Consider the following 144,179-nt stretch of genomic DNA (forward strand, 5'->3'; position numbering starts at 1 on the left):
AAGGTGATACACTGTGTTTGTCTTCAAGACTGCCGAGACATTGTCTTTAAAAGACAACAAGTGTTAGCAAAGCCAAGAGGTCTTTTTTTTTTTTAAACAAGCACTGATAAAACAAATATGCCTGGCTTGTAACCTACAATGCTAGCCAAACCTTTTGACTTTGGCAATGGTTCATCTTGCACGCTGAGCTCTGCACCTGTGTAAGACTTGAGATTTAAATACACGGAAAATACACAAGAAACCCCCTCAACCAAATGTTTTGACAAGCTGCAGTTGGCACTTTCCTGATGCAGTCTGCAGTACCATAGGCTGGTACTAGAGGTCCCTGAAGCCAAACACGCACTAGCGGCCAGCATGGCTCTCACGCAGGGAGGGGTGGGTCGCTCAGCGAGGGGGGGATCATACGGGGAGGGGGTCAATAATTTAAAAAGAAATTTAAACCTATCTTTCTGCCGGCCCGGGTCCTGCTTCTTCTCTGCTCCTGCTCTCCTGTCTCAGACAGGAACAGGAAGCAGGCAGCCTCCCTCCCCTCCCCTAAGCCAATCACAATGCTCCAGTGGAGCTTTGTAATTAATCGGGACGCCGCCCAGCCAGGGGCTGTAGGGGATGGCATGTTGTCCATGTAGGCTGCAATGCAGCCTGCATGGAGAAGTGCAGAGTGCGCATGACTGGTTTGGGCGGTCAGAGTGGGTCGACCAAACAGTCTTTGCACACTCAGGAGTGGCCAAACCACTGCTGCCCTGCCCGGTCAGCTCCGCCTACCCACCCGCCCGCAATGCGCAAAGAAGCATAAAATGGTAATAACCAAAATTTATAACCATTTTATGTTTTGGCTTCTTGGCTTCTTTGCACTGCGAGAAAGCAGTGAGGCGAAGCTTCTCTGCCCTAGTTGAGGAGCCGCCCCAGCAAACACGGGCCTTTTCTTTAGCAGGCGGCAGTATGTTATGATGTTACTAGAGGCCTCTTGATCCAGGCACAAGTCCTTTCTGTTTAGAAAGAAGGGGACCCCTACAAACCTAATAGACTTGCTATATGTAAGGAAATTAATTATTTATGTAAAAAGTGCTATAGCAAGTGAATAAATCTATCAAAAACCAACATCTAGGTGTGAACCATACAGTCAACCATTCATGACAGATCAACTGAAAAATATTGACCATACACAGTTATTAGTTGGAAAAATATAAATATGATATTTATTTAGTCATTTTCTGTATATATATCATTCATTTAGTGTTTTATTATTGTTGATTTATTCTTTTATGTACAAGTTCATATACTAAACTGAAAATTATATAGTTTCACATGTCTGGACTTAACAAATTTGTTAAGTCCAGACATGTGAAACTATATAATTTTCAGTTTATACTACACCCTTTTTAATGTTTAATTATTCTTTTTCATAGATCTTTGTCCTACTATCCACTCTAGTCTTGGTTTTTGATAGATTTATTCACTTGCTATAGCACTTTTTACATAAATAATTACAAGTCCTTTCTGTAGCAGACCGCAGGACCGTCGGCTGATACTAGAGGTCCCTCGAGCCAGACACAAGTCCTTTCTGTAGCAGACTGCAGGACCGTCGGCTGCTACTAGAGGTCCATCGAGCCAGACACCAGTCCTTTCTGTAGCAGACTGCAGGACCATCGGCTGATACTAGAGGTCCCTCGAGCCAGAGCAGACTGCAGGACCGTCGGCTGATACTAGAGGTCCCTCGAGCCAGACACAAGTCCTTTCTGTAGCAGACTGCAGGACCATCGGCTGATACTAGAGGTCCCTCGAGCCAGACACAAGTCCTTTCTGTAACAGACTGCAGGACCGTCGGCTGATACTAGAGGTCCCTCGAGCCAGACACAAGTCCTTTCTGTAGCACACTGCAGGACCGTCGGCTGATACTAGAGGTCCCTCGAGCCAGACACAAGTCCTTTCTGTAGCAGGCTTCAGGACCGTCAGCTTCTACAAGAGGTCCCCAGAGACAGGCAGTGGCACAAACCTCAATTGTACATATTTTCAGCAGGCCAGATCATAGAGAAGGCTTGGCTTCTACATACGCACCTGTAAATTTGCCTATTCACTTTTTCAATATTTTCTTTTGTCCTATATGAATAAGTCAACACTGGGTTATGATGGAGATCGTTGTTATGGCTGCACTTCCCCTTGCCCATACTGTGGTGTCACAGGAAGTGACATCATGTGACAATAGACCCTAATGGCATCACTCAAAGTTATGTAATGGAACATTTAACCTTGATTCCATCAGAAGAAGGGGCGTTTTGTCCTTTGTAGGAGCACCCAGGATGGGTTTCTATAATGTAAGCATATTTCTTGCTGATTACATAAGAGAAACATTAAAGGGATTGGTCTGAGGCATCACCACTCACTTCCTCTGCATGTGGCCTTAGTTAATATTTTGTTATTCCTGTGGTGAAATAATGCTTGGAAAGTCGACACACAATACAATGTGAACGAATACCCTGTTTGAAAAGGTAAGTAAGGCAATTGTACCAATGACGATCAGAAGTCGGTGCAACCATGCAGAAGGAGGGACCTTTCTTTAGAGACAAAGACAGGCCTATCATTGGCTTTGGCAGAATGTTGTGCATATATGTGTGAGGGCTGTAATATGTGTAGTAAAAAGAAAGTGCATTGCTAATCAGTGCAAATAAAGCCACAGAAAACAAATCTTACTCTTGTTGGTCTGCAGCTGTAAAATCATATACTGCCTTTTAACAATATCGCCCAGAGAAAAGGAGGAGTTCGAAAATCATGTACAACTTTTAGCTCAAAATATATTAATAGATGGCACGTATGTTTGGAGCTCATATTTCCAAGAAATTGAACAGCATTTCTGTAATGTTGATAAATGCAAGTTGAAAGAATGAAAGATAGTTTATACCCAAAATTAGTAGTTTTTCTCAGGTTTGTACAAAATGGCGTTTCCACGCTTACTCTGACACATTAAAATATAAAAGGCGGCTAGGTCTGACATGTAGAAAAATCCTTGTCTTGGAATGCGCGTGGGTGTCCATCAACACAGCTTCCCAGGGGCCGCATGAAAAGTGCATTGGCCAATTCACAGACTCACTGACTGAAACACTGAGTCTACCTATGTTGAAGGACATTCCTTGCTGTTTTAGACTCTGGTCTGTCAACCCAGGGGTGGAAGGCGCCAGACATCTGTCTCTTATGATTGTCCATGTGTTTTTTATTCAGGAATAAAGAAATAAATATTGGATTGTGAACTAGGGCAATTAACCTAATCATCATTTCATCTATGAAAACTGCCTTTGGGTTTTTCATACATTCTCATCCTTCCCTTGGGTCCGAGCTACTTCCGGGATATAGGTGTTGCAATTAACCCCTTCAGTGCCCGCCCCTTTCCCCGCCCAGTGCCGGCCGTTGCATTAGCGGGCGGGGTCTATGACGAGCTGGACTCGTCATGGGCACAGCGCCACCGCGGCCCATGACGAGTCCAGCTCGTCATGGGCACTGAAGGGGTTAAAAGCAGCAATCCGGTAGTCCAAGTGTAGAAAAAGTAAGTTGCTTTATTAAGATAAGATCAAAGGTGTAATGAAGAGCCCACACCAGGAGCGGCCTTCCTGCTGCTCAGCCCATTCTCCAACTGACACTCACTGGGACCCAACATTCCACAGCATCATCACGCACCAACATTCCACACCACAGTCACACTGGATGAGCAGCAGGTACAACAAAGTGTCTTTTTGGAGAGCAGGTGTGGCTTGCAGGTGACATGCTCAAACGCTGATAGTACTGGAGTTGCCTTTCCTCCCTTTGAGATCCACAGTGGAAGTGCCGCTGGTTAAAATCAAAACAATTTTTTTAAAAGCACTGTTTGTGATCTATGCTTTACTGTTGCATTGACCACAGCTACTAATTGGGGGCACACCACAGAAAATCCGTGTTGTATTTTTCGTCATAGTTCTGGCAGCCTGCGCTTTATTTTGCCCCTATTGAACGTGTATTTGTGTGTGTGTGTGTGCGGGGTGGTGGTGGTAAGAGGCAATTGCAATGGTGGCCAAGGATAACCCACTTGTGACAGAACCTGTGTTCATCTGTGTTGGCCCCTGTTGGCCGTGCTGAGCCGTTGGACCTCGCGAGCCTCCACCACAAGAGGCCGCAGCAGGTTCTTTGAAACCCCAGCTGCTGGCTCAGAAAATACGAAAACACCCCACGTAATGACACCAGGCAATGAGATCTGACTGACATCTTGCATGCCATGTTTGCGCCCCTCCCCACTCAACCAGCGAATCAGCCCTCTTCACAAGGTGGGGCAGTTCTAAATGCTCATGTACATCTCATGGTACAAGGTGGGCAGGCCTATGACTCAGCCGATTTCCTGGAAGAGGCTGTTCCCATTGCTCACTTGTGGGGGCTGGCAGACATCACGGTACAGGGTGGTCCTTTCCCTGTTTGGTGATCACGCACTAAATGGTTTTTTCCTTCGCACTGGCCTGTGTTTGCCTAATGAACAAATTCCGTTACTCAAGTGAGAAATACCTCTCCTCTGAGAGGGCCTTACTTCTAGACTAACCATGGGTACTCAAGCCCAGCTCCCCGCGAGCAAGCCCTAAAGCCCACCCTTTTACAGAGCAGGGTCTGTTCTTCAATAACCCAGAGCAGGTACCTGATCACTATCACAGCCCACTCACCATGGGTTCGAACCACTATCATCATACAAACCTACTCATCATAAGTTCTAAGCACAACCATCGCCAACAAAACCTGCTCACCATGGGTTCTAACCAAAACCATCACCAACAAAACCTGCTCACCGCTGATTCTAATCACTACTATCACCAGCAAAACCAACCATATCTTCTTTGAAATCTACTCACCATGAGTTGTAACCACAACCATCACTAACAAAACCTACTCACCACAAGCACAAACCACAACTGTCACCAACAAAGCCTGTTCATCATGGGCTCTAAACACAACCATCACCAATAAACCTGCTCACCATCGGTTCTAGCCAGAGCCATCACCAAGAAAACCTGCTCACCATCGGTTCTAGTCAGAGCCATCACCAAGAAAACCTGCTCACCATCGGTTCTAAGTACAAACATCACCAACAAAACCTGCTCACCACAAACTCCAAACCACAATTATCGTTTTTCTACCTTTGCATGTGTGCAGCAATCTGTAGCATGCATACAAGGAGGAAATTACTTAAATCATAGTTTTAGTGCAGTAAACGTATGCTGACCACAGCACGGACACCCTTGTACTATAGCCCTTGGCACACAGCTGCTGAAAGTGTGCCATAGAAGCATAGAGCAGAAATGCACCACTTTTTCGAATATATGGTACAGTTCTGCTCTCTCCAGCTCACGCACTGCAGCGCAGCAACTTTGCTTGCAGCCCTGCGCTGTGTGAACTCTTTGAAAATCTGGGAACAAGTACATAGAAGTACCATCAACAACAATTTATGCCGTGATTGACCTGGCCAAGCACATACATTCCACCTCCATCTACATCTGTCTGCTTGGCGACCCGAACTTCTGACTTCAGAACAACTAGATGTCTTTGGAACAGAGATGGGCGGGATCTGAGGGGCACCATGGGCCCTTAGTTCTTAAATTTGATAAAAACAGTGCCCCTACTTTGTGTTAAACAGCATCCGTCCTAGGACGGGTACTTCAGACATTAAGGATGCCTCAGCTGAAGTGGACTGGAGAGAACCTCCTGTGCTGTGAAGCTGAGAGAGGGGCAGACACCTGAATGAACAAGAAACAGGCCTTCTTGCCCGGAATGAATGAATGAATGAATTTATATTTATATAGCGCATGGCTACCCTGAGGCCTCCCAGCGCTGCGGACTGGCGCATATGGGTATCAGACAGAGAACTTAAAAAGAGTCCTTAAAGAGGCAGGTTTTCAGAAGTTTCCGGAACGCCAATAAGTTTGGCTCCTTCCAGAGATTTAGAGGAAGGACATTCCAAAGATTAGAGGCATTAAAAGAGAAAGAGCGTCCGCCCCATCTTGATCTTCGTATTTTGGCAGAGACAGCAAGAAAGGAGGAGCTAAAACTGAGATTCCTCAAGGGCTGGTAGGGGGTGATGAAAGAGTGGGTAATGACCGGGCCCTTCCGCCAAAAGGCTTTGTGAGCCAGGCACATTGCCTTGAATTGTATTCTTGCCCTAACGGGGAGCCAATGAAGACTCCTCAAAGCAGGTTTGGCCGATTGCCTACGAGGGATCTGGAGAAGCAAGCGGGCTGCACAGTTCTGAATCACCTGGAGCTTATGTATAGTGAAATGAGGGGATCCCAGGTATAGGGCATTACCATAATCCAGGCGAGAGAGAATAAGAGCTTGAACCATAATCCTTCACGCCTGGAGGGGTGGATCTTACGCAGCATCCTCATTAAGCCGTAACAGGTAGCTGAGAGCTTGGTAGCCTGGAAATTAAAACTAAGAGCACTATCAAGCCATATCCCCAGGCTCTTGATCTGGGGTTTTGGGTCTGGGGCAGGGCCAAGGCAGTCCGGCCAGAGGAGAGCAGGGTTGATGGAGGGGGAGTTGCCGAGGAACATTAGCTCGGTCCTATCTCCGTTGAGCTTGAGGCATGAGAGTTCCATCCACTCGGCTACTGCCTCTAGGCAAGGGCCCAGGGAGCTAGATGACCTCTCGGGGTGGTTTAATGCCACCACGAGCTAAGTGTCATCTGCATAGGTGATGATCTTTATGCCGAAAGGATGGACAATCTCAGCCAAGGGGCTCATATAGATGTTAAATAACGTGGGGCTCAGGGACGAGCCCTGAAGGACCCCGCAGCTGAGCGGCAACTAGATGGACACCGCTTCTCCTTCAAACACCTGAACAAAACGGTCAGTGAGAAATGACTTCTGATGGAAAGAAATGTAAATGTGCGCATTTGGTTAATCTGCAAATGTACAGACTGCTTGGAAGCTGGTATTGGCTTTAATTGATGCAGTCACTTGAAGAGTATTCTTTTTGAGAGGTATTGAAAGGCGATCTGATGAGCTGTGGAGAAGGTGCTTTTAATGGACAGTTATAAAAAATGTTTACATTAGGTACAGCCTGCACATTACTCAGATCTATATTTTAGAAGCACATTTTTATCTTAAACATAAATCTTTTTGTGTACTTTGTGGCAGCCGATCTTATACTGTGTGCAATGCGAGTTTAGAATAATAACATACATATTCACAGTGATTTCTGTCGCAGGCTGGGATCTTGTAATGCTAAAAACTCACCAGTCACTATTCCCCACTGCCACAACTAGAATTCAATTCTGTGGCTCTCTGGTTACACACACAGATATTCCCATTAACCAATAGCGGTTTCACAATGTAAAATAGTGCATCTCTCACTGATTAGTTTAACTTGCATTTATTTTTCATTTAATGCATGGTTATTTTACATGCAGTTACTTGAGAGTGAAAGACCAACAAAATAGTTACAGAGTATTTTGTTCTTTTTAGCGACGCCTTTGATCCCGCCCCCATGCTCACTGACCCCACCCCCATTGGATGCAGGATCACAGTTCCCCTATTTTTTTATATAATGTACTTCGACCTTTGCTTTGGGCAAAGAATGGTTGCAAATGTGGACAGCTTGGGCTACACTTAACTTAACAACTCCACCTGCACAAATGCAATCCCCGGAGGCATATTCCTCTTTCACATAGAAAAAGACAGTAATGAGGAGAAATAAAGATATTTCTCCTTGTTACGTCTCCCTGGGAAGGTGTATCTTTTTTACGCATTCACAGGTTTACCAATTCCGGTAAATCTGTGAATGCATCAAAATCTATGAGAGGTGTGCTGGAACACCCATGCAACACCCATTGAACAGCTTCCCAGGGCAGAGTAAGGCAACCCAGGAATTTGTTCTGCATTGCTTTACTCCATTTTTTTTAGCTGCTCAGGGCCACGCAAAGTGGCCGTGCATTGCTTCATGAATCTCACTTAAGGTTTGAGTTGCGCATATACCACGCAGCCGTGGCCTGTGCAGGTAAAAGCGGTGGGGTGGGATTTCGACGGACGATGACAAGGGAAGGTTAAATAAATAATTAATTTTCCCTCATCTTCGTCCGTCGAAATACCCCCCACCGCTCTTACCTGCACAGGCCGTGGCTAGTACCACGTTGCGTGGTGCAAACACGACGCAAACTGGGTCATAAATATACCCCAAAGTATTTAAATACAATTTAAAAATGCTTGTATTGGAGCTTGGCTCCCGCCCTTTTCTTTGCCAGCAATCCAGCTCATGGAGTTACACACCAACCTTTCGAAAGTGTAGTGTTTGTTTTCCCAGGGTTGGATATTTATCGAGAGATGAGTCAGGTCAATGGATCTTGACACCTTGGCATGAAATGACCTGTGCCCCTGCAACTGAGCGGGAATGGAACATTCCTGCTAGCCCGCTAACGCAGGGTCCCGACCCAGCGCGGTGCGTCATTACTCTGCCTCCACCCACCTACAGCTTCTAGTTTTAGCCAGGGGCGTGACTATTAATAGTGCAGTAGGTTCAGCAGCACCGGAGGCATGGGATAGTAGGCCCACTCCCCCGCAATTATAAGTGTGTTTTTTTGCTACCAAGCCAGAGGATATTTTATTTTGCTTACACTAGGTCCTTCGACATCCATGCTATGCAACTGCTTTAATGGCTACATGAAGAATGAAGTAAAGAAGAAAATAATGCGAAGGGGTTAAGATGGACATAAAAAAAGATTGGAAGTGGAAGCAATAACATAAAAATGGAAATATGTCATGAAAAACAGAATGAAAGATGGAAGGAAAGACGTAAAAAAATGAAAGAGGCAAAGAAGGAATCAATGATTGAAAACAGAAATAAAAGTTGGAAGTAAAGAGGAATGAAGAATAAAATAAAGTAGGAAGAAGAAAAGACATGGAAAGAAGGATGAAAGAAATATGAGAGAATGATGGAAAAAAAGGAAATCTGGATTGGGGGATTCCCTCCCCTCCCTTTCCAATATTCTTCGGATAGATAAACCTTTTCTTCGACACTAGAAATAAAACAGAATATTTCGTGAGTGCCCCTTTACAACTGCTTGTAAAGCCAATAGCTTTTTAGGCAATTTATTTGAAAAGTGTTATTTAAAATTGACATTGTGTCCACTTTTATAATTGTTTTAAAGCAGTGACTCTTTTGACATCTCTCAGGAAGGTCAGTCTCAGCATGCAGTCCCTGACAAGCTTGTTTCCTGAGTTACCGTACAGAAAATCTGTGAAAACCTATACAGTTCTACCAAACTCTTAGAAAAAGGAAGTGTAAAATGCACCATTTGGTCACACTGGGGTATGTGTATGAGCCCCTATGTCTCACTCTTGCACCACACAACATAGTGCAAGAGGGACGCAAATTCAAAATTAGAATTATGAAGCAGTGAGTGGCTTCATGAATCTCGAGTTAGGCAACACAGCGCATTCTACAGCACACATAGAAAGAAGAAAAAGCCTCAGGAGATTGTTTTTGTGCAGGAAGGTGCCACTTCCTGCCCCAAAACAATCATCCTTACAACGCAGGCACCTTTGCACCATGGTGCAGGAATGTGCTGTATTCTTTTAACTACAGCACATTCCTGCCCTGTCACGCAGTGCAGCGTAACATGGTGACTTGCTGAGCTGCACTGTGTGACTTGGCCATAAATACCACCCACTGTTCTCAGAGTTCCCATAAGTAAACAACCCCCCAAAGAGTGCCAGGTTTACTCCTCTCACTTGCTCCCTCTGTGGTTACTCCTGTGCTACAGTGAAATCTGATGATTTCCCTACACACAAGTGCCCCTATAATGTCAGAAGGGCTGGGGTAGGGTCAGGCGGATGCCAGGCACTACACTGTTGTAAAATATCTTGACTTCTAGAAAGAGGAGGCTTAAATAGTGCTTCTGGTGGAGGTGTTTTAGTATGCTGGATCACAACAGAGGTGTCGTCTAGGGGTAGGCTGTTACCTTTAAGCTGCTACCTCCAAACCCTGTGGATGACTTTGTACCCCCTATCTCCTACCCCTGGGGATTAAACCATTTTCACAACTGAGGGCAAATTACAGAAGAAACAGTCCCTATGCAGAAATGCATGCTGCCATTTGCCTACCAGGGGTCCTATCTCTGGTCTAACGAAGCAGCCATAATATATATAACGTGCTTGAGCATGTCTGGGGGTTCCCTCATTCATATGGCCGCTTGACCCATGCAAATAGGGGCATCATTCTGCCTGTGTGAATGCTTCTTACCAAGGAAACTTAGAGGTCAGGGCTCCAGGAAGTTGGCAAGATTTTAGTGTGCCCTTGGATGGGGCACACAAGGGACTGCGAGAGAAGCTGGTGGCGCATAATGTGTACCAGTGGTTTCAGGTGGTGGTTTTTGGCGACTGGAACATATTTTTGATCATCAGGCTTTAGCCCAGAGCAAGGGAGAGAAAGGCACAAAAGAGAGAAAGAGGGAGGAAAAGATATTAAAACAGTGGCAGGGGTCACAAAGCACCCTTAGGGGAGAGATAGGGACATCAAGTGCAGGGTTGAGGAAGACAGAGGATTGAGGTGGAACCAAAACTAAGCAGCCTTGGCATTTGGCCACCTTCATATTCAGCAGCATCGGCGGGGACTACTAAATATCTGTGGGCCCTGCACTGTTTTCTTACGTTTATAAATTAGGCGCTCGAGTGGGTAAATTGACACAGAGAGGTTCCTTGCACCCCCTACAAATGCGGATCATATTTTGCCGCTTCACAGACAATTTGGCAGGAGCTGCCAGCAATATGCAAATCTCTGATAACATAACATGACGTAACACAAGATAACATAACATGTCAGCATCTGCAAATGTGCATCTTGTGTGCTGACTCCTACTAGGTGGAGTGTAGAGACTCCTCTAGAGCATGGGTACAGTCTGGAAAGAATCAGACCAGCACACTGGTCTAGGCTTGAGTTCCCCCCTTAAAGGAGTCATGGGGAAGTAGGTCAAACTTGTGTGAGCATGCCCTGTACCCCTATGCACAGTGTTTATCATCTGGTGGGTTTAAGTGGGCAATGTGCAGCGCATCCATGGTGCACATCCACATTGGCCAGAGGCCAAGATCGACGTACAATCCACGCAACGCAGCACAACAAGTAAAGTTGCTTCACTGCACTGTGTTGTGTGAACGAGAGAGAGCAGTACAGCACCATATATGCAAGGGGGCTTATTTACAAGCCCCTTGTGCCACTTTTGCGTCATTTTTAACATGGGAAAAGTGATCTACGGGTGGCGCAAGGGGCTTGTAAATAAGTCCCAAGGTGTCTCCAACAAGTCGACTGAGAGCTACCAGTAGCAAACAGACACCTTCAGAATACCTTGCACCCTTGAGTTCATTTTAAATAAGCACAGCATGATATTTTCCTTTAAAGGTTGAGGCAATCCTGTGTTTATTTTACATTATTATCATAAGGCTGCAGAGAGCAGGGCCTGACAACGAGCAGTGCTCAGTCAGACTTATGACGCATGCTGGGGCACAGATGCGAAGAACTGAAGCACTGAGGTATTTAACTCTTCCATAAAAGTCCTTGTCAACTCAATATTAGAGCGTGAGAACAAAATGATGTTTCTGAATGCTTTTAGAAGGGAGAAAATGACAATGAAAAGTTACTTTTATGATTAAATTAACTTGTTTTCATTTTCATTTTCGGCGATTTTCAAAGTGTTGCTTTTAGAAACATCAGAGCTCCCAGTGGCCAGTAGACACTGTGCCATATTTAAACTGGAAAATACAGTATTGTTTTTTTAATGGGAGAAATTTAAAGTGATGAAAAATATTTCTATGAAACATTAACTCATAATGTTTACTCCACTTTCAATTAAGCCAATGATTTCATACTTTTTAAGAAGCATGCTTCTCCACTTTAAATTCCTACCATTTAAACAAATGGCTTTGTTTTTCTGTTGTAAATATGACAGTGTCTACAGGTTCCTAGAGTGTTCCTGTTTACTGTTTGTAAATGTGACACTTGGAAATGGAAGAAAATTTTAATGATGAGTTCTGTGGAATCCACATAAATGTTTAATGTCCCGTTTAATGTTCTCCCATTTCAAAGTGTCGCTGTTACACACAGCAGGCATTTTGCTCCCAGAGGCTGGTAGACAGAGTGCCATGTTTATAAGTGAAAAATACAGCCATTATTTTGAGTGGGAGAAATAGAAAGTGCAGAAAAATGGTACATATTATGAACATTTTTGCAGAAATATTTTTTGCACTTTAAACTTCTCCCATTTAAAAAAAAATGGTTGTATATCTGGATTGTAAATTTAACAGTGCCACATATGGCGAAAGGTATTTCCTGTATGACAAGTACATACGACACAGGCTCTTAGTCCCCCATACACATATATCCCATTCATATGTACATATGTTCATACACCCCCAAAGACCACGCTCTCACTGACACACATGGCAGCCCTGTCTAAGTGCCCCTAGTCAATGTATTTTGTTCAGACCATAGTATCTGGCTCTATGGACATTAGGCTTAAAGTCAATGAAGCTGGGCGTGGAGGTGTCTGGTAACACTGCGCGTGATGCTTCGCCTTCATTAGCTCACGATGACATTCAATAACCAAAAATAGCTCACACCACAAAAGTTTTGAGACCCCTGGTATACACTAATGAGTGGCAATGTTCAGCGCTCTCCATTCAATGGCGCACTTTTGGCTACCATACACCTATGCAGAATCCCTGGTGTCATAGTGCAAGGATGTCTCTATTGTGTGAACCATGGTTTCTACTGGAAGGGGCCTCTTTAATTACAAAAACTATGCTTAAAGGAGTTTCCCACTTTGTAAGCGTGCTGTAGAATGTAGCACTCATGCATAGAGTGAAAAACTAGGAGAAATGAAAACATTTTTCTTCATTACGCCTCCCACAAGGAGATGCTGAATTTTGGCACAACTCCCTGTCTACAATTCCTTGTAGATAGGGTTTTGCATCAAAACCTATGAGTGATTGCACGGGAACTCCTATGCACCACCCATCCAACGCCTCCTTAATGGAAAGTAATGCTAGGCAGCGCCTTGCACAGCTTTGTGGTTGTTTGTCTGACAATCCAACGCAAATTGCTGTTTGCGTTGAATTGCAAATCCTGCACAACTCTTTGCATTGGGTTTGTGTTAAAAAGGTATGGCAAAGATGATGCAGAGTGTGATAAAAGTGCACCCCATTTCACAGGAGGAAGTGACAGAAGGAGTGATAGGTTTGCAAGGTAGTTCAAAAACAGTCTTGACCCTGGCAGCAAAGATATCAACCTTTCTGATGTGAGCCTGCGATGGTGGGCTAGGTAATGCAGTCACAAACTGTGACAGAGCAGAGGTCACAACAGATTAGAAGCCGCCATTTGGGAATCCTTGGTGAAGAGTCTGAGGAACTGGCAGAAGGCAACACCTTTTGCCTTGCCTTTCATCGAGTCCTGCTGCCAAGAGATCTGAAAGTGCTCTTGATGGACCTTGGCATGTGATCTGTACAAAGGATTTGTAGTTTGTGCATCTCTCGATGGTCCTTATGGTACCCCTGGGGTCTTCTTGATGGATCAGTCAGCCTGTCTGATCTCACAGATCTGAGGGAGTTACATATGTCCTTACCTTGAATATCTCTTCAATTTCGTGGGCCCCAATCTGACTTCAGTTGTAGCAATTGAACACAAAGGGGCCAATTACAATCTCGGTTGGAGTTTACTCCGACCGACACTGTGATGGAAACCGGACCGACCGACCTTCAGTCGGTGGTCTCGACCACCTGAATATGATGCGACCTAACAGTGTTCGGTCGCATATTCCCATTTCTATATGGGAGCATGTGATACTGCCGTAAACTGGCTTTAATACAGGCTCCCATAAATAAATGCGTGTGTGTGTAAACCCTTGCACCCTGTGGCAGGCACCCTATGGTGCCTGCCACACAGTGCAGGGATTTACAGGGGTCACCCTAGGTACCCCTTCGGCCACCAACCATAGGCCACAGAGGCAAGGGGGCCCTGCTAGGGGCCCCAAAAGTTGCTTTCCGACCGCCTTTCCGGAAAGGCCAGCATGGAAAGGCTGTCGGAAACCGACATATTGTTCTCGACGGCGGAAACGCCGTCCATAGGGGATTATGGTTCGAGTCCGACCGGCTGGAATACTCCGGAACCGCGTCGGAATGACCTTACAGTTTATGCTCCGCCTGCCGACATCGTAATTCGGCAGTCATACCGCAAACCGACATAGTCGGTCGGAAATCCTCCAACCGCGGTCGGAAACCTTCTGACTAAAAGTCGGAGGCTTTCTGACCAACATCGTAATTGGCCCCAAAATATCTATTTCCATTCTCAGCACTCATAGGGCTGAATTACGTGTCTTCTTGAATTGCCGTCCTTGCACAAAAGCCCTATGTTATGCCCCATTTTAGGAACAAACTTAGATGTGCCCTTATTTATCACACCTGGTGAGTTCCAAACCAGGGGTATCGGATTGCTGGGTGTAATAAAGTGCCTACAATCCTTCAGGACACATGCAATCAACTACAGTTTACAATCAAGCTAACGTTTCCTGCAAGTTTGAGATGGTCATTGATCTCTATATTATTGAACTAAAGTTTAACGGTCAAATCACATTCAAAATGGTGCCTACTTTAACGGACCATGCAGAATCCCAGCCTAGGGTGCGGACTGGTTGACCAATAAATGGGCGTGAGATTACCAAGATTTTCTCCAACACTCTCCCTCCCTTATCTTAATCTCAGTAACTGTTGCAATGTTTCTACTGGTGGGAGTTGCAATGGAAAGTTGTGTTGAATTCTCATCCCTGAGTGTTGCGGCTGGAAGTTTGCAGTTTTATTTGCAGGCTCCTGGGAGTCCAGGCATTGTGGGAACCCAGGGTTGCCTACTTCCTAGCACGTTACCGCTTCTCTGAAGGGGGTACAAACAGCACCTGCAAAATCTTACAAAAGGAAGGACACGATGAGTGATTTTCAGAACATGTCAAACTGTTACTTACAGTCTATCTTTGAAACCCTGCCCCTTTACGAGCAGAAAAGGTATATACTTAGTATCTGAAATGTTCTTTAATGAAAATCCCTCCAATGTAATAAATCAAGTTCTTGGCAGGGCTCCTGAAGGCACTGCAGTGTCTAAATACCAAGCGTGTTTTAAAACAACCTAAATGTGTTTATTCCAAAAGACAGCATAGCTATGTATCCGCCACATGCCTGTAACATTGTGAAAACACCCACCAAGCCCTAAAGGAGAAAGACTCGTCAACCCTGTGATTAACCAGCAGCCTCTCAGTGAAATGCTCTGTAATCCTATGATGGCTTTAACTCCCCCAGAAGTAAAAGACCTCAAACCACATGTCTGTCACAATAGTTTGGTTCTTCAGCTGTTGGAGATTCACATGTTCTGCATACTCGAGTGGTTCGACTGAAAAATACATCTTGTTTTTTAAAACCAGTGTTCCACAGTTCTTCACTTTTTACAACCACCTTCAGATCCAGAGTCATACTTGTGTCACTCTAGATCCCCCAAAAATGTTTTCAAGAAAGAAGTCAAAGTACTCCTTATGAACACATTTTCTTCCCTAGATCCCAAGATTCTGTTTGCCTCAGTCACATGCATGACTATTTACCGCTGGCTACCTAAGTGCTTTCGTCCTATCAGTACCGACATTACCCTCCGTCTTCTCAACACTGGCTGGTACTTGAGGTTGTCTGGACAATGACATTCTGTTTCGATTAGATTATCTCCCCTTCTCTCTGATCATGGTAAAGCGTACCCTCCCTTTTCTGGGTACTACCTTCTCCTGCATTTTTGTTTGACTTTGATATTATTGTTATAATTGCTCTGCTCTCTGTAAATTTGTAAAGCGCTCTGATACCTGCACGGCTCATGTTCACGCTACAAACAAAACTATTAAAATAAAATGAAATAAATATGCACGGGGAGCTTAGGTAAGTTGTGAGAGAATGTGCTTTGTGATTTTGAGAAGCAGGGTACAGAATAAATTCTTTAGCACTGCCAGTCCCTACCTATGGATCCAGTTTCTATCCATAGCGATAGAGTTAGAGTAGTGTTTAGCAGGTATATGAGCCGAACAAGTGGTTGCCCTTTCGCTATCCTGGAGATCTATAAATGCAATTGTTGACACAGGAGCTCTCCTGCAGTATGCTCAGCGCCTTATTTGTAAAGTAAGCCTTATATCATTAGAACAAATTTGTATGTAACCAATAATTCAGCTTTGTTTGCTAGTATTCCTTGGGTTTTATGTCCATGTAAATTCAAACGTGGTTTTAGCTTCGTATATTTTTTGGTTGTACCTAAATAGTTGATTTCATCCTGCGTTCTTATAGTGCACGAAAATGACTTTCTGTTTTAGTCTGGGGATCTTTGAGGATCATCCAGGTAGTCAAAATCACTTTATTCGGTTAATTTTAAAACCATAAAAGTATACTGCATAAAAACGTAGGACAACCATTAAAAACATATACATATTTCATCATCTTCGTGCAGAGGCAGTATCGTAACCAATTAGGTCTATCTGAGGAGCGATTATTGCTTATTGATCTTTGAGGATCATCAGTACCTCAATAGTCTGAAAAATTGGCATTGACTCTGGGATGTATCTTGTGTGAGGCAGAACAAAATAATCATCTGTTACCAATTCTTGGAACTCTTCTAAGTCAGGTGACTGCCACTAGCAAGACCACATTCTGTGACATCGCTAAGTGCATCTCTGCACTGTTTTGAACTATTGCCTAATTACGTATGACAGCATAGTGTTTGTGCTCTGTGTTGTTATAGGGTTGCTGATAGGTTGTCTCTGTCTTTTTACACCCTTCAAAGATGGAAATTTTAAACAAAGATCCATTATGGTCAAGCCCCTCAAATCCTGCAAGGGCTCTGTTCTTTATACGTTCCAGGGCGGGCTCTACCGATTTGCACCTGGCTACTACTCCGTGTGCGCAGGCAGAGAGCGGGTGGATTGCTCCTTTAAGGCATTGGCCCCCACCCTATCATTGGGCATTTAGAAAATTGATTAAAACCTTGCTTTTTTCTTCCACTTAGCTCATCCGCACTGACCCCCCTTGTCTGCTAGCGCTGGGAGGCCCAGATGTTGGAGCAGCCATGCACTTTATAAATCCGCCTAACATGACATAACATTATATATTTTCTGGTTCATGCTTTACCAGAGTCCTGCTCACACCCTGTCTTTGTCAAATAAAATGAGATACCTCAAGATCTCCTGCATTGTGCACTCTGCTAGTCAGACACCAATTCTTATTGCCCAGGTTAAAAAAAAATCCATTTCAGGAAGCAGCAGTGCCTTGTGGCAGTTTCTTGCCTCTTTAGCATTTCCTTAAATCCGTCTGATAGACGTAGGTGCAAAAATTCCACAATCCAAATAGTAACTGCACTAGGGTAATTGGTTCTGGATTGCCCTGTGTGATGGTCCATTAGCAGCCTAGCATGTGGCCTTAATTCCTGTGTGGTGTGATTAACATCACGTTCAACTGTGAGAAACATTGGGGCTTATTTACAAGCCCATTGTGCCACCTCTGTGTCACTTTTTTTGATGCACCCGCGCGCAGTGTGCCTGCCCATATTTTCAAGGCCACGCAAAGTCACCCTGCGTGGCTTTTCATGGCCTTGTAAATATGGCCCCTTTTCATGCATAACTTTGTGTGAAAGACGCATGCAATGGGTGTTGCTGTGGATGTTCCCATGCAACACCCATGGATTCTGCAGCATTCCCAGATTTACAGTTCAGAAACCTGGGACTGCGCCAGAATCGTATGCCTCCTGGGGGGGGGGGGGGGGGCGTTGGAGTGGTGCAACGAGGACAAATAGTTTTATTTCTCCTCGTTCTTTCCTCTTTCTATGTGTGCTGCGTTCTGCACATATAAAGAGGAAGACACCATCAATTATTGTTTCGGTGCAGAAAGATGTCACTTCTTGCACAACAACTATCATCCCTGCAATGCAGGCACCCGCTGGCGCACAGCTGCTGTTTTAGCGCCAGCCCAGGAGAGCGCACAGGGATGTGCCTTATTGCTGGAAATATTGTGCAGTCCCGTGCTTTTAAAATGTCACGGCTAGGTTCATCAAAATGACTTGTGGTGCCGCGCTGCGTAATTTCCTCGTAAATGAGGCCCATTGTTTTTCGTGGGCACATCGGCGCTGTACAGTTGTAGCAGTGGGATTAGTGGAAAACATATGCATGTCCCTGTTCTGCTGATCTAAAATGTGTTCCACTACAACTCCATTTCCCAAGTGTTTGTGACTTGAATCGTATACTATTTTGGGGATGGTTGCTCAGTGAATTCAATTACTCTGGGCAATGCGTAGGGCCAAATCTCGGGCCTCCTGTGATAAATGGTGTGAACATGCCCCTACTTTTCACGATGTAGCCCTTCGGTGTGGCATCGTTTGTCCTGGTGGATTGTTCTCTGAAAGAACTCTAGCACTAGCTCCACAATTTGTATCAATGGGTGGCTATGCCTAAGCTGTCATCTACCTTCCCTGCACCTACCTGTGTTGCATTTGTGCTCCCTATCCTATAAAGGATCCATGCGTTGTGATGGTCACATGGGGATCTGGATCAGTGGGGATCTGAATAAGTGACTGACCTTACCAAGAGATTGTGTATCTTCTCCTCTAGATCACAGCATTTTTTCAGCAGTGAAACTCCAGCTCACACTGCCAAAACTCAAGCTCACAAGTAAGTCAGTCAAGGTGTGTTATTTCCTTTAGTTCACTGTGCACATCGAGTGGTGTGAGATTTGTTTTGTTAGGTCTAAGTATTGCCAGCCTTTTTTAAGAAAGTTCACCCTGACCAGCCAGTCATCTAGGTAAGGATCCACATACATGTTGTTTCTTCTCTGATGAACCACCACTGCCACCACCACCACCACCACCACAGAGACACGTTGGGAGTTTATGCTGAACTCTGGTGTCTTTGACCTTCTGTGTATCATAGGCGTTTATTGTGCTTGTGATCAGTCGGGGCTGGTGGAGGTAAGCGCAGTGCGAAAAGGCGTGGTGGAGGGAGTCAACAGACGACGGTTTTATTTATTCATTTAATTATTTTCTGTATTCCGTCGCCTATCACCTCACCCCCACCTTCCCGTGCCCTGCCTCGCCCCACCACACTTAATTGCACCGGCCACGACTGTATGTTTAGCAACTGATGGAATGAGGCTTTGAAATGGTGCCATCTGGAGCTTTTGAGTCTACGTTGATGTGTTGAGTGGGCTGAGGTCAAGTACAGGTCTTCTGGCCACCTTCTTGAAACTGTACTTCTTTTTGGCATCATTTTTTGCATTTCTGCAATGTTAGTGTGTGTTTCTTTTTACTGACTTGTATTTTAATAGTGCATACTTTGGTTTCTCATAGATCTTTTCAGGATTCCTCTGATACTATCCCTGGCACCCATCTGTCAATGGTGAAAATTTCAATTTTTTTTTAAAAACCTGAGACTTCCCCTGCCATGGCCCTGCTGTTGGGGAGGCAGTAGTTTGTGGTTGGGGAATGTGGTTCATTTGCATGTACTTGTGCTGTGATGTACAACCTCTTGGATAACCCATTGTTAAAAGCAGCCGCGGCTCGTACAGGTAAGAGCGGTGGGGCCGGGTGAGGGGGGATTTCGACGGACGATGACCAGGGCAAATTAGTTATTTATTTAGTTCTCCCTGGTCATCACCTATCAAAATCCCCCCTCTCCCGGCCCACCGCTCTTACCTGTACGGGCCGCGGCTGGTTAAAAGGTGGTCACCTTATCCTACTGCAGTAAGCACTGACCTCCGAGCTCAAGCGGTGAAAGACTATGTACACCTGTGATAACCACGTTCCCCCCCCCCCCCACACCCAGCAGGCACTGCCCTCCAGACCCGGTGGTATAAAGCCCTGTAATCAAGTGATAGCAGCTGACAACCCAATGCTGGAGAATTACAGGCCTTGTAATCATGTAATACTATTTAAAAGTTCTGTAATGTTGGTGGGGAGTAATGAAAGTTCTGAATTTGACGCACACAAAGCACAGATGCTCCTGTGAAAAGGTAAAACGTGCTGATGTCTCATTCAGATGCAAAATATTGACAGGAGCAGGCTTCTCTCTGGTGTAAAGTCTCTTTGACAATTTACAAATGAATTGTATTGTATCCTCAGATGCCCTGCGGGACTTTTGATTTTATAAACACAATTACAGTTCCATTTTGCAGCTGGTTAGGTGTTGTTTTTTTTTCTGCTGGACACATACACGCATGTCAGTGTCCAGAAGTACATAGGCCACAATAGAATGCAAGGGAAACCATTGGTAACTTGAACATTAAACTTTCCATGGAGGGCCAGGTTTGTGGAAAAGTCTCAGTATCCACACCAAACCGTACACAAACTTTGCCCATCAACATGCATGGGAATGGTAAGATGGGGGACCAGTTTCTGGTGAGATGGTATTTCTAAAGAAAACTAATAAAAAGCATCAGCAAATTCACCAATATCAGTGACAGCAAGCCTAATCTACAGTCAAAATCATGGCAGCCTTATCAAAAGGAAAAATAAGGTCTAAAAAATATACATATCATGGTAGCCTTCTAAAAATGAAAAATTAAGTATAAAATATATATGTAACATGGTAGCCTTAAAAAAATGAAAAATAAAGTATAAAAAATATATATCATGGTAGGCGTCGCCACCCAATACGAAAGGAAAAACGCGTGCTCCAACAGAACGTGGCATTTTGCCACCCTCTTTGAACAGAGAGAGTGACAATCAAATTATTTCTCAGCAACAGCAAAGTCATTATTTCTTAATTTAATGGACAGTGACAGAGATGGCGCGTTCCGCAATGGCCACAGCTCATGTTATTCAAACTGCACTCTAATGACTTTCAAAACTTCCTTAAATATAAATAAGATTCAGACACAGTGCCGCTGGTGTGAATGTGCATTAGTTAAATTATATACAGGTTTCACTTGTCAAACATATGTGGGGCACAGGATATATACAAATGAGGCCGATGCGTGGTATAATGTATGAGGCAAATGGTGAGCGAGATAGGAGACTAACAAAGGATTCTGGGTAATGTCCTCACTGCTTAATCAAGGACAGTGTAACAAGTCTATACATTGTGGGAATTGTGAACCTACAACAGCAAACAGTGTTAAGTCATTATGTGCAAGACGATTTATGAGTTTGTGGTCACACTATGTGTAAAGCGGTACACAAATTCATAAAGATATTGTACTAAACTCTGTGGTCCAGGCACATAGTGACTCCACAGAGCATTCCTGGGGTGGGTAATAACAAGTTCATGGTAGTAAGGTATGTGGATTAAGGCAGTTAGTAAGTTCACAACAATATGTTTAAGGCACTTAGTGAGTTCGTAAGGATAATGTACCACAACACTACATGTAAGGCATTTAGAACTCTCACAGTGGCAATGTACCAATGCTCTAAGGCTAAGACAAAAAATTAGTTTCAAAGGACACTATGTCAAGGCACTATAGGAAAAGTAATTAGTGAATTTATGGAAACATTGTACCAAAGGACCATGGAAAAGTCACTTTGGGAGCTCATAGGGAGTCTATGTACAGTCATCAGTGAGCTCAAAAGTACACACTATCAGAGCATTATGTGTTTAGCAACATTTGTACGGGACACCGTAGCAGGTCTTCGTTCACAAGTTTCAAGTTCTGAAAGTAAGTGAGTTCACGTACAGAAAGACAACATTTCTGGACATTATAGTGAAGGCATTCATTGAGTTCAGTAGTGCAGTGCAGCAACACGCTGTGGGTAGGTTCAGGGCTCACAAGGGCATGGCACCAAGGAAGGAATAAGGCACTTTCACGCAGATCGTGGCGGAGTCCACTGCACAGTGGGTGATCCTTCCTGGGTGTGAGGATAATTAGCCAAATGACCAACTTATGTTCCCTGTTTGCGAGCGAAATCTACACCCACATAGCTATGACTGTAAATTGGATCAACCGCCTGGGTCTGAACTGTTCTGCAAGTTAGAGAAGGCTCAAAATACGTCGATGTGCATTTTGGGAGTTCATTTTGTGCTTCCAGTCTAATTCAGCGTCTCTCAAATTGACCACTTCTTCAGATTAACCTGGAACGTTTTAAAACAGAACCTAAGAAGAGATCTACATCCCTGCGAGAACCATGATTGTCGAACGTTTTGACGGTCCCATGTTGCGTCGCGAGGTATCCTCAGGAGAACCATTTTGAAAGGGTCTTTGAAGAGGGGCTAACCAGGAGCTTTGGTCCAATTTGATTGCAGCAGAAGCTCTTTTCAACAACACGTCAGGTATTTCCAGCGCTCACAACTTTCAGGGAAATTTGTTTTCGATATAGTATTTCAAGGTAGGCAAGGGATTCCCCAGAGTCAGTCTCTTGTGTTAGAGTTAGTTTTTCAGGTCAGGGAGTGTCATTCTTCCTCCTTCCTGGCGCCTTGCTGTGAATGGAGTCTCTTCTTGCTGGGCACCATCAGTAAGTCTGAGTGACAGTCGCCCAACTTGATGCCAGCCTGGCAATGGTGGAGTCGTACTGGCTATCACCGGAGGGCACCTCTGTCAGACTACCATCGTAGGTCGGAGAGGCTGAAGGTGTTTGGATGGTGGAGGCAAGGCTTCCGTAAGATGAGGTGGGTCCTCGCAGGAACTGGGAGCCAGGTGGACTCTGAGACGGTGCAGGGCTTGGTGAGTTACTGCCGCCAAGTGACCAAAGACCGGTGTACTGACTGAAAGAAAAGAAATAAGAAATACTGTTGATACCACTAAAAAGCACAGTCACATCTTTCAGGAGATTGAGTAGTTAGTAGATTGGGGTGTCGTTGCGCTTGCACCACACAACATGGTGCATGTGTGGTGCAAGCCCAAAATGCGATTTATGAGGCCACACAAGGCCACCTTGCGTGGCCCTGAGTGGCTTCATAAATCCAGAGTAACGCAACGCAGTGAAAATCGCTGCATTGTGTTACTCTGTACCGGGGTGGCGTTCCATGGGTGTTGCGTGGGTGTTCCCATGCAACATCCATGGATATTGACACATTTCCAGATTTAACAACAGTGGTAGATCTGGGAATGCGCCAAAATGTTACGACTTCCCTGATGAGGTGTAATGAGGCGAAATATCTTTATTCCTACTCGTAACTTCCTATTTCTATGTGTGGTGCATTCTGCCGCACACATAGAAAGAGGAAAATGCCTCAGGGGACTGTTTCTGTGCAGGAAGGTGCCCCTTCCTGCACAAAAAAATGTGCTCCTAACAATGCAGTCACCCTTGCACCATGGTGCAAGAGTGCCTGTGCTGGTACTAGGCAGCCAAAACTGCACCAGCGCAGGATCAAAGGCAGAAATGCACCATATTCTTTTAAATATTGCATATTCCTTCGCTTTCCCTGTCACGCAGCGCAGCAAGGTGACTTTCTGTACTACGCAGTGTGACTTTGCCATAAATATGGCCTGATATTCTTCCTACGCAGACTGAGGCCCTTATTTACGGGGATTTGGCGCATGGCAGCACAGCAAGTCATCTTGCTGCGCTACCCGATGCAAAATTGAAAGGGCAGGAATGCACTGTTTCGCATGCAACACAGAGCATTCCTGTCCTTTCCCCCTGCATTAGCGCGGTTTCAGCAGCCTAGCACCAACGCAGGCCTGCTTGCACCATTGTGCAAGGATGTCTGCGTTGTTGACAGGATTGTTTTTGTGCAGGAAAGGTCACCTACCTGTACAAAAACAATCCTAAGAGGTGTTTCCTCTTTCTGTGTGTGCTTCTGAATGCAGCACACATGGAATGAGGAAAACAATTGGATAAATAAATAAATTAGTCCTTGTTACACTTCACCTCGGGAGACGTGAGAATTTGGAGCTTTCCCAGGTATACATTATCTTGTCAATCTGGGACAGCATGTGTGTTGCATGGGAAAATGCACTGCCTCCCTAGCGCAGAGTAAGACAACGCAGAACTTTGCACTGACTTTCCTTCATCCATATCTATGCGGCCACTCAAAAACACGCATAGTGGCTTTGCGTGGCCCCATAAATATGATTTAGTAAACTCTGCGTGCCGGATCATCACTAAAAGTGATGCTCCGGCAGCGCAGGGGGGGTTCATGAACAAGCCCCTGAGTTCACACACTGCAGCCTACAAATCACCACTTGCAAATGAGGAGGCCTCTGCAGAAAATGGCTCATTTCCGGACAGGCCAGAGACTCTGAAGGGCGGGGTGGCTGGCTTCACTCTCCCTACCAGGTCTAACCTTTCAGAAGCAACATACCTCTGGCAGATGCCCCTAGATGCCACTGACACAGGCACCGTTGCATACACTCACAAGCTAAGGGCTAGGTATGTATTTCACACCTATCCATGTTCTGCAAATGTTTGCGGACAGTTTGAATAGTTTGCTGAATCATTCAAACCAATGGTTGTGGGATTCTATGTAGAATGCAGTTAATTATAGCAATGTAGTGATTTTCCAACAGAAATGTAAATTTGTGAATACATTTTCTATATGCCTATATTGGAGGGTACTGATTTCATGATAAAGTCACTGCATTCCACACCATGATTGGGTTTCATGCCTGTGACATATGTTGCCAAATGAAGTTAAATAAGACTCTTATGTGCGAACACAGGGGCATCATACATGTTTTCTGGGACAAGAAGCAATTGTAAAGACAGCACCAACCTCGAGGAAGGGGATGCACCCGATGAAAGGGGCAACACGCCAGTCGATGAGGAGAGTCCCAGGCTGGACCAGCCGTCTGGTGCCGGCAGCATTGAGAAGGCAGCTGAGGTATCCATGTAAGGATCTGTGGGTACACGATAAGTCAGCAAGCATTGGAAATACTGAACAGAGATGGGGTTTGTGTTCAGGGCTGTGGGGAAACGTGTGCATGCAAGCGCAGGCATAAAGTGTACATGCAGCCACAAAATAAGCGAAGACAACCCTAGCACAATGACAAATACTTAATACAATATACAAATAAAAACACTTGTGATTAACATTTTAGATCAGGAGTTGGCAGTAATTAGTACTTGTGTGAGGTGCCCCACTTTCATTCTCAATCCTTTCTAAATTTATAAAGAAACCTGGTCAGTGTTGAAGGTCACTGTGAGCAGACTGAATATTGCTATGGGCAATGCAGCGCAGTAACCAGAGTTGCTGTGCAGCATTGCGCAAGGGAAAGAAAGCAGAGCAGTGCCATATTTATTAAAATGGCCTGCTGCTGCAGTCACCCCCCTGCGCTGGTGCACTATAAAGGCTACCTAGCCCCACACACAACCTTTACACAACGGTGCAGAGGTGTAGGCATGCCTTCTAGCATAGGATTTGCATTGGAAGCATACCCGTTCAGTACAAACTCATATGCCAAGGACCACACCGAAACATTCCACACATTGGGGCATATCTATGAAGCTTCTGTACAGCGCAGCAAGCCACCTTGCTGCGCTATGTGAAAGGGAAAGGGTAGCAATGAGCCGTATTTTACATAATAAAACAGATTCCTGTCCTTTCCTTGAGCTGGTGTCCCTTTGGCTGCATGGGGCCAATGGAGGCACCCTTGCGCAGTGGTGCAAGGGTACCTGCGATGCAGACAGCATTGTTTTTGAGCAGGAACGGACACCTTCCTGCACAAAAACAATCCTCCAAGGCGTTTTCCTCTTTCTATGTGTGTTGCATCATGCAGCACACATAGAAAGAGGAAAAAACGAGGAGGAATAAAATATATTTCCCCTTGTTACCCCCGAGCTGGGAAGGCATAGCATTTTGACACATTCCCAGGTGTACCAGTAATGGCCAATCTGGGGATGCACCAAAATCCATTGGTGCATGCGTGGGACACCCATGCTCCACCCATGGAACGCCTCCCAGGGGCAGAGTTACTCAGCGCAGGGATTTGCGCTGCCTTGTATTACTTTCAATTTATCAAGCCATGTAGGGCCACGAAAGGTGGCCTTGCGTGGCTTGATTGATCTGACTTAGGATTTGCATCACTCATGCGTCCCCTTGCATGGCACAAGGTCAACCAGAACCTACATAAATATGCTCCATTGTATGTATACTCTGCTGTGCTGCACACATGCAATGTGTAGAATGTTTGGAGAAATTATACGTTTTATTCTTGTTAGCATCTGCTTCTACGAGGATTTTGTTTTAGACGCACAGCTCAGTCTGGCTATCTTTGTAAATCGGGTTTTGTATCAAAAACTATGGGTGCTGCGCAGATCTGCCCAAGTAACACCCAAGTAATGCACCCTTGAAGCAAAGTTGCATAAAACAGCACAAAGCACTTTTTTCTCTGAGCAAGGAGCACTTTTTCAGCATGATATACCTTTTGTGCTGAGATATAAATAGCCTTGCAAGATTTGCGTCACTCTGTGTGACTTTGCAAAGTCTTTGTAAATTTGTCCGATGTATACTGAGGTAGAGTTCACATGTACACTCAGCCGTCAGCAGGGAGGGTGACAATAGTTCAGGACACTGCACTAAAAAGGCAGATAGGCAGGATTTTAAAATAGGTGAGATATCCTTGTAGGTTGGTGAGCATGGTACATGCTCATTAAAAATAGCTCTTCCTGTGGCAGCAGTCTTCATAGATCCATACCATTGAAGTTTCAATTTCAGTTTATTGACAGTTTGATATCAAGCCTAAAAAGGCAATACAAACAATTCATATACACATCATTGTAGGCACTTCCCTCCAGCACCCTCACAGCTGAACCTGCTAAAAAATACATGAGAGTAAAAAGCACACTGCGTATGGGCACTGCGGCATGAGCAGCATGGTGGCGATTTACCCAAACGGAGTATGGTCCAGCCTGCCCTACTGCCCAGGGTGGAAGGGGAGAACATTAAATGAGAAAGGAGGTTGGGGAAGAACTTTGCGTGAGAAGAACAATCACTGTGGGGAAGGGGGTAAGTAATATGATCCTGTACCTTGTGGGGTTGCCACTTTTTACAAGCCATTTTTTCATGTTTTGAGATTATTAAAGGGACTAAAGCCAGAAGCCTAAATGTTATTTTGTATGAAACCCTGGGCATTCTTTCCTAACCTGGAAATTATGCATATTTTGCTTTAATAATCATTTAAAAGTAATTGAAACAGCTCTAATTTTGTTTGCTGTTTTAAATTTATTTTTTTAAGTGGCAAAACAAATGTTGCTGATTTTACTGGTCTTTTTATTGATCCATACACTTGAATAATATAACACGCAGTACAGTGTGGTGTGGAGGAAGAGACAAGCAAAAGGCATGTAAGCCACTGAGTTGGTGCAGTGAAGTCTGTAGAAAGTGCAAAGAGCCGATGCTGCTGCCCTGCAGATCTCCACTATCAGCGCGCTGTTAAAAAATATAATATCTGACTGATCCAAGTCAACTATAAGCCGTGGTCACCTTTATTAAACTCAGGAATCCCTTTTGCAAGCATTAATCGACATCGGATTGAACTTGATATACCTTGATATCTTTTTGTATAAACATACTCATAAGTTTTAGAAATTGTGGTCAAGGTAGCTTACATTGAGTGTGCATGCATTAGTTGCCTCGTCGACGACATTGATGAATTAGCTCCCATTGAACTCTGAAGGGACCATTGGTGCATATTTATAAGGGCATTGCGCCACAGGAATGTCCCTTTTAATGATGGTCCTGTGGTGCAATGCCCTGTTCCATATTTACAAAGTGTCGTTAAGCCACTTTTTGTGGCTTAACGCCGCTTGTGAATATGGCACCCTCTCACGCAGATATCTGGGGCGTGCAATGGGTGTTGCTGTAGACGTTCCACCGCATCACCCATTGCTTTTTGATGCTGCCGCAGATTTACAAGGATGTGTAAATCTGAGGCAACACCAAAGACTAAGGCCATGTAAGAGCAGGCGTTAGAATGGCGATACGAGGAATACTTTTATTTTTCGTGTTTGGTTTTTCTATGTGTGCTGCATTCTGCAGCACACATAGAAAGAGCAAAATGCCATGAATGATTGTTTATGTGCAGGACGGTGTCCCTTACTGCACATAAACAATCATTCCCTGCAATGCAGGCATCGCAAAGGTGCCTGCGTTGGCACTAGGCAGTTAATTTTAGCACCAGCGTTAGGGAAAACACAGGGGAGCGCTGTATTGTTGTAAATATGAAGTATCCCTGCATTTTGGAAATATCAGAACGTGGTGCTGCCAAATGTGGCACAGCCCCGTGCTCCGACATTTCATATACATATGCCCCATTGTTTCTTGTACTCTATTACTGTCCCAGTTCACAAGTATACTGGGTAGCTCCTGGTATATTCACTTACGTTAATTGGTAAAACACATACCAGCTATAACAGGGGTGTAGCGATCAACAGTTCAGGGGGTGTAGTGGCACTGGGCCCCATAGCAGGGAGGAGCCCACTGCATCCCCAATTGTAGCTGTCAAACAGTGGGATAGGGGCCTATGTTCCTTCCCTGGGGCCCACTGTACCATTGCTACTGGTTAGAAGGATGGCCTTGGGACACCTGGCCGGGGGGGCGGTGGGGGGGTAGAGGCCTAACCAGAAACAATACTGTAACCGCAGGACCTACCAGATACACCACAGAGATCCCAGTTGAAAAGATGTCAGAGACCCTCACTTCGGGGACAGTCACTCTCTGTGATCTGGCCTGCTTGATCCTGCCTGCCTCAGTGAAGCCCCGGGGATTCTATGGGGGAAGAGGCTGCTTGTGTGCCTACAGCGGAGTGTGAGAAGGACCAGTCCTGAAAGCAGACCTCTGAGTACATAACTGGTGGTGGTACCATCAGTATGTGGGGGTAGTGAATTTGGAGAAACTAGGGCAACTTATGTAATAAAGAAATAATGAATGTGTCCTTACTCAACCATCGCCGGCGACCTAGTGGTAGGCGCGGAAGCTATAGGAACACAGCCTCCGCCAGCAAGATAGGATGAAGAAAATAGTTACCTAAGCAGAAGCTGGCATAGTTACCCCCCCCCCCCCCCCCCCACCCCACCCACCACAGCAGCCAGTCTGCAGAGACCTGAATATGGAGCTGGTCAAGGAGGCTGGTATCAGCAGGGTTGGCCGTCTGCTCACTCCAGATGTGACCTTATCTGGCACGTGCACTTTTCCATAAGGTCAGCAGTGGTGCCACCATGATCGAGTTCCACCAGCCACTGCAACACGCATTAGGCAGGTGAGGCGCACCTTCAAAATGGAGGTATTCGGTGGGAAGCATGAAAATGAAATAATGCACCCAGAGTGCCGCAGGAATGCGCTACGAAGCCCGGAGAAAGCGTAAGTAGGTGAATGCCACCTGTGGAGACTTTTATTTACAAATGGAAGTCCTGACTCAAATCCCAGCTGCCCTCGCTCAAACTTTCGCCATTGAAAGGTCTATTAAAGGAGCACGAGTATGGTTTAGACGGGTAATAACGCCTGTACATTAAAGTCAGAATGTTGTTATCATTACTTTTATAAAATACTTTACAGTGAGTCAGACGGTTAAATGCTCACGACAGGTTTCGAGCCTCGCAGGTGTAGCTCAGCCGTTCACACCATGGAGGTCAAATACATTGAATAACTTTTGTGTTCAGCGATAGAAATGACAAATATTTGTTAGCAAGCACTATACAAAACAAGAAAAGTATTATTATTGTGAAAACCTCAGCAGTTACATTATTATTAGTATTAATAATTATTAATTATTATTAGTGTTATTATTGTTGTTGTTATGAACACTGCGCACAAACCCTGATCCCCAATTAACGACCGAGAGTTGGTAGCTGCAGAGTAACAGCGTCCCCCAGAGCACTAGCAGGGAAACTGGCGCGTAAGAGAAGCACACGGTACGTCGCAGACGCACTTGCGTGGTGATGGTTGCGTGACGCCACTCTCCGGCTCCCTTACCTATCTCATATTATTCTGTGGTCCTGCCAGCAGAGGGCACCCCAATCAAGCATATATCTATCGATAAACCATGGTAGCCTCAGGGGGCGCAGCGGAGGGTGGCTTCCTCCTCACAGCCTCCTCTCCCCCTTACCGGCTGTACCACACCGCAGCATCTTGCATTCACAAATACATTCCTTCATGTCCGGGTTGCTGAAAATGAGTACATACTTGGAGAGACGTTCCTCTGTCCGTACGGGGAGGGGTAGGGAGCTGCTCGGTGGCTTCGCAGGCCCGAGTACCTCTCGCAGTAGGAGCCGTGCCCTGCAGCCATGGCGGGACTTCCTGTGAAGGACGCACTGGCGCCGGAGGGGCAGAAGGCTCCGGAACCTGCAGGCAGAAACCAGCCACCAACTGCAGAAGAGAAGACAGACATCTCAGAACATGAGCAGTACGCGTCCAGCGTTTAACAAAAAACACAGCATATATGAAAGGTCTTCTACAACTAATGTATGCTTGGCTAGTTTCTCTTCAAACTTAAACTACCCAGGCAGTGTGATGAATTATTTTGACCAATGTATCTCAACAGCTCCTTGTAGTGGCACGTCCGGGGAAAGGGCGCCCGAGAAGCTGAAGGATTCCTCCTATTAGAAGACAAAGCCATCGCTTTTAGGTAGACTTTACCAGGCAGAGCAGTGTCTTGTTGTGAAACTCATAGGGACATATTTATCAAGTAGTTGCGTTACCCTTGCGCCGGGCAAGAGTGGCGCAACTACTGAGATTTATCAAGACACGCAAGGTGACCTTGCGTGGCCCTGCATGACTTGATAAATCTAAAGTAACGCAACTCAATGCAAATCTCTGCGTTGCGTTACTCTGCCCCAGGGAGGCATTCCATGGGTCGCGCGTCAGTGTTGCCACTCATCCACCCATGGATTTTGGCACATTTCCAGATTTACTAACATTGGGAAACCTATAAATGGGTCAAAGCGCTACGCCTGCCAGGTGAGGCCTAACAAGGAGAAATATCTTTATTTCTCCTAGTTTTTTCCTCTTTCTATGTGTGCTGTATTCTGCGGCACACATAGAAATAGGAAAATGCCTCAAAGGATTGTTTTTGTGCAGGAAGGTGGTCCTTCCTGCGCAAAAACAATCCTGATCACAACACAGGCACCCTTTCACCACGGTGCAAGGGTGGCTGCATTTACGGTAGGCAGCACGTTGTGTGACAGTGCGAGAAAAGGCCAGAATGCGGCGTACAATGTTGAGTATGGCGCATTCCTGTCTTTTCCCTATCATGCAGCGCAGCAAGGTGGCCAGCTGTGCTACATGACTTGTTGCTAAATGTGCCCGCTTTTTGTGGGTTTACCAGGAACGAAGAAGGGCTTGCAGCCCACCCATTGCTTAACATTGGCTGGCTTTACTGTCACTCTCATTTACTTTCTGCTTGCCTTGTCCAACTTGTATCGGTCCCTCCCCTGGAGCATGTTGATGACTGAAGCCTGCACCTCCTTGAAGCCTGAAACTCTGAGCCAGCTGCTTCTCCTGAGTGTGGTGCCCGTGCACATCTGTCTGCTGGCCATGTCTGCTGCATCCAGGGTGGATCTAGGGTGGGAGTTGGTGATGTTTTTACACTCCTTTACTACACATTTTGCTGAACTCCTCTCGAAAGTGTTGAATCAGGCCTTCGATTTGGTCCCACTGTTGGAGCCCATAGCGATTAAGGAGCGCGTTGGAGTTGGCTATCGCCCACTGTGTGGCTGCCTCTTTCTCTCCATTTTTCTGTCCACCATGTCCAGTCTTTTGCTCTCCTTCTCTGGTGGTTGCCCGGTTGATGTGGGGGCATTATTTCTCTTCCTTGAGGTCGTCATATTGATGGAATCCACTGGGACGTTTCCCTTGATGTAGTTGGGGTTTGTGTGGAATGTTTGTACTTCTCCTTCTCATGAGGAGTTATTGCTCTTGCTGTGGCTGGCTCTCTGAAAGACCTCTTTCCCCTGGTCCAGGATGCTAGGGAGCATGGGCAGGTAGTGGTTTGCTTTCTGGGAAGGCATAGGGTTTCTAGTAGGGAGCATGTCTCCTCCTTTTCTCCCTCTAATTGTACCCCATATGTGTCCACTGCCCTTTAAATGTGGCTATTGTACATGGACAGGCAGGCTGGTGGTGAAGCTCTTGAGGGGCAATTGTCTATCCCTTCCTCAGGGGACTCAGTGTCGAGGTTGTGCCATGTATCCTCAAACTGGCTTTGTTCCTCAAACATTGTCTACTCTTCATCCTTAAGTTCGAAGAACTCATCTTGTTCTTCTTTGTTTGGCTCCAGGGTTGCCGGGGTCTCGATGCCTGCTGCTCATTCTCCACCTCTGTGGATCCCAACAGTCCCATCGGGATGCAAAACTCTCTCAGGGAGTCGTCAAACTTCTTTCTCCAGAGAAGGGCCACCATTTCGGCCTTGAGCCTCTGTGTTTTTTCGCTCCACCTCGAGCTCTCCTTCTTCGCCTTCCATTGTGGATGACATCTTCCTTTTCAGTGTCAGTGGCTCCCCTGCCGCATGTCTTTGCACTTTTCCTTTGCTCCCTCTTGAGCACTTCAGAGCCGACCTGACGAGGAGCAAGCCCTATGATGAAGCATGACACCCAGCTGGTTGGGTGTGTGAGGGCCCTAATTCCAAAAGGAGGAATCCCCCTTTCCTCCCGCCATTAAGTGAGGACATTCCCTCACTTAGCTGACCTTGCTCCCTTTGCCCCGTTAGGAACTGCATACCCATTTTGTTTGAGAATGTCAAGAAATGCATCATTTTCTTCTATTGCTTCTAATTTTAGCTTAGCTTAGCCTTTTTTCAATAATTATATCTCATTCTACAGTTTCATAGACTACTTCTTTCCATTTTCTATCAATAATCTTTTATAATAAATAATAATTCTTGCAGATTGTTTGACTCTTTTCTCACAGATTTTTCATCAATATTAGCAAAATTATAACTCGTTATTTATCATGTAAGGTGCATTTGTCTTTAGTATCACTAGCATTTAGCTTTGCCATTGTCCAGTACTGTTTACTGTGTGTGGCTGTTTCTACAAGTTGTGCACGGAGTTGGCAGATGCACCTATCCTGTTCTGCTTGTCAGTCATTACCTCAGAGGCCTAACTGTGCTGCTCTCTTTGATTGGACAGAGAGCTCGCTTATGCAGGTAGTTCGTGAAAGGACAGAAAGTCAAACCGTGCTGCAGCTCTATGACTACAGATGCAGCCCACCTTCTTTTGCTAACCAGGGGGCATATTATCAAGGACGCCGTTAAAAATTATCGCCGGTTTAGCGGCAGAAAACTGTCACTAAAGCGGCGATAATGGGCTTGATAATATGTCCTTGAGAATTCCAATAGAAGTCCATGTTCTGGTGTGAACATGGGCTTCTATTGGAATTCTCAAGGGCATATTATCAAGCCCATTATCATCGCTTTAGCGGCGGTTTTCTGCCGCTAAACCGGCGATAATTTTAACGCCGTCCTTGATAATATGCCCCTGGCCGATCTATAAATGTGGTGTGCTTACATGTGTAGATGTACTGTGACTGGTTGGAGAGCCGCCCTGTATTATGGTCTCTGATTGGATGGCAAGCCCATTTTGCAGCTGCTATTGGGTTATATGTGGAGCCCAGACCCTGCGGCTAGCTAGCTGTCTTGCAACTGGTCGCAGCTTCTCTGTGATTGGTCAGATGGTCTCACTTCTGCTATTAGATAATTGCCCTTCAGAAGTGTGGAGAGACCACCTGTGCAGCTTCAGTGTGATTGGGCACATATCAGAGTCTCTGCTATTTGATTGGGCAGAGATCTGGCCTCTGATTCGGCAGAGAGCTCTTCCTCTTCTGCTACCTAGTTAATTTACAGTTGGGCAGGCACGTGCTCATTAATGTGGCTCAGGGCAGGACTTTTTCTTCCAGTGCTTGGTAGCTTCTCTTCGCTTGGGTGGAGAGTTCACCTACGCATCATGGCTGTTACTGCCATGATTCCGTGAGAAAACAGAGCCGTAAATAGAGCGTTCAAACCCGATGTAGCCATCAGATTAACTAAAGAATAGTATTGTCCCCTCTAAGAAATAGCATGCGCAATCTCAAAAACATTTCTTACTTTGTGAATACCCTGACTGTGGATCACCATTGTCCAAGGCGTCACGTGAGTCACTTCTGTAAAAAGACAAAATGGAGAGTTGCCAGTTATCAGCATATACACCCTGCTTGACGCTGCGCTGCAGGTATAGGTTTGTGAAAAGGACACGCACATGAGCCCAATGCTTCTAGAAGCCCGCTACCATTTCTGCCAGATATCAGGGTCGCCAAATGTCGGGTTTGCTGAATACCATGGCTTCCTAGTTTTAAGGACTCTTTACACCCTACACTTCCTTTCTCTTTATCCCACACTTGCAAGTTCTTTTTCATCTTTGATTTCTCTATTTTCCCTGCATACCAATCTTTCTCTTCCTCCTTCTTTATTCCTTGTCTGCCTACATCTCTCTTGCCTGATCATCTGAGGATGAAAATTAAGTCTTGGTCCCCAAAAATGATTGCCAGTCCTGCGCCCACAACCACCTGCACAAAATAAGCACCAGTCATGTACTCAGATGTACATTTTGGTAAAAAATATTATGACAGCACTTCCTTATGGTTCTAAACGGGAGACTTACACACTCCCATAACCTTACCTTATCCCCCATGCTTCCTCTCCCACCACCATAACACCACCACCACCACCGCCGCCGCCTTCCAAGTAACATTCTGACACCAGAAGTGCGTCCCGCTTGTAGAAGGCGCTCGTCAGTTCATTAAGAGACTCCATGCCCAGGATGCATTGCTTGGTCCCACAACAGCACTAACCTCTCCTTGGCGTCCAGGAAAGCTTTAGCAAACGGGTTGTGCTTGATCTTCAGGGCTGTGATCTGCAAGGAGAGTAGACAGGCGTTCAGAGTGGGGATCGCACACCCCTGGGCTGGGGACAGAGGGGGATTGGAGGGAAGTTGTAGCTTTTGCACCAACAAGAGGAAACAGCGAATAACACGAGCGCCGAACAACACGTTGCCTTTGCAACTCAGGCATAACAACGAATGCGTCTGAACCACGCATTCCATTTACAACGCAAGTCATTACAACGGCATTGGATTTGAAAGTCCAACGCTTTCCCTACTGTTGTGGGGCCTGGAGTTGGATTAGTAAATTACACTATTCCAAAGTCCAGCACCCCCCCTCAGGCAAGTTGTTGTAACAACTTTCATTGTAAATGAAATGTGTAGTTCAGATGCATAAGTTATTCCGCTCGCGGCTCGCATTGTTAAGGAACACGTGGGAAAGGAAAACGTTGTTGTGTCATACAACCCCAACAAGGCAATGATGAATTCTACTTCACGGACAGCAGCACTGGAAGCCAGGTATCTGCACTCACCTCCTCGTTCTGATATGCCGTGACCGCAATGAACTGGGTCTCTGGGAAAGCAAAGCTGTTAATCATTTTCTGAGGTCCCCCGACCTTCATGACGTGGATGCGAGGTTCGTACTTGTGAAGGGAGTTCAGCATGATCTGTGCCATGGAAAGAAAAAGGACCACGTTAAATGGCGGGATTGCAGTCTGAAGCCCTCCAGAGACACCCCTTAACCCAAACACTTATCACTGAAACATGGGTTTCAACTGAGGTGTTTCAGCTGCCTGTGACACGTCACAGGTGCTCTCACCAGCTGACGGTACATTCTTTGGTAGCCACATAGGCATACAGATGTTTGCTACAGTGAATCCTTACCACCCTTCATCCTTTGTGCATAAAGGATGCATCTGCCCATGACCCACTGTGCTGGTGATATACTGCCAGCCTGCTCAGCCTGTATGAGAGGCTGCTGCAGAGATTGCACATGTATGCACATGTTCTTCTTTCAGACACCATATACCGGATCCTAGTTTAGAAACCTCCAGTGCGCCAGGTCAGACTTATTCTGTTTTTTTGTAAACATTCTTGCCTTTCTCTGTGCCTGTATTCAGTCTCTGGCGCTGTTGAGTGACTTTCACCTTTGGCTTCTGGTGTCAACATTTGTCTTTCACCCGTAATTCCCAGGCCTACTCTTCGGCTGGTATACTCTAGTGGAGGGTGTCCAGTGGAGATGCAGGAGTCCAGGATCTAGTCCATTTTCAGGAGAACCTCTTATTGTGTGAATGAGTGTGAAGCAATCCCAAAACTTCTGAGGTAAGTAGGAACTGTCTTTATTTCCAAGTAAGATAACACATTCACACAGAAGAGGGAGTTTTTTAAACTGACACAAAATACTCTTCCACAGGGGTCAACAGACACCAGGGATACTGGGAACAAAGACATTCCTCAAAGGAAAGATGCTATGATACAACACAGTTCAATTCAAATTAATTGTATATAACGAATAGTTTCTTACCTGTCGGTGTAGTTTTGCAGCTTGAAGATCTTTCTGGATTCACTATGCTGTGCATTATTCCGCGATCTTGTGGTTGGGTCCGGATTCGTAGTCTTTTCTTTGTTTTTTTTTTTTTTTTGTAGCCCAGGTGGGCGTCGACGTACACCATTTGGTGCACCTCCCGTGACGTCGTCGTGCTTCCTGCGGAAGTCCCACCTTTGGGGCGCCATCTTCGGGTTCTTTTTTCCTTTCCTCTTTTTTTTTTTTTTTTTTTTAACCCTCGGCGATTGATTAATCCTTCTTGTCCCTTTATCTGTATGTTTGTATTTCTTTGATCTTTTCCATTTTACCCCCTCTTCCTCCAGCCTCATCTTCCTGGCGGAGGTGGGTGGGTTCGCTAGTGAATCCAGAAAGATCTTCAAGCTGCAAAACTACACCGACAGGTAAGAAACTATTCGTTTTGCAGCGTGAATCTTTCTGGATTCACTATGCTGTGCATCGATTTTGTAGCGGTTTTCCTAGTTCTGTGGCGGCTGGGTGGTAGATGAGCGTTGGTCGTTGAAAATGTGCTGAAGCACCTTCTGTCCAACCTGTGCTTCCTTGTTCATCTGAATGTCCACGCAGTAGTGTTTCGTGAACGTGTGCACAGATGCCCAAGTTGCCGCGAGGCATATGTCCTGGATGGGCGTGTTCGCCAGGAAGGCCACGGTGGCCCCTTTCTTCCTTGTGGAGTGAGCCTGCGGCCCCTCCGCTAGCTCCTGTCCAGCCTGTTTGTGGCAGAATTGAATAGTGAGGGCAATCCACCTTGCGATGGTGCCCTTAGTCACTGGTCTACCCATGAAGCTAGTAGCAAAGGACACAAACAGCTGTTTCGACTTCCTGAGTTCTTTGGTTCTCTCAATGTAGTGCATCACCGCTCTTCTGGCATCGAGGGTGTGCAGTGCCTTTTCTGCGTTTGTAGTCGGGTTTTGGAAGAAACTTGGTATCTGGATAGTCTGATTTATGTGGAACGCCGACACTACCTTGGGCATGAAGTGTGGGTCCGTTCTCAGGACTATTCTATCTTTGTGAATTTTAATGTAGGGTTCCTGCAGCGTTAGTGCTTGAAGCTCGCTCACCCTGCGTAGTGAGGTTATGGCCACCAGAAAGGCTGTTTTCATAGTCAGCATCTGCAGTGTGGCCTTGTGAATGGGTTCAAACGGTGCCTTCATGAGCTCCGTCAGGACCACATTCAGATTCCATGCCGGCGGCGGCAACCTTTTCGGGGGGGCCATCCTTTTGGCTCCTTCCATGAATCTCCTCACCACCTGCGAGCTGAAGAAACTTCCACCTTTTTCACCTCTGGTGTAGGCCACGATGGCCGCTAGGTGTACCCTTAGTGAGCTCGAGCAGAGGTTACTCTTTAGAAGGTGTGTGAGGTACCTCAGTACTGTTGAGTCTCTTGTCATTCTGTTTTGCAGGCCCTTTTTCCGGCACCACACAGTGAACCTCTTCCATTTTGCGCTGTAGCATTTTCGTGTAGTTGGTTTCCTCGCCTCCCGTAGCACTCGCATCGTGCTCGGCGGCAATCTTAGGTGTGCGAACTCTAGGTCTTCAGGAGCCATGCCGCCAGGTTGAGGGTCTCTGGCTCTGGGTGCAGGACCTCTCCGTTTTGCATTGAGAGCAGGTCCTTCCTCCTCTCGAACCTGTATGGGTCGCCTTGTGCCATTTCCTGAATTTGTGAGAACCATGTCTGCCTCGCCCACTGCGGAGCCACCAGGATCAGGGTCATGTTGCTGGTTCTGCACTTGTCGAGCACTCTGTGCAACAGGGGTATCGGTGGAAAGGCGTAGGCAAATGTCCTCGACCAGCTTATCCATAGGGCATTTCCCTTGGATTGCTGATCTGGTTGCCTGGACGCGAAGCTTTGGCATTTTGCATTGTGGCGTGTTGCAAAAAGGTCTATTGTGGGAGTCCCCCATCTCCGGAAGAGTTTCTCCGTTTCCTGGCCATTGAGCTCCCACTCGTGTGATGCTGAGGTCTGCCTGCTTAGCCAGTCTGCCTCCACATTGTCCTTCCCCGGTAGGTGAACTGCCAGTAGATCTATCCTGAGAGGTATGGCCCATCTCCAAATCTCCTGAGCTAGGGCTGAGAGCGGGAACGACTGTGTCCCCCCTTGTTTGTTGATGTAGAACATCGCCGTGGTGTTGTCTGTTTGGACCAACACCCTCTTGTTGAACAGGTGCCTCTGGAATGCCTTCAGGGCTAGCAGGATTGTTTTCAACTCGAGGTAGTTGATATGGCGGACCGCATCTGCTGGGGCCCATAGACCCCTCACTCTGAGGTTGTCCATGTGCGCTCCCCATCCCTTCTGCGATGCGTCCGTGGTAATGGTCACTGTTGGGATTGGTGGTGTCAGGCTTCTCCCTGCTGTTATGTTGTCTCTGTTCCACCAAGTTATCTCCTCCTGCACTGCGTGCGTAACAACCACTAGATCCTCCCAACTTCCGTTTGCTTGTGACCATTGTTGTTGTAGCCATTCCTGGAATGGTCTCATGTGCAGGCGTACATTCGGCACCAGCTGGATACAGGACGCCATCATCCCCATCATCTTGCTCACAGCCCTCACTGTCAGAGCTCGCCCCTTCTGGTAGAGTTTCGCCTCCTTCAGTAGAGCCTCTGTCCTCCTCTCGCTGGGCACTACTGTACTGTTGCGGGAGTTGATCTTTGCCCCCAGGAAAATCTTCACCTGCTCCGGTTTCATCGACGATTTTCCCCAGTGGATCGAGAATCCCAGATTTGTGAGGGTGTCTGTTACGCGTTTTGCGTGCCTCTCGCACTTTCCGCGTGAGTTTGCCTTGACCAGCCAGTCGTCCAAGTAGGGGTAGACATGTATTCCCTGCCTTCGTAGGTGCGCCGCTACCGCCGACAGGCATTTTGTAAAGACCCTTGGTGCTGATTTTAATCCGAAGGCCAGGGTCGTGAACTGGTAGTGTTCTTGTTCGATGTTGAATCTTAGAAGGCCCTTGTGCCTTCTGTTTATTGGGATGTGAAGATAGGCATCCTTGAGGTCCACGGTGACCATGTAGTCCCCTTCTCTTATCTGTGGCAGAACCTCCTGCAGTGAAGTCATTTTGAACCTTTGCGTTCTGATGAACTTGTTTAGGTAACGGAGGTCTAGTATGGGTCTGAGGTCTCCGTCTACCTTCGGAACCACGAAGTAGTTTGAGTAGACCCCTTTGTTGCGTTCTCTGAACGGCACTGTCTCTATGGCTCCCTTTTGCAGGAGTTTCCGCGTTTCTTCTCTGAGTATTGCCAGTTCTTGGGCCGATCTCAGTCTTCCCCTTGGTTTCCTGTTTGGAGGTCTTTTCTCCAAATCTACGCAGTACCCGTACTGCACAACGTTCCGTATCCACTTGTCTGTGGTTATACGCCGCCACTCCTGAAGGTAGAACCTCAGTCTTCCGCCTACTGGTGTCGTATGCTCGTAGGCTTTTGAATTTTCTCTTCCCCCTGATGACACTTTTTTGCGCCTCACCCCTGGGGTCCTGACGAGGGTAGGCGTCCTCTTGCGTGCTGAGTCACTTCGTCGAGGGCTGTTCGCCCCCTCTCCTCCTTTGGCCACGTCCGTTCCCTCTCCCGCGAAAGGACTGGCCCCGAGGTTGATATTGCCAGTTTTGCTTCTGCTGACCTTGTCCGTGACCTTCACCCTGCTGACTTTGTTGGAACGCCTGGTGCGACGTCCCCTGCTGGCTTCCTCCCCTACCGTAGGGTCTTCTCGAGGGATTTTCTCGCCTCATTCCCCTCAGCTGTAGGGCCCCCATGGACCTCGCCGTCTCGTTTTCTTTTTTCAGCTGGGTGAGCTTGTCGTCCACTGTTGCTCCGAACAGTGTCTCTCCATTGAAGGGGGTGCCAAGGATGTTGTTCTGCACTTCCGGTTTGAATCCCGAGATTCTTAGCCATGCATGCCTCCTCTCTGTGACCCCTATGGCCATGAGTCTTGCTGAAGTCTCTGCCCCATCCAACGCCGTCTTTATACAGGAGTTGGCGATGTTTTTGCCTTCATCTATCAGGTGAGAGGCTCTCTGCCGGTATTCTTCGGGGAGGTGCTTTACTAACTCCCCCATCTCATCCCAGTGCTGGTATTGGTGTCTATTGAGGAGTGCATTTGAATTCGCCATGCGCCAGTGCATTGCGGCGTTCCTCTCGACCTTTCTTCCTGTGAGGTCAATCCTCCTGCTCTCCTTATCCGGGGGTGGGCCCGAAGTTGCTGGTACGTTGGCCCTTCTCCTGGCCGTGGAGGCTATGATGGAGTCCGCGGTCACGCTACCCTTGATGTAAGGGGGGTCCAGGGAGGAGTGCTTATATTTCTTCTCTGTCCTGGGCGTGATCGACCGGCAGGTCGCAGGTTCCTTGAAGGCTTCTCTCCCCTGATTCATCACGCTTTGTAGCATGGGGAGGAACTGGCTCCTTGTCTGGATGGGGAGCAGTGTCTCGACGAGAAAATCGGCTTTCGGTTTCTCCTCGTCGAGTTTGACGCCGAAGGCCATTGCTGCGCTCCTGACCACCATATTGTAGACCCCGATGTCGTCGGGTGGCGAAGGCCTCGAAGGGTACGTGTCCACGGGCTCCTCCGGGTTTTCGGTGTCGAGATCGTGCCATTCGACGTCGTTGCTGGTAGATGCCGCCGATTCGTAGAACGACCGTTGGTCTTCTTCCTCGGCTTCTCCCTCATAATAGGGCTCTTCTTCCTCTTCGAGTTCCCTTGTCAGCCCTTCGGCGTCGAACTCGTCTTCGACCTCCTCGACGTCCGCTGATGGAACCGTTGGAATCTTGAATTCCTTCATTCTGGCGTCGAACTCCTTCTTTCTTTGAAGGATGTTCTCCATTTCGGCCTCGAGCCGCCTCTTCTTTTTCTCCATCTCGGAGATGCTTTCGGCGTCGACCGCGGTTCTTTTCGATGAAACTTGCGTCGACGTCGAACATTCTTTCTGCGTCGATCGGCCCGTTTCATGGGATGCTTTCGACGACCCTTGCCTTTCGGCGTCTTTCGGCACCAGGGAGTCCTTATCTAAGGATCCGCTCGGCCTCTTGTCCGTGGTTCCCCCTTTGGACGTCGAAGTTTTCGGCGCCGGGGCTCCCTTCGTGGACTTTGACTCAGATTTTCTCGAGTCACCCTCGTGTTGTCGAGGTACTTTCTGTTTCGCGCTCGACTATTCTCTTACCTCGTCTTCTTTTTTCTTGTCGGCCTCTACGACCGTGAAGTTTTCGGCTGTCTCGGCGTCGTTGTCCTCGTCGTCCGAGGAGAGGCCCAGAGCGTAGAGCGTCGGGGGCTTCCCCTTGCCATCCATGCTGGCGTTGGCCCTTCTCTGCCGCTCTCTCACCCTGAGTGTCTTCGGCGTGAAGGCTGAGCAGGCGTTGCAGTCGATACTCTGGTGATCGACCGGTAGGCAGAGGTTGCAGACCGGATGCTGGTCTTTCTGCGCGAACTTGTGGTGGCAGTTTGGGCAGAACTTGAATGGCGTCTTGTCCATTGCGCTCAGGGTCTCTGAGCGTGCATTCTCCAAGGCCGTTGAATAAAAAGGGCGCTGGTCCTTCTTTCTTCGCGCCCTGATGAAATCTTTTCCTTTCCTGATATCTTCTAGTGTTTCTATCGACGAAACTCGCTTTTCTTCCTTCTTCCTTCGAGTGTAATTCTGGAGCTTCCCGATGACGATCCAGACCCAACGGCGGAAAAAAGAATCTGAAGATGGCGCCCCAAAGGTGGGACTTCCGCAGGAAGCACGACGACGTCACGGGCGGTGCACCAAATGGTGTACGTCGACGCCCACCTGGGCTACAAAAAAAAAAAAAAAACAAAGAAAAGACTACGAATCCGGACCCAACCACAAGATCGCGGAATAATGCACAGCATAGTGAATCCAGAAAGATTCACGCTGCAAAACTGTATTTTGTCTGGGTATCCAGAAAATCTGTGATGGATCTGGCCAGCGTGGACCTACATTTACAATACAGTTTATTCATTCATGGAAGTCCTTCGTCGTAATGCGAGTGTAGGGGATGTGATGTCGCGCTACATTTGATGACCTTGACAGCCCCCTATTTTCTACAGGGACTTGAGGAAGGCCAAAAAGTAGAATGTATGGAAATTAAATATAGCTCTCATAGCCATGTTTACTTTGTGTTCATTTGCTACCTTCATGACCCCTCAGACCAGGGTACAAATTGGAACCAGTTGCAACTCCTGCCTACCACCAATTGATAACCTTGTATTCAGTGTAAACGCCCTCAACACTACATTTCCCACCAGAAATAGACACTCCCTACATTTCTGAATGTGTATATTTTAAGTGTGCAAGTACTTCTGGAAAAGCTGCAGCAATCACAGCTTCCCAGGGGTACTAATAGAAGTCTTTTTAAATTCTAATAAAGTTAAAAATCAGCTCTAAACTAGGAGGAAAGGACGCAAAGCAAATTTCCTACTTTCTTTTTGAATGAGGCCCAGTAGGGTGAACACAAATGCCTCAACGTGGACACAAATAATCTAAATTTCAATTTAAGGTTTATTTTAAACTCATTCTTTTCTTACCTAAGTGCAGTGGTGGCCGGCATGGCTAGCGGGTAGCAGGGAAGGGTTGGGGGGATGTCGCGGGGGTAGGGTGTTGTGTGGGGGGGAGTCAAGTGGGGGAGAGTTTGAGTGCGCAATATTTTTTAAAAAACGTACCTTGCTGCCGGTCCTGCGTCTCTGCACCTGCTCTCCTCATCTTCGAACAGGTAGCACAGCCAGCCCCATTGACCAATCACAACACAACCGTGACACAGCGCTCAGACAGGGGCTGGAGGGGTGGGCAGAACAGGGCAGTCCGCATAACTGTTTGAGCGGCCAGAGAGGGACACCCAAACCATCACTGTGCACTTAGGAGAGGGCAAACCACTCCTCCCCTGCCCCCAGAGCGCGGCAGCCCCGCCAACCCGCCCGCCTGCAAAGCAGCACGAAGAATAAAATGATAGTAACGCAAAGTTATTATCACTTTAGGGTTCGTGCTTTGCACTGTTCAAAAGCAGTGGGGCGAAGTTCCTCCAGCCGCCACTGCCTAAGTGGATAAAATGCTCATTCTCCTCCAGATATCGCCATATGACGGCAGTCAAATGGGGGAGACAGAAAGGCAGGAGAGGCATGAGCAGGACGCCTAGCTTCCCCACTGGTCTTAGCTCTGAAAGTCTGTGGCTCATTGGTGAGTGGACACGTCCCTTAGATTTTTCGACTGAGTCTGTTTAAGGCTACATTGCTTTGTTTTCAATCCATAGGCACCCTTTTTTTCACGAGCGCTAGTGAATACAGAGCATCCCTGTGTTTTGAAAATGTCAGAGCCAAATTTGGCATAGCTCCGCGCTCCAACATTTTCTTGTGAATATGCCCCTGAATTTTTTGATGCTGTCTTCTTTAGAAAATCGAATGTGCTGGATGTAATCAAAGAGGGACTGAAACACCCAGCTACTAAAACCAGGCTAAATGCACCCTTACATGTAAGCACCCAGTACCCAGAGAGGTTAGGTCAACAGGCTTGCAAAACATACCATGAGGGATTGTGAGCAGCAGCATGGGGTCACCTAAAGCTATGCCAGAGTCCTGACTGATGGAAACGTTCCACATTTGCACTTTCCTTGTCAACAGAATAACCCACATGACATTAAAATAATCTAAATTGGCAATAAAACAGGATAATATTTATTGACTATGTTTCAGTGTTTTGCAACTTACATTTTCCGCTAATTGTATGAAATATTTTATTAACCATACATTAATCCTATTTTTAACCAGCTGGCAGATTTACATTAGTGTTATCTAATATTGTCACATTTTGCAGATTTTAAGATTGAATTCTATGAAGATGTTTAGGTCAGTGTCTGGGCAGTCAGAAATAGTTAATTGCCATTGTTGTTAGTAGCCATGAGTTAAACAGCAAAAAAAAAAAATTATATTAAGATATACTTGCAAGTTTCGTACTAATAATTTTATCACAAGTAATTGTAATTGACAGACTAATCTCTTGCTTTACTCAACTATGGTACTGTCGGCTGTGTTCCACAAATTACCCAGCTGGGAGTAATCAAGGGCCAGATTTTCTAACAAGTGCAGAACACAGTACACATACAAAGAGAGAATCACAGGGAGAAATAAAGATATGTTTCCTTGTTATGACAGCCTCAGGTAGGCACACCATTTGGTGCAAATCCATGGCTAAAAGTATTTGTAAATATAGGTTTGCATCAGAATCCATGGGTAGATGCATAGGTGAGATGCGCGTTAACACTACATTTTGAAAAGCATCTAACAATTTGCAAGTAATCAGGGGCTTAAAGTTGGATCTTTTCCTAAACTCCTCTGGTGAATCATCTACACTTTTAGATGTAGATTCCATGGAAGTAAAGCACATAGTTTGAGTCTGATCTCAATCTCCAAATTATAGTTACTATACATGGATACTAAAGACATCCCTGTTTGCAAAGCCCTCTTTTCTTCTTCTGTATAACTTAAAATGCTAGTTATGAGCCTCTCGTTTTACTCCTTTAAGGTGTTTTTATAAATGCATTTAGAAAGGACATATCCACATCCCCATTTTATAGACTGTTTGATCAAAACTAGGATTACAATTCAACACTTTTGGTCTGATCACTGCTTTAGGCACAGTATCTCAAGAGTATTCTTAAAAAACTGGAAATTAAAGGTTCATCAATAACAGCTCACTTCAACACCATTTTATATTGTTAATACACTTCTCCTGAATGCTCTTCATAAAACATTTCCTAGGGAAAATTTGAACATACATAACAGGGTGATCTATGAGGAAAATGCATAATGTGCATCATGTTTGAATGAGCACATTGGCCAAATTAAAAGTGCCTTTTAGAAGCCTGCTTAAATGTTAATGGTGTTGTTTTTACAGGAAAACCACAGCAAAACAGTAGAACGCAACGTATATTACAGAAGTAGAGTTTCATAAAGAAACTCCTTTTGTTAAATATTAGTAATTGTTTTTAATGAATAAACAGAATTTTACTTGCCAACCAGTTCCAGCGTGCTGTGGAATGAAACCTTCCTTCTTTTGCCATCTCGAAAATGGGTATTTAAAAAAAGAACTAGGTGGTTAAAATAGAGGCAAGACATATAGCTTGGCCTATTATTTATTTATTTGGACTGCGTATTTACGCAAGCAAATTGTATTATATTGAAAGCCAATATATTAGCTGGAATTGCTATGCGTTTATTTTGGAAAAACATCCCCTTAAAATGGCATTATTTATGTCCAGCGCCCAAAATTATTTATCAAAATGGCAGCATTTAAAGATTTCATTCCAGAAGCCTGTTTAACAGAGATTCCTTCTCTGAATTATATGTTGCATTCCATTAACAGACAGCTTATTTGAAATTTGACTTGTCATGCATAACATTTCAAAGGTTTTATTAAATCGCTTTAAAGAATTGTATACCATTTTGTGCAATCAGATCAGTTTAATTTAATTTATTTTTAAATGCTGTGTGGAAATGTTGATGCTCACTGCTCCTGAAGCTCTTGTTCAGTTATTTAATTTCTCTTTTTGTTTTTATGATGGGAAAACATTTTCAAAATATGGAAGTTCACAATATTTGGTTTGGTTTCTCAAAAGGACATACTTTTCATAGTTGTACAATAGTATATTTTTTCTGCTCATTGAGTAATTAACTCAGTAGTGTTCTTGGTAATTATTTAAATTGATAAAAAAGGGGAAATAATTACGCGCCAAAAAAATTCAGGTTTCATGTGTTATTAAAACATTGTAATAGGTTTGTCTGCAATAAGGATATAATATGTGTTAACCATACAGATCTGCGATAGGAAGGACGCATAGACATTTCACTTGGATATTTACTGAGAAATGATCTGTAAATCCCAGCGCACCTTACAGCCAAAACTATTTGACCTTTTTTGCCTATGTATTCCTTCTTAATGTGTATGGGGCTGATTTACAGAAGTAATCTGAGACAAAATCCTAAACTTACTACTTTTGTTATTCACAGAAGGCATTTAGTGGTAGTAAAGTTAGGATTTTGTCTTAAGTTAGGATTTTGCCTTAAATTAAGACAAAATCCTAACTTTACTACTACTAAATGCCTTCTGTGAATATCAAAAGTAGTAAGTTTAGGATTTTGTCTCAGATTAGTTCTGTGAATCGGCCCCTATGTAATTAAAGCAACTATTTATATTGTCACACTCCTTCCTCTCCGTGCCTCGCCTGACTCACCAGATGCTAAAACGAGAGCGCTGATGGAGTGGTTAGCCGGATGGTGGAAACGGAACGAGAACCAAACGGGAATTAGGACTACAATTCCCATGATCCCTGCACTTCCGCCACCAAGTCCGATCACATGATCCATGCACTTCCGCCACCAAGTCCGATCACATGGGACGAAACCGGAAGAGGTAAACCTTGAAAACGCCGTTTCGGCGTTTCACTCGTTGCTGATTATTCTCCCGTTGCAGCCGAGATCCACGCCGTCTGCAGTTCGCCCGTGTAGGGTAAGGGTGCACATGCACCATCTGGATTATTGAGAGCCGCTGCTCTCGATATTGTTCTTCCTAAGGCTTTGTACTCTTGCATAGACTTCCTTGTGAGGCGAGAGAGACCTTATCTTGCTACTCCTTGCTGAGTGATTACTTGGTTACCTAACTACTTTATGTTCATGTGTGTTATTGTCTCGCATTCCTTGTGCACAGTTCCTGGGTGATTTAGGTGATTAGTGGAACCTGTTTATATTCACCCTGAAAACATTATCCAACGGTTGACAGTACAATAAATGCCACGGAGTTGAAAGAAGCATTTTAACTCCGGACTATTGTTTATTAACAGGGGGACATGAGGCGGCAGTCTGCTCATCCCCTGTGAAGTGAAGCAAGTCAACCTTTGTGGTGTGTATGATAAGGAGCACAAATAGAGTGTTGCGGGTTGCTGGGTCACAGAGTGTGAGGAGGTGTTTTCATGTTGCCTTCCTTTTCTTTCTAGAATTCTCTAGACCATTCAGAACAGGGTATTGCGTGATTGGGATCCAGGATGAGTGCACCTGGAGAAAACGTTGTTTAAGTTTGTTTGCAGGTACGCAGTCTTCCTCTAGAGTGAGTTGAACAAGCATATTAAAGAACAGACTAATGTGTTTAGTGTCTTTCACTTTCAGATCTCCCTCCCAGCTGTTCCCATCCTATCCTTCCCCCGCTTGACCATCCCACTCTCCTGTGCTTTAATAGCAGTCAGGGTTGGGGCTGTCGAGAGGTGGACCCCTTTTTGCATCGTTCCGCTCCCGAGGAATCTTCGAGTCAACAGAATAATCAGCCCACGTATTGACTTCCTCCTGGGCGGGTCGATGCAAAACATGGCCACATTAGATGAAGTTGTAGGGGCATTAGCCTTAGTACAGCAAGAACTAGCCACTTCTCGAGCCGAAACAGCAGCCTTAAGACAGAAGGTTGAAGGAATGCAGCGCAACCCCTTTGATGCAGGTATGGGGCGGTTTCCTTCAGCCTCAGCCGCACCGTTCAGTGTAGAACTGCCTACGCCTATTCCCCTTGCAGCTCCTGAAAGGTTTTCAGGAGATGCCCATAAGGTGCAAGTATTTATCACACAAATCCTGCTACACTTTTCGTGTAAACCCAAGGCCTTTCCTTCCAATCAATCTAGAGTAGCCTTCACCATTTCCTATTTGAACGGTGATGCCGCACAGTGGGCTGTTCCCTTGGTGCGGCGCGATGATCCACTTTTGTATGACTGGGATGCATTTCGAGAAGAATTTGAACGGGTGTTTGACCGCAGGGCTGCCACCTTTACAGCTGAACGTGAACTGCTAGAATTAAGACAGGGGAATAAAGAATTAGTTGTGTATATCAACGCCTTTCAACGATTAATTGCAGAGACAGAGTGGCCCGAGAATAATCAACGCGCGTTGTTTTATCAGGGTCTTAAGGATGAATTAAAGGACGCCTTGGCTACGATAGATCCACAACCCACCTCTTGCAAGGCTCTTATTGAACTAACCCAGAGGTTAGACCACAGATTGGCAGATCGTAGGGTGGATAAAAGGAGAGGAGAGAAAACCTCATTTCGGTTTGACCGAGCTAGACCAGCTCCTGGCGGATATAACACTACTTCGGAACCTATGGAAATAGGTTCAGTTCGAGCCTCTCTTACCACAGAAGAAAAGGAGCAGAGACGCAAGAATGGACTGTGCTTGTATTGCGGAAAGAAAGGGCATTATGTGAGGGAGTGTTTGGCTAAACCTCCAGGAAGGGATAGAGAGGTCTTATCCCGTAGGAGTAGAGACAATCTAAAGACGGAAAACTTCAAGGCTCAAGAAGACAAGAAGGGAGGTTCTTGGGCATAATGGAGATCCCTTCCGTACAGAACGTTGAAGACAGTTCGACATCCCATTTACATGTGTCATTACACCTCCACATGGGAGAACAGACAACCCCCCTCAAGGCCATGGTAGATTCGGGGGCAACTGGTCTTTTTATAGACAAAGACTTAGCTCACGCTTTGAAATTACAACTAATACCTAAGACAGAACCCGAAATTGTGTTGACAGTAGATGGGCGACAACTGGTCTCTGGTCCCATTCGATATTGTACGGAAAACCTAGAGATATCTTGGGAAGAACAACATTGGGAAACGCTTTGTTTTAATGTGATAAAGGCACCCCAGTACGGTATCATATTGGGTCTTCCCTGGCTCCGGAAACATAATCCGATAATCGATTGGGAGAAAGAGACAATTGAATTTAATTCACCCTACTGCATAGAACACTGTAGTTCTAATCGACAGAGCACAATGAACGAGTCCTCTCGAACGCACATGATAGCCACTGCGGAGGAGAAAAACGTTTGTTTACCTTCACCCTACCACGACCTCCGGGATGTGTTTGACGAAGACCAAGCCAATATTTTACCACCGCATCGTAGTTACGACTGCCAAATTGATCTGGTTCCCGGGGCTGTGGTGCCATGTGGAAGAATCTATGCGCTCACCGAACCAGAAAATGAGCATTTACGACACTATCTAGACACATATTTAGATAACGGGTTTATAAGACCATCCAAATCACCCGCTGCATCTCCCCTCTTTTTTATTCCTAAGGCCAATCGAGAACTCAGGGCCTGTGTGGATTTTAGGGCGTTGAATAACATCACCATCAAGGATCGCTACCCTCTGCCCCTCATTCCGGTGTTGTTAGACCAAGTACGCCGAGCGGTAATATATACCCGCCTGGATTTGAAAGGCGCTTACCATTTGGTAAGAATGCGTGCTGGGGACGAGTGGAAGACGGCCTTCCGCACAAGATATGGCTTATTTGAGTACTGTGTGATGCCATACGGCCTATGCAACGCCCCAGCCGCTTTTCAGTTCTTCTTGACCGACGTCTTGCGTGAGTTCCTTGATGTTACAGTCATTATTTATATTGACGACATCTTAATATACTCTGAGAAAGAAGAAACCCACGTAGAAGACGTTCGAGCGGTTCTGCTCACGCTACGAAAACATCGCTTATTTTGTAAAATAAGCAAATGTGAATTCCACGTGAGGAAAGTGGAATTCCTAGGAATCATTCTGTCGGCTGAAGGACAAGAGATGGCAGCACGGAAAATTCAAGCTGTGTTAGATTGGCTACCCCCAAAAGGAGTAAAAGAACTGCAGTGTTTTCTGGGGTTTGCCAATTTTTACAGACGTTTTATCCAGCAATTCTCGCAAGTGGCGGCGCCTCTGACCAGACTACTGAAGAAAAACGTTCCTTATGTGTGGACCGAGGAAGCCCAGAAGGCATTCACAGTGTTAAAAACCGCCTTCACCACTGCACCTATTCTTGCCCACCCTGACAGCGACATACCCTACGTAGTGGAGGCAGATGCTTCGGATGTGGCCATTGGAGCCATTCTATCACAACGAAACAAAATGAACGGGCAATTACATCCGGTGGCCTATATGTCCCGAAAATTAAACACGGCGGAAACCCACTACACCATAGCAGAAAAAGAACTCCTTGCTATCAAAGACGCCTTTACAGAATGGAGACATCATCTAATGGGAGCAAGACATACCGTAACGGTATATACAGACCATCGTAACCTGCAATTTATGAAGTCGGCTCGGTTACTCACTCCGCGTCAACTACGATGGATGTTGTTCTTTGCGGAGTTCGACTTTGTAGTTACCTATAGACCAGGGGTGGAGAATAGGAAGGCAGACGCCTTATCTCGTCGTGACAATTCCCTTGCTGAGAACAAGCAGGGGCCACAGGCCATCATTCCTTCCACAAAAATTGTGGGTGTCATACAAACAGAAAACTTCCTAAATCAAGTAAAACAGGCCATTAAAAAACCCTCTTGGAAAACCTGGATGAAGGACAATACAGACTGGCACTTAAAAGACGGTCTTCCCATGCGCCAGCATCAACTGTTAATACCTGTCTCTGCACTAAGAAAAACTGTCTTCGCTTGGTGCCATGAAGACCCATGCGCAGGACATACAGGCTTGGAGAAAACGATAGAAAAAAATCAGCGCCACTTTTGGTGGCCCAAGATTAAACAAGACATCACAAAAAGAATCCAAGAATGCGTAGTGTGCTGTCAGGCCAAGGCAGACCATAGAAAACCGCAAGGATTGCTACAGCCATTACCCTCTCCAGAAGAACCTTGGGAATACATATCAATGGACTTTATAGTCAGTTTACCAAAGGATAAAGGCTGTACCACCATTTTAGTGGTTGTGGATAACCTAACTAAGTTGGGTCACTTCATAGCGTGCGCTGACTTGCCCTCCTCATCCCAACTGGCAACCTTGCTACTCACTAATATCGTACGTCTTCATGGGATACCCAAGGTCATTATTACGGATAGGGGTCCTCAATTTACCAGCAAATTTTGGAAAACCTGGTGCTCAACCCTTCACATAGCAAACAACACCTCCACGGCCTTCCACCCACAGACAGACGGTCAAACAGAACGTCTAAACCAATCCTTAAAGAAGTACTTACGCTGCTACGTGGATCAAACAACGGACGAATGGGTGGACCTTCTGTGGTTAGCTGAAGTGGCCTACAACGATGCTCAGCATAGTTCCAACAAAATGACACCCTTTTTCTGTACCTATGGATTTCATCCACGCTTTCTTCCCATAGGGAAACCTCAGTATAATGAGAAAATACAGAGTGTTCAAGAAAGAGTAACAGAAATGCAAAAAACTCTGAAAACCGCCAGAAGTAATCTACAAAAAACCAAGGAACAATACAAAAAACAAGCCGACAAGCATCGTAGACCAGGTCCCACCTATAAGAAGGGTGACTATGTGTGGTTATCCACAAGGAATTTCAGGTTTCGCAAATACAGTGTATTCAATCCACGATACGTGGGTCCGTATCGCATAGTGAGAAAGATTAATCCAGTGGCGTTCAAACTCGCCTTACCCACACACATGCGGATCCATCCGGTTTTCCACGTTTCCCTTCTAAAACCCTCGGCCAAACCACCTCGACAACCAACATCTCCGGCAATAATAGATGGACAACCGGAGTACGAGGTAAAGAGGATACTAGACTCCAAGTGGAGACGCAAATCCCTGTGGTACCTTTTGGCTTGGAAGAATTATGGACCTGAAGAAAACTCCTGGGAGCCAGCAAATAACGTGCATGCCCCTCGTTTGATACAGCTATTTCATAAAAAGAACCCTGGTAAACCTGGCCCTCAAAGAGGGGCCCCGAAGAAAGGATGTGCTGTCACACTCCTTCCTCTCCGTGCCTCGCCTGACTCACCAGATGCTAAAACGAGAGCGCTGATGGAGTGGTTAGCCGGATGGTGGAAACGGAACGAGAACCAAACGGGAATTAGGACTACAATTCCCATGATCCCTGCACTTCCGCCACCAAGTCCGATCACATGATCCATGCACTTCCGCCACCAAGTCCGATCACATGGGACGAAACCGGAAGAGGTAAACCTTGAAAACGCCGTTTCGGCGTTTCACTCGTTGCTGATTATTCTCCCGTTGCAGCCGAGATCCACGCCGTCTGCAGTTCGGCCGTGTAGGGTAAGGGTGCACATGCACCATCTGGATTATTGAGAGCCGCTGCTCTCGATATTGTTCTTCCTAAGGCTTCGTACTCTTGCATAGACTTCCTTGTGAGGCGAGAGAGACCTTATCTTGCTACTCCTTGCTGAGTGATTACTTGGTTACCTAACTACTTTATGTTCATGTGTGTTATTGTCTCGCATTCCTTGTGCACAGTTCCTGGGTGATTTAGGTGATTAGTGGAACCTGTTTATATTCACCCTGAAAACATTATCCAACGGTTGACAGTACAATAAATGCCACGGAGTTGAAAGAAGCATTTTAACTCCGGACTATTGTTTATTAACAGGGGGACATGAGGCGGCAGTCTGCTCATCCCCTGTGAAGTGAAGCAAGTCAACCTTTGTGGTGTGTATGATAAGGAGCACAAATAGAGTGTTGCGGGTTGCTGGGTCACAGAGTGTGAGGAGGTGTTTTCATGTTGCCTTCCTTTTCTTTCTAGAATTCTCTAGACCATTCAGAACAGGGTATTGCGTGATTGGGATCCAGGATGAGTGCACCTGGAGAAAACGTTGTTTAAGTTTGTTTGCAGGTACGCAGTCTTCCTCTAGAGTGAGTTGAACAAGCATATTAAAGAACAGACTAATGTGTTTAGTGTCTTTCACTTTCAGATCTCCCTCCCAGCTGTTCCCATCCTATCCTTCCCCCGCTTGACCATCCCACTCTCCTGTGCTTTAATAGCAGTCAGGGTTGGGGCTGTCGAGAGGTGGACCCCTTTTTGCATCGTTCCGCTCCCGAGGAATCTTCGAGTCAACATATATAGTGCAAAGCAAAAACAAAATTCTTTCACTCTCCACTTTTTGTGACTCGCCTTTAAGTTAGATGACATAGCACTACATACTGAATAAGACTATGGGGCTTATTTACAAGCCCATTGCGCCGCCGGTGCGTCACTTTTAATATGGGAAAAAACGAAGGTACCCACGGAGCAAGGGGCTTGTAAATAAGCCAATAAGTTTGTATTTGTATATGATAATATATCATCAGAATGTGGGCAATAACAATTCCATCCAAGTGCATCCCGATGTTTCTAATCTGTGCCTTGCCGTTACCTGGCCCCCACCGTTCATCTTGTTAGACAGCTTCACTTTGCAGAAGGTGATATCCGCCTTCATCCAGTGGGCTCCAAAGTTGGGCGAATCAGGGTGGATGTAGACACAGCTTGGACTCTGGGGCTCTGGCTTCCCTCCTGGAATCCACTCTCCATTCACATACTTCCAGCGATTCCCATCCGCTGCCACGAAGTCGAGGAGAACGGAATACATGGCACTGGGGTCTAAGCCCGATATCCTCACCTTCAGCACAGGGAACATCCTCCTGCAAGTGAGAGGTATAAAATATTAGGTTAGAATCACCTTCTAAAATTCGACATACTTAGGGACAGATTTATCATTTTTTCACTCAGCAAGCCGCCTTGCTGCGCTGCGTGAAAAAGAAAGGGTAGGAATGCACCACATTTAACATCATACAGCTCATTCATGTCCTTTCCCGGCACTGGCACACTTTTGGCAGCCTAGCCCCAACACAGGCAACCTTTAACAATGGTGTAAAAGTGCCTGCGTTGTAAGCAGGATTGTTTTTGTGCAGGAAGGATCCCCTTCCTGCACAAAAACAACCTGGAGAGGAATTTTCCTCTTTCTATGTGTGCTGAAGAATGCAGCACACATAGAAAAGGGAACAAGCATTGGCATAGCCAATAGGTCTCGCCTTTGGGACCTTATAAGTGTTTAGCCATGCAACAGTTGCATAACTAAATACTTATAAGGTCCCAAAAGCGAGACCTATTAGCTATGCCAATGCTTGTTTCTGTTTTATTACTGCTCTGTAGTAATGGCGGCACCTGTGCTTTAGCTTAAACATCTTAAGCTAAAGTCGGGTGCTGAGATTGCTTCAAAAGTAAAGAATTGTCTATTTCTTTACTACATAGAAGTAATAAACAGGAAAAAAAGCAAGCGCCCGCATCGAGAAATGACTGCCGTGGCGGGGGAAAAATGCTACCGTCGGCCACAGCTTGCAGTGCATGTGCGCAAGTGGTGCGCACGCAGCAGTAATCACATCATATGGCGCCTCGGCTCAAGCGCGCGCCCGCGCACATGCACTGCAAGCTGTGGCCGGCGGTAGCATTTTTTGAAGCCCTTACTTTAAGTCTCGCCAGACCAGTGCTAGCGCTAAGTCAGGCGAGACCTAAAAACGAGTAGAAAAAGATACTTCTCCTCATTCTCCCTCCCCTGGGGAAGTGTAGCATTATGACGCATTCCCAGGTTCACCAGTATTAGTAAATCTAGGATTGTGCCAAAAATCCATGGGTGGATGCGTGGAACACCTACGCTCCACCCATGGAACACCTCCCTGGGGCAGAGTAATGCAAAGCAGCGATTTGGGGTGCCCACGTCACTCTAGATTTATCAAGCCATGCAAGGGGGCCTTGCGTGGCTTGATAAATCTGACTTTGTTGTTGCATCGCCCTTGCACCCCCTTGCATGGCATAAGGGTGATGCAACACAATGATAAATATGCCCCATAACATTATTTGGCCAACTCCTTTTAAGTAAATGTTCTGAGAGACCCACCCTCCTCACTAGTTAAGGTGGAGACACATCACTATTTAAGGTGTCACAAATCCTGTGATTCCTGAGTGATTACCTAATTATACCGAATGCTAGAAAATGTAGATTTTCCACAGCCTTGGTGGGCTGAAAGTCCGGATTTTATTAAAGACTCGGAGGCTAATATTTGCAGCAAATCCTTTATTGCCACAACTCAGCAGCACTTTTATAGCCAATAGAATTTAGAATTCAAAGCACTCCAAATATAATTTTTTTTAAAGCAGCAACCAGTCCTCTGCATTCTTTTATAAAACTGTGAACTCAAAACTTAAAGATGTCCTTAAAATAGCATTGTAAAATTTGTAACAACTTCTTCTTTAATGAACACTACTTCCTACATCAAAATCCAATGAACATCGTAAAGATCTTAAACTTGAGCTGAATAAAAAATATAATAAATAATCAAAACATTAGGGAAGGAATAAATATGGGAGGGATAATATAAGCCTCTGTGTCATTAATAAAATCGAGATTTTCAGCCCACTAAGGCCATGGAAAATCTGCATTTTATGTCAAGACACAGAGGCCAATGTTATTCAAGTTTAAAGTTTAGCAACTAAACAAATTGCTGCACTCTCTACCGGCTTAAAGTAAAATGATCTGAACATGGAATCAGATGACCAATCAGCACAATGCAAAATATCCTGCAGACTGCCACCCATCATTAAAGCCTCATTAGCCGAAGGCACACTTTTTCGACTCGGGCTCCTACAAGATATTCAATCTTTCCTCCCAAAAGATGATTTATAATTAGTAATCCTGTATGTAATGCTATAGGGAAAGGACTATGGAAACTCTTCCTCAAAGAAATTCCAAAATTAAACCTATCTCCTCTCATTGAGCTTCCTCTAAGGACATCAGGACTGCTCTCCTTTTGGACACCATCGGAAAGAATTGAAAAGTCTACTGTTCCAATTCTAGTGCTTACTTTAAAAGGAACATACCTGTGGCAATTTCTAACTAGTCTCTCGATCCCTTTCTAAATCTATGAATCTCATGATGGAAGAGGCATTAAATCTCTTTGCTTGTACCTGTATTTTCATTTTCACCTGTATATGATACATTTGCAGTTTGCTACAAAAATGAATGTTTCTCGTGATATTTTGTTACACTATCTTTATCTTTATCAAATGTTTCTGCAGTACAGCTAGCGGTCAGTCTTGCAGCCTGGGACATGCTTACTTTGGGTGTTATTCTGTTTATGTTATTTTGTACCTTTATATTTTACATGCTGTAACCTGTCAGCTACTCCTATGGAAAGAGTTCCATCATACTATGGATGCACAAAATGACATTCCATCCCTCCAGCAAAATGTATCCCAAGAAGTGTTTGACTGCCCACTCCAATCAGTAAAGGCACTCGGACAAAATACCACTTTATTGGGCAAAGTGGGGGTACAATACTATTAGGTACGTAGTTTTCTGCCACATGATGAAATTAACACATTGCTGTGCATTCATACTGCACGAGCAAATAGAACGTTTTGCAAGTAACATTTCAGATCTAGAAGCTGAATTACATGAATTGGAGACACCAAGTTTGTACCAAGATTTTGGGAAAGGATTCAGCACCATCGGAAATTGGCTTTCGACGGCTTGGAACGTATACTGAAGGTGATAATAATGGCAATAGTGATAATAGAACATTGCTTAATATTCCTTTATGTTCTATTTCTGAAATGTAAATACTTTATGTGCAAGAGACAAGAAGATTTTCGAAAGAAAATGTACGAGAGGCACATGAGACCGTGCAGAAAAATGAACCATGACTACATGAAGTTACTCAAACATAGCAGTGGAATAAAAAGAAAAAGATGAGCCACATCTGCGGTCAAAAGTGCCTTCTAGACTTGAATGAATTTGCATGTGAAACAAAACCAATTATGTGATGATTAAAATCATCAGTAGGGAGGGAATTGTGGGAAATAACTTATGTGCCCCTTTAGTAGGCTCAACAGCCTGTTCCTTTGACTCTTGCTCATAGCATAATAGACTTTTATTTAGAACATTTTGCCTAGCACCAGCAACTAACTTAAGAATTTGCTGACTTCAAGCTTATATTTCCTTAGCCTCATCATGCCACATTAGCTCATTTGACCTGAACAAAGAACCTTGATGTGACTGTTAGAATACATAATAATTTAGTTAAACTTTATGTATGCCTCACCAAAACATTATTGCTAGTTTTTGCTCAGCATATTCAACTTTCTTTTGTATTCACAATGGACATAGAGCGCATCTTTTAGCTTAGGTAAGAAGGTTCTCATGAGACCCTTCCTCCATGTTACGAGTGTATGCTACAATGTTTTACAACATATCTGCGTGGATGTTTATCGTGGGAAACAAGAGAAGAGGCATCGAAAGTTGACTACACCATCAGATGAGTGGTTTCCATTGGAGGAGGACTATTAACATTTGCTAAGTTTGTTACATTATTGTGTGATTTTATATTAATAAGTGTTCCTAGCTAGAGAGAAAGAACTACAGACGTCAGACCCCATTTGACTCTGCAGAGTCTTTCCTTATTCTTGTTATCGACAGCTATTGCTAAAGGTGACTTGATTGTTTACCATATCCAAACCTTTTTTTGGATCAATGCTACTGCAACTATCTTTTCCTCCTTTACTGATATTTTGACGGTTGCTACTGCAACTGTAGGAAACTCTGCTGAGTTTCCAGAACGATTCTTTATGGGAAGTTCTAATTTGCTCTTTTCCGAAAAAGGAAAAGGAAAAAGGAACTCTTTTATTCAGGGTAGATTGGACTCATAGTTTGTTTAGTGAAAATATTCCTTTACGGAACACTTTGTATTGATTTATGCAGTCACTAATTAATCTTTTATTTGGCATCAGGAGCTGACCCTGGAGGAGCTTGTTAAGCCCATGGGTATTTCATGGTGGCGGCAGCATGTACGCGTTTGTTTCCTTGAAATAACTGTATGCTGCAAGTTTGAACTTAGGGCACTTCTGCTTTTTAAAGTAGTCGCTGCTGCTTTTAAAAAAGCTTTTATTTATACACTGTTTTGCACTTCTATTGTCTTGGCGTACCTTTCTTTCTTCCGGCATTGCCTTGCTCCAGTTGGTGGGTTGTGGGCCAATCAGTAGCTGACCCTGGAGGAGCCTCTTGGAGCCCCCGGGTATTTCATGGTGGCCTAAGGCAAGCCTGTCTGCTCCCATCCGCGCCTGAACGACACCAGGCATTCTGCTCCTCTGGGCTGCCACAGAATACTCTGTCTCTAGAATGTCACAGCCTCAGGCCATCTTTAGCATTGCGCCTTGGGAAGGACAACTTCCAAGATAGACTCCCCTGTTTATGTAAGCTGTGTGGCTATCAGACTAGCTCTGTGGTACTGCACTTCAAATTATCACACCCGGTCAGGAGCAAAACCTTTTACGTTTCAACTGTCGTTCCTTGGTCAAACATCACGCTGAGGTATTTGACCTGATCCAATGTCAAAACCTAGATGTTATGTTCCTGATGGAGACCTGGCTTACCCAGGACTTCGTGGCAGAACCAGCTCTCGCTCTCCTTCAGGGCTATTTATTAAAAAAATCTCAATAGAATTAGTGGACAGGGCGAGGGAAATGCTGTGATTTTTACAGAGCAATATATCTGTAGGTGGTCACTAGGCAATATCCCGGACTGTGAAAGTGCCCTCTTCAATACTGAATTGAATAGAAACTTCTCGCTATCTGGGCTGTTAATTTATCACCCTCCAGGCCCGTCCAATATGTTTAGGGAGGCACTGGTAAACGTAATGGCCTCTCTGACTATCAAGCCAGCCAATTTTAATATAGTAGGCGACTTAAATCTTAATTTTGATGTCAAGCAGGATGGCGATATTGTTAATTTTCTAGATGATCTGGCTGCTTGTCAGCTCACGCAACTTAGACGTTCTTGGCATACGCCTGACATCAGAGAATTTGAAGACTCCAAAAGCGTTGCCTGCTGCTAGAACCTAATGTGGAAGGTGCTAACAATAATGCCCAGGACTGGCTCTCCTCTGCGCTAGATACTTTTTTCCCCATTAGACCAGTTCGGAGCAGTAAAAACAGGGTGCACCCTGGTTCATGGAATCTCGATATTGGCAAAAAAGAACTGCAAGGCTCTGCAACGCTCTTGGAGGCAATCATACAATGATTCAAGAAAAACATTGTACAGAGCTGCGATTAAATCATATCGTAAATTGATCAAGAGATCTAAAGCTGAATATTGTGCTAACGACATAAAGTCTAGCAATAATCCCTCTAAAGTAATCTTCTCCTTAACAGTTGAACTAAACTGGTACTTGCCGTGGAGCATATGGAATCCACCAATGACCATTGTGAGAAGTTGGCAAAGCACTTCATCAGCAAAGTAGAAATCATCTACTCCAGCTTCACTGCAAATCTTCCTGACTCCTGCCCAGCCAGTTCAACTGACATCATCATGCCACGGCTACACTTATTAACTCCGATAACCCTGTCAGAGCTGCATATCCAATGGAAGAAGGTCAAAGCTGGCTCTCCTGCCGACCTCCTCAGGCCAGACTTGTTTAGGAAACTACAGGACTGCCTCTCCACTCCCTGCCTTGAATTGATGGATCTCTCATTGACATCGGTACCTAGTCCCTGGAAGCATGCCAAAGTGATACCTCTCCTGAAAAAACCTACGTTGGATGCTTCAAAACCGGAAAATGTCCATCTGATCTCTCTTTTGCCATTTCTAGCAAAAGTAACAGAGACTCATGTCAAATCCATTTTAACTACCTTCCTAGAGGAAAATGACATTCTGGACATATCCCAGAATAGTTTCAGGTTACAGCACAGTACTGAGTCTGCTCTTCTTGGAGTCACCGAGCAAATTTGTGGTTCTCTGGATGAAGGCAGTCCCTCTGTACTGATTATACTTGACCTAAGTGCCGCTTTGACACTGTTTGCTGCAACATCTTGCTCCAACGCCTGCAAGAGATTCGTGTTGGTGGCTCAGCTTTGACCTGGTTTTCCTCTTTTCTTGCCGACCACTCTTTTCAAGTGGTGTCTCCTCCTTTTAGCTCCAACTGGCATTCTTTACACCACGGCATCCCGCCAGGGCTCCTCCCTGAGCCCTATGCTGTTTAACATCTGCATTCAGCCATTGGCCCAGGTTGTGAAATCTCTAGGTTTTGCGCTGGTGTCCAATGCTAAGGACACCCAGCTTGTATACTCTTTCTCCAGCACTCCTTCATTAGATCTAGTCAACTTCCAAAAAGGAATGAAGGCTGTTGCAGAATGGATGACAACTAATTGTCTGCAGCTAAATACCAGCAAGTCGGAGATTCTTCTGGTAGACAGGGACGTCCGCGCCTGGGGAGACCATTGGTGGCCCTCTTTCCTTGGGACTCTCCCGTCCCAAATCGGTAGTTAAGAATTGAGGCGTTTGGATCGCTAATGCCCTAACATTTGAAGCACAGGCGAAAGAGGTTGACGGCACCTGTTTCGGGCTTCTACGTGGGATGAAACCCATTGGGCCCGATTCACAGAACTAACTTAAGGCAAAATCCTAAACTTACTACCATTTACTCATTTTGTTATTCACACAATGCCCTTATTCATTGATGAATAAGTGCCTTCTGTGAATACCAAAATGAGTAAGTGCACTTGGTCACAGAAGGCACTTACTCGTCAATGAGTAAGTGCCTTCTGTGAATACCAAAATGAGTAAGTGCCTTCTGTGAATACCAAAATGAGTAAGTGCCTTCTGTGAATACCAACATGGTAGTAAGTTTAGGATTTTGTCTTAAGTTAGTTCTGTGAATCGGGCCCATTCTGTTTTTTTTTATCTCCACATTTGTAAAGTCCTCATTCAGGCTGTTATTCTTTCCCGGCAGGACTATTGTAACATCCTCTTTCTGGAAGTAAACGAGCCGGTGATTAGAAGGCTACAGTTGGATCAAAATGCAGCTGGAAGGCTGTTGTTTTCCCTTCCTAAATACTGGTCAGCTGCGGATGCCATTCATAAATTACACAGGTTCCGGTTGGATAAGTGCATTGAATTTAAGGCTCTGTGCATGACCCACAAGATCTTCTTTTCTCAGGGGGGCCCCATCTTATCTAATTTGCTGATTCCGCATCTTCCCTCATAATTCAGCCTGTGTACCACGTGTTAGAAGAGTTAGGGCAGGAGGTCGATCCTTTCGCGCCAAAGCTCCTGTCCTTTAGAATGCTCTCCCTCTTCCAATAAGGTGCACCCAGAACCACTTGACCTTCAAGAAGTCACTGAAGATCTGGTTGTTTACCACCTAATCCTTCTGCTGGTTCCTTTCTCCCTTTTCCCAGGGTCTAGGTTTCACAGTTATGGTCCTCGGATAAAACTAACGCTGGTACGCCGTGTTGCTGAGGAAGCCATGGGCTTTTTAAATCCCACAACATAACATTTCTGTAAACTGAACAAATCTCAATAAAGAATACAAACTATACTAATAATAATATGATATACAAATATAATAAGATAAATAAAGGTTTTGAAAAGTCTATCATCTTCTAATCATTGACTGAACATTAAGAATCTGATAGTTGATGATATATGCATGATTTGAATTTCTCGTTCCAGCTGTTCGGTAAACGGTGGCAAAGGTCCATTGACCTGGACGAAATCTGTAAATTGCAGTGTTTGGTCTTAAGAGACTCTTTGGAAAGCCTCCTAGGAAATGACCCACAGTTTATGGTAGCAGAGTTATGGTCAACACCCGAATGGAGCATTAAATTTAGTACCCAAGATATATTAAAATAATCCCTGATTCTGGTTTCCAGTGTCCAGATTTGGAGGGTGTGGCAAAGCAGAAATTTGAAGGCATTGTGGTATCGGTGGTTGTGGTTTAGAAGGTGTAAGTACTAATGGTGACTAAAAATTGTGTGGTAGAAGAGTATTCTGGTTGTGAGTGTTTTTCTTTGTCAGGTGTATGAGTGTAAAATAGAGACATCGAGTTGTTGAAAAGGAGGAGTTGAGTGTCAGAAAGATCCTGAGATAATAACAAATATTTAAACTTGTTTGCGGGTGAATTAGATGTGGAGTGTGAGGTACCATCACTTTCATCGGTAGCAATAGGGACAAGCTGTTGTGTTTGATTAATCTTGGTTAATGTAGTGGAACCTCATTGAGCAAACGGGTGAAACTGCATTGATTTGTGTGAATATTGGATGGTCAAGAAGTCACTTGTGACTGTGGAATATTCTTGAGTGGTCGTGATACTTAATTTGCATTAGAAAGAGCAAACAAGAATTTGTTTAAGAAGATATTTGAAAGTTGTGTGTGAATACGAATAAATTGTAAAAGAGGGTGAGCTGCTGCAAGGAGTGAGTCATACGTCAGTGTTCACGCTGAGATTGGAGGGTTGGTGTGCTTTTGTGCTACCATTGGTTAATAGAATTTCTGTGTCGTACTGTGATTGGGCTTTGTCGATCCGAGTGCTGTCTTTGGATTTGGTAAAGAGTTACATGAAATTAAAAGCTATCATCTAATTGGTGAATTGCAATTGACGTATACGGAACTATACCAAACATCTGGCTTTACTTAAAAACTTTGAAAACTCAATTCTCATTATGAAATGTCTTATGGATTTAAAGAAATTTGTCAGGGGAAATGTCACTATTCCTGTACAAAAGGTGAGGAGGCATCCCCTGGGGGTACTCTGACATACATTATGACTACCGAACATAGATTAAATAAATGTTTGTGGCTTCGACAGAGGAGTAGGATAACGAAAAATGAGAGTGCTTCAAGTTTTCCAAGATGTGTGGCATTCAATGCTAGAATCCAAGACCATTTGAAAGGAAAATTGTACGAGATGAAGCCACTACCTCGACCTATGCAATATGAAGCTTTTAATGCATGGGAAAAGGTTGCAATGGAAAAATAGAAAGAGAAATATTAAAGAAGGACAGGAAGAGCAATGCAGAATTATGCAAATGCTCTCTGGGATGAGGAACAACACGGATGGAGAAAAGGTATTATTGAAGGAACCAGATTATATCTGGGTCTAACTTCAGGAGGTCTGAAAAAGAGTAAGAATGCTACTAAGCAAGAGGAAGATGAGTCTGATACTGATTCAGGAGACATGATATTAGAACAGATGTTGTCTTCCCGACCACCACCATCTGGAAAATATACTGACCCAGGAGAGATAAGTGCTAATGCTAGTCAGACCATAGCTACAGTTCCAATGGATTCAGATCCAGTTCCTATTGAACAACCCTTACAGGTTTTACAAATTGCTCCACCACGTGTGACACAACCACCAGCTGTGGTCCTCATTGATAATGTTCCAGTTGCACCTTGAGTGGTTGCTAGTGCACCACCCCAAATCTAGAGAAGGCCAGAAAAACCAGTTGTTGGAAATGTACCGACAACCCAGAATACCCTGTTGGTTCTGTGTCGACCCCCACAAAATGTGGAGGCTCTAATAGATGGAAGAGGGACTTTAGTGTTTACAACTCCCTTAGCTTCCAATGACCTAAGTGTCGGTGAAGAGGAATACTTACCAGCATGGATTGAAGAGATTACTGGAGAGAAAAGGAAAGCAGTAACAAAGCCCCCAAAAGAATCAGAAACAAGAAAAGATCGATCATTACATATTTCTAATTAAGCAAAATAGACCTAGAAGAGCTGATCAAGGGTTTCCTGCAGTTTGATCATTTAGATCAATACCAGAGAAATGAGTTAACTTGCCTGTGTAAGGAGATTAGTCAAATAGCTGCTATGATACATGACAAATTGGCAGGGATAGCGAAAAGGTATGATGTGGATCTCACTAATTACATAAATCTGCATCGTAATTACAGGGTTGAAATGGATGATCAGGCAATTGAAAATATGAGGATAACAGGAATGCATTTGCACATTACTGAACTGATTAAATGCATACGCAGATGAAAGGATGTGGAGAAGTTGGAACTTAGATGGGCAAAGCAAGACAAAAAAGAAAAAGAGAGAAGCAGAGGGCAAACAGGATGAGTTGGGTGAGGCAGCGACATATCCATTGAGGGAAGTAGTTGGAGGTACCTATGTACATGTTCCATGGAATATAGGTGATTTGATAGCATTTACGAACAATTTAGCAAAATTGAGAGACAAGCCGGTGCAGTGGTACGCATAAGTAGAAAGATTTATAAAGATTTCCAAGGTGTTGTGGAGAGATTTGGATACGTTATGGGAAGAGTGTACGGTAACTGTACCATGGCTGAAAGGAGAACCACCTAGAGAGAGCGGAACCTGTGCACCTTCACCATTGGTGATGGAAAAATATGAAGCATTTATGGCTTTTTTTTAAAGGAAAAATTCCTCCCAGGGATACTGATTGGTTAAAGATTAAAAGAACCACACAGGAGCTGAAGGAGACAGTTCAGGAGTACTATGAGAGACTACTGCACGTGTTTAAACAGCATAGTGCATGTGAATATCCTGAAGAGAAGGATATGGGAATTTTTGTGTCCCAATTTATTCTCACATTATGCAAAGTGTAATCTGCTGGCAGACCAAGTTGTTTGACGAAATATTGCATTATGCTAAATACTGCAGCTATTAATTGGACTTGAGGCAGAGGAAAATAAAGGATACAGTTATGTTGAATCAGACTAAGTTAGCTCAGAAAGGTTTTCAGACGCCGTCATTTGCATGAACTCAAGGAATGATGCAGGGAGTTGTGGCTCCACAGGCTGGATTTACAGGAAATCAAGCTGGAATAAATGCGCCCCAAGACAGAGGTAGAGGTTACTGCATGTCACGTTTGTCATAGGGTGGGGCATTGGAAACGAGTATGTCAATTTAATCCTGAAAATGCTGGAGGATTAATGCAAAATTCACAGGGTACATCAGTACAAAGGATGCCTATACAGCAAATGCAGTCTACTATGCAAAATCAAGCTTAGATGATGCCCCCTGCTCCTCCGCAAACGGGTAATCCTAAATTCAATCTAAATCAAATGCCGAAGTTTAATGCAAATCAGTTTCAGAATGCTATGCCACACTTTCAAAACCAGAATCAAAGTGTTGCAGGTCAGTATCCTTTAATTGAGACTAATAAGTTTGCTTCTGACAATTCCTAATGATGGTGCTTGAGAGAGGAAGAAGATTGCGTGCTTGGCGCAGTCCTAGAGGTAGACCAAAGTGGTGAATATGTAGATGCAAATGTTTATGGTCACGATGTGTCTTTCCTGATTGACACAGGAGCTACCCATTATTTTTATTAGAACAGTGGAAGTACCAGACTTGCCACTCTAGGGGAAAACAATCCAAGTAGTTGGGGTTATGAATAAACAAATGCAAAATCCAATTTCAAAAGAAGTCCCAGTAAAAATAGGAACATTTGAAGAGATACAAGCCCAGTGAACCTGCTAGGAAGAGATCTGCTGTGTAAATTAAATTGCACAATATACTGCACACCGAATGGTGTTGCCTTCCAGAAAGATGAGGATTATGTGGACTTTAAAATAATTAGGCCGAATGCTGAAGTAGGAATGTTTCCCTTATCGACAATTTCCGAATTATCAGAGGATCTCAGAACACTGTAAGTACAGAAGTTTGTGAACTCACAAGGAATGACATTGGACTTATAAAAGGTGTAGAACCACTCCAACTCCAATTAAAGCCAATTGTTATTTACCCCAGAACACCATTCTGTCATTTCTCTCTAGAAACTATTGCAGAAATACAACTAGTAATCAAAGACATACTCCAGAAAGGCATACTGAGAGTGTTGATTGGAAGCTCATGTAGTTCACCTATTATGGGATAACAAAAGCCAAATGGCAAGTATAGGATTGTTCAGGATTTACGGTGGGATTGCAAAATAGTAGTGACTTGTTGGCCCGTGGAATTGAATCCTGCCACATCACTATTACAAATTCCCTGTATTGCAGAATGGTTCATAGTCATTGATTTATGTCAGGCTTTCACAAAGATAGCCAATACATATTCTCAGTTGTCTTCCAGCAGAGGACAGTCACAGGGTGGTGTGTCCCTCAAGGGTATACAGAGAGTCTCTCTATTTTTAATCAGATCCTAAAAATAAATCTTGAGACTTTGAAAATTCCTTGCAAGTCTACCCTAGGTCAATACATAGATGATCTGTTAGTAACATCAGATACACATGATGCTTGTAAATACAACACCATTGCACTTTTAAATCACTTGCCAGAAAATGGACACAATGTGTCTCCAGGTAAACTGCACTACTGTCATAAAGAGATTCAATACCTGGGGCACATCATCATGAAAGGAGTCAGATAGGTGTCACCATAGTGAGTGGAAGCCATCTTGCAAATGAATCCATCGCAAACACAGAAAGAAATCAGGATGTTTTTGTAATGGTTTCGCTACTGTAGACAGTGGATACCACACTTTTTTTTATAATAGCAAAGCCGCTACTGAGGCTGACACATCGAGATTCCTTGGGACAATGAATGTACAAAAGCGTTCCTAGAACTGAAAGAGAAATTGTGTTGTGCCCCAGTTCGTGGAATGCCTAAATATATAAAAGAGTTTACTTTGTTTTGCAGTGAAAGAGAGGGGTGCACACTTTCAGTTTTGACATAGACACTTGGAGGGGCCCGAAGACCTGTGGCCTATTTTTCTACTACACATGATCCCTTAGCGGCAGGAGTCCCCGGCTGCTTGAAGGCGGTTGGTGCGGTAAGTGTTCCTTTGGAAAAGAGCGAGAATATAGTGATGGGACACCCTTTATTTCTAATGCTCCCACACTCTGTTGAATTACTGTTGACAAAAACCAAGACCCAATATTTGACCCACAATAGGTTGACCAGATACGAGCAGAATTTGCTTGCATCTGATAATGTTGTTATCAAACATTGCAATGTTTTTAATGTTTCTACTCTAATGCCTGTAGCTGGACAAAATGAAAAATGTTAAGAATTCAATCATAGCCTAAGTGTCACTGAACTATGCACAAAACTGAGACCCGACATTAAGGATGAACCACTAAATGTGCCCGACCATTTCCTATTTGTTGATGGTTCATGCCTGAGAGGAAATGAAGACACTCTTCTTCATGTACTCCATAAATGATGTGATCGAAGCTTCATGGCTTCATTCTGTTTTCTCCGCACAAGTTGGCAAGTTGATTTCCCTTACCTGAGCTTGCAGTTGAACTGCCCAAATGAGAGTCACCATCTTCATGGATAGCCTGTATGGCTTTGGCGTAGTTCATAATTTTGGGCAGTTATGGTTGCAACGTGGTTTCCTTACCTCCACAGGTACGCCTATTTGAAATGGACAGCATGTCAAGAACCTACTTGAAGCCCTGCAAATTCCTAGTGAAATTGCTGTTGTAAAATGTCCAGGACATCAAACAGGCAGTGGGTACATTGCCATGGGCAACAGATACGCTGACTCCATAGCCAGGTGTTGTGCACTGCTAGCATGCACATTCAATGGAGGTTTCACATGTGAATCTGTGGAAGAAAGTGCTTTTGCAATGATGATGGAAATTACAGATACTTGGGGAGAATTGAAAAGGGTGCATGAAAATGTGTCTGAAGCAGAGCAGAATGGGTGGATCAGGTCAGGTTGTGTAAAGAATGCCAATGACAATTGGATGTCAGTTGTTGGAAGGCCAGTGTTGCCTGACAGCTTGTTGTTTCCAAAGACCAGTTATTTTCACAGGTTCACATGAGTCCATGTTGAGACTCTTTCGACAAAGTTGATACAACCCAAGATTTAGAGCAATTGCTGATGAAAATTGCAAAAGGCGTGTCACATGTCAACAGCTAAAAGTAGGAAGGAAAACATGTTAGAAGAGCACACATAGGGAGATCAAAAGGCCCTTTTAATAGACTATGGATGGATTTTATTGAGATGCCTGTGCTCAACGGGTTGAGATATGTCCTAGTGATCATCTGTGTTTTCTCAAGATGGGTGGAAGCCTACCCAACAAAGAGAAATGACAGTCTTACTGTAGCTAAACTGTTACTATAAGAAATCACTCCAAGATTTGGGATTCCAGTCCTTCTTGAATCAGATAAAGGAACACACTTCAACAATGAAGTGATGAACATGCTATGTGCAGCATTACAGATTGAACAAAAGCTACATTGCAGCTACAGTCCTGAAGCATCAGGCATAGTTGAGTAGATAAATGAAATGATAAAATCCAGATTGGATAAAATTTGTGCTTCAACTTCACTGAAATGGCTAGATGCACTACCATTGGTATTGAGGAGCATTCATGTATTCCAGACAGGAAGAAGGATTATACCCACATGAAATATTGGTTGGTAGGGCTATGAGACTACCTGCTGTACCTGTGAATGCCCTTGCAAACATCAGAGATGATATTATTTTGGACTTTTGCAAGACAGTCGCTGATGTGGTTCGTTCTGTCTTTCATCAGGTATCAGCTGCTACTCGAGACCCTCACCAGGAACAGTGCCACAACCTCAATTCTGGTGATTCAGTCATGATCAAGAAGCACATTCGGAAGGCTTGCGTTGAGCCCAGATGGAAAGGCCCCTATCAAGTCATACTGACATCAAACTCTGCTGTTAAATGTACTGGAATTCCCAATTGGATAAATGCCTTGCATACCAGGAGGGTGAACAATGCGGATGAGGCGTCTTTGGTCTATGATCCAAAAAGAAGAGCATTAGTGGTCGCAACATCAGTCAAGAGACCACCTAGTCCTGCAGCACCAGCAACTGTTGAAATACAGAGAGAAGCACAAGGAGAAGAAAGGGGTGAATATCAACAAGCTGAAAGCAAGAACAAGTGCCTGAAGTAACGCAAAGTGGTATAGAGGTCTCAGACAAAGACGAAGCAGAGACGGAATCCCATGCTAAAAGCATCTGTGAAACTGATCAAGGAGAAGAACAAGATCCTGGTGAAAGAATGAGCTCTGGGATGAAGAGAGTTTGCTGACAAGCAGAGTGGCAAAGAAATCTCAAAAAAGAGAGGCTGAGGAGAAGCTCATCAATAACGTGGATTCCAGAAACAGTGCATGAGGACGTGAAACAGAAGACAAAGGTGATCTTGACTCAAATCAAGTTCTAAGAAGGTCTAGAAGAACTTGAATACCTTGCAGAAGATATTCTGAACCTGAAATGTCCTACTACATAAATGCCACTCTGAATATTACTCTGGAAGATTTGTGCACCGGGAACCCTGAATTGTTAGAACCCCCTTGAACTGCAGAGACATTACAATTTGGGAAAATTCAATTGAAAAGCAAAAATGAACTTAGTGCAAAAACAACAGCTATGAACTGTGCGTATAAGATGTTTATTGTTTTAGCTATTTGTTTTACAGAAGATTAACCTAGGTCAGAGAAGAATGTTACAGAAGAATAGGGATAACATTTTAGAAGAACACAGAGTAGGGTTAAGGATTGTCTGTTAGGGAATTGCACTTAATAAGAAGACTGCAAAAGAAGGCTCAACAGCTTTGAAAAGAAGATCGTCTGCTAAGCCTCCACAGAAAGCTATTCTATTACTGACTCAGAACAATGTGTTGCATTAGAAATAAGTGTAAATGTATCACAGGAGCGATTTTCGTCTAAACAGTTATAATGATCACAATAGTACTTAGGATTTTGCCTAACCCCTGATTCAGAGCCCCCTAGTACCAATGTCACTAATACACATACACAGAATTTTAGGTAAAAGTATTTTCACTAAAATGTTTGTTAGTTACAAGAAAGATGACTATTCTACTGATGTTTATTCTAGATTAGTACAAGAATACACTAATGCAATGGATGTTAAGGATTGCTACGTCTGTGCACACTTACCAACTTCAGGCTCCTGAAGAAGTCACATACTATCACATACCGTTGTCTTAGGTAATCTCCTGTAGTATCTTGTTTTCACTAGTTTATAGGCAAGTACAATTCAGATATTTTTATTCAACCTATGATTTAGTACTATCTAGAGTACCACTAATAGAAAGCATGAATTTACATCCGCAAGCAAAAATGATGGATACTGCTTGGTATTATTTCTTTCCACATTTGCCTGTAGATAGCGTAACAGCTTACAGTTTCTTTTTTACCTGCTTAATGGACATAGAGCTTAGGTAAGAAGGTTCTCATGAGAACCTTCCTTCATGTTATGAGTGTATGCAACAATGTTTTACAACATACCGGCATGGATGTTTACCGTGGGAATCAAGAGAAGAGGCATCTGAAGTTGACACCATCGGATGAGCGGTTTCCATTGGAGGAAGACTATTAACAATTTCTAAGTTTGTTACGTTATTGTGTGATTTTATATTAATAAGTGTTTCTATCTAGAGAGAAACAACTGCGGACTTCAGACCCCTTTTGACTCTTATTTTTATTACCGACAGCTATTGCTAAAGTGACTTGATTCTTTACCTTATCCAAACCTATTTTCTGATCAATGCTACTGAAACCATCTTTTCCTCCTTTACTGATATTTTGACGGTTGCTACTGCGACTGTGGGGAACTCAGCTGAGTTTCCAGAATGACTCTGTCTGGGATGTTCTACTTTGCTCTTTTCCAAAAAGGGAACTCTTCATGGGTTCTATTCAGAGTATATTATACGTTTAGCTAGTTTAGGGGCAATTTTCCTTTACTGAACACTTTGTAATGTCACTAATCAATCTTTTATTTGGCATTTCTGTAAACGGAACTAATCTAAATAAAGATGACAAACTATGCTAATCCTTTAAGATAAATAACGTTTTTGAAAACTATCAACTTCTCATCAGTGACTGAACATTAAGAAACTGACAGTTGATGATATATGCATGAATTGAATTTCTCATTCCAGTTCCGTTCGCATTATGGTGGCAAAGGTCCATTGACCTGTTGGGAAGCCATCTGGATTTCCAAGGGACGAAATCTGGAAGTTGGAGTGTCCGGTCTTAAGAGACCCTTAGGAAATTTATCACATGCCTAGGGCTAGATTGTCATGATTCCTTCCACAAGTTCACCAGTATTTGCGATCGCCTTGCATAACCAAAAAAATAGTATTTTGCCTTTTGTACACTTGTATTCTTCCACACAAAACTGTATGCAAAAATGTTATTTTGTAGCTGTCGGCCTCGGAGCTGCAATGAGCATCAAGCTCCAGCTGATACCAGTTATTTTGTTATTTTCAGGAAAAAACATGTGAAGCAAACCAGTGCCTGTTAGACTGGCAACCCAAATACTGGTTAGCACAGGTCACTGGAGTTGGACTACTGACCAGCTGCCCCAGAACTGACTATGTATTGTGCTACAAAAGAGTTTGAATGACAAACGTAACTTGAGGGGTTTGTATTGGGGCTTGAGGTGATTGTCACCACAGATGACCCATCTCTTTCTACAAGGAATCTGGTGACTCTCAATAAGAGTTTACTAAGCGCAGATGAGCAGCTCTGGAGAGCACAGTACTCACGAGTGAGTGATTAATACACCTCAGCCTTTTGCTCTGCATTGTGGGACTTGTGAACCTGGTTTCATAATGGGAAACTAAGGATTACAAGTACCTGCAAGTGAAGCAAAATAAACTGGACTGAGCTACTCACAGATGGACCTGGGAAACTTTATAGAGTTTTGTGAGTAGTGACGGCCTGTGAAGGTTATTCTCCTGCAGAGAAGAAATAACGTTTGATCCTTTTCAGGATAGACCATATCCCGTGTCACAACATTGCAAACCTTTCAACTTCCATCTGAACATTGATCTGTGGGCTGAGACCCTACCATGTTCAGCTGCGAGAGACTCCCCTTGACTTCCACTCTGCACAAGATTAAAGGGCCTATTCATGACCCTGCTTGTGTCGCTCTTGCACCACGCAATGTGGTGCAAGAGACAGGCCAGATTTTTGAAGCCACGCAAAGCCACTTTGCGTGGCTCTGAGTGACTTCACAAATTTGAAGTAACACCGTGCAGATTGCTGCATTACATTACTCTGCCTTAGGAAGGCATTCCATGGACATTGCATTGGTGTTCCCATGCAACTCTCATGGATTTTGACGCAGCCCCAGATTTACAACAACCTGTAAACCTGGGAATGCGCTAAAATCATACACCTTCCCAGGGGAGGCATAACGAGGAGAAATATCTCTATTTCTTTGTGTGCTGCATTCTGCAGCAGACATAAAAAGAGGAATATGCCTCTCAGGACTGTTTTTGTGCAGGAAGGTGCCCCTTCCTGCACAAAAGCAAACCTGCATGCCACACAGGCACCCTAGCACCATGGTGCAAGGATGCCTGCATTGGCACTAAGCTGCCAAAAGGGCGCTAGCGCAGGGAAAGGATGGGAAAGAGCCACAGCAGCTTAAATACGGTACATTTCTGCCCTTTGCCAGTTATGCAGAACAGCAAGGTGACTTGCTGCGCTGCACTGCATCACAATCTCATAAATGAGCCAATAAAGGGCCGCAACCGATGACTACAATGTCCCTGAAACTTGAGATTTCTTGGCCCCTTATGAAAACTCTTACGTTTTTGGCTGGGCATACTTGAGTCTGCCCTAACGATGTCCTCAATATGTAGGAAATCACTCATAAACAAAGAACAGCAGAACTATTGACTTGTCACCTGTCTAAAACGCCTGTTTCTTTACTATCTCTCCTTTTCCCAGATTGTTGACCTAACCGGACCTTTGAGCATGAGGACTACAGAAAGAACCAGTCCTGCTGAGATACCCTGCTTGCTTGGCAGCTATAGAGACTGTATATCCCATCCATCACTAAGACCCTTATAGCAACTCTGCGGTATCCCTGAACACTCAAATCCTTTTCAAATGCTCTCGAGCTGGACGTATAAACTTACATTTGTTTGCATGTCTTCCCAGAGTCAAACATTTGGTTGTGTTTGGATTATATTTCAGCAACTCTACCTACAGGCCTTTTTGGTTTTAACTTTCGCGCTCTATATAAACCAACAGTGCCAATGGCTTGTTTTTACTGCCCCTGTCGGTGGCATTGACGCTGTCGACCATACACTGCACCCAAATAAGCCGCACTACGCTGGTGATGTTGAAACGGTGCTGAACTGCTTTACATCTTTTCTTTCAACGAGATCGCAAAAAGAATACGAGGCCCCTTCTTTTATTCCATGAGTGAAGTCTCCTGTGGTGTTTCTCGGGGCTCCGTCCTCTCCTCCTGCTTGTTTCACATGTATGTTAAGCAACTCACTACCTCTGCATCTCAGGCAATCACGGTCACTGCCTCGATTCAGGAAGGGCCTCAAGACCTGTCTCTTCGACTGAACTGCAGACCCCCCCCTGCTCTTCCCCCAGTGCCTTGAGACCCTTACAGATGATTAGTTGCGCTCTGCAAGAACCCGATTGATTGATTGATTGATCATCTCCCACAATCTACAACATATGTCAACATTGATGATACCCAATTGTTGCTCATGCATAGAAGATTTGTCCCTACTGAAGATGTGTCCCTGTAACATTGTCTTTCTGAAGTGGGAGAATGGATGGGCCAGCATTGATTAAAGTTTAACACCAAGAAAACTGAAACTTTTGATCACTGGGGGGTCCGAGGGGGAAAGAGGGAAGAGTGGAGTCAGAGTTGACGGAGTAGACTAATGGCGTCCCTGTCATTGGCCCAAAAACTTTCGGCCTACTCAAACACCTTCTCAATATGTAAAAAGTCTTAGTATTAAAATTGATTCTGCCCTTCAAATGGATAGTCAAGTTGCATCTGTTAGTTCTTCATGTACCTTTATTTGAGAAATGTTTGGCCCATTCTTCCTCATCTCTCCTTAGATGGGTGGCAAACCATAGTCATGGCCTTAACTTCCTATAGGTTGACTGTTATGATGGTGCCTAACTTGGCATCAAGTCTTCAACAAATTCACAGCCTCCATTCAATTTGAAATCAGTTAGCTTGCATCATAGCATCGAAGCCTCTGTTTCGTTGAACCCCAATCCTGAAATATTTCCATTGGCTAACCATACAGGATTGAATTTATTTTAAGATTCTTTGCATTGTCTATCGTTCTTTGCATGGAATTGTGCCCAGGTATATCTCTCCCTACCTCACTAGTTACAGATAGGGTGGCCACCTCCCTCCAGACCATTCTGGACATTGTTTGCAGTCCTGGACTTTAGTATGATTGATGAATGCATTCTGGGTGTTGTAATATGATTTTGCTTCCACTGACTAGTTAGACTAATACACTTGACTTAATGATTTGGAGTTGAAATGTCCAGGACCGGAGATGGCATCCATAATGACCTATAGTGAGGTGTCCCCCTAGATACAGGCGACTCAGATCCTTCGAAATTCCAGGTATTAGTCCAAGTGCCTGGATTTTGGATAATCCGCAGGGTGGGCCGTGCCGCCTACACTTTGGCTCCCTCCTTATGGAACTCTCTGCTATCCACATTCAGATTGAACACCTAAATATTGAATTCATACTTTGCTTGACCTGGCTCTTACCGCAGCTCTGCTTCCTGAGTTATTATAGCGCCAGGAGATCTTCGGGCGACAGCATGCTTTATAAAAAATGTATAACATGACATTTCAATGTTTTATTTTTCTGAAAGCGTATCAATGATTTGTGCATTTCCAAAGCAATACGTTTAGCTGGATAGTAATGATCATTGTGTCATAGGAAGCCATGTGGTACAATGAGTCATGTACTTGCCGTTGCCATATGTAGTAATCTGAAGGTCACCAGCTCAAATCTGGCCCCCGCGAACTCATTAAATTGAGTACTGTTAATTAGGGTAATTATAGCATATGTTTTTATAGCACATATAGAAAGGGCAGAACTGGAATATTAAGCCATATTTTTTTATGCTTTTATTATAATTATTTTAACTATGTGTTATATTATCTCTTCTTCCAAACCCTTACACGACTCTTGGATTAGCCATGACTATTCCCCAACAACCTGCCCCCTGGAGAGTCAAGGAAAAAGATTCTTTGTAACCCGTTTCGAGCAACAGTACCCAGGGACTGGGGCACTGGGTTTGTGAGTAGTAACCAGGGGAGGCTCCTCCACTAAGACAGAGGAATGTCGCCCCACTGCCTTTCAGCACGACAAAAAAGGAAAAAATAAATTATAATAAAGCAATGTTATTATCATTTTATTTTTCTTGTGCTTAGGCAGTTTTGTGGGGCAGAGTTAGGCTGGGCAGCGGGGGGAGGAGTTGTGGCACCCTCCTAAGTGCGCATGACTGTTTGTCTGGCCCTCTGGGGTCCGGCCAAACATTCATGCACACTTTGCATGTTCTCCACCCAGGCTGCATTGCAGCCTGGGTGGAGAACATGCCCAGGCTCCAATTCCCGATCTGAGCATCGAACCACGGCACTCAGACCAATCACAACGCTGCAGTGCAGCATTGTAATTGGCCTAGGGTAGCCTAGGTGCTTCCTGCTTCTTGTTCCAACAGAAGCCAGGAAGAGGACGGAGAGGACGGAGGAGAGGCGACGGCCGGCCGGCCAGCCAGCCGGCAGGTAAGTGATCTTTTTTATTTTTTAACACCCCACCCCATCTTCCCCTCCTTCCCGCCCTACTACTGGTTCGCGGGAGCAGCTGCGACTAGTAGTAACGTCAGTACCAAAGACAGCCCGTTTCCCCAGTCAAGTACCCGATTCACTTCAAAAGCTGTTGCATTTTAAGAATGTCAAATATGATAAACCTGACCAACGTTACAGAACAAGATCCTAAAATAAAGTTTGCCTGCACCACTGCTATTATTTTCTCCAGCAAGGTTCCTTCACAAAGGCAACAGTGGGAGTCAGTCATCTTACAGCCTCTGTGTGTGGCTTCTGGCCACTCTCCCCTACATCTAGAACCTCTGAGGACGATTTGCTTTTATAAAACTACCCATCTATCTCTCCAACCGGGCTTCTCCACACCCAGAGACAGCTGGTTTGTAGCAGTCTACTTTATGAATGTCTTTATTCATTGAATATTTATTCATTCATATGCTAGATAGAAAGCGGTTCGGGGGATTGTAAACATACATTGGAAGAAGAGCGCAACTGAGTTGTGCTTGTACAGAATGTGAAATATCTCTTTTGCACATTTATAGCATATACGTCGGCAAAGCAGGCAATGTGGACACGTGCATCCATATAGTGGAAGCCCGTTTACAATGCTCATCGGCAAAAGCCAATAGGTCTGGCCATGGCTGCCAGCCATTTGGCTTTGTCAATCTTTATTTTATTTTGTAATGGTTTTTGTAAAAAGTTTTTGCTGGGGAAGGGGTCTGACTCATTTTCCGATGCTATATGCTGTAGTGGGTGGATGCAAAATGAGAATGACACAATAACAGACCGATGGGTGAAGAGGGCTGGGTGAAAGCCAGGTTAAGTAAGCATATTATTCATGGAATTGTTGGAATACGATGTCAATGAATGTCATAAAATGTGCAGGCACGACAACAGCAATATCAGTAAATGCAATGTGAACGTATGCCACTGCTTGTACCCGCACAATGCCCGTCAATGCAATGTCAATGTATACCGTAACCTGCACCCACACAGCGGCGCCGAAATCAGAAATAATTATACCAATGTATTCTGTGATCCATGCTCGTACGATGATATTATTGTTGCGAATAAGAACAATGTCTACATACGTTCATATCAGAGCAAACATAACCTTGTTAATACTAGTACAAACGATATCAATGTACAAAATTACAACTGTATGCATAATGGTGGTAATGTTGATAAAAATGATACCAGTGGCTGCCATATTATTTTAAGGAGTTCCAATGAACTCACATCATTGCTATCAGATTCACCCAAGGTGACCTCTCCATCAACCACGAGTCAGAGATACGTGGTCAGGCAGGTCCTGTGACCCATGCCCATGCCTATTTTGTGACAGATCACAGGTGGGGTCCCCAATAAACCAAAGAGAAACACGCACCCAGGGAAAACCCATATCGATTCCACAGATAGAGAGTTGCACCACAAACAAGTCTGAGATAATTGACCCCAATAAAACCTGTTTGGCCAAAGGTTTGTGTTCCCCAGAAATACCACAAAGCTAGACATCACATGTAGCCAGGCACATTCAACCAATCAGGACACGATAGGCACACCACATGTAGTGATCTTGCGCTCCTAATGCCGGACATCTGGACACATCCACACTGGCCCACACTAGTTCTCCCCAAGGTCGAGAGCCATCTGTGTCCTTATCAGATGCATGCATTTGTTGATTTACAATTGAGATGCTTTTTTGGAATGTAGAAAATAGATTTGTTGTACCTCATGAACTGTATAAATTAATGGCCAAAACTGTACATTGAGCAGACGCATTCTGACCAGGTTCTCCCGACCGCAGCGTTTACTTAAACCAACTTGTTCCTGTTTGCCAAATGCCTCTTGTCTTTTTATTTATTTAAGGTAAATTCATATCCGAGCAACATTTTGGTGAGCCAGCCAGGAGAGATTGGTTCAACGAGCCCAACTGCTGTCGTAGGAAGGACCCAGCCCGAATGAATTCATCTGTGCAAAATGATCGGTGAGCAGAAGGCATAATTGATTAGAAGTTCTGATGAATTCACATGGCGGAGGTCCATCCAAAGGCAGCCATCAGAGGGTAAGAGAGCTACATCTGATCCTTAGTCCCTATAGTGGCAAACTAGGACAAGCGCATAAATCTCTTTTGATTTTTCTCCTAGTCAGCACACTGGAAGAAGGTGGAGGTAGCTTCAATTATTGATATTTTATCCTGGGTGCAGTGTACGGCTTGTCCCTGGGTGTCAGTAAGGGATCACTTGTACCTCTTGGCGTGGTTCAGATGATAAACTTAGTACCTGGGTGTCAGTAGGGGATAGCTAGGTGCGTTGGACATGGTGGCAAGTCGGTTCGCATAGGCGCTGGGTGTGATATAGAGCCAACATCTCATACTAAAAGCACTAAGGGCTCTGATTCCAACACTGATAGCACCTGAAAGAAGTGAGAGGTGTTCCCTTTTTTCTCTCCGCTTGGATCACTGGCCATTAAGCAGTGATATGCACATCCCCTGGGTGTAATATAGGGTTTAATGTGGCAGTTAGGGAAAAATATCGGACATGCGTGAATCGGGTATAGCTTGTGTCTGGCCACGGAGGGCTGATAGTTAGCAGGTTATTCCTATTTCTCTGTTTAGATTGTTGCTAGTTTTTGTCCGCCGAGCCGGTAGCAACAGACTCTCAGGCTCATCCAGCTCTGCGAACTGTGCAGAGCATGCCCTCTTCTTGAGCTATAAGCAGTAGAAGAGAGCTCAGTTTTTTGGACAAAATAACTATATTTTCTGTCAACCTGTTCAGTCTCTATTAGATCTTTTCCATTTGTATACATTTATTGATGTTGTGGTGCTGTTGAAATTTTGCAAATCATGCTGCATGTTTAAATGTTATGTCTTGTTATTAAGTCTGTGCTTTTAAGTGATAACGTTTTTGCAACTCAGAAATTCATTATTGCTAGTTTTCTGCTGCAAAATAATCTGCATTGCACTGAACTAAGAGTTGCACTTTTGTTACAGGTTTTTACTGCTTCATTGCATTATTGTCTCTGTTTCTATGTTAACCAATGTTTGTTGATGCATCAGGTTGTTTTTTGAGCTCATAACCAGCAGATTCAGTTTTTGGTACTACCCCTGTGTACACAGTTACCCCAAACAAGAGTAACTGGTAATTAATTTTAAAGCAAATCTCAGGATAACCAAAAGTTAGCAAACCTTTCAAACACACAAATTTCCCAATTCTTCATGGAGAAGACTCTATTAGACCACATGCAAGCAAAGATCCCCAACCAGGCTTTGGAGACTAGAAAGACACTGCCACGAGTGGCATGCCCATATTAACCCAGCCCATTTCCCTGGTCTAAGGGTGGCAAGTTCAATACCAATACGATAGAATTTACCAAAACTTTCATTCAGACCAGACACAAGGGTCAAGAGAGAGACCGGCAAATGACCCTGCTAAGGTTGTGGGCAGACAGAGGCTCGGCCCCAACACACACCATACACAACCACAGAGCTAGCAGCAGCAAAGAGAAAGGTTTCAGCTCCTTCGAGTTTGACAGCAAAGGTGAAAGCCTAGAATGGGGCCTTTCTGCGTCCAGGGTGTAGATAGGGAGCACTCGCCAAAGACCACCCAGGCACATAATCACATGCTCAACACCCTGGCAGCGCCGGAAAGCCTTGAGGAGGTTCCGTTGTCACAATACTCGAAAGCAAAATGCCGTACCACTTTCTGGTGGACACTGGGGCAGCAAGGTCATGCCGACGGGAAGGAGCAGTACCTCAATCAAAGACCACTGCCACGATACATGGGATTTCAGGATCCATGGCAAAAGTCCCTCTTACTGAAACCCTCGAGCTGGAAATAGGAGGAAGTAAGATAAAGGAACAATTGTACAAGCCCTCCTCCCCAATCAATATATTGGGGCGGGACCTATTGTCCAAATTGAGAATGTCAATCCAGTTCAATGAGAACACAACTATAGCCTGCTCCTCCCCTGGTCTCTCCTCCCAGAGTGCAGGCCAACGACATCTGCCCACTCCTCGAGGATGCTAGCCAGGGCAAACCCCGGACCGACTAGCACTCCTCAGAGGAGCAGTCCGGGATTATATGGAAATTCTCCTAAAATTGTATAGCCTAGCACAGCAGTGGACCGGCCGGGCACACCATCGCTTGGTAGAAACACCCAAAGCAGTAGCATTTAGAGAACGCAGGGAATCACATCTTCAAAGGAGGAAGCAGCCCAGGCAAAGCTGCACCTAGCCACGGGGTGCATTTTCTGCACTAGGAGCCCCCTTCGTCTTACCCAATACTGGGCCAGGACAAATAAACACAGCAAGGAAGATGACATGTCCGACCATCACCATACCGCCTCAGGGAATTGTCTTTGCAAGTCGCATGGGAGAAATCCCTGGGCCAGAGGTGGACAGGCTATTGCCTATACTCTCCTCCCCGTGGTGCTGCTCGAGTGACCAAGAAACTGGCAAAAGCACCTCCGAAGGGGTTGGCGACCATGAATGTACAGGTGGAGCCTGATGAGGAAAGAACTTAGCCACTGGACCCCAGGGGAATCTAACTGAGTGCTCGCACCAGAAAGCCAAAGAGTGGACAGCCTCAAACCATCCTAGAGTGCCACCACTGCCTCTGAAGAAACCACAAGGCCACCATTATCACCTCAAAGTACACCATGAACAGAAAAGACTGTCATCAGGAATACCCTCACAGAATCCCTACACACAGAGCTAACCCCAGAATCCCCCAAACACGCAGTGATCCACAACCTAAGCACCAGTACCCACTTCACACTCGCTTCCAGAAAATTCACCACAACTGTAAAAAGGCAACATCACAACAGTAGGGATAACTCAAAACGTTTTATTTAACAGTAACGCTAGGGAAAACTTCAAACCTTTAACACCAAACAGAAGGGATAATATAAAATGTTTAAGTAAACACAGTAAAACCTCCGAACGGCAGTGCTATATCGACCGGGAATCAACACTAGAGATCTTCATCCAGGTGCCCACAGGAGGCCCAGTGCCCCCTCAGCTGTTGATCCCCGGAGGTGGGTTAGCTGAACGATCCCCTGGAGGAAAGACAGTCTGATGAGGGAGCAGAACAGCCCCCACCGGAGAAACCCATAATCCAAACCACATTAAAATTAGTTTAAAAACCAAAAATTCTCCAAAATTCCCACACTCACTGAAATCAATTTAAAAACCTTAAAAAACTCGCCTATGTCCTTAAAAATTGTTTACCTCTGTCCAATCGCGATAGAAAATTCGCTCCCCAGTAAAACCATATGCAGGATCATTTTACAGATAAACAGCAATGTTCCAATAAATTGCCTAACAAACATGCTTTTCCCAGTTAACTCATGACCCATAACTGTTACTCCAAAGGTCCACAAATGAACTGTAAGTGCACCAACATTGCTGTAACTCCCCATTCCTCTAATCCGGACTCTCAAAAGACTAGTTGCTCAAGTACTTCTGAATTCAATTTACTTTTGTGACTTCATTTTTAGAGACTTTTTTTCTGCACCGCGCCAAAACGAAAACATCCCTGGGTACCCAGACAACAAACATAAGACACCAAAGCACAGACAACAGCCACCCAACACAGGACCACAGACAACAAACAACAAAAGACAGATCCAGACGACAGACATCTCTCCCGAAGATGATCCTACATTCTACTAATGCTTTTCAAGTTATGTACTCTTATATTTTTGTACACACTCTCCTTAGCCAGGATGCTTTTGAGCCCCTCCAGAGCCAAGGGGGTTGAAGGAGAAGAACTGCAGAGTATTTTTGGCTGGGCTCAGTAAAAGGACATTCCAGAAGAAATCAGACTGTTCACAGAAGTAAATGCCAGAGAATCAATACCTTTTCTCGCCATTCAAACAAAAGCCAACATCCACTGGTTACAAATAGCCAGACAGGAAATGATGAAACTCATAAACAGTACTAAGCTCTGCCTTAACGCTATCAAAGAGAAATTGAGACCATACGCCTCAGGGTGATGCAACATTGGTATGTGTTGGACTTGGGTCATTAGCGCATTCTATCCAAGAACTGCATCATCTACAAGCCAACAGGAAGAAGGAGGGAGGTGCACCAGAGCAGGACTGGTTGCATAGTATTTTTTCACAGATCCCCTTATAGGTATTCAAACGATTTACGGCATTTGCACCTACTCTCATCGGTGCCCGCCTGCTATGTGGTTTCATTGGAATACTTTGTTTTGATCAATAGACTATAAAGGTGCAAATGCAATAAAATAATACAGTATTAAAACAATCCTTATACACATTCAAATAACCAGCTTAGCCCTTGGTTACGAATAATGTTAGTAAATCTTCACCCCATCAAAAATCCAAAAAAGGACATACAAAATAAGATGAGCTCTATTAAAATATGCTGAAAACATACCGTATAAAAAATAGGCTTCGCCAAAGTACACAATCACATGACCCAATAAAGTCCTTAATTACATATGCAATTTCCCATCATCAACAAAAAAACATCATACCCTCTAATGCCCCAGGACAACCTGCAATGTGAAAATAGCCCCTGTTAAAATATGCTTAAAGCTAGTATACGATGCTTCCTCAAATATAAAATTAGCTAGAGAAAAAAACTAATTGAGATATGGAAGTTTTTGATACATTGAGATTGAGAAGAAAATTCTAGGTTACTCATGATGCATGCGTGTGCCAAGGATTGTTGTCTGATCAGCAATAATAATACTAGTGTATTCTTTCGAATAAGAACAAAGTCAATGTCACCTGTTCACATTCTGTCCCCTGGGCAGCAAAGCACTTAAATATAGGAGCACTGAATATGAGCTACCCTCATTATTATGTGTTGTGTAGAATTATTAATTTGCATGACTTTCAAACCTTAACAGTTGCTTTCATTTAACATGTATGTGGGGCAACCACTTAAAAAGTGTATATTTTGTCACTTAATGTGGTGGAAACAGTCACTCCTACACATACTGGTGGATCAGCGGTAGTTACATTTCTGGGTCAAAATATGCAATTATCATGTTGGATCCATTTTGCACTGTCAATGGCACAAATATTTTGTGAAGAATGTCCTCCGGTGCGGAGGCAGAGTTAACATAATGTCCACCCATATGGATGCAGAGTTAAAATAATATCAGCATATGGTGTTTCATAAGCCCATGACTGTGGACGTATTTATCATATAACTAATAAACATAGCGTGTTTCATGCATTGACAACTCAAATCTAATTAAAAGAAGAATCCTCGCTATGCGGGGCACAATTTTAAAATCATTTCAAGACATTCAGAAGGATTACCAGATGCCAAAGACGCAATTCTTCAAATATCTGCAATTTAGCATGCTATCTCCCCCAGCTTGGAGGGCCTGGACTCGCTGCCGGAGATCAGCCCAGTAGAGGCGAAGGTATTTATGGGGGACCTCCTAGACCATAAGATCTCTAAAATCTATCAGTCCTTCGTCACGCACTGGTCCCGGCGAGGGGCAGCTTTTGCAATGAGCATACGGTTGATTCAATTCAAATACCTCCACCGGGTTAGGCTCTGGAGGGCGGGCTTGGTGGCTTCCCTGGTGTGCCTCCGTTGTGGGCACGGAGAGGGGACGCTGTTACACACCATATGGCACTGCACAGCGCTCGCACGATTCTGGAGGGGAGTTTTGGCTTGTCTCTCTGAGGTATTGGGATGGGAGCTCCCTAAATCGCCTAAGCTTGTCCTTCTACATGTGATGGAAGGGATCGGGGGTAATATTTATAAGCGACATCTCATGCTCCTAGGCTTCACTTTAGCGAAGAGGGATATAGCTAGAGCCTGGAAGGCAGTTGTTACCCCTTCGGTTTCGAGTTGGAAAAATGGTCTGGACTTCTGTATGGGCCTCGAACTCCCAATCTTTGAAGCTAGAGGGTGCCCCCAGAAACACTACAAGATCTGGAGGTGCTGGGCGGATTATCGGGGTCTTGAGCTGGAGCTGCCGCAGGGGGGCTGGGGCCGCAGGGGGGCTGGGCCAAGACCCACAGTGACCTATTGGCCTCTCCAGTACCTTACGTTATTTCCCTGTGCTGCTCGCAGTTCCTTGGCGAGAAATGGTATAGTGATTGTTAAGCTCTTGTGTAGATCAATGGCAGTCCAAGTCTGTGATATATTGTTCCGGAATAAGGAGACAGTGTGGTGGGGGGAGGGGAGGGAGGGGTGTATGTTGGTTGTTTTGCAGGAATTGATTTTATTTGTATTGCCTTTCATATTCTTTTGTTCATAAATGTGCAAAATCTTCAAAGTCAATCTTTGTATCTTATATGTGGCAGCTGGTTCTGGGATTCAGAGATCTGCATTGTATGTGTCACTCTGACATATAAAATCTGTTTTTAAAAAAAAAAAAGAAGAAGAGTCCTCTGCATGTATTTGTTGAAAGGTCCTTTGCCAATTTTTCCCTTGGTAATGTTGTGTATCTACCGATGCTGGATAATTTCTTATTTTTTGCACTAAGCACAGATGTATTCTTTTTTGGATTGGCATAGGAGTGCTTTAGTACCAACAGTGGCAACCCTATTATTCTGGTATTGTATTAGTGATGCGTGGGCAGGATTCACATTGCACCTCGCACTCTCTGCCTTTGCAAAAAGTATTTTGATTTCTGTGCACCTTGTCACAGCCCATATTGGTATATGCATGGTGCACTGCTCCTACTTTATGATAACCGATGCAGAAAAATGAGACACTTAACTTTTACATTACTGCATATGCCAAACATTATCTATCTATCTGCATACGCAAACTATATTTATGAATGTAAAATTTGAAACTTTTCAAGCAAAACTAATTACATGACCCCTTAAGATGATGCAAAGTACACATATGGATGCTGCTTTCTGCTTCTTTCTTCTGCTTCTTGTCCAGGGAGAACCTGGCCTGGTAGTTCGGGTTGGACTGTTCACATAGGGAGCAGGGTCAAGACTGATTTGCATATGGCTGGGTTCAAACTGGAATGGCATCGGGAGCAAAAAACGATGGATTTACCCAGATCTGTGACTGGGGGTGAATGTTTGATTGGCACAGCATTCCTTCCATCATCCGTTGTTTTTGCATTTGTCGCCCTACGTGGGAAGGGTATGCCCAGATGTGGGTCCCGTGCTCACCACACCACCAGATTCAAGCTATCCTGGCTGAAGAGGGGTGAAACCCCGAAACCAGTCCTAGGTTACTTTTTTTCTGGTCCAGGGAGGACCTGGCCTGGCAGTTCGGGGTGGACTGTTCCCATGGGGAGCAAGGTCAAGACTGATTTGCATATGGCTGGGTCTAAACTGGAATGGTGTGGTGTTGCAAAAAACAATGGCTTTAACCCAGATCTGTGACTTGGGGTGAATGTTTGATTGGCACAGCATTCCGTCCATCATCTGTTGTTTTTGCATCTTTCTTCTGTATGTCATAAGAAGAGGGCTATATTGCTCTAATCATTGTATCCTATTCAGTTTTGAATTTTCCCAGTTTTGCTCGCTTTTATGCTACTTTTTTGACATGCATATGCTACAAAACTCACAGTGATGTATGTCTGTGACATGCTTCTTCTGTGTTTAATTATGGGTTCATGGTTCTACAGACCAAAAATGAGTGACCTAAAACACAGTCATCTGCTGTCCCGACACTAAATGTGGTGGTTAATTGATAAATCCTACAGTGGCTTTATCGAACTGTCTTCACATCCATTAGCAATGCGCACCAAGTGGGGCATTGTAATATCTCAATGTTGCCAGCATGTAAAAGAACGAAATAGGTTCTAGCCAAGATTGGCCTCCTGCACCACCCAATCAGTGCTTAATTTGAGCCGGTGGTTTCTGGTGTTCGGCACCGGCACTTAATTGTCAACATCGGCGTGTGTGACAATCTGCCACAAGGTGGCCCTGTCTGGCTAATTTCGAGATGACCACAACAGTTAATTGTTAATTCAGTATACATTAAATATGACTATTACCTGCCGCCCAAGCCAATTCTATAGCTTGGGAGCCTGAAATAGTCAGATTTGCCACAATTGTAGTTGTGTAATGGTTAATAGTTGTGTTTTTACTATCATTGGCAGCATGGCAGAGGCAATGTCTGGTGCAAGCTACAGTGGCCTCCTGACGAGAGTCCTGCCACTTTTTTTTTTTTTTTACAAATTAAGCACTGCAGCCAATAATGATGAAGGCGATATTACACTGCATTCATTTCATGTCTGCCTGCTCTGTCTCCCTGCCTGTTTGTCTTTGAGTTAACCTGTCTGCAACTGATCTGTGTATTCCATTGCTGTTGTTTCTTTTTATTTATTTAGGCAATTTTTATATAGCGCAGACTTTACCCAAAGGTGTCAGAGCGCTTTACAATAGAACCAAGTATGTTACATGAGCAGATTTACAAACTTACACGTTACAGATACAAATGGAATAGTTGAAAAAGTAAAATAAAATAAGAGGTGGCAATAACAACAACAAAACACACACAACAAAATTGGGATTAGGTTACTACAGGCATAGAAAACATATTTACAGCATTGTAAGAACTTAGAACATCAGGAGAATGCCAAGCAGCCTTGGGGGACATGAAAAGGGATGTATTAATTCTGGAAGTGTCTTTGGACGAGAAGAGATATGAGGTCCGTTTTGAAAGTCCAGGTAGAGGTGGTGGTACAGAGAAATGGAGGAAGCGAGTTCCAGATTCTAACTGCATTCCCTGAGAAGTATTGAGCCATTGATCTTTCTCTTTTGAAGGTGGGGGGCTCAAGCAGTACGTTTTCAGCATTACGTGAAGGTCTAGAGCCTCCAGCAATTTTAAGTTTATTTGCCAGGTATCAAGGGGAGGAAGTGTGCAAGGCTTTGTGGGTGATACAGGCAGTCTTGTAGATTGACCTTGCTTCAATAGGAAGCCATCGAAGAGAAAACAGTATGGGTGTGATGGGATAATTTCTTTTGGCCCCAAAAACAAAACGAGCAGCTGACTGGAGTACGGATTTAAGAGGAGAAAGGTGGGATTTGGGGAGGATAGCTTGAAGAGAATTGCAATAGTCGAATCTAGAGAGAACCAGAGATTGGACCAAGGTTTTTAGGTCTTTCTCCAGAAAGAAACGTCGAGTCCCCCAGGGAGGCGCAGTTGGTAACATGCCCTCTGTGCAATGGAATTGATGTGGGAGTGTAGACTGAGCCTTTTTTCTAGTATGACTCCAAGAGATTTAGCGCTGTTGACAATGATAAGTTTGTTGTTGAGTAAATTCAGCTTTGCCATTCAAGATTGAACAGGAGGAGGAGAAAGTGAGGTAGAGAGAAGGAGGAATTCAGTTTTGGAAGGATTCAGAATGAGTTGATGAGCTGACATCCAGTTTTGGATAGAGTTGAGAGTAGTGTTAAGGATTGAGATGTCGTGTGCGGAAGACACCTTGAGTAGATTTGGGTGTCATCAGCATAGAGGTGGTAAAGGATCCCAGAATTACTTAGGAGATTTCCAAAGGTTCCAAATAAATATTGAACAAAGTGGGTGCAAGGATAGATCCTTAAGGGACGCCTTGACCTACCGCCATTGAAGACGAAAGGCTGTTAGATATTTTAATCACTTGAGATCTATCCGAGAGGAATGAAGCAAACCATTTAAGTACTGTGCCTTCCAAGCCCATTCTCTGTTTTAAGGTGTTCAGAAGAGTGTTGTGATTAACATTGTCAAAGGCTGCAGAAAGGTCTAGAAGAATCAAAAGACAAGACTCCCCCGAGTCAAGAACACGCAGGGCGTCGTCGATAGGGCTTTTTCAGTGCTGCAGTCTTGCATGAAGCCAGATTGGAATTCGTCAAGAAGATTGTTATCCTTGATATGAAGGGAAAGTTGTTTTGCTACACATCTTTCTGTGATTTTTGCAAGAAAAGGGGGGTTGGTGATGGGGCGGAACTTGTTGAGGTCATTCGCATCAGCGGAGGGTTTCTTAAGAAGTGGGGTAACCTGACCTGTTTTAAGGCAACAGAAAGGGAGCCTTGGCTGAGGAAGTGGTTAACAAGACTGGTCCAATAGGAAAAAGTGTGGGTGTAGAAGTCAATGGCGATGTCACTAGGGATGGGGCCGAAAGAATGGTTAGAGTTTTTTTTTTTCGAGAATGCTTTTAAGGAGGGCATCTTTTTTGTGCTTCGTTTTGCATTCTCCTCCGCTTCTGCCCCTTCTCTCCCTTTTACCACTTTCTCCTCCCTCTGTTCTCTTTCTGTCTCCTAAGTGTGCATCTTGCTCTGGCTTTACCTTCACCTTTCTTCGTTTTGCCTTCCGACGCATCCCTTCACCTTCAACTCTTGCTGTTACTCTTGTCCTATTCCATGCTCTCCCCGTGCTTCCCCCCCTGCCAGTACAGGTTATCACTATGTTATTTCTCTTGCACTTCCTCCTGGGGTTTGAGGGGCTGAGGCAAGGGGGTAAGGCCCAAGAGCCAGCAGATTCTTGCTCAACAATTACATTTTGTTGGCTCCCCAAAACACAAGTCTGAGACCCACCACTTATTGTATTTGACAATAACAATGTTCAGGCGGTGTTTATTTCTGCATTCACAAAACAAGAGCAACCCATAAACCCATGGAACCCTGGGCAATTGGTAATTTATCATGAACAGTGGTTCTCATTGGTATCAGTGGTACACAGTTTCAATATTCAGTAAAACGTACTGTATGCAATGAATGCCATCTAAATTAGTCAACCATACAGCCATCACACTTTGCATTTTTTAAGGATAGATTTGTATCCAAAACTATCATTTAAATAGTCAATATCCAAACATGAGAGTAACAACATAAGTGTGATGTGTCCCCAGTGAAAGAAGAAAAGCCACATCCAAGAGTAGCTAAAAGGAAGTGGCTGTGATGCACACTTTTGTGTATTTATAACAAACAACATTCCTGGTAAAATGATAGTACAAAGGTAGAATGTAGTTGTTTGTTATGCTATGTTAATGGTGGCGTTTCGACCAGTAGCGGCCAGCACAGATCAGGAGTGGCGGGCAGGGGAAGGGGCTTCGGGGAGGGGAGCGGATGGGTGATGTAAAAACAAAATAAAGTTTTTTAAAAGTATGTTCTCGCCGCTCTACCGCACGTTGTCTCAGTCTCGCCTCTCTGGAAAAGGAAGCAGCCAGGCTCCCTTCCCTAAGCCAATCACAACGCTGCATTGTGATTGGTCTGAGCGCCGTGGATTGGCGCTCAGCTAGGGAATGTGGGCGTGGCATGTTCTCCATGCAGGTTGTAATGCAGCCTGCATGGAGAACATGCAAAGCACGCATGACTATTTCGGACGACCCCAGAGGGCCGGCCAAACAGTCAGTGCGTACTTGGAGTGGGCAAACCACTCTTCCCCTGCTCTTAGAGCAGAGCAGCCCCGCCAGCCCGCCCAACAAAGCTGCACAGCAGGAACAAATACAATGACAATAACCTCGAGTTATTATAATTGTATTTGTTCTTACTTTGACTGCTTTGCAGCCGTGGGGCGACGCTCCTCTGCCTTTGCGGGGAAGCCACCCCTGGTTTAGGCCCTCAATGTGATACAGGGGTCTCAACAGGACATACTTGATAAAGGGACATCTATAATAATTAATGAATCAACAAATTAAGAAGAGTGTGGGGTGAACAATCACTTGCAGCAAATATGAAAATTAGAAATACCTACAACGGTCAGTGGCAAGGATGCACTAATCGAGGGGCCAATCCCTGTGACCAATCTGCAGTGGACGGGCAAGCCCCAGGGGCGGCTCATTAAGAAGGGGTTTGTGGCCCCAGGCCTTCTATATTTTCAGACTATTTTGTTTTACAAATAAATAATTATGACCATACTGCTGTGTTATTTTGACCCTCGCTTTGAGTGAGAATCGGGCAGTCATTGCACTTTTCACTGACACATGTGCTGCAGAGTATGTGCCAGCAGTCGCAGAATTTGATTTCGGAATTGTTGTATCTGGTCTGCCAGGGCTGTAGGGTCTCTTCCTCCTGTGACAGACTGGATGAATGCAACCCTGGTGCCTTTTGCTTAATCCCTCTGATGCCCAAGGCTCAGTGCTGTCTTAACGCATGGGCACGCTGGGCAGCTGCCCCGGGCCCCCACGAGCATAGGGGTTCCAAGCAGACCAGAATCTAACACTAATTTTTCGTTACACATTTTAACTCCTGTGCGTGGTTGTGTAGGCAGGGCCCAGTGCACTGCTTTGCCCTGGGGCCTATAATGCTGTTAATCCTCCCTGTACATATCCGGAGTATGGATAATTATCTGGCTTTCGTAAAGCACTGAAGACCCATCTTTTCCCTTCACTTTAGGCCCTTCTTGCAGTTTCCTCCCTTTCTGCCTGCCTCTGTGGCTTGTATCAGCCTATTGGTTTCTTCTCTTTAGTTATGATAGGTTTCCCTTGCGGTCAGCTGCCTTTAATGCTATTAGCGCCGGGACGCCCCTTTGCTGGGGCAGCTGCGCGCTTTTTAGGATATCCTAACATAACATAACATAACATGACGGCCCTTCTGTCAATCAGCGAATATGGCCCTTTCCTAACTCGCCACATGGTGAGATCAGTGACACCACCTCAGTCTGTGACCAGCTTGAAAGGGGAAGGTTTCGCCGAATGCTGCTGAGTCTTTAGCTAATCACTTGCTGTAAAGAGACACACTGTGCATGCTCTGGCTTAGGTGAAGCATGTGCAGTGTATTTTGGTGAGCACCTGCTTTGCCCCTTCGTACTAGGCAGGGTTGGTGGGTGTTGGTAGTTCTTGATTGCTGGTTTGCCTGCTTCTCGTCACAGTGCCTGCCCTATGCTATTCCGATGATCCAAGGCCTCGGGTCGGCAGGCTGTACTGTGCCTGCAGCTCTCCTCGTCAGGCCCGGCCTGCCCATTTATTCTGCTGGGCATTTTCCTAGTGGGCTGTTGCCACTGGAAGCTGGTTTTTGAAGGCAGAGTGCTGCTGCTGGCACCTCTGCCTCTCTCTGGAGTTCCCCCAGGGATTTACCACAGGCACAGCGGGTGCTTCAGACGATAGGAAAAAGAAGTGAGACAGGAGCTAGAAGGGAGCAGGGCTGGTTTGAACATTTTTGCTAGCGCTGCTTTGGTTTCCAGTCCTACCCTGCTCGTCTTCCACCTCCTGGCAGCTGAATCAGCTGAGGAGACAATGCTCAGCAGCGGCTCCTCCGCTTAGGCGGTGGAGCGTCGCCGCACTGCTCTTTGAGCAGTGCAAAAAAAGGAAAACTAAAATGATGATAACACATTGTTGTTGTTATTTTATTTTTCAGCAAGGACTCGGAGCCAGGTTAGGGCAGGCGGGCTGTCAAAGCAGGGGGAGGAGAAAATATGTGCACCATAAGTGCGCATGTCAGTTTGGCCGGCCGTCTTGGGCCGACCAAACAGACATGTGCACTTCGCATTTCTCCACCAGGCTATGTTGCACAGCTGGGTGGAGAACTCTCCCAAACTCCCAGGCACTGCCTGAGTGGTCGAACAGGCTGCTCAGACCAATCAAGATGCTGCAGGCATGCTGGTAACAGCAGCGTTGTGATTGGCTTAGGGGAGTCTATGTGCTTCTGTTCAGTGCTGCTGGGAAGAGAAGAGGACGGAGGAGAGGCGGCTGCCGTTCACAGGTACATTTTTTTTTCCTTTCATCGCCCCTGCCCTGTCTCACCACCCCCGTGCCGTAGCAGCCGCCATTGTGCATGTTTGTTCTCAAAGCCTGTAGAAGACTCCTTACTTGGGTTGACCAGCTACACTGTCTACAAAGGGGCCCAGAAAGCTGTCCCATTATCCAAGCTTCAAGGGAGGCAGTGGCGTACACACCAAACCTGCAATGAAAGGATTATTTTTGTGCAGGAAGGGACACCTTCCTGCACTCCCTTAGAGGCATTTCCTCTTTCTACATGTGCTACAATATGCAGCACCCGTAGAAAGAGTTAAAAACAAGAAGAAATAAAGATATTTCTCCTACGCCTCCCCTGGGGAGGCGTAGCATTTTGACGCATTCCCAGATCTACCACTAATGGTAAATCTGGGAATGAGCCAAAAACCAGGGGGTTTTCTTGGGACCACCCATGCACCACCCATGGAATGCCTCCCTGGGGCAGAGTAACGCAAAGCAACGATTTGCACTGCGTTGCGTTACTCTAGGATTTAACAAGCATCTCATGGCCACTCGAGGTAGAAAACTAAGCCTATCCGGCCTTCTAAAAATATTCTATCAAGAATTACTACAGTGCAAACCTTCTACCTCTAGGGCTTGAAAGGGTGGTAATCAGCACTAAAAACTTTGCCTACAAAGATAATCTGTGATACTACAAGTAAAAAGATACACGTCTGCAGACTTTAACATGGGACAGTGCCAAACCACCCTTAAAGTCCTTAGGCCATTAACACATGCTTTTCACAATACATACAATAGGCCTATTTGCTTTGTCATAACTTTTTGTAACAAAGATCAAACCTAAGGAATCTGGCAAAACAATTTTTCCATGAACCATTAAGACCTATAAACATTATCATTGATTTGTCACCCACCACTGGCTTGACACCATAACCAACCGAGACTTCTCTAGTGCACATTAAGTGGCAAACATTATGCATCGAGTTATAAAATTTCAAACATGGACAAAAATTGACAGTTGTCAAAACAATATACAATCTCTTTAAATCTTTGTAAAAAGGACCTAACAAGCTTTATCAGAGTGAAAATCTTCTACCCCCAGGGTTTGTCAGATAGACTGACCAGCACCAAAACTCTGGCCTCGCCCAGTAATCTGTGAGATTTTATGTAATAAAATACCTGTTTTCAGCTTGTAACTATGTGATAACAATCTGCCATTAAAAGTCTACTAATTTTAACAAGTGCTTTTCACCACAAATATCTGTCATAACTTTTCATAATAAACAGATCAGCATGACATAGCTGTTTCCGCCTAACCGATCCGGCCTACAGCCATTACTAACTCAGGCAAACTGTATTGAGCATGAGCTGTTCCACAAGGCAACCATCACGCGTGTACAGATTTACACTTGGAAATGCAAACTATTGTCTCTATCAAGAGGGCCTAACAAGAATTACTACAGTGCAAATCTTGTATCCCCATGGTTTTCCAGAAGGGGTATTTACCACCAATACCCTTGCGTACTACAGTATTCTGTGAGATTCCACATGTCAAACTATCTTGGTGCAGGCTTAAATAAAGAATAATAACAATCCACCCGTAAATGCCTATTGACTTTAACATATGCAGTTCACTATAAGTACCTCAGGCCTACTGCCTTTATCGTAACTTTTCATAAGAAACAGTTGAGGGAACAGCCCTGGTCATTGGCTTGCCACCATAACGATCTCAGCCCTGTGGTATTGAGCAAAAGCTTCCCCACTCAGCAAAAAGTGCAATAAAGGAGTCTGTTTCAGAGGAAGCACACATTTTGTGTCCAGTGAAAAGCTATACTTAAAGTCATCAATGTGTGGGTGGAGCCTAAGACCCTCTCCCAGTAGTAATTCGGAAAGCTCCTTTTCTCTTGATCACCTAAAGTCTGGTGACAGCTGTGCTGTCAAGCCAGACCTAAAAATGGAGAGTCTTTAGACCTTTCCTAATGTCAAGATAATTATGTATTTCTCTAATCTGCGGTGGAATCGTCTTCAGCGGTTTGTGAGGGGCCCTGAGTAGTGAAGTGTGCTCTGAGAGCAATGGTCTTGCTGACATGTACTGACGCGGATGGGTGCAAGGTCTCAGCCCTTATGGCCGCTACCACGGATGGGTGCAAGGTCTCAGCCCTTATGGCCGCTACCACGGATGGGTGCAAGGTCCGAGCCCTTATGGCCGCTACCACGGATGGGTGCAAGGTCCAAGCCCTTATGGCCGCTACCACGGATGGGTGCAAGGTCCGAGCCCTTATGGCCGCTACCACGGATGGGTGCAAGGTCTCGTCTCAGCCCTTATGGCCGCTACCACGGACGGGTGCAAGGTCCGGCATCCGAGCCCTTATGGCCGCTACCACGGATGGGTGCAAGGTCCGAGCCCTTATGGCCGCTAACACGGATGGGTGCAAGGTCTCAGCCCTTATGGCCGCTACCACGGATGGGTGCGAGGTCCGAGCCCTTATGGCCGCTACCACGGATGGGTGCAAGGTCTCAGCCCTTATGGCCGCTACCACGGATGGGTGCAAGGTCTCAGCCCTTATGGCCGCTACCACGGATGCCCTTATGGCCGCTACCACGGATGGGTGCAAGGTCTCAGCCCTTATGGCCGCTACCACGGATGGGTGCAAGGTCTCAGCCCTTATGGCCGCTACCACGGAAGGGTGCAAGGTCTCAGACCTTATGGCCGCTACCACGGATGGGTGCAAGGTCTCAGCCCTTATGGCTGCTACCACAGATGGGTGCAAGGTCTCAGCCCTTATGGCCGCTACCACGGATGGGTGCAAGGTCCGAGCCCTTATGGCTGCTACCACGGATGGGTGCAAGGTCTCAGCCCTTATGGCCGCTACCACGGATGGGTGCAAGGTCCGAGCCCTTATGGCCGCTACCACGGATGGGTGCAAGGTCTGAGCCCTTATGGCCGCTACCACGGATGGGTGCAAGGTCCGAGCCCTTATGGCCGCTACCACGGATGGGTGCAAGGTCCGAGCCCTTATGGCCGCTACCACGGATGGGTGCAAGGTCTCAGCCCTTATGGCCGCTACCACGGATGGGTGCAAGGTCTCAGCCCTTATGGCCGCTACCACGGACGCCCTTATGGCCGCTACCACGGATGGGTGCAAGGTCTCAGCCCTTATGGCCGCTACCACGGATGGGTGCAAGGTCCGAGCCCTTATGGCCACTACCACGGATGGGTGCAAGGTCCGAGCCCTTATGGACACTACCACGGATGGGTGCAAGGTCTCAGCCCTTATGGCCGCTACCACAGATGGGTGCAAGGTCTCAGCCCTTATGGCCGCTACCACGGATGCCCTTATGGCCGCTACCACGGATGGGTGCAAGGTCTCAGCCCTTATGGCCGCTACCGCGGATGGGTGCAAGGTCTCAGCCCTTATGGCCGCTACCACGGATGGGTGCAAGGTCTCAGCCCTTATGGCTGCTACCACGGATGGGTGCAAGGTCTCAGCCCTTATGGCCGCTACCACGGATGGGTGCAAGGTCTCAGCCCTTATGGCCGCTACCACGGATGGGTGCAAGGTCTCAGCCCTTATGGCCGCTACCACGGATGGGTGCAAGGTCTCAGCCCTTATGGCCGCTACCACGGATGGGTGCAAGGTCTCAGCCCTTATGGCCGCTACCACGGAAGGGTGCAAGGTCTCAGACCTTATGGCCGCTACCACGGATGGGTGCAAGGTCTCAGCCCTTATGGCTGCTACCACAGATGGGTGCAAGGTCTCAGCCCTTATGGCCGCTACCACGGATGGGTGCAAGGTCCGAGCCCTTATGGCTGCTACCACGGATGGGTGCAAGGTCTCAGCCCTTATGGCCGCTACCACGGATGGGTGCAAGGTCCGAGCCCTTATGGCCGCTACCACGGATGGGTGCAAGGTCCGAGCCCTTATGGCCGCTACCACGGATGGGTGCAAGGTCCGAGCCCTTATGGCCGCTACCACGGATGGGTGCAAGGTCCGAGCCCTTATGGCCGCTACCACGGATGGGTGCAAGGTCTCAGCCCTTATGGCCGCTACCACGGATGGGTGCCAGGTCCGAGCCCTTATGGCCGCTACCACGGATGGGTGCAAGGTCCGAGCCCTTATGGCCGCTACCACAGATGGGTGCAAGGTCTCGTCTCAGCCCTTATGGCCGCTACCACGGACGGGTCAAAGGTCCGGCATCCGAGCCCTTATGGCCGCTACCACGGATGGGTGCAAGGTCCGAGCCCTTATGGCCGCTACCACGGATGGGTGCAAGGTCCGAGCCCTTATGGCCGCTACCACGGATGGGTCCAAGGTCTCAGCCCTTATGGCCGCTACCACGGATGGGTGCAAGGTCTCAGCCCTTATGGCCGCTACCACGGATGGGTGCAAGGTCCGAGCCCTTATGGCCGCTACCACGGATGGGTGCAAGGTCCGAGCCCTTATGGCCGCTACCACGGATGGGTGCAAGGTCTCGTCTCAGCCCTTATGGGCGCTACCACGGACGGGTCAAAGGTCCGGCATCCGAGCCCTTATGGCCGCTACCACAGATGGGTGCAAGGTCCGAGCCCTTATGGCCGCTAACACGGATGGGTGCAAGGTCTCAGCCCTTATGGCCGCTACCACGGATGGGTGCAAGGTCCGAGCCCTTATGGCCGCTACCACGGATGGGTGCAAGGTCTCAGCCCTTATGGCTGCTACCACGGATGGGTGCAAGGTCTCAGCCCTTATGGCCGCTACCACGGATGCCCTTATGGCCGCTACCACGGATGGGTGCAAGGTCTCAGCCCTTATGGCCGCTACCACGGATGGGTGCAAGGTCTCAGCCCTTATGGCCGCTACCACGGATGGGTGCAAGGTCTCAGCCCTTATGGCCGCTACCACGGATGGGTGCAAGGTCTCAGCCCTTATGGCCGCTACCACGGATGGGTGCAAGGTCTCAGCCCTTATGGCCGCTACCACGGACGCCCTTATGGCCGCTACCACGGATGGGTGCAAGGTCTCAGCCCTTATGGCCGCTACCACGGATGGGTGCAAGGTCCGAGCCCTTATGGCCGCTACCACAGATGGGTGCAAGGTCCGAGCCCTTATGGCCGCTAACATGGATGGGTGCAAGGTCTCAGCCCTTATGGCCGCTACCACGGATGGGTGCAAGGTCCGAGCCCTTATGGCCGCTACCACGGATGGGTGCAAGGTCTCAGCCCTTATGGCTGCTACCACGGATGGGTGCAAGGTCTCGGCCCTTATGGCCGCTACCACGGATGCCCTTATGGCCGCTACCACGGATGGGTGCAAGGTCTCAGCCCTTATGGCCGCTACCACGGATGGGTGCAAGGTCTCAGCCCTTATGGCCGCTACCACGGATGGGTGCAAGGTCTCAGCCCTTATGGCCGCTACCACGGATGGGTGCAAGGTCTCAGCCCTTATGGCCGCTACCACGGATGGGTGCAAGGTCTCAGCCCTTATGGCCGCTACCACGGACGCCCTTATGGCCGCTACCACGGATGGGTGCAAGGTCTCAGCCCTTTTGGCCGCTACCACAGATGGGTGCAAGGTCCGAGCCCTTATGGCCGCTACCACGGATGGGTGCAAGGTCCGAGCCCTTATGGACGCTACCACGGATGGGTGCAAGGTCTCAGCCCTTATGGCCGCTACCACAGATGGGTGCAAGGTCTCAGCCCTTATGGCCGCTACCACGGATGCCCTCATGGCAGCTACCACGGATGGGTGCAAGGTCTCAGCCCCTATGGCCGCTACCACGGATGGGTGCAAGGTCTCAGCCCTTATGGCCGCTACCACGGATGGGTGCAAGGTCTCAGCCCTCATGGCCGCTACCACGGATGGGTGCAAGGTCTCAGCCCTTATGGCCGCTACCACGGATGGGTGCAAGGTCTCAGCCCTTATGGCCGCTACCACGGATGGGTGCAAGGTCTCAGCCCTTATGGCCGCTACCACGGATGGGTGCAAGGTCCGAGCCCTTATGGCTGCTACCACGGATGGGTGCAAGGTCTCAGCCCTTATGGCCGCTACCACGGATGGGTGCAAGGTCCGAGCCCTTATGGCCGGTACCACGGATGGGTGCAAGGTCCGAGCCCTTATGGCCGCTACCACGGATGGGTGCAAGGTCCGAGCCCTTATGGCCGCTACCACGGATGGGTGCAAGGTCTCAGCCCTTATGGCCGCTACCACGGATGGGTGCAAGGTCTCAGCCCTTATGGCCGCTACCACGGATGGGTGCAAGGTCCGAGCCCTTATGGCCGCTACCACGGATGGGTGCAAGGTCTCAGCCCTTATGGCCGCATGGGGACTTGGAACTCCAAATGGATGGATGCCATTTCCACAAAAAGGTACATTGGGGCAAATGGGAAAAGAAGATTATGGATATAGAATGCAATTTCACTCAAAATACTATTGTCCTGTAAATTCTATTGGGACTGAAATTTAGTGCAGATCGTAATAGAGTTGCAAACTATCGCAAAACAGATTTATTGAAATGTAAACTGCTTGGTTTCCTATTTATAGTGCCAAGTGAAGAGATCGGATAAAATACGTTTGCAGAGTAGGATTTTTTTTTTTTTGTACAGATAATACGATTAACCGATGTCGATTGTAATGGTTTAAATAGCCCCTTTAAGAAACGATACTTAAATCCGTATTAGATTGGGCTCCAGAGCTAAATTGGGAAATTAAAGTATGTCCTGCAAACATTCACATACACAACTTATCCAAGAACATCTCCTGGAGTAAAATGTCTTGAAAGAGTAAAGTTACGTCTGAGTTTTATATGTGGGCTACAAAACAATTCAGAGATTTTATCCCAGTGCCATCAAAGCTCTAAAGTATAGTTCCTGAAAATGTGAGCGGGGTTTGGTGCATATTTGGATGTTGGGGAGCAGGGGGGGGGGGGGGGTCATTTCCTAGGGTGTGGCGGGGGAGCGGCTGCATATTCCGCTGGGTACAGAATATGCCATTCTCGCTTCCCATTACAGATTTTCGGTCCGGAGAATATTTTAGGAAAACCCCATTTTGTTATGCAATGAGGTTCAATAGTGGTGCCATGTGGGAAATGTAAGAAAGTGGCGGTGCAGTAGTTATATACATGCGGTCTGGAAGGAGGGGTCCTTTTGCCAACACCCAAGGGCGGTTGCTTCCGGTTATGTGTTGGTACCCCCAGTTTGATGAAACTATGCTAATCCATGGTGCGCCCACAGCTTGGATTTCAAGGCAGGCTGGAGATGGTCAGAGTGAGTCGAGCGTCAGTCTCGACCCTGAAGGGCCTTTAAGGGTTTGGGGGTATGAGTCGCGGGTCAGAACCTCTTCTAAAAGACTGTAAAGGTGGAACAGACCCTCACGCTGAGATGTCGGAGGCTGGCCTGGCGGCGTCAGGGAGGGTACAGAGGCGTAAAGTGAAAACATGGGGCCCCGGCCCCCTCTAGAACGTGAAGAGTGGCCCCCCAGTCTACAAAATCTCACCGATATTCAGTGGTCTTGGCCGCCTAAGCGGTTCCGCAGGAAGGTTTCAGGAGCTGCTGCGAACCGGACGGACTAATGGGGGGTAGGAGGGAAGGGGGGCATCGACGTGTCCCATTCACAGTCACGTGTCAGGGTAACCTCTAACAGTCCAGTACTGATGGGCAAAACTAAGCCACATGGCAGATTTGTGTCTGAAAGTTTGGGATGACTGAGAAAGGGATTTGTATGTGTCTTGTTCGTCAGCCACCTGTCAGCGGTGCATCCAAACTAAGTCCCATTCCATGCAATCTTAGCCGACAACTTGCCTCGTGTCTTATGTGACAGCTTTAGCTAGTGGCACTCCGCCTGATGACAATTTAAACCCATTATTCTAATGATAACTACAAGTCCCAGAATGCAAGGTGGGGGAGATCGGTGTGTTTGAGGGGCCGCTCCCGAGTGCTAGGGTCTCAGCGTGTTTGAGGACCCCTCGCTGGTACTAGAGGGAGTAAGTGTGTTTGAGGGTCCCACCCTGGTACTAGCGGGAACCCTGTGTTTGAAAAGCCTCACCCCTTGGGCGTAGGTTGGTCAGCAAGATTGGGGTGGCGCGTGGGGAGGGTGAGCTTCAAATTTCCTAACAACCATGCTGCCATATATTGTTAAAATACATTATACTACAAGCAGGGCGCATGAGAGGGACTTTAAGGGCAGTGGAAAGGAAAGAGGAATGCGGTTTGGTAGGGGTACTAAGTAACAGAAAGCAAAATATTTTGCAAAATAAACATTTTTGAAGACTTTTAAAACAGAGAGAGGGACAGAGTGTGTGTTTTTGTCGTGTGAAAATTCGACTGACACCTCACCAAGCCCGACTGAAATCATGTGCCCAACTATTTACCAGAAAATGCATTTATTAGGAGGGTGAAATACCCCCAACACCCCCCTTGAAGCTACGCCCTCGCCTCTCCCTTGCACTGGGAGGGATGGTGTGCGCGAGGGGCCTCTCCTTTGTGCTTCCGGGATCCGTGAGTTTGAGTGTACCCTTCCTGGGACTAGGGGGGGTCCGTGTGTATGAGGGTCTCTCTTATGCTAGGAGGCTCAGGGTGCCTGGCAGGCCTCCCTTACAGAGTTGACAGGCTCGCCCTTGTACTTGGGGTATCAGTGCATTTGGAGGGTTCTCCCTTGGACAAGGGGCTCCCAGTGTGTTCGAGGGGGGTTCCCTACTATCAGAGAGGATCTAACATGTAGCAGAAAACACCCTCCTGTGCGGTGGGATCTCTCTTGTACAAGGGACAGCCTCTCTAATGGTTCTCCCTTGAGTAATAAGTGCTCTACATTTTAGGGCACAGCTGTCTGCAGGCGTATTGTTACCAGCGCTTTAAAATATACTTATCGTGGACTTTGGCGCCACCCAGAGTATAACTCGTTCCCTGCTTGCCATTAGCTTTCTCGTGTATCTTTCCACGTTCTAGGGATCGCTTCCTTTGGCATGCATGAGGGACTGTATTACATCTGTAAAGTACACACACTCCTCGCGCTGTTTGTAATGTTCAATTCATTACGTCCGATGCGCGATCTATACAGAAAGCAATCATTGTATGCTGTGTTTCTTTCAGCACTGGGACACCAGTAGGGCCGGGCTTCATATGATAAACAGTACTTGTGCATGCAACACACATGAACAGCAGTTATGCATCCAATACATGCAAGCTGCATTATGAATGCCTGTGTTTACATGCATTGGCACCTTAAAGCCAGACCTGCAGGCTTTGCCAAGGCTTCTTATATTAAGTGCTTTCTGTTATACGTAAGAGATGCTAATGAATGCTCTCCATTCCACAAGAGCCCCCGCCCCGCCCCCGTGTATACTATTGAGGCCTCTTCCTTGCACACGAGGAAGCCCCGCTGTATGAAGGGTTCGAGTTATACACGAGGCCCTGTCCCCTGGAGGGAGGCTGCCCCTTGAATCAGGGCTCCCACTGGCCACTTTTGCGGGGGGGACTCCTGTTATGCAGGATACTTGGCATGGTGTTCCAGCTGCTAGGTAGCCCCTTATATTCATTGCCATTTCAGGGGCCTCCCTCTCAGGTATGGGGTCCCAATCAGCCTCCTCCCACCATAGGGGTTTCGGTGGCGGATGCTTTTATGGCAAGTCTGGGGGGGATCCCCCCGAGACGAGGGTCTGTTGGTGTCACACTGATACTCGGGTCTTCGGGGGTGCCTCGGTGCTAGGGGTCTCGGGACGGGGCTCCGCTCGCGCGAGCTCTCACCTGCCGGTCTTGGTGACGATCATCTCGTTGGTGCGCTGCTGGAAGTCCTCCCACAGCTCCTTGTCCTGGAGGCTGACGCTCACCTCCCGCTCCTGGGGGGCGCCGGCATCGGACGCCTTCATCTCTCCCTCGGCCGCGCTGAACACGTGCTCCAAGCGCTCGGGGGCCCCCGTCGGGACGCTCATCCTCCCGGCTCTGCTGGGACTCTTCAGTGCTCCTCTGCACCTCTCCCGGGTGCCCCGTCACCTCTGTGCACTTCTCCACGCTGTACCCCAGGCCAGCACCTCTATTCACAGTGTCACCTTTCCTGAGCAGCCTTCTCTTGTGCACGTCTCCACGCGGAACTTCTGCTATGCACCTCTTCTCTTTTTTCAATTAGCACCTTCCGGTGCACCTCTCCGCCTCCCCGGTTACCTCTCCACCTCCTCTGTGTACCTCTCGCCTTCTCTTGTGCACCTCTACCCCTCCTCTGGGCACCTCTTCTCCTTTTCTGCGCACCAGCCCCCCTCCCCTGTGCAACTCTTCACTCTCCACGGCCTCTAGGCGCTCCTTTGGCCATCACAGGTCCTGCTGCCGAGTCTTCAACACTCGTCCATTCCTCTCTTGGCCTCTCCCACCCGCAGACCAACACGTTTCCACCCTCGGACCCTTCCCCTGTCCACATACACGGCTCCTCTCCCCAGCGCTTCCTTCTTCACACCTCTCCACACATCTCCCGGGGCTTTAAACGCCGCCGCCCCGCCCTTGCCCCCTTCTACGAGATGCTGCTATTGGTCACTAGCTGGAGGATGGGGGAGGCGAGGGGGGCAGGGACCTGTCCAGCTCGGCAGACACGCCGGACTCTCAGACAGGACACCCGGCAGCTCACACGCTGTGGACCGGTCTATCCCACGCAAGAGGCCCACAGTCTGACGTAGGCAGTGGCACTATTGACCAGTCTCTAAAACACTGCCAGTCAACAATTTCCCCGTGGTGGGTAATACGGATTTCATCCAATGGGAGGCCTAGTCACAGCTTGATTATATTTCCTTCAGCCAATGAGTCCCTAAGTACCACCGTGTATTTAGACAAGGACAGCACCAAACTTCTTCACGAAGTTTCACCATCGCCTGTTGTCTATTCTGTTCCCTTTTCATAAAAGATAAGCAAACCCGAACACTATATTTGTAAACAGGACACACTGGGGTAGCTGAACCTTGTAGGCTTCATGCAGGTTCAAAAACCTGACTACTTAAGACAGTGTTTTTTAGCAAAGCAATATATAGTTTATTCCCTAAAACTGTACGATCTTAACCTACATACTGAAATAATTTTCTTTTCTTTTTACTGCAGCAACCAAAGAGTATAGGGTAGTGTTCCACTTACTATTTTGAATACACATTTCCCTTTTTAAAAATAGATTTTTTATGCTAATGGCACTGAAAGGAACATGTCATATAAAAAAGTAACTCCCAACATACACAATGATATCATATATTACCATCTTGGAGATCAGATGACATTTTTAAGTGCCTCAGCATTCGATCTGTTGTCACCAGAACCCCTTAATGGTAAAATAGATGCATTTTACACAGTTGCCCATTATGTGTCCTCTCCATGCGCTCCCTGTGTGTGTACAAGGGCCCAGTCTCTTCGAATGATAAAAAAATGCCCTAAAGCCACTAAGTATCACTTTATAAATGACCCAATAGCTCAACCCAATCTAAGCGTACCATGCCAATGCTTTACATTACCATGTATGTGCATCATAACACTGAATTTCTTGTAAACTCACCTGAGAAGTTTAACTTTCCAGTGCAGCAATGAATTCACTCTTTATCCCCTCTACTCCACCATCACTGACAATGTCAAATCCCTGGGAGTTACGCCAAACAAGGCACTCAGGGCCAGATTTACCAAGGTTTTGCACCGCGCTTGCACCTCAGAAGAGGCCGCAAGGGCGATGCAAAACCTAAGTGAGATTTATCAAGCCACGCAAGGCCACCTTGATACATCTAGAGTGACGCAAGGCAGTGCAAATCGATGCCTTGAGTTACTCTGCCCCAGGATGGCGTTCCATGGGTGGAGTGTGGATGTTCCCACGCATCCCCCGTGGATTTTGGTGCATTCCCAGATTTACCATTAGCGGTAGACCTGGGAATGCGTCAAAATGCCACGCCGCCCCAGTTGAGGCGTAACAGGGAGAAATGTCTTTATTTCTCCTTGTTTTTATCTCTTTCTACGTGCGCTGCATTCTGCAGCACGCATAGAAAGAGGAAAATGCCTCTCGGGATTGTTTTTGTGCAGGAAGGATTCCCTTCCAAAGGATGTCAGCGTTGGCGCTAGGCAGCCAGAAGTGCGCCAGCACTAGGAAAGGACGGGAATGCGCAGTTTGTTGGTAAATATGGCCCATTCCGGCCCTTTCCTTTTCACGCAGCACAGCAAGGTGGCCTGCTGCGTTGCACTGCATGACAGAATGATAAATCGGCACTCAATTTCTAGTCCCATGTTAATAGCTTTGCCAGAAGCACTTACTTCCAACTGGCATCATTCTGGGGGTATCTGGCACTTCATTCCCGAATAAGATCTGAAAGTCATCGCTTCAGCTCTTGTTCTTTCCAGGCTGGTTTACTGCAACTCACTCCTCACAGGATTGTCTCAAGCCAAGCCAGCCCCTTTCAGAGCTGTGGTGAATAACGCTGCTCGCCTTGTCTCTGGTGCAAATATATTACTCTGGTGATCACAGTGCTCCAATGGCTTCCTACTGAAGCGAAATCACAGTCCAAGCTAGCCTGCATAACCTACAAACAAATTCACGCTGCAACCCCTGGCTACTTTTCTGGAGAACAACATCTCCTACGTAACTCTTAACTCATTGCTACTAACCATTCGAACCAAAAAAGACTCTGTCCCATTCCTACTCAGGCAGTGGGATGAGACTAGAACTCTGTCAAACCCAGTGGCACCTGCCACAAACAAAAAGTGGCAGAGGGTGTGCGGGGAAGCGCGCTGTTGAGGGTTTAATAATAAGAAAAAATAACTTACCTGAAACTGCCGGGCGCCTCCAGCATCACGTCTTGCCTCGGTGTTCTTTCTGGTCCGAGCAGACACTGGGACAGCATCACAGACTCCCTGTGCCATCCCCATGCTGCTCCACTGCTTTGAGAGCAGCGCGGAGATTGGTCTGAGAGGGCTGGTTTGATGCTCTGCTCAGGACGGAGTCTGTGCTGTTTCTCCAGCCCACTGTTCAATACAGCGGGGTTGGAGAAACCTAAGTGCGCAAGTATGTTTTGCCCGCCTAAGACGGCCGGCCAAACACACATGCGCACTTAAAGAAGTGCACCAACCAGTCCTCCTCCCCCCTCCCATGAACCCGGTCCGCCCCTCCCTACGCACACCGGTTCAGCCAGCAGGTGAAAAATAAAACAATGATAGAATATTGTTTTACTTTTCGCCTGCTGGCTCTGAGCCAGTGGGGTGACGGCCAGTCCTGCTCTGCACACCATCTCCTGCCTATCTACATTGAACAGCCTTTCCAATGCAATCGGTCTCACATAAGTGAAAGTTAGAACTATTGGTGGTGTAAATGACAATGTTTTTTAGTAATTGTTTTTGTTTGCAGTGGCATGATTATTTGTCCTATGTAAAGAGATCGGAAGGAAAGAGGATGGTGATGAAATAGACTTTATTGACCACACTCAGACACACCAAAATACCTCCCAACTGATTGCAGAACTTTTTAAGGAGTCCACTTAGGACCACAAGAGTCCTAATGCACATGATCATGACCCTACAACCTCCATGTGGTGGCCTTAACTACTAAAGACGGTCACTGGCCTTCTGGCTTTCAGCTTACCTTCGACAGTCCCTTATGTCGACAGCACACTTCTTGATAGTATTTATCATTTAACCCTGACCATTGGTGTGTATATGTTCAACTTAAGTAATTTTATCAATGATGGTCATTTGTATCAGGTTTGTTTACAGTCCCTACAGTTGAATGGTTTTGCTTCCTTGTCGTAGCTATAGTTTTCTCTTGTTTGGAGCTCCCATGTAAAGTGCTCTAACGCCCTTGGGCCACTTTCGCTCCCCAGAAAACTACATGATTTAACTTAAAGTTATCTGAACAAATGCAATGTAGACCAATATTGAACCATCTTACAAATGAATTAATGTTACAAATCAGTATATACCCAATGTATAAATGGACCTGTGTTACAAACCAATGCATATCCATGGAACAGACATATACATTCCATTTAGATAAATATGCAATAACCTTACAAAAGAACCTATAAATTAGGTCTATATACCTTTCACCTATGAACCAATGCTGCAGATGTCTGTTTATGCATCCCACACATTAATGCTGTAGATCAATAAGGGCTTGATTTAGTGTTTTGCGGATGGAATATCCATCACATTTTAACTCCCCGTCAACATACAATGACAATAAATATTATCAAAGTACTATATGTGAAGTTAAACATAGCAAACATATATGTTTACCTTCACAATATTCTGGTAGTTGTCATTTTGGTTCTGCTATTTTTGCAGCACGAGATTCAGTGGCATAACGCAAAATGATGGAGCTCCCCTGCATAATGTGATGAGGGGCCTTTGAGTCTCCCACATCTCACATAAATACATGTGCCCTGAGGTGAACGGGGCCCCTGAAGGATTATGGGCTCCTTGAAGGGTTGGGGGCCTGCAGGGGCCTAAGGTATGCTCTGACAATATTACACCCATGATATTCCGATACCCTGCGCTATGGGAGGCTGTGAAGGGGCCACTGCAGTGCAGTGAGATCCACAGGAAGGGTTGGCACCTGCCTAAGCAATGGGAAGGCTCCCTCGGAATCTGAAATGGTTCCTTCAGGCACTAATTCAACAATCGCGATCATTACACACATTAGTAAAAAAAAAAGAAGATAATAATTGATCCACGTAAGGGTGACTGTTCAGCATGTATCTTCAAAGCACGGTAGAAACCATCCACTGCCTTTTTTTGAGAATTCTCCACCTGTGGGCATAAGACAGCACTAGGCAGGGGGGCTGGAACACTTTTCAGAGCGGAGGTGCTGCCATCAATGTTAAATCTCCCTAGTTACCCAAGCAGGACAGTGGTGAAGGTGTGGTATGTGGCCAGTGGTGCATTTTGGAATACACTATCACAAATATATTACTCATCCATGGTGTGGTAGTTCACTGTCATTTACAGGCAGTACATTTTGATTAAAATGAGCACTACATTTGCTAGTAAAACTGTAGCACAGAAACGAAAACGTGTGGAAATCGGGTTTCAACAGATAATTATCATTTGCTCACCACTAAGTGTCTTGATTTGTTTTGAGCATATTAAAACTGTTTATGTCCATCACAGTTCAGATTTACAAAATAGGTGCTTCATTTGTGCTTTCTTAACTGCTGATACATTTTGAAATATTTGCACTGTCCATTTGCAGGTATTTAAATGTTGTAGTTTTAGAAAAAAAAAATATTTCCTACAGCCTTTCCTTCAATGCTCCCTGTACTCCAGCAAGATTTTCGCATACTTCAATTCACAAACTTCTCTCGCTTAGGCCCAGATTTACTATGATTTTGCGCCATGGTTGCATTACTTTTCTGGCACAGCCCGACGCAAAATCATTTTTGGCATTTATTAAGCCACGCAAAGCCATTTTGCATGGCTTTGTGTGGCTTAGTAAATACAAAGTAACGCAACCCAGTACAAAATAACACAATGCAGCGTTGTTTGGCGGCCCTCTTCTCCACCCCTAACTATTTTCTCTACTGAGGAGGGAAGTTATCCCGAAACCCGAGCCATGTCTCGGGCGATATTCCAAAACCCGGGACATGTATCGGGTCTAGAGATTATTAGTTCAACAAGTACTTACTTGCACCCACTGGGGTGAACCACTCAAGAAATCAGTTCAACAAGTACTTACTTGCACCCATTGGGGTGAACCACTCAAGAACTCCATGTACCAGCTTCCCCAGGGGCGACCCGGAGGAGGGGCTAGCGGTGTGCGGTCCATTGCGATTGGTCTACAAATATGGCTCCCTCGAGCTTTGAGCTGACGAGCTCCTGGACGACGCACCTGCGTGCCTGTGCGGGCAACGAGGCCTTTGACGTTTGTTTGGCGGCCCTCTTCTCCACCCCTAACTATTTTCTCTACTGAGGAGGGAAGTTATCCCGAAACCCGAGCCATGTCTCGGGCGATATTCCAAAACCCGGGACATGTATCGGGTCTAGAGATTATTAGTTCAACAAGTACTTACTTGCACCCACTGGGGTGAGCCACTCAAGAAATCAGTTCAACAAGTACTTACTTGCACCCATTGGGGTGAACCACTCAAGAACTCCATGTACCAGCTTCCCCAGGGGCGACCCGGAGGAGGGGCTAGCGGTGTGCGGTCCATTGCGATTGGTCTACAAATATGGCTCCCTCGAGCTTTGAGCTGACGAGCTCCTGGACGACGCACCTGCGTGCCTGTGCGGGCAACGAGGCCTTTGACGGTTGTTTGGCGGCCCTCTTCTCCACCCCTAACTATTTTCTCTACTGAGGAGGGAAGTTATCCCGAAACCCGAGCCATGTCTCGGGCGATATTCCAAAACCCGGGACATGTATCGGGTCTAGAGATTATTAGTTCAACAAGTACTTACTTGCACCCACTGGGGTGAACCACTCAAGAAATCAGTTCAACAAGTACTTACTTGCACCCATTGGGGTGAACCACTCAAGAACTCCATGTACCAGCTTCCCCAGGGGCGACCCGGAGGAGGGGCTAGCGGTGTGCGGTCCATTGCGATTGGTCTACAAATATGGCTCCCTCGAGCTTTGAGCTGACGAGCTCCTGGACGACGCACCTGCGTGCCTGTGCGGGCAACGAGGCCTTTGACGGTTGTTTGGCGGCCCTCTTCTCCACCCCTAACTATTTTCTCTACTGAGGAGGGAAGTTATCCCGAAACCCGAGCCATGTCTCGGGCGATATTCCAAAACCCGGGACATGTATAGGGTCTAGAGATTATTAGTTCAACAAGTACTTACTTGCACCCACTGGGGTGAACCACTCAAGAAATCAGTTCAACAAGTACTTACTTGCACCCATTGGGGTGAACCACTCAAGAACTCCATGTACCAGCTTCCCCAGGGGCGACCCGGAGGAGGGGCTAGCGGTGTGCGGTCCATTGCGATTGGTCTACAAATATGGCTCCCTCGAGCTTTGAGCTGACAAGCTCCTGGACGATGCACCTGCGTGCCTGTGCGGGCAACGAGGCCTTTGACGGTTGTTTGGCGGCCCTCTTCTCCACCCCTAACTATTTTCTCTACTGAGGAGGGAAGTTATCCCGAAACCCGAGCCATGTCTCGGGCGATATTCCAAAACCCGGGACATGTATCGGGTCTAGAGATTATTAGTTCAACAAGTACTTACTTGCACCCACTGGGGTGAACCACTCAAGAAATCAGTTCAACAAGTACTTACTTGCACCCATTGGGGTGAACCACTCAAGAACCCCATGTACCAGCTTCCCCAGGGGCGACCCGGAGGAGGGGCTAGCGGTGTGCGGTCCATTGCGATTGGTCTACAAATATGGCTCCCTCGAGCTTTGAGCTGACGAGCTCCTGGACGACGCACCTGCGTGCCTGTGCGGGCAACGAGGCCTTTGACGGTTGTTTGGCGGCCCTCTTCTCCACCCCTAACTATTTTCTCTACTGAGGAGGGAAGTTATCCCGAAACCCGAGCCATGTCTCGGGCGATATTCCAAAACCCGGGACATGTATCGGGTCTAGAGATTATTAGTTCAACAAGTACTTACTTGCACCCACTGGGGTGAACCACTCAAGAAATCAGTTCAACAAGTACTTACTTGCACCCGTTGGGGTGAACCACTCAAGAACTCCATGTACCAGCTTCCCCAGGGGCGACCCGGAGGAGGGGCTAGCGGTGTGCGGTCCATTGCGATTGGTCTACAAATATGGCTCCCTCGAGCTTTGAGCTGACGAGCTCCTGGACGACGCACCTGCGTGCCTGTGCGGGCAACGAGGCCTTTGACGGTTGTTTGGCGGCCCTCTTCTCCACCCCTAACTATTTTCTCTACTGAGGAGGGAAGTTATCCCGAAACCCGAGCCATGTCTCGGGCGATATTCCAAAACCCGGGACATGTATCGGGTCTAGAGATTATTAGTTCAACAAGTACTTACTTGCACCCACTGGGGTGAACCACTCAAGAAATCAGTTCAACAAGTAATTAGTTGCACCCATTGGGGTGAACCACTCAAGAACTCCATGTACCAGCTTCCCCAGGGGCGACCCGGAGGAGGGGCTAGCGGTGTGCGGTCCATTGCGATTGGTCTACAAATATGGCTCCCTCGAGCTTTGAGCTGACGAGCTCCTGGACGACGCACCTGCGTGCCTGTGCGGGCAACGAGGCCTTTGACGGTTGTTTGGCGGCCCTCTTCTCCACCCCTAACTATTTTCTCTACTGAGGAGGGAAGTTATCCCGAAACCCGAGCCATGTCTCGGGCGATATTCCAAAACCCGGGACATGTATCGGGTCTAGAGATTATTAGTTCAACAAGTACTTACTTGCACCCACTGGGGTGAACCACTCAAGAAATCAGTTCAACAAGTACTTACTTGCACCCATTGGGGTGAACCACTCAAGAACTCCATGTACCAGCTTCCCCAGGGGCGACCCGGAGGAGGGGCTAGCGGTGTGCGGTCCATTGCGATTGGTCTACAAATATGGCTCCCTCGAGCTTTGAGCTGACGAGCTCCTGGACGACGCACCTGCGTGCCTGTGCGGGCAACGAGGCCTTTGACGGTTGTTTGTCGGCCCTCTTCTCCACCCCTAACTATTTTCTCTACTGAGGAGGGAAGTTATCCCGAAACCCGAGCCATGTCTCGGGCGATATTCCAAAACCCGGGACATGTATAGGGTCTTGAGATTATTAGTTCAACAAGTACTTACTTGCACCCACTGGGGTGAACCACTCAAGAAATCAGTTCAACAAGTACTTACTTGCACCCATTGGGGTGAACCACTCAAGAACTCCATGTACCAGCTTCCCCAGGGGCGACCCGGAGGAGGGGCTAGCGGTGTGCGGTCCATTGCGATTGGTCTACAAATATGGCTCCCTCGAGCTTTGAGCTGACAAGCTCCTGGACGATGCACCTGCGTGCCTGTGCGGGCAACGAGGCCTTTGACGGTTGTTTGGCGGCCCTCTTCTCCACCCCTAACTATTTTCTCTACTGAGGAGGGAAGTTATCCCGAAACCCGAGCCATGTCTCGGGCGATATTCCAAAACCCGGGACATGTATCGGGTCTAGAGATTATTAGTTCAACAAGTACTTACTTGCACCCACTGGGGTGAACCACTCAAGAAATCAGTTCAACAAGTACTTACTTGCACCCATTGGGGTGAACCACTCAAGAACTCCATGTACCAGATTCCCCAGGGGCGACCCGGAGGAGGGGCTAGCGGTGTGCGGTCCATTGCAATTGGTCTACAAATATGGCTCCCTCGAGCTTTGAGCTGACGAGCTCCTGGACGACGCACCTGCGTGCCTGTGCGGGCAACGAGGCCTTTGACGGTTGTTTGGCGGCCCTCTTCTCCACCCCTAACTATTTTCTCTACTGAGGAGGGAAGTTATCCCGAAACCCGAGCCATGTCTCGGGCGATATTCCAAAACCCGGGACATGTATCGGGTCTAGAGATTATTAGTTCAACAAGTACTTACTTGCACCCACTGGGGTGAACCACTCAAGAAATCAGTTCAACAAGTACTTACTTGCACCCATTGGGGTGAACCACTCAAGAACTCCATGTACCAGCTTCCCCAGGGGCGACCCGGAGGAGGGGCTAGCGGTGTGCGGTCCATTGCGATTGGTCTACAAATATGGCTCCCTCGAGCTTTGAGCTGACGAGCTCCTGGACGACGCACCTGCGTGCCTGTGCGGGCAACGAGGCCTTTGACGGTTGTTTGGCGGCCCTCTTCTCCACCCCTAACTATTTTCTCTACTGAGGAGGGAAGTTATCCCGAAACCCGAGCCATGTCTCGGGCGATATTCCAAAACCCGGGACATGTATCGGGTGTAGAGATTATTAGTTCAACAAGTACTTACTTGCACCCACTGGGGTGAACCACTCAAGAAATCAGTTCAACAAGTACTTACTTGCACCCGTTGGGGTGAACCACTCAAGAACTCCATGTACCAGCTTCCCCAGGGGCGACCCGGAGGAGGGGCTAGCGGTGTGCGGTCCATTGCGATTGGTCTACAAATATGGCTCCCTCGAGCTTTGAGCTGACGAGCTCCTGGACGACGCACCTGCGTGCCTGTGCGGGCAACGAGGCCTTTGACGGTTGTTTGGCGGCCCTCTTCTCCACCCCTAACTATTTTCTCTACTGAGGAGGGAAGTTATCCCGAAACCCGAGCCATGTCTCGGGCGATATTCCAAAACCCGGGACATGTATCGGGTCTAGAGATTATTAGTTCAACAAGTACTTACTTGCACCCACTGGGGTGAACCACTCAAGAAATCAGTTCAACAAGTACTTACTTGCACCCATTGGGGTGAACCACTCAAGAACTCCATGTACCAGCTTCCCCAGGGGCGACCCGGAGGAGGGGCTAGCGGTGTGCGGTCCATTGCGATTGGTCTACAAATATGGCTCCCTCGAGCTTTGAGCTGACGAGCTCCTGGACGACGCACCTGCGTGCCTGTGCGGGCAGCGAGGCCTTTGGCGGTTGTTTGGCGGCCCTCTTCTCCACCCCTAACTATTTTCTCTACTGAGGAGGGAAGTTATCCCGAAACCCGAGCCATGTCTCGGGCGATATTCCAAAACCCGGGACATGTATCGGGTCTAGAGATTATTAGTTCAACAAGTACTTACTTGCACCCACTGGGGTGAACCACTCAAGAAATCAGTTCAACAAGTACTTACTTGCGCCCATTGGGGTGAACCACTCAAGAACTCCATGTACCAGCTTCCGCAGGGGCGACCCGGAGGAGGGGCTAGCGGTGTGCGGTCCATTGCGATTGGTCTACAATGCAGCGCATATCCTTGCGTTATTTTGCATGGTGCAGGAGTTACCTGGGCGGAGCATTGGCGTGCCCAAGCATCCACTGATGTATTGTGACACAAGCCCAGATATACAAAAACTTGTAAACCTGAGTTTGCACCAAAATGGTGCACCTACCCAACTAAGGCACAATGAGGAGAAATATCTTTCTTTCTACCTTTTAGTTCCTCTTTCCGTGGACACACACGGAAAGAGGAATAAGTCTCTAATGATTGTTTTTGCGCAGGAAGGTGTCCCTTCCGGCACAAAAACAAACCTGCTCATAATGCAGACACCTTTGTACTATGGTCAGGGCACCGAAATTATGCGGCTGGGGAGGGCCATATTACGCAGAAAGATTGACTGCATTATGTGGCTAGAAAAGGCAAATTATCTGGCGTAATGCAACACAATTTCTAATAGTACTACTCCATTATTCTGGTATTCTTACACATGTTAAAACTGTCTGGGCACACCCACAGATAGCATTAAGCAATAGAAATGTGACTAGTCAACATTTGGCAAGGGTCTTCCACTGCACCGCAACACCTGTCATTGCGTTTTTAGTACCTTTTGAACCGATCAAGCTAAAAACAAAATGCTTTTTTTATTTAAAATATGCAGATTATGCAGCAGATGATGGATTATGTGGCAAATGCGGCAGATCTTTATGCAAAAAACGTCACAGCCACACTATGGCATTATTCCAGCGGCACTGACTGGTGCAAGGATGCCTATGGTCGCGCCAGGCAGCACACAGGGCGCCAGGCAGCACACAGGGCGCCAGGCAGCACACAGGGCACCAGTGCAAGGAGAGAGCAGAAATGGTCCATATTCTTGTAAATATGAAACACTTCTGCTTTCTCCCCTCATGCAAAATGGCGCAGCAAGCTTCCTTGCCGTGTCGCGTTGCCTCAAATAATAGTAAATGTGCCCCTAAATATCAGAGAATGAAAAGTAAACACCAGTCTCCATATTAAAGGAATAAGCAGCAATCTGGCAGACTACATAGTCTAGTTATGGTGACTAGGGATGCACTCCTTAATCTCATAGTCTGGCATTTCACCCCTGTCTTTGAACCTTTAGCAAATGTGGCAGGATAAAGACAAAATGTAAAGGCATCTGTATTGCTTATTCGCCTTCTAAACCTCAGCACAGTCGCTTCTGAGGGTGCCACTGCCCACGCGCACCCATACTTCTAGCGCCTAGCCGAGGTCTGAGCACTCCCTGTTTGATGCGGGCTCCTGGGCTCGAGGGGGCGGGGCGGAAGAGGTGCGTATGTTTATGACAGCCCCGGCCCTCCCCGCTTTACAGCCAAGGGAGCATAAAATATTCTAGTGACTACCCCGTTCACACCAGGACTATCAAGGCACTAGAGTTACTTACAAAATGTGATTTAGGCAGTCATCGTCAAAGGGAAGCAGACGAACTCCGGAAATAAATAATATTTCAGGGTAGAAGCGCGCGTTTTAGTCTGAGATCGGTGGAGTGCTGAGCCCCGGCCCCTCCCCGCTGCTGCGGCACGTGACAGCTAATTTTGGAGCGGTTTGATACACCCGTAGTATATTTTTAGCATTCCAAACACAGTTTAATTTCAGCTATTAGAGGTGAACGGTGGGATTTCAGTGAGGCATTAAAGGCGCACCCGTTTTTATTATTCCGAAAGGTATACGTATAGCCCTACCAGATGCATGCAAAGTCTGTCGTTGTAGTGAGGCCCCAACAGGGCCCACCTAGGATGAAAAGTGGTGTGAGTGTGCCCGGCCTTTTACTGAATTTGTCACCTGTACACAAATGCAGTATTCGCCCTCCCAGTCCCCCAACACAAATAAGAACTATTTCATGTATAGTGTTTAACACTTGAACTTTTGCTTGTTTCTAAGCGCTGTAACCAACAGCCACTGCGGGTATTCTTTTTTAATTAATTGCCTTTAAATACGAGACAGTCCTGTAGTGTAGCAGCCAGCACGTCTTTCGCCCTGTACTTGGTGTGCCGGCCGCAGGTGTGTTTTTCCAAGGTTTAGCTGATTAGTGGGTTGTACCAAGTCTGAAGGTCACTTTATTTCTGATCAAGGTCATTTCCTGGGCGGGACAGGAAAATGCCGCTAAGGATTGTTTTTGTGCAGAAAGGTGTCCCTTCATGTCCAATAACAATCCTGAATACAGCACAGGCACCCTTGCACCGTGCTGCAGGCAGCACATTGTGCGCCAGCACAAGGAGAGGGCAGGAATGGGCAGTATGATGTTAAATATGGTGCATTCCCGTACTTTCCCTTTAACACAGCAAAGTAAGGTGGCTTGCTGCACTGCGCTCTGTGAAATAATGATGAATCTGCCTCTTGGCGCTAGGATCTGCTAACGGAGAGTGCAGTAATACTCTCCGCAGATGTAAAGCACTGCGACAGGTGCTGTGACAAGCAAGGCGGAGCAGCGTTCGGCAGTGGCGTAACGAAAGTTCAAGGGGCCCCCATGCAACATACACGGAGGGGCCCCGCTCCGGATTTATTCCGGAGCGTTCAGGCATAAGTACTGTGCCGAGGGGGGGCCCTGCAGCTCGGGGGCCCCTGCACCGCGAGGGATGCGGGTGCCTGTGTTACGCCCCTGTCGTTCGGTTCAGCTGTTTAGCCTGTGAGTGCTGATGAGTTCCAAATCTCCAGCGATACTACAAAGGGGATTACAAGGTATCAAGGCCCTACTAGCCCTCCCAGACTTACTCTAAAGGCACCGCTACATATCCAAGACTCCACCTCTGTAAAGTGTCCAGATGTGAAATAAGGAGACCTCCAGACTTGCTTCAATCCACTAATCAGCTCAGCCTTGAAAAACCACAGGCCAGTGCGCCATGTGCGGGGCGATACGTGTTGGCTGCAAAACTAGAGAAACTTAAATTTAAAAAGACTGTTGTAATACACGACCACATGTCCCTATCTTGGATTAGAAAGCAATTTATTCCTAAGGATAACTGTCTTCTTTTTTTGGCACGTGATCCTCAAATTTGACCCTTTCAATTTCAATTCCCAAGAACGTGTAGCCGCCCTTGCAACTTATATAATCGTTATTAGCCTTTGTTGGTTCCATCCAAATTATGTATGCTTTGAATTTGCTGGGAATCAGGGCGTCACCCAGAAGGGATGCACATGCACACCAACCATAGGCCAGATTAAGGCTTTTAATTGGACGCGTAGGAAGTGGGGTCCTTTCGACATTATACCCGGACGAAAGATCAAGTTGTCCCTGAAGGGATTGGAACGCTGACCACAGATCAAGGTTCGATAGCTGTCTTACATGAGCAGAATGTCATTTCCTTTCTAAGTGAGACTTTAAACCTAAGTTTGGCTGAGAGCTGCGGATGGGACAATGAACCAAAGTTCTCCCGCCTAGGGGGAGCCCCTGACTATGGTGGGGGTGCCGGGGCCTGAAGGGGGAGCAGTGTTATGGACTGCTTCCTACCACGGATACCACACACTGGCGTAGGATGACTCCCACCAGATGCTGGCTTCGCCACCTGCCCCCCAGGAACCGCAAGGGCTGGGATACTTGTTTTCACTACCCACCATCCCCAGAGCGAGTGGCAAGGGAGGGTACAGGTCCCTGGTGGGAGGAGGTGAAGCATTTAGGACTATTGTAGATTCTGTCTCACATTCATTTTACCTTTCAGATCAAGGAGTCATTCAATGCTGAATTTGTCATATTTGATGTCTGGGTGAGGTCATGATTGGTGGGGACTCATCGGGTCCCCTTCAGCATCATTTTAGTGAAACAAAGACTGAAACATCAGTGGGTGCTGGCAGCAAGGCATAAGGCAGTTGCAGTTGCTCGGGGATTGGGGCCGTCGCTGACACGCGGTTCTTACCTGTCACCTCCCGCACGGTGGGTGTGACATAATACTGGCCCTTAGGGGGAGAGAAAAGTTGGGAGCAGAGGGGGCAAGGTAGGTATATTAGGGGCATAAGGTCCCCCTGCACAAGAGTTCCCAGAGGGGGAGCGGGAAGGTGGAATCTCCCATATGGAGGCTCCTGCCCTCTGGCCTGTGGGGTGGAAAGGAAGGGCCACAGAACCAGTCATGAGCTTCACTCGGGAGCTGTGTTTTTTTCTTTGGTTGCACAGGAACAAGTAGTCATGGTTAGAAGATCCAATGTATATTGTTAATGACAGACTTATTTTAGCAACAATCATGTAAATACGAAAATGTGTATACTGTGCAACTTTTTTATGTGGTGATATTTACATTTAATGTGAATAATGTTTTTTGTGAGTCATATAAAATATGGCCTGAGAACTTTTGATCTCAGCTACTAAGGTGGTCTCAGGCATGTAATTTTTCCGTGCGCAGGTGGTAGTGGGTAAATATAACTGCAAGGATCTTGGTTGCCTCCCAGGCCATATAGAGTGAAACAAGGCCACTTGTGCTGAGCAAGGGAGTCCGAACCTCCCCAGAGAAGGAATCTCAGGCTTGAGATCCATGCAGGGTCTGCATGGGAAAGCAATAATGCACAACTCTGGAAAATCAAGTTACGTCTACCGGAAGTGTAGCCTTCTTTGCAAGCTTCTAAACACAGCTAACCTTAAATAATATAACCATGAGAATATGTTATAGGCAGGGCCACTGAAATTATGCATTAAAGGAGTTATGAATTAGGCTCCCAGTTTTACGTTTTTACTGATTTTTACAGATAAATACAGACAGAAAACCATCTCTTTTCCTGTCTGTATGTATTTTTAGATGAGGATAAATATGGAAAAAAGTTGTTCCTTTGGACGATTCTCCCTACCGTCAATCATGAGTGCTAGGTCAGTAGATTTGTAGATTGACAGGTAGGGGAGTTAAAACAATTAAAAAAAGATTTCCTAATGAAACTTAAATAACTGCAGAATACCAGTTGTTTAACTGGTCTATAATGCAAATGGAAACATGACAGAGTAAGCAATACTTTGGTACTATTGGCCTACACTTCACCACTACAGATTGTTACATATAACCAAATTCTCACTATACACAGCCCTCCCCGAATAAGGGTAGGGTATCTACTTTGTTCTTGGTCCTGAAGAAAAGACCCGGATCCCTCCTGGGCCAACAAGGCATGAAACATGTGAAGTTGTATACATCACATTTCAGATAGTCACGCTTCATAACCTTGCGTTGACCATCTACACTTCATTGCTTTTAGCTCTATCAAAGGGACCTTTGAATAAACATATCCCTGGGTACCCTCTAGGTAGTTTTAGATCACTTTCACAATTCACCACAATTTTCCACTATCTCCACACACCCGCATGCATCATCACAGCTGAAATAAAAAGATCCCTGTTAAAGAGTCTCTTGCGGGCCATTGGGACATTGCAGCACCGGCCCCATGAGGAGCACAAGCCCGATGATGAAGCATGACATCCATATGGGTGTGTGAGGGCAACACTTCCGCACAATAAAGACCCCCTCAAAGTAGTATACTCCAACCTTTGACTATCCCTTTCTCCTTATAGGAACAGCCACCCCTTTCTGTTGATATATAGCCTTACTAAGAAGTACAGGTGCTGGACTTTAATACTGTTCTTTGTCCCGCTTCTTTTGTGATTAATGATTGGTTGAAATAATAAACATTAAAACCTATAGTAATCCAGATGTTAAGGCAAAAAATGCTTCTGAATAGTAATTTTTGCAAAGGTTGTTTTGGAAAACGATGTCTGCCACTAACTTCCATTCTTGGCCCTATTCCAGGTCACCCTCCCTGTATTTTGGTGACGGCCTCTATGCTGGGATGCCAGACCTAACTTTGTCTGCCTGATTCTGGCCTCAGCCTCTGGTTGATAGCTCGGCATTTTAGTCACTGTCCGCTTTGTTATCCAAGGTGGGCCTCTATTTGTCTTTTTGCAGGTCGAATCTGAAGTCAATCTCCCTGTATTTGGTTATTATTGGTCTATGTATGGTATCTTCAGGTCTGTCTGTGTTGACTGTCTCCGTCATCAGCCAGTAGTTGGCCATTGTTTGCCTGTAGAGACTCTACAAGGCCTGCTTCCTGGTGGCTAATATTAATCTTGTGTAGCGCTGGTGTTTTGACCTCTAGGGCGTTACCCAGAGGTACAGATGTACATTGTTCAGGTCGAGCCTGAGGAGCACATAAGCTGCTGCTGCTGCGAGGCATGCAGTAGTGGAGTATGGCTTTGAAGCCCCACCCACTCTCCGCCCATATTTTTAATTGGCTTGTGTCATTGTCCTTCATAAATGTTGGCCTCTGATTCATAAATAGGTTTGTTAGTCCCTCCTTGGTACTGCCTCATCTGCATTTGTTACCTCCGATAACAACTGGACCTTATACTTGGCTTGTTACACGGTCGGCGTTATAGGTCGGTGAGCACTATTTTGTTTATTGACTAATGGAGACAATGGCGGCTGCTTTTTGTATTTTCAGTGGGCCCACGCAGGACAATGGTGGCCGCTTTTCGTGCAGAGCGCTATACCACTCTAACTTTAAAAGTGGCTGCCCCACACCACTCACAGAGCAATAGTGACGCTTTTTAAAAAAATTACTTTTAAGAACGCGGCGTCCGCTTCAGGATCACCGCACTTTCTTTCAGCGTTTTCTTTTTTTAACTTTAATGGTGAGCGCACACCCGCTTCACAGACACCGTGTTCTACAATACAATAGGTCTCCCTTTTGCCGAAGTTTGACCTATTGGTATTGTAAATGATAATGCCTTTTAATATTATAAAAGGCATTGTCATTTACAATACCAATAGGTCAAACTTCGGCAAAAGAGAGATGATAATATTATAAAGGGCATTGTCATTTAGAATGCCAATAGCTCAAAATCTCGCAATTGCGAGACCTATTGCATTGTAAATGCTTGTTAGATATCCGCAGGGGCGTAGCTTCCAATGATGCAGCAGGTGCAGTGGCAGCGAGGACCGGAGACCTTCGGTGCCCACGGAACCCGCCTTATTGCTGTATTTCACTGTTCAAACAGTGGCCAGGGGGCCATTTCCTTCCATTAATTAGAGCAGTTCTAATGTTCGGCAAGCAGTGGAGTGGAGTTGAATTGTGGTGGCGTCGCAGGGCCGGCTGTTCCTAAAAATGGGCGTTCCTCCAGGGGGTCGTTTGGGAGGTTCTGCCCACTTGTGGCTGTTGCAGGTTCTGCTCTGCACCACGTCAAAGGTCTGTAGAATCAAGCGCCTGTTTACAGGGTGTAAGGTGCGTCTGTCCGCTTTGGGATTTGCTGCTGTGCATGTCGCACTTCATTGGCTGACGGGACACCAGTTCGCCTTACTGTGCCCTAGCAGGGCCTGTCCAGGCCACCATACTCTGTCACTGCTCTTGACAATGGTCAAACCTGTCCTGTTGTGCGGCACTCTATGGGCCAAGTTCGCGCTAAATAAAAAACAAACCGCTGCCTGGAGTCTCCTCACTGAGGCACGGCTGGGGCGGGCACCAGGAAGCCCCCTCCCCACCTCCCCGGGCCGCTCTGCAGGCCTCCGGTTTGTGCCAGAGCCCCTGGGGCCCGAGACATCAATACTGTCTGCGAGACCCCGCAGCCCAGGGGCAGTCACTGCTCACCTGGGTGTGAAATGTGGCAGCTCCCTGCAGTCTGGGCGGGAGGGGGCAGGGCCGCCAGTCCCTGGATTCACACAGATTCTGGCAAACACCTGGCAGGGGTGCAGGGGCTCAGCACACAGGAGCAGGGGGGGCTGCTCTGTCACAGCCAGCACGGCGTGGGTAGACGAGGCCTGACCGAGGGTGTTTTACAGCTGACCGAGCACTAAATGCCACCGGACACCCCACCCCGTATATCCGTTTTGGATATAATATAAACAGGTCGGTCGGATTTTGCTCCACAGCCGAGGACATCACTGCGCACAAATTCAAATGACCGTCATTGTCATAAAAGTTATAACAGCCCCAAATTATTCCATCTTATTACTAATAACGGGCAAAGCAACAGACAGACAGAAACAGGACGTTATTACTTTCGACGCAGTCGATTTGTGCGATTTGTAATGGGCCTGCTCAGTGAAATGTTATAGGCGGGCAGCTTGCGGCAAGGCAGGTTTTAGCGTTGGCAGCGCCTGGAACGGCAGTCTTGTTGCCCCCCAACCCCCCCCCCGCCGCCTCCCGGGACCTCTTCCACAGATTCCCTCACTGCTACCTTCCAGTGATGCCCCAATCTCTCCTTGGCCCTTTCCTCACATTTATTTAGCATAGAGCACCACTTATCACAATGTAGAGTGTCAGAGAGCTTTACTTCACCAACATATTATAGAGAGACAATGGGTCATAGACGCCTGTAAATCAATGTATGGGGAATGTTACTTAAGACCAGGGCCAGTACAATTATGCGTGTGTGCATCCCTGGCGTGTGTCGTATCATTGCCGTGTTTGCATCATGATCTATAATCTGCAGATTTTGGCAAACAAATTTAATTTCTAACTCGAGCGGTTCAAAAAGTACTAGAAACGCAGCGAAGCGTGCTGCTGCGCAGTGGAAGGCCCTTTGCAGAGGTTAATTGGTAACTTTACTGTTGCTTGTTTCTCTATTTTGGTGTTAAACTGGTACTAATGAACTCTAAGGTGCAATCAATGCCCAGACAGTGTTAACAAGTGCAAAACAATGACAGAATAATATAGTAATTTTGTCTCCAAACGTGCTGCATTATGCTGCAAAATTAGCCTTTTCTTGCAGCATAATTTACTCATCCCTATCGCCTAATTTGGCACTCCCGTGCCTCATTGTTTTAAGCAGTGGCCCTGCTTAAGACAATGAGGACTGCAAGGTGTCGGAGTCACATGTCATCTATACTGGTAGGCATTATATGGTAAGAGTGCTCGCCTGGATAAACACAGGGGCAGATTTACTAAGACTTCATGTAGAGCAGTGACCAATCTCTTGCACCATAGTGCAAGGCAGTGTGCGTGATGTCAAGCATAGGCTTTTTACTGGAAGAGTACAATTTCAGAATAAAATTCTATGCTTTGACAAAGTTTAACACTTTGCCACTCTGCATGTTTGCTGTACGGTGCAACACACATGCAAAGTTGGGAAGGTTTGGAGAAAATAAATCTTTCCTCCAAATTAATGTAGGAGGCGTACTTTTTTACGCAAATCCCTTTCCACCCAAAGTTAGTAGAGAGGGATTAGCTTCAAAATCAACGGGTGGGTGCCACCCATGGTACACCTCCTCTATCTTTGCAGTCTTATATAGCGTGAACCAGACCCAGAAGGGTATCAGAGCGCTTTACACATGTCGGCAAACATAAGCATTAGTTCTGAAAGTTAATGAATTAGAGGAGAGTGGGGATGCCACAAAATAACAGCATTCAAGAGAGAGCATACTGTAGATACAAACTATGTCTTGCTCTTAGAAAAAACAGAGCAGCTCCATAAGTGTTCCTGAATTAAGTGGGGCAATGTTTCTAAGATGGGAGATGCTGCTGAAAGGGAAGGATTTTTATCCCTCTTTTGAAGGAATGATGTTGGTCCTGGTAGCAGGTGGGATGTCATTCCATAGTTTGGGAGTGGCACTGAGAAGGAGTGCTTCATAGTTCTGTTTATGTTGTTTAAGGTAGAAGTTTCAAGATGTTGGGAGTTGGTACTTCAAAGAGAGCAGGAGCCTTCTGAGATGGTCAGTTCACTTGTTAGTTATTTCCTGAGCCCTGGGGTATGGTCTTGTGGATGATGCAGGTCAGCTTGTATGTGCTCCTTCCTTCAGTGAAGAGACTGCTGAGTCTGGTCAGGTTTAGAAGGTGTGATCGGACCGTGTCGTGTCGTGCCAGATCCTAAGTGGGCTGCCGAGTTAAGGGCTGCCTTTACAGGGGCAATGTGGATTCTGGCAATGTCTGTTAGTAGGGAGTTTCCATAGTTCCTTGTTACTTTAGGGCTACTTTCCAATGCAATTTTGGATTTTGTGATGGAGAGTAATACCCAAAACAACACTTTGCACCAGGTGTGCATCACTTTTGTGATGCACAACAGCCACAAATTGTGCATATATCCTTGCCATAAACTCAGGATGGGAAACCTATCACAAAGATTGGGGGGTGTCATACTAATACAATTGTATTACTACCTAGAGGCACCGTGTTTTACAACCTTACAAAGACTAAAGACTGCGGAAAAAAACAATAAGGTTCAAAATCTATGCCTTGCAATTTTCATGTACTGCTTTGATGCAAGTTCACAACTCCATGGGCTATATTAGAAGGATTGTAACTTATGACCTCCAAGTAACAAAAGGATCTCTGTGTCAAAAGCAGTAGCTCACGGAGCTATCTACATAAAATACAAATCTGTGATCTACATGTTGCACATTGTGCTTTGCACTGAGAACATTAACCTTCTATCCTACTTTATCACGAGTCACAACCATGACTAGACAAATCACAGATCTGACCATCAGGTGTATTAACCACAAGAGTTATTGTGCCATTGTTATTATCCCCAGAAAAATGTCAGGGACGGCGGCACCAGTCATGCCGTCCTAATGCTGGCTCTGACTAGCTATCTTAAACACTGTATCTCAATAATGGAGAGGAGTTGGACTAACGGCTAGGGCAGTCGACCTCAAATCTGGGGAACTGGGTCCGAGTCTCGGCAATGATGCTGAACATCCTGTGATTCTGGACAAATCACTTAATCTCCCCGTGCCGCACAAAAATGAATGTGTCCTCGTGAAACATAACTGGTACTATGTAAAGCGCTCTGATAATGAAACGTAACTGGTACTATGTAAAGCGCTCTGATAGCCGATACCTTCGGGTCAAGTTCGCGCTATATAAAACTCTGTAATAAAAACACGTTGAGTAAGCCCTGTCAAATATGAAATTCTATGCCTGGGTACTCACTGCCGTCCAGATTCAAAGGGACTTATGACTCATTACATCGGGGCAGAATCTCCACTCTCGTGGTGGAATCTCTGCACTGAGCACTGCAATGTGGAGATTCCGCACCCATAACTTTACAAGTGTTACGTCCCCTTGTGAATCGTCCCACAAGATTTCTGTTTCAGGCACTTTGGTCTGCTGAGTTATTTTACCAACTATACAAAAGTGCTTCTCAAATACAATCCAGAGTGATAAGAAACCACACAGGTGTACAGACATTGTGGTGCTGAATTTACAGTGCACATCTGAGGACAGCAAGCTTCACTATTGCCTTTAGTATTTAAAGTTACCCCAGATCACTACTGTACTTTAGAAAACTAGACACTCAGGGGAGTCCAGGGTGGTGTACCTTGCATGGAGTACACTGCTAGAGAGGGTCAGGAGAGAAATGGCCCGGCGCCACACCTCCTGTGCCCAAACCTTCACAGGTGCAGTCCAAATAAAATGTTCTCTTTATTGAAAGATGCATAAATCATGGCGGAAAATGTTCCCAATAACAATATACATTCATTTCCGAGGTACTGTTAGAGCCCTTTCTTGGCTGAGGAAAATATGGAAAATGCTCCCGATGCCAGGTGAAACTGGGAGAGGGAATAGTCTGGGACCTGTATACTGTGAGCGGGGAGTTCATTATTAAAACAAATTGATCCTTGGAAAAGAGGTGCTGCCTCGAAACACGTGTTGTCTATGTGGCAGAATTCTGATCCTTGATGCCAGATTGATTTTAAGCTGAAAAAGGCAAAATTAAATAAATAGAAACACGGGAATGGGTGTATATATCGTTATTGGGAACATTTTTGGCTATGATTAATGCATCCTCCAATAAAGTCAAAATGTAACTTGTCTGGCTCCCACTACATTTTCTTACCCAGAGTGCCCTGCAAACTTCAAACTTTGGCTACAATTACACATTTTCGTCACATTTTTGTGAATCTTGGGTGGGGGCAAACAACAGTTGTGTTTGAGGGTGGGGGAAGTACTGGCCCATGTCAGGGGGAAGGCTATTCCTCACAAACAATGAATACAATACATTCCTAGTGGTCTATTGGACTTGGGTTTCTGTTGCCTTTGGGGTAGGTTAGGGGTAAACATTTCTATCCACACCCAGGAGGGACAGAAAGACTGTTATGCTCAGGGGTTGGGGTTAGGAGTACAGGCCCATGTCGACTGGATAGGTGCTCCTCCCGAAATTGTAATTAAAATAATTCTCTGGTGTTGACTTGGCCATTCTGCCACGGGGCGGGGAGGGGTGTGGGGAGGCGGTAGCAGTAAACACGCCCTCTACAGGGAAATGCTTCTGGTGATCTCACCAGATGCATTTTTATTTCTTGTGCGACTGCCAACATGTTCTTTAGGGCGGCAATGTGAAGTTAGAGCAGCCATTGAGAACGTGTGTATAAGGTCGAAATGTCGTTAACATTGCAACAAACAGGCCAGGCTCCCTTACATTAAATGGAAGGTTATGCTGTGGAAATTGATGTCATGAAATACCCAGCTTTGTGATTGCGCTCCCGATCATTTGTTTTTGTTCATACACACTTTTAATCATGAATTGTGTAATCACGGGGGACACCAAACACTTGTTTATTATACATATATATAACAAGTCTCGGACGAGCCGAAACGTTATGGCGACATACCGCACTAAAAAAATTATTTGCACAAATATTTTGGTCTGTGCCCGTAAGTGCTTTGCCGCCTGATTACGGAAACTGGTGATATATATATATATATATATATATATATATATTCAAAAATGGGTTTCTAGTCCTTTGGCTTTTGGATTAGAAAAGGATTGCACTCACTCGTAGTAGTTAAATGGAAAGGTCTTTATTCTTGCCAAAAACCCAACGCGTTTCACCTCTTCACGGAGGCTTGATCACGGGATATAACCATATCCCGTGATCAAGCCTCCGTGAAGAGGTGAAACGCGTTGGGTTTTTGGCAAGAATAAAGACCTTTCCATTTAACTACTACGAGTGAGTGCAATCCTTTTCTAATCCAAAAGCCAAAGGACTAGAAACCCATTTTTGAATATTAAACGACTGGATCCTGTCGTATGGATCTTGCACCGCGCGAAAAACTGAGCGCCGACGTCATAAAGGGATCCATCCTGTGTATATATATATATATATATATATATATATATATATATATATATATATATATATATATATATATATACATACATACATACATACATACACACATACATATATATATTATAAACTATATATATATATACACTGTGTAGACTGATAAAAAGACTGTTTATGATTGAAGAGGTTAGTATTCTAATTTATTACCAATATTGGTTTTCCTGTGCAATGTATTTTGCCTTAAAAATAATGATTTCGAAATAAGTCCTCAGTGACCCGCTATTCTACATGTACACCCAGGTTCCTGAATCCAGCCTTTTAATGCTGTCTGGCAGGTATTTGCTCTGAATGAATAAACTGCAGACCCCTGTGGGGTAGTTAATTTTCCTGATCCATACTTGCTAACGGTCCCTATGGGTGAGTTGCTCCCTATGGCCTGAATATTATTTCCTTTGCAGTAGTTGCTCTTTCTGACCTTGACTATCACCGTTTTTATTACAGAGACATGACTTGCACATTCAGTTTATTCACTTAGGGCATATGATGCCATGAGGATGCACACAATTACAGAACGAACGAAAAAACAGACCAGGAGCTGTCGTAGCCATAATTCATATTAGCTGCGCTATTCTTGTACCCACGGGTATTCTATCCTTCGAATGTCTAAAATTTAAAATTGAGATCTCAAACTGTTGCTTAATAAACACAATCATAATATGATGATGATGAAAATAGATTTATAAAGCGATCAGATGCTCCTAGGAGTGTCCCGGCGCTAATCCAGCAGCAATCCGAGTTACAAAGTGAATAGCCAAGTTTTTAACCCCTTCCTGAAGTCGCGCCGCAGAATTTTGCACCATTTGAAGTCTATGGATGGTGTAATTCCGGAAGGCTAAGATACAAGGCGTTAGTATTATACAGGTGAGATGTTATCAGAGCCTGGATGACTGTTTTCCAGGCTGAGAAGGACATAAAAACAGAAACTTATTCAGAGCCCTTAAAATACCAAAGCACATGCCAGTCGCCGCACTGATCTGGGGTTAGAAAGGCAGGCACTTGTCAATTTTAACTCCCAAGTTCCTAGCTGTGTTAATGCAAGATGCAGGCAGATCAGAGCCGTATGCCAGCATGCTGACCAGCCGGTGGGTGCCATAGTGCCAAAAAAGAGAATTTCAGTTTTGTCGGTGTTACACATCAATTGTTTCTGATGTAGCCAGGCAAACATTGCAGCAAGGCACAATTTGATGGAGTCAAAAGCTAAATCCTCCCCGTCTTTAAAAGAGAAGAAAATCTGCGTGTCTTCTGCATATGATACGATCTTGGCACCAAATGACTCGACGATTGAGGCGAGCGGGGTAAGAGAGACATTAAACAACATAGGGCTAAGGGCAGAGCCCTGCGGTACCCCAGCTGAGATTGCCCTATTGTCAGAGGCAAACCGAGGCAGCCAGATCTCCAGTTCTCAATTTTCTAAAAAGGAGGCCAGCCAACTAAGGGCTAGACTCTTCACTCCAATCCTCGAGAGACAGCCAAGCAGAAAGGAGTGGAGGACCGTGTTAAAGGTGGCAGACAAATCTAATAAAATCAGCACCGCCTTGCCCTTGACATCCATTGTGCCTTTGATTTCCTCAGCCACCTCTAGTAAGGCAGTCTCCGTACGTCCGAAAGCCTGATTGACTAGAATGAAGGAGATTATTCTGCTCCAGATAAAAAGAAAGCTGCCTGTTGACTAATTTCTCCAAAATCTTGGAGACTGCAGGCAGCAAAGAGATTGGCCTATAGTTGCTGGGCAAATTACGGTCAACCAAGGGCTTCTTCAGCAACTGAATACTTTTTTTGCCTGTTTCCAGTCTCTAGGGACTATAGCAGAGGTCAGTGACTCATTCAATAGCTTATTTACCCATGGACTAATTAATTGATATACCAACAACAAATAAAAACTTCACATAAGAACTGACTCCATTCACTACCACTACTCTATTTTCATCTGACAGCTACCTGCTACTTGTTGATTTTGATCTCCACTGGAGCAACTATGATTCTTCATTGTAAGCCCTTCAAACTTCAGACCCTTGGTTCACGGATTAAGGCGTTGCCACCGAAAGACAATGTAAAAGATTTGAAAGCTGTTTGAACCTCTACTCCCTATAGGGTATCATATAATGAAGAGCTTTGCAAAAATAAGAAGCTCTGCAGATGAGCGCATGCCAGAACAGCAATGAGCAATCAACAAACGCTACTAAAGAAGTCTTTTCCATTTACAATGATCTTGTTCGTTCCACAGCTGGCAATTTATTGTGGCTCCTTCCCAACAACTTTGTACAGAGCAGTCAGAGTTTACATCATAACATTCTCAATGTTCTTAACTGTCTCTCTCTTCCAAGGCGTCATCAAGTGCAATTGCTTTAGTTTAGAGTCACCTTACTGCTCAGCTCAATGTTCCCTTGCACCTTCTCACTGGTTTCTTCATCGCCAATTGCCATCAAACGTGTTTCCACCTCCTCTGGCTCTCCTTCAAATCTATGCCCGATTAAAACTGCTGCTAAATTAGCCTCATCTGCTGTTCCAATTCGATCCCCCTTATACAGTTTCTTTGTTAGAGGGGCAGGTTTCCAGATATATGGAAAAAGGCACTTGCCACTCCTCTTTTGAAAAAGACAAATTGTTTTTTTAAATCAACAGCTGTCACAATATGTAGAAGCATATCACATCTTAACCTGCATTCATCCGGTTTTAGACCCAACGATGGCACTGAAGCAGTGTTAGTCTCTGACGCTAATGACGTTTACTTCATGCTTGATAAGGGCAGAGCAGCCGCCTTGGTTTTATTAGACCTGTCAGCAGCTTTTGATATGGTCTCTCCAGCCTTTTCGATTGTTTATCAAACATCAACCTCAAGGACTCAGCACTCGAACAGGTAGAGTCAGCCGCCATGCCTTGAGGAAGGGGACGGCTGAGCTCATCGTCACCTGCAATTCCCCCAGCCAAGATCAGCAGCTGTCTCACCCCCTACTCCAACGGCTGAGGCTTTATTGGACATCTGGGACCCTGGGGTAGTACTCAAACATCACAGGGAGTGCAGGACCAGACCAGGAGGCTGCTGCGAAATCTCAGCTCCAGTGCCGGAACTGAACCAAAATGTCAGCCTGCTTTGTTAGCGGCGGCCGCACTAGTTCTCGCCCACAGCGGTGAACCCCGCAGGTCTGGTGCCCCCTGCTCGACTTTGAACAGGGGTCCGCGAGCTTGTGGGCCCCCAAGACCCCACCTAGGGAGGATTGGTGGTGCCAGCACATGTCGTTCGTCTATTCTCTGCCATTATCGCTCTACGTGTCTGCGGCTCCTCGCAGAACACGGTGGCCGCAAACTACCTTGTGCCCCAGTGAAACGGCCTGCTGTAGGTGTACCCTCTCCCTCTCTGGAGGTGGAGGTGAATTGGGGTTGTGGCGCTTGATCCACGAAGCTGCCATACTGACACGAGGGAAGAGCTTACTGCAGCACCTCCCTGTTCTCAAGGGGGCAACCTGGATGTGGGGGCACAGCGTGGGTCCTGGTGCCTGCACTACTGCAGATCACCCTCCTTATTGCCTTTCTTTTGGCCCAGAGGTGCCCTATCTCTATTGGTTTCTTAGCTAGTATGTCTTGAACACAAGTCCGTGCCCCATGATAACGCGCCTCCGTTTTAACCTCTAGGGGAGTGTTTGAGGGTACCACTGGCTCCTCTCATCGACGGGGGATTGCGCAGGAATTGTCCTGGACTCCTGGATTCTTGGTGGCTGGGGGCCTTTCGGGGAGTAGCTGGGGAGGGGGAACTCTTGCCCTGCTTCGAGGCCACAGTGATTTGGCAGGCTGATCGCACTTGTACACTCGGTGGCCTGCATTGTGAGGTTTACTGTTCTGTAAATGGTTAATTACGCTCTTCTGGCTCACCACAACGTCAGATAGCCAGCCAATGGGGGGCTGTGTCATCACCTGGGGTGCATCTTATTGGACTTGCAGATGGATAGTGGCAAGGCGGCCCTGATACCGAAACTCATGGTGTGATCATAGGGTGACCTCAATGCACTAAGAATGATGTGACCGTGAACGCCCCCAAGCAGTGGTCAAACAGGGTGTTGGAGAAATGTCGTACAGGAATGACAAGTTTGAAAAACGTTTAGCCGCCATTGACGCTTTCGGGGAACGCTTGAAGGGCAAGATTGACTCCCTGTCCGTGGAGCTGGGCCTTATTCAAGAGGACTCACGAAAGGACTCAGAGAGGGTCGCTACCCTGGGGAACACAGTGCAGACCCTGACGCCAACTTTTCAGTCAGCAGACCATCACAGCTCTTGAGGTACAGACTCTATGTCTGTCTGTGCACACGGATGATCAGGAGGGGTGGGCCCGTCGGAATAACATTCGCATTGTAGGGCTACCCAAGCATACTGAGGTTGACTCTCTGTTGGCTTACCTGGAGACTTGGTCTCAGGAGGTGGTGGCTCCAGAGGGCCTCTCCAGATCTGATGCTTTGGAGTGGCGCACAGGATGCAGCACAGATGCCTTGCCCTGGGGCCCGCTGCGTCCGCCTCCTACATTTCCAAGACCGGTATCATCTCCTGCACAGGCCTACTTCCATGGCCCATTTGCGGTAGACTATACCAAGGTATCTCTATGCCCTGACTTTAACCTCTAGGTTCAAACACAGAGGGCGTCATTCCTGGTGGTGAAGAATAAACTACACAACTTGGGTCTGCTTTCCTCGTTGCTTTTCCCTGCTTGAATGCATGTCCAGACTTTGGACAAGGTGCATTTCTTCATGGAACCATCAGCGGCATGGGACTGGATTGAACTCTTTGACAAGAGCACTGTGCATTCTGAGATGCCTGAGCGGAAACGTCCTTTGCGTCCCAGGTGTGAACAATCTCGAAACAGGCAGCGGAGCAGTTGAGGGTGGTTGAAGCTGCAGCCCCTCTGGGGTGAGGACTCCTTTCATCACCCATCCCTGGAATGCCACACCTCCTCTTCGGACTCGGAATATTCTGTTACCCCAGGTCGCAAAAACACTCTGCTTGGGGTCACGCCAGTGTCGTGGACGGCTTGGTCTGAAGTGTCTACACTGGCATTTCATGGGTGTTCTGTATTGTTCATCTACTGTATTATGTGGGCCGGTTGGTTATATGGCTGATTGTCCACCTGTGATTTGTTTACACCTGTTTAGGTGGTCCAAGGGGTAAAGTCGGGGGGACTTGCTGGAAATGTCCTATTGAACTGTTACATTTCTTGACTATTGGTCTTCCACCTCTTGCTGGCGGCTCCTTCCCCATGCATGTTTATCCGTTATAGATCCAGTTGGCCTTATGGCCCTTAGTTGGCTCATTGTTGGACCCTGTGGTGTGTGCGGTTTGAACAGGATGGTTGTATGTCTCAGTCCTTGGGGGTGTTTTTTGTCGATTTATTGGTTTATTGCACTGTGTTTCATTGTGCATTTTTTGTTTGTTTGCTGCAGAGCGCATTAGGTCGAGGCTCTGTGTGTTTGGTATGGTGGGGCACTTCTGGTTTCATGAGATACGAATCATGGTGGTGTCTCTGGGTGTTCCCTTTCTCTTCTGACCCATTATTCATGACTATTCAAGTTAAATTGCTTATGTGTATTGCACGGGCCTTTATTCTCCTCTAAGAGTTATAATGTACTGTCTTATTTCAAACATAGAGAAGTGCATATTGCGTTCCTCCAGAAAACCCATCTTACAGAGGTTGAGGGCCATGCCCTTTGTGGGCGCTGGCGGGGCCAGCTCTATGCCTTTTTATGGGGCACTCTTATTTGGTATAGGGCTGTGGTCTCCTTCCAATTACACAGGGCGGTTGCAGACCCTGAGGAATGCTATGTCCTGTGGGTTGGGGTGCCTGGATGGCAGGGATATAGCGCTCCTGAACATATATGCACCAAAGTGGAAGAGGTGTGGCGCAGCTGCCAGGGTGCCTGACTCCAGACCATGGGGTTCACGGTTCGATCCCCGGCGCCGGAGGCAGGTTAGCCCGGTGACTCTGGGCAATAGCTCTCTTAATCTTCCCGACAGCCCCCAGCGCCAGGACACCTCTCGGAAGTAGCTGTGCGCTTTACAATTGCTGGTATTATTATTATTATCATTAAAGTGGACCAACCTCCCTTCCTTACTAGCTTGGCACCCCTGCTATCACTAATGGTCCCCTCTTGGAGAGTGTTGGGGGACAGATTTAACTGTGTTGCGGATTTGAGCCTGGATAGGTCGCGCCACCCTTATATGGAGCACCTGCTGGCTGGCTGGCTGGCAGAAGCTGCTTGCTCATGGCCCAGACAATGGGATTTGGTAGACTGTTGGCAGGTGAGACACCCGGAGGCTTGTGTATACTCATACCGCTATGGCCTGCATGATCTCGAGGTTCAGCTTGATAGACCTTATACATGCAGGGTACTCTACTGCAGAGTAGTGGGTGTGGAGTATTTACCGAAAATGTACTCTGACCATTCTCCTGTGTTGGGTACGTTCCAATGGTCCTCGCCTAGGCCTAGTGTGCCTAATTGGCACTTTCATCTGGCACTACTGGATCACCAGGCCTTCCGGGTCATATTGGGGGAGCACATCTCGTAATACTGTTGTGATAATGCAGGCTCAGGCATGTCGGTGGGGATGGAATGGAAGGTAATAAAGGTGGTGATTCTGGGATATTGCATTTCCAGTTGAGTTGGGGATACGTACCCAGCTGCTTTCAGATATCCAGTGGCAGGAGGCGGTGTTGGATGGTCTTGTCTGGGGACTGGAGGGGACTCCGCGGATAGGAGGGGTGCATGATGGAGAAGCAGGAAAAAGCTGTTTGAAGTGCCATCACCGCTTAGATTAAAATTAAGGCTCCCGGTTTTCGTTTTCACTGATTTTTACAGATAATTACAGACATAAAACAAAGTGTTTTCTGTCTGTATTTATTTTTAAAAGTGGAAAAATGCAAAAAAGTGTGCTTCATGTGGGTCACTCTCCATGCTGTTTTTCGTGATTTCTAGGACAACAGCTGAGCAGATAGACAGCATGGGAAGTTAAAAATAGATTTTCAAAAATGCAGGAGTATGGTCATATTTACCTGAAGGTGTAAAGTTTAGCTATATTTGGCTGCTTAATTTGCTAAAACGCGACAGGCAGCAAATTATGAGTGCATGTTTATCATTGAAATAAATGTGGAAATATACAATTTTATGACTCCATATATTCGCAAAGTACAAAATAAATATGGATAAATACCTATAAGATGGACAAAAAATAAATATGGATGAATACAGATGGAAATGTTAAAGAAATAAATTCTATGAAACCGGGAGTCCTAATTATAATCAGGGCTCCCGGTTTTATGGTATTTATTTTTTTAACATTTCTGTCTGTATTTATCCATATTTCTTTTTTGGCCATTTTATCTGTATTTATCCACATTTATTTTGTGTCTTGCATATAAATGTTGTTGTAAAACTGTACATTTTCATATTTATTCAAATGATAGATAAGCACTCATACTCTGATATCTGCCGTGTTTTAGCTATTTAAGTTGCCAAATATTACATAAACAGTACATCCACTGGCAAATATTAGCATTATACCACAAATGTATGTTGACACATGTAGGAATTTCATCCTGTTTTTTTAATTTCCCACGCCATCTGCTCAGCTGTTGGGCTATAATTCATGAAAGACAGCACAAAGAGTCACTTAAAAGAAGCACATTTTCTGTATTTATCCACTTTTAAAAATAAATGCATACAGAAAACACATTGCTTTTTGTCTGTCTTTATCTGTAAAAATCCATAAAAACAGAAAACAGGGAGCCTTAATTATAATGCTTATGTTGCCAGAGCCCAAGTGGAGAGAGATTAGTCTTGCAGGATGCTTGCGTGGCTTCTGCAGGATGGCAGAGGTGGTCACAGTGTTCTTCAGGGGCAAGATGTTTTTACGCAGGAGGAGATCAACGAGGTGTTCCTATACTCCTTGGAGGTGGTTAGTAGTGAGGAGGAAATGCAGAATTATATTACGGATGCTTCCCTAGTGTCTCTTGAGACGTAATGGCAGATCAACTGGGTGCGGATATTGCAGAGCAGGCGGTATGGGGAGATTAAGGAAATGGCGTGGGCCAAGGCGCCTGTCCTCGATGGCTTACTAATAGAATTTTAATCAGGGTTCACTTTGTCCTGGTCCTTTGACTTGTGGAACTTTTCAATGATTCTCGGCAACGTGGCCAGCTTCCATCCTCATTGTGGGAGGTCGCTATTGTATTGCTTCTGAAGAAGCATAAGGACTTCTCTTTCTTGATTCTTACCACCCCCATTCCATGCTCAATGCCAACAACAAGATCTTGAGCAGGTCTCGAAAACTTTTACTAGACCTGCGGGTCTAGTGACTTACGTAATCTACTCGACCTAATTATTTGCTCTTGGCCCATAAACTGGTTTTAAAATGTGTGATCCTGGGCAAATATTTTAATTCACTGAGCCATCATTTTCTTCTTTATCACATATGAGAGCACCTTAAAATACACAAGCTCAGCATGTCTTCTGTACAAAAAAACACTTTTGTTTGATTTTATAGACTAAACGTTAGCTCAATATATAATACAAATCTAGACACATGTAGGATACACATGACCGCTGACTTCCCTCATCAGGGCTGGAGCAGGAATGTTTTGCAAATCATGTGTAAAAAATATCACTTTTCATAAATACATACCTGAAGCGTGAAGTGGTAGCACACTAATTTGCAACCAGCAGATTTTCCCTTGAAGGGCCACAACTGTTCCCACTGATATGTGGGTTTACTAATAAAACTATATAGTTTATAATGTTTGGAAATCAAGTTTCTGAAAATATTTGTCATTTGCACATCACTAAGTAAAGTGTTCTGCTTCGTTTTGCTCCTATTTAAATCTTTGTTTGCATCACACTGCTGACTTACAAAAAAAACATTTCTTTCGTAATTCCTGATAGATTTTGAAATACTTGTACTATACATTTACAAGCTGTTTAAATCTTGTGTTAGAAAAAAACCTTTTGTTTCACAATGATTGTCAGACAGCCCAATTGATAAAAACCTCCAACTATAACAAGAGAAAGAAAAGTAAACACTATTTTCCAGTGTAAGCATTGGCGGCTCCTCCACTAAGGCTGGCGCACAATGGGCTGCCATGCGCCAATACAGGCACCCTTGCGCCATGATGCAAGGGTGTCTAAATTGTAGGAGTACATATGCAAATCCCCAGCACTCGTCCTGACAGTAATTGCACAAGTAATGCACCAAGGTACATGAATAAGTAAAGCTTCAGCAAAGTAGGTGATGTCTCCTGTTCTTTATTCCTGTATGTCTCCAGGTTGAAAAGATCTCTTAAGACAATGACAGCCGACACGTGTTTCGTCGCATCATGGGTAGTATCCCGCGACTTTTTCAAGGCTCTGTCTCTAGAGTGAATATTTATATATCGTGGTTCTAATCCCGTCCCACGGGGGAAGAGTCATCCATAAAATCCCAAATGTCCAGGAGGAGTCCGGATGCCGTGCAATGTCTCATAGGACGTATCTCGTCAAGAGACAGCCGGAGTATCGACCCGTCCTCACCAAACAATATCAGCTACCGAGTGCGGTGCAGACACATACCACTGTAACTAGCTCAGATTATAATTTGTGGGAGAAATTGTTTTTATGCAGGAAGGGACACCTCGCACAAAAACAATCACAAGAGGTGTTTTCCTCTTTAGAAAAAGAAACAAGCATTTGCAATGCAATAGGTCTCGCATTATTAAAGTTTGAGCTATTGGCATTGCTAAATAATGCAACACCAATAGCGCAAACTTTAATAATGCGAGACCTATTGCATTGCAAATCACCCCGATTACACCTTCTAATAGCAAAAACACCCATATAAGGTATTTAATTAATAAAATGGAGTATGTTTGTGACAATGCTCGGGCCACTTAACTATTTTTCCACAAAAGTATGGTCCCTAGCATTGGTTGCGAGGGTGCAGGGTTATCTCGAGAAGACCCACAGTTACCATGGTATCTACTGTCTGTGTGCACCCTGCACAACCACGTGGTCGAGAAGGCACAGACAAGATGGCGGGACGTGCCACATGTGGATTGGGGCTTTCTCCTGCTAATACAGCAGCTTCGTTTCCCGACCTCCTCACAGGTTAATTTCTGAAAAAGTGACATCAGCAGAATGATAAGCCACTTGGAAAAATTACTAAAGAAAGACTAGACAATTGTCTACTAGGACACTTTGACAGAGTGCACCAAACAGCAACTGGATGCCAACAAATTTAAATAGCTACAAATCTTTGACCGATCTGCAAACTGACAAATTGGCCAAATTGTGCTAGTCATCTTGGCCCTTTCCTGTTCACGTGGACTGCTAGCTGGGCGAAGTACTGAAGGCATTAAAACACTACAAGAATGGTGTACGTGAACACAATTGGCAACTTAAAAGAATTGAAATGGGGAAAATACTACTGAGCTCCAGTTTATCCTCTAGAAAGAAGCAACAGTTCAAAGAGGATTTCCCTCCCACAAACCCTCCGCCACAACCCACCAGCAGCAATATAACAGGTTCTGTCTCTACTCACCCTAAACACTTGCATGTGTAAGTTTGTGCCAAATGAAAGTTATGTGTGCAAGTGACCACATGGTTTGTGTCTCCCAGTAGCGTTTTACTCCCTCCACGTGGAGTTGATGGCTGATAGTTGTCTCAATTTGCAGAAATGGTCCGCATGCATGTGGACTTGAGAGTTTGCATCATTGTTTATTCCTGCCAGGGTTTTGTTTCCATTTCTATCAATAGCTGCACTGGAGTTCGAGTACTAAGAGCAAACTACTGAGAAGTGCACAACGGGTTCTGCTACACTCAAGGCACTCAAATTATGAACAGTGGCAATTGATGTCTCAGGTGGCATCAGGATTCGATGTCATTCATCACAGTCTGACAAATAAGCCTCTTTTAGGAAATGAGAGAAGTAGAAGAGATGCCACTCCAAATCTAAAGACGATTCTGACCCTACAGTGTGCAGCATACCGACTTGCAAGGGTGTCTACCATGCGTTTGACTGTTTTTGTTCAAATCCCATATTTAAGTGACTTGATTCATTTTTGGCAACAATGAAGGCAATACACCGTTTTCGAGACACAGAGTACTCTCCTCATCTCATCCTGGTTCTTTGCAGAGCTGGAACGATGTACACTCCACAGAAAATTACGTTTTATGGAATAATCTGGTGCCTTTAGTTTTACGATCTGCGAACCTGTTGGGCAATCTTTTATGTTAATAATGACTTCATAGCTATTGAGTAACAGACATCACAAGTTTGATCCTCTTAAAAAAAGGAAGTCTTGGGTGAATGATTATATATGACGAAACACCTGTTGGCTCGGAGCTTTCGTTTGTTGGAAAAGAAAAGAAAAAATAAAGAAAAATAAGCACTGAAGCACTTACCTGAAAAGATTTGATACAATTAAAACGTCGAGAGAAACACTGGAGAAGAACACTGTGTGGACTTAATTTTTGTGTTAATGTATGAGTTTTGCTCAGGACATTGATTTGGTTTTTGTATATCACACAGTTCTGGGGTACCTAGTAACGGGAATCCCTGCAGACAGACCAAGCATGGTGGGCTTATTTATGGTCATCTAACAACTCACAAGTTGACAGAGGTTAGATGCGAAGAGTTTAGCCACTCCCTAATTTTTAGTTCAAAACAATATGGAATTGCTTATATGAGAGAGAAATAGTCAAAATATAACACTTCTTGTAGGAGAGATTGTTATCACATCAACCTTGGTACTTCAGGATTTCAGCACTAATTTACAACATTTAGCCTTAAGGGAGACTTCGGTTTATCCTGTCAAATGTATTTATATCTGGTGAATTGTATCTATTACGGAGATTTCTGGATTAACATCACTCCTTCCATTGAGCGTTAGTGTCTATGCCTATATAGTTTCCAGGTGATATTACCTTCAGTGTAACTATCCCACGAGAAAGTCATAGCATCCGTGGCAGTCTTGGTTTCATAATTTTTTTATTTTTTTTAGCATACTGCCACTCTACTGAATCCAGGGTGTTGGTGCATTTTGAGAACTTGCAGCAAGCTGGCATCACATGGCAATGAAATTCCCACATCACTTGGCCAATAGGGTTTGAAGAAGGACGGTGATTTGAAGAAAGGATTCCCTTGCCACCTGATACCAAATACAATCCATGTGTACAGAAGCAAACGAGTTCTGCACTGCAGGCTGCATGGAAAATCCAGGACACAATTTCTCATCTACAAGCGCTCACAGATCAAGGTGAAGAGAGATGTAGTTGCATCATGTATGCTTCACATATCCCCCCACGGCATTAAATGGCTCCTGAAGCAGTGCCAGGCTTGTCAATCAGTGACCTCCGCAGGAAGGGATGAGAGGAAGCCTACCCGGTTTATGAGCGACAGCAGAGACTCACCTTGGTTTTGCAGTAGCTCCATCAATCACGCCGGCACTAAAGTCCCAACAGCATGGGCCCCACACAGGCCCAACCACTTCCAGAATTCTTCATTGCGACTTCCAGGTCCCTCGCGTACAACCAAGTTATTTGCTATAGGGAGGTCGGGTGAGTAGGCATGTTCTCCCGGGGTGCTCCAGAACCACACTCAACCGAAAACTCCAGGAGGGTGACGCAGCAAGCCATCACTGGGCACGCGATGCCATGCAGGGAGAAGACCAGGAGTTGCCCTGTCGCGCTGCTCGGTCAATTACCGGCATGGAGTCATCTCAGAGGAAAAATTCCAACTCCTGTGGAGCAGGCAGTGTGTGTCTGAGTGGGGGGAGGGGCGCTAGCTTATGAAATAATGCCACGGCTTTGGCAGGCGCGATGGCTTGGTGCATTACTGCTCCTGCTGTGCGGCATGTGCCCCGGCTGGGACAGGAGATGATGCTGCTCGCACCTCTAGTCTGGCCCTACTCAGACGCACGATGGGACAAACTGCGCTGCCCCCACTCGCAGGAAGAGACCAATTCAATTAGAGGAAAATCCACCTGTTCCACCATTCCAGGCAAGCGACAAAGACCAATAAAACGCTGCTCGTATTGGAACCACATGACGGCCGGTGCTCGTAACAGACACCAATAGGCCATGGGCGGAGCTATGCGCCCGCCTTTGGCCAATTGCGTGCAGTCTTTCATTAAAAGACGCACGCAAAGGCCAACAGCATGGCCCAAAAGGAATCGCACACGCACAAGTGTGTGCGATTCCAGGCTCCGTTTTGGAACCCTCTACAAAAGGACTCGCGCTGAGCGAGCAGTGCTATGCACTGAATCGCTCGGGGCGAGACCTATAAAAGAGGAGAATTAAAGGTATTTCTCCTTGTTGCGCCTCCCTTACACCACCCCTTGGGAAGCATAGGAATCTGACCCATTCCCAGGTTTATGAAACCTTGTAAATCTGGGAATGTGTCAGGTTCCATGGATGTTACACCCACAGCAACACCCATGAAACACCCCTTTCACGCAAAGTTATGCATGAAAGGGGGGCATATTTACAAGGCCATGAAACGATATTCTGGGTGGCTTTACATGACCTTTTATATATGGGAAAGCACACTGCACCGCCGGTGCATCAAAGAAAGTGACGCACCAGCGGCGCAATGGGCTTGTAAATAAGCACCCTTGTTTTTACCACCAAGGGATGCTGCGCCTATTTTATTTTTCTTGCATTAATTTAGAGCCTGTGGCAACCATGCTATGTCACTGAGACCCTGAGGCACAAGGGATGCTTATGGCTTCGGAAGGACCGCGTAAACCAGACCGGGAGAGGCATCGCCATCGTCCACAAGAACACCATCCGCATCACGACAAACCCCAACGACACATTCACCACTGCCAAGCAACTCCACTTCCAGATACACACCGACCCAAAGACCACCCTCAGAGGCACCCTCATCTACAGACCCCCGGGACCACGCACACAATTCAGCGGAGACATCGCAGACTTCATCAGCCCGCACGCCCTCGCCTCCTCAGACTACATCCTCCTAGGGGACCTCAACTTCCACCTGGAGAACAACAATGACAGCAACACCACCACCCTGCTGGACAACCTCGCCAACCTCGGACTCAAGCAACTGGTCAACACCCCCACCCACTACGCCGGCCACACGCTTGACCCAGTCTTCTCCTCCAGCAAGTACATCTCCTTCAGCCACTCCACCGGACTCCATTGGACTGACCACAGCTGCGTCCACTTCAGCTTCAGGAGAACCACGACCCACCACCACCCGCAACAGGTTCCCCGCAGGAGCTGGAGCAAGATCACCGCCGACCAGCTCACCACCTCCCTCAGACGGAACCCTCCCGCCAGCGCAACGGACCCCAACGTAGCAGCCCGCATCTTCACACAGTGGCTCACCGACTGCGCAGGTGACATCGCACCACTGAAGACCCCTCCCAGCAGACCCGGCAGCAAGAAAGCCTCTTGGTTCACCGACGAACTCAAAAACTCCAAGAAGAACTGCCACATCCTCGAGAAAGCCTGGCGCCACCACCAGACCACAGAAAACATGACTGCCCTCAATAACGCCACCCGCATACACCACCAGCTGATCCGCACCACCAAAAGGTCAACATTCAAAGAACGACTGGAAAACAACACCCACAACAGCAAGGAACTCTTCAGCATCGTCAAAGAGTTCTCCAACCCCAGCGCCGGACATAACGACATCACCCCCTTGCAAGACCTCTGCGACTCACTCGCCTCATTCTTCCACCGCAAGATCGCCGACATACACAACAGCTTCGGCGAACCAACCACGCACCCAACCACCGAACCAATGCCCCCCACCACCACCATCTGCAACTGGACCCCGGTCAGCACCGAAGACACCACCCGCACGATGAACACCATCCACTCCGGATCACCAACCGACCCCTGCCCCCACCACGTCTTCAACAAGGCCGACTCCATCATCGCACCCCAACTCCGGGACTCCATCAACGTCTCCTTCACCACCGCCACCTTCCCGGAGAGCTGGAAGCATGCAGAGCTCAGCGCCCTACTGAAGAAACCAACAGCGGACCCCACCGACCTCAAGAACTTCCGCCCCATCTCGCTCCTCCCTTTTCCTGCCAAAGTCATCGAGAAGACAGTCAACAGACAGCTCGCCGCCTTCCTCGAGACGAACGGATCCCTCGACCCCTCGCAGTCCGGTTTCCAAGCCAACCACAGCACCGAGACCGCCCTGATCGCAGCCACCGATGACATCAGATCCCTGCTCGACAACGGGGAAACAGCGGCCCTCATCCTCCTGGACCTCTCTGCGGCGTTCGACACTGTCTGCCACTGCACCCTAGTACAGTGCCTCAGCAACATCGGAATCCAAGAGAAGGCACTGGAGTGGATCATCTCGTTCCTCGCCGGCAGAACCCAGAGAGTCCGCCTCCCCCCGTTCAGATCCGAGGCCACCGAAGTCATCTGCGGCGTACCACAAGGATCATCACTCAGCCCGACCCTCTTCAACGTCTACATGAGCCCTCTCGCAGCCATCGCACGCCAACACAACCTCAACATCATCTCCTACGCTGACGATACCCAGCTGATCCTCTCCCTCACCAACGACCCTGCCACCGCCAGAGCCAGCCTACACGAAGGGATGAAAGACGTCGCTGAGTGGATGAAGAACAGCCGCCTGAAACTGAACTCAGACAAGACGGAAGTCCTCATCCTGGGATCAGCCCCCTCTGCCTGGGACGACTCCTGGTGGCCCCCTGCCCTGGGCACCACTCCCAAGCCAACGGACCACGCACGCAACCTGGGCTTCATCCTGGACACCTCCCTCTGGATGACCAGACAAGTCAACGCCGTCTCTTCATCGTGCTTCAACACCCTGTGCATGCTCCGTAAGATCTTCCGATGGATCCCCACCGAAACCAGGAAAACGGTCACCCAGGCACTCGTCACCAGCCGACTGGACTACGGAAACACCCTCTACGTCGGATCCACAGCCAAACTACAGAAAAGACTCCAGCGCATACAGAACGCCTCCGCACGACTCGTCCTCGACATCCCCAGACACAACCACATCTCCGGCCACCTGAGAGACCTGCACTGGCTCCCCGTCAGTAAGAGGATCACGTTCAGACTCCTCACCCACGCACACAAGGCTCTCCACGACCTGGGCCCCAAGTACCTCAACAACCGCCTGACTTTCTACACGCCCACCCGCCAGCTACGATCGACCAGCCTCGCCCTCGCCGCCGTACCACGCATTCGCTGAGCCACCGCCGGAGGAAGATCCTTCTCCTACCTGGCAGCCAAGACATGGAATTCCCTCCCCATCCGCCTTCGGCTGACCCAGGACCATCTCTCCTTCAAGACGCAACTCAAGACCTGGCTATTCGAGCAGTAGCGGACCCCTCCCCCCAGCGCCTTGAGACCCTACCGGGTGAGTAGTGCGCTATACAAATGATGGGATTAGATTAGATTATCAGCTCCGGTAGGGCGCCCTACCACTCTATTGGAAAAACAATGGGGAAGCCAGCGCAGGGCCCCCCGCACAGTCGGCTTTGCTTCATGCTGCCATGGCGCTGCCCCTCTCCTCATGAATCTCTCATTCGGTCGCCTCCCACTCACGGCTGCTCTTCCCCATCAGATGAACTGGAAGCAGATAGATTTGCCCCCCTACCAGCCCTGCTGTTCCTCCCACGCAGTTACCGGACTGAGAGCAGGACAGCCTTGCCCCCTCCCTCCTCCGTGCCCCCTCGGCAATGGGAAATCACTTCACAACAAGGAAAGGAAGTTGAGAGCAACCGAGCAAAGGCAGATTCTACCGTCTGGCAAATGCAATGGTTCCCTGGACTGCTGTAGGAATCTGTTCAACTTTAAAGTCACTAGTTCATTTACTCCTCCTCAGGTTGATAAAATAAGTATCATTAAGGTGGGCAACAATTGTTATTCTGTGGCAATATACCTCTTGGGTGAACATGAGAACATGTCATTTTGTAGGTTTAATATGCAAAGATAACAGGGCTGGAGGTGAGAGGAAAAGGCCATGGGCCAGATTTATCACAGTTTTGCGTCACCCTTGAGCCATGCAAGGGGGTGCGAGGGCTACTCAAAACCTAGATGAGATTTACCGAGCCACGCAAGGCTCATTGGTAAATTTGGAGTAACGCAAGGCAGTGCAAATCGCCTCCTTGCGTTCCTCTACATGGTGGATGCGTACCATGGATGGAGAGTGGGCGTTCCCATGTATCCACTTGTAATCTGAGGCATTCCCAGATTTACCAACACTGGTAGACCTGGGAATGCATCAGGACTGTATGCCGTCTCACCAGAGGTGCAACGAGGAGAAATATCTTCATTTATCCTCATTTTTTCCTCTTTTTAAGTGTGCTGCATTCTGCAACACACTTAGAAAGGGGAAAATGTCTCTAAGGATTGTTTTTGTGCAGGAAAGTGTCCCTTCTGGCACAAAAACAATCATTGTACTGTGGCGCAACAAGGAGAAATAAAGATATTTCTCCTCATTGCGCCTCCCCTGAGAATGCTTATCTTTTTGGCGCATTCCCTAATCTACCACTTTTGTAAATCTGGGAATGTGTCGGAATCCATGGGAGCGGCGTGGGAACGCCCACATAATGCCCATGGAACACCTTCCCAGGGCAGAGTAATGCAAAGCAGCGATTTGCGCTGCGTTGTGTTACTCTAGATGTATGAAGCCACTCAGGGCCAGGTCTGCGGGCCTCCTCCACGAGTGCAGAGGCCCTTTGGGATCAGGCCCATGGAGTTAAAGATAGCAATGTTATACTTCTTGGGCCCTTTTCAGAAAGGTTGTATATTGTTTTGCCAATTATAATTTTGTATATATTTATAGTTTCATGACTGTGCCTGATGGTTGCCATTGCATGTGCAATACAAGAAGAGTAAGTTGGTTATGACAACAAACTTTTTTAAAAAGGGCTGTACATTGTTTTGGCAGCTGTCATTTTAAATATATATTTTGCTGACTGCCTTGTGAGAATGCTTATGCTTAATATAGTTGGTGATGGTAACACGCCAAGGATAAAGGTTATATGCCTGATTGATTCATTCGTGAGCGTTATGTCAGAAAACATAGGATTGATCTGTTTAGTATGAAAAGTTATGACAAAGACAATAGGTCTTCCTTATTTATTGTGGAAAGCATTAGTTACAGTCAATTGGCATTTACGGGTTAATTGTCATTACTGTGATTTAAATACTTTAGACAGGCATTTTGTTATTGATAGTATCACAGGCTACCATAGAAGCCCAGGCCTTTGGATTTGGTTACCCCCTGTGACAAGCACAAAAACTGGGTGTAGATTTGCAGTTTGAGAATCCTTGTTATTCTGTTTTAAAAGAGGTTGCATATTATTTTACTACCTTTAATTTTGTACATGTTGGACATTTTATGACTGTATGCTGATGGTTGCTCTGCTGTAAAGCTTATGCTCAATATAGTAATCTTAATGTTGACAAGTCAATGATAAGGAGTGCAGAGCTGATTTGTTCATTAGTTAAAGGTATGTCAGGTACAAATAGGTCTAATCTGTTTATTATGAAAAATTCCCTCAATGGCAGAAGGCTTTACTTATTTATTGTTAAAATCACATGTTAAAGGCAGTAGACGTTTCAGATTATTTGATATTAGAAGGTGTTAATGCTTGTAGATATGGGTTTTGTTACATGGAATCTTACACATTACTGTAGCAAGCAAGGAATTTGGTGTTGGTTACTTCATTTGAGAAAACCCTGGTGGTAGAAGATTTACAATGTGTCCTTGTTACACCACCTCAGGAGTGCATGGCATGTGTGATTGTCTGCCATACACTTACATTTAGAAAAAAAACCATAACAACTCTATATACCTATGCGTAGATACAGGATCTTTGGGTCAGCCCCCTTCGGTCTGTTCAAGTGTCATTCACATGTTTCTTCTCCCCATGAGAGCATACTGCATTCAGCAATGTATACAGCTGTCTCTATTGCCCTGTGGGTAAAGGCGTTTTGCCTGATCACATGTGCACATCCACCTGATAACGAGTGTGCTTCACTGTCCTTTTCACTTCTTTCATTTTTTTTTCTAGGAGCAATCTGCATATCCTCTGACAGTAGTACCAGGCAGCTCACCTGCCGTTCATTTCATCTGCAGTATTTTGCATCCTATAAGCCACCATTTCTGAAATGAGTAGCAATCTTGGAATGGTATTGACCACAGTGTATCATTATTTTACCATTCCAAGATGGCCACCATGTTTAAAAGCATTATGTTGGCTACCTTGGATCAGTACATCAGTGATATGCTATACACTTTAACATTCAAACACATCCGCCCAGTGTGATGTTTATTGAGTGGCCATCTTGAAATGGTATTATGCCTAGAGAGCTATTATTTTT

General features: G+C 46.1%; 1 protein-coding gene and 1 pseudogene across 1 annotated transcript; one reads left to right on the top strand and one right to left on the bottom strand.

Annotated features, from left to right (window-relative positions):
* The first annotated feature begins 16,494 nt into the window (after positions 1-16,494).
* Positions 16,495-16,677, top strand: LOC146857228 (U4 spliceosomal RNA; annotated as a pseudogene).
* Positions 16,678-20,815: 4,138 nt separating this feature from the next.
* LOC146857229 (T-box transcription factor T-A-like) lies at positions 20,816-101,391 on the bottom strand. Its single transcript, XM_085647717.1, has 8 exons — positions 100,737-101,391; positions 53,443-53,707; positions 35,292-35,426; positions 34,730-34,791; positions 33,987-34,042; positions 30,095-30,277; positions 24,689-24,812; positions 20,816-22,735 (listed from the first exon to the last, which is right to left on the bottom strand). Exons 1-8 carry the CDS (start codon positions 100,919-100,921, stop codon positions 22,483-22,485), a joined length of 1,263 nt encoding a protein of 420 aa, XP_085503843.1. The 5' UTR covers positions 100,922-101,391; the 3' UTR covers positions 20,816-22,482.
* Between the last annotated feature and the right edge of the window lie 42,788 nt (positions 101,392-144,179).

The sequence above is a fragment of the Triturus cristatus genome, chromosome 3_2 (genome assembly GCF_964204655.1).
Source record: "Triturus cristatus chromosome 3_2, aTriCri1.1, whole genome shotgun sequence".
NCBI lineage: Eukaryota > Metazoa > Chordata > Amphibia > Caudata > Salamandridae > Triturus > Triturus cristatus.

Coding starts and splice junctions, on each gene's coding strand:
- LOC146857229 (XM_085647717.1), bottom strand. CDS start 100,921: ATGAGCGTCCCGACGGGGGCCCCCGAGCGCTTGGAGCACGTGTTCAGC. Junction 34,043..34,729: donor TTCCTGGACGCCAAGGAGAG/GTTAGTGCTGTT, acceptor GTCTTTTTACAG/AAGTGACTCACGTGACGCCT. Junction 22,736..24,688: donor GGTGCATCCCCTTCCTCGAG/GTTGGTGCTGTC, acceptor CTTTTCTTTCAG/TCAGTACACCGGTCTTTGGT.